Source organism: Orbicella faveolata, unplaced genomic scaffold, assembly GCF_042242905.1.
Source record: "Orbicella faveolata isolate gen_17 unplaced genomic scaffold, um_ofav_v1 contig_5, whole genome shotgun sequence".
NCBI lineage: Eukaryota > Metazoa > Cnidaria > Anthozoa > Scleractinia > Merulinidae > Orbicella > Orbicella faveolata.
Genome location: NW_028301580.1, coordinates 162501 through 277500, shown reverse-complemented (window position 1 = coordinate 277500; position 115000 = coordinate 162501). Strand labels below are relative to the sequence as shown.

Sequence of the window (115000 nt, the reverse complement as noted above, 5' to 3'; positions counted from 1 at the left end):
GTAAATTTGGATTAAATGTTGTTACAAATGGAAACAATTTCTTCTCAGCTTTGGCACGAGTTCTAAGTAAGTCAGTTCTAGATGTAGTTAAGGCTTTAGAAAATTGATCTTCCACTAGTTTTGTGGGATAACCCTGATTGACTAGATAACCCTTGTATTCAGTTGTTCTCTCGGCAAGAAATACTTGTTCAGAGCAGTTTCTCTGTAACCTAGTTGCTATGCCATAAGGGATAGCCTTGAAAACGTGTTTGGGGTGAGCACTTGATGGTGGAAGATACAAGTGGCTATCAGTTGGCTTTGAATAAACGTCTGTCTGGATGAAACCCCCGATGAGATGTAAAGTTAAATCTAGCACGTGAAGCTCGCGTTCAGAAAAAACTAATTCAAATTTAATGGTAGGATATAGGGAATTTATAAAGTCAGTAAACTCATGCAGTGCAGGAAGGCCTTGTTGCCAGAGATCAAAAACATCATCACGGTATCGCCACCATAAAGTCGGCTTTATGGGGCCAGAAAATTTAGCTTGATAATCTATTTCCCCCATGGCAAGATCCGCGTAACTACAGGCGTTCTTTGGGCCCATGGCTGTGCCATGAATTTGTAGGAAAAAGTTTTCCTTAAAAACCGAGTGATTGCTCTTCAAACAAATTTCTACTGCTTCTTCTTCCAGACAGACGTTTATTCAAAGCCAACTGATAGCCACTTGTATCTTCCACCATCAAGTGCTCACCCCAAACACGTTTTCAAGGCTATCCCTTATGGCATAGCAACTAGGTTACAGAGAAACTGCTCTGAACAAGTATTTCTTGCCGAGAGAACAACTGAATACAAGGGTTATCTAGTCAATCAGGGTTATCCCACAAAACTAGTGGAAGATCAATTTTCTAAAGCCTTAACTACATCTAGAACTGACTTACTTAGAACTCGTGCCAAAGCTGAGAAGAAATTGTTTCCATTTGTAACAACATTTAATCCAAATTTACCTGATGTTGGTCGCATCATCAGAAAACACCTAGGTATTTTGGAATCCAACCCCAAATTAAAAGAATTTTTTCCGCCAAATTCCATCATAGCCTCTTTTCGAAGATCTAAAAACCTTAAGGAGTTGTTAGCGCCATCTCGTTATGGCTCTAACACTGAGGTTGAAGAGGTTGTTGAGGTTAAGGGTTGCTTTAAATGCAAAAGAACAAGATGTGATCTCTGTCGCAACTACTTTGTTGAATCAAATTCTTTCCAAAGTTTTCAAACAGGCAAGAGCTATAAGATACGATTGAAACTTTCCTGTGATTCAAAAAATATCATTTATTTGGCTTCGTGTAAGAAATGTAACTTACAATACATTGGCTCTACAACAACAGATTTTAGAGTTAGATTTCGCAACCACAAGTCTGCTATGCTGACCAAGAAAAAGACTTGTGAGGTAGCGGTGCATTTCAACAGAACACCGCACGACTTAAACGACTTTTCTTTCCAGTGTATTGATCAAGTGCAGATAAATGCAAACAATACAAGTAACATCGAAAAGCTTTTAATCACTAAAGAGGCATATTGGAGTGCACAGTTGTTCTCTCTGGCACCTTTTGGCTTGAACAAACGTCAGGAATTCCACTCGAAAAAAAGAATAAACTACAATTAGCGCAAAAATAACTTGCAAATTTGGCGATTATCTTAGTTCAGGTGTTCAAAGGCCCTGACCTTGGATCTTGTTAGCTTTGTTAGCGCTAGGTTTTCTCAGGGGCCCCCATCGGGGAATTTATTACATTATTGTTGTTTAAGGGCCCTGTTTAGGGCGCCTGTTGTGCCTTGCCGCGGCATAGTTTCAAGGGCTTTGTTTGGGGATTTTGGGACCGCCTTTTTTGAACATTGAATATTTTACACGCGGGTCCCTTCACACTTTCGGCTGACTCGACGAATCGCGTTACTTTTTTGATATTAATCTTATTTGTATTATATTCGATTATTTATTCTTATTTGGTTTGTGTCTTTTGAGTTTTGTACCGCATTGTCATAGTATCTCGCTTAGTAATCACCGATTGTTTATCATTGGTTAATTTTTTCGTTTTCATGTGTTACCACGCCCTGTTATGTAATCATCTTTGTAATATGATGTCATTTTTTATACTGTAAACTTATTTAAGGTTATTGTAATTTATTATTCACTTGCACTGCAACTGATGAAGGTCTTTGACCGAAACGTTTATTTGTATTAAATTTTTAAACCTTTTTTTAGATTTCTTAGATTTTTTATTGTATATATATATTTTTTTCGCTCGAAGTTGTCCGTCCTCGTTTTCCACAATTGCCTATATATATATATATATATATATATATATATATATATATATAATGTAATAATATAATGAATAGCTGGTTTTCACATGACGTCACTAAAATTCGAACTACAAAACTATTGATCTTCGTGAGATTTTACTTAAATGATGTATAAGAGCAGCTGAAAACTAATGTTCATACAAATTTTCGCTCCGAATGGGTTCTTGGTTTTGTGATTCACTACGCTTGAATTTCCAAGCTTTTGCGTGACGCGGCATTCACATGACGGCCTAGAGAGCTGTCATGATGGTTAAGAAAGTGACTTATTTCGGGGAACTTGGCTATCTGAACAGTTCATGTCTTAGAAAAAGTATTATTTTAATGTTTAAGAGTTCCTTGAGGGATAAATCCACGCTTTTGTAGCAAAACTCAGTGATAGATGTTTCTGTTGGTTTCCGGCCGCCATGTTGGTGCCCATATGGATGGGCACCAGTATGGCGTCTCCATACAAATCTCTATAAATTTGGGTAAAAAATTTCTCCGCATATCTCGCATAAGAAAAATTGCTGTGACCAGAATTTTGGCGAGAGTCTTTGCATATTTACGTTCTTTCGTTTTCCAGATTCTGGACTTTATCTATTAACCGGTTTTGATTTTTATTTTGATCGATTTTGAATTGCGTGACACTGAAAACCAGCAATTGAAGATTTCATCAGCTACTAAAGTGCTCAATAGCTAAACTAGAGCGATGTGTACATTTGCAGAGTTGGATTATTTGGTCGAAGACATTTATTGCTACTCAGAGTTTCATGCCCCTTGCGAAGCAATCATCAAGGAGCATGAAACTCTGAGTGACAATAAATGTCTTCGTCCAAATAATCCAACTCTGCAAATATATATATATATATACTTCTTGAACTTGAACAGAATCAATTTATAGCGTGCTCGACTCTGAGAGGAGCAGTGTAGATACTAAACAATGGTAGCAAGACTTCAATTCATCGTATATATATAGATATATACATATATAGATATAGATAGATATAGATATAGATATAGATATAGATATAGATATAGATATAGATATAGATATAGATATAGATATAGATATATATAGATATAACCAAAAAATGGAGTGAAATTCTCATCTACTACAAAGTGCTCAATAGCTGAACTAGAGCGGGAATAACAGTAAAAACTCAAGAGCTAGGTTATATGGTCATTTAATCGCTACTCAGAGTTTCATGCCTCATGCGAGGCAATCATCAGGCGGCTGCCGGAAAAAACGGTTACAATCAAAGATATTTGAAAATACGGAACAAGACAATTACATACTAGCTGTGTTGCGTGTCACGCGTCGCGTCACGCGGGATCTTAATCGCTAATTATATGATAACATTTTTCAGCAAGAATTTCCTAGCATGTCTGCAACACGATGTAAGCTCATTTCTGCTGTTCAGAGTTGACATTTCCGGTTTACATAAGATGAAAAATTTCTGCCACAAACACAAATTACATCACTTGGTAACATTCGAATAAGACCTAGCCTGTTTAACTATGCGCCACTTGATGTCGTACTTAGTGTTCTGATCTTTCAGGCTCCATATGTATTTACTTAGTTCAGTAGCGTGTTTGTACCGCTCATTTCGGAAAGAACATACATGATTACGATATCTTAATTTGAATGTAGTGTCACAGAATCCAATGTATGTCTCTTTCGTGGTTGGTGTGATGACTTCGGCCTGGTAGATTACGCTTTCCATGCTACAATGTCCATCCATGGGACACGTGGTAGATTTCCGGCAGTTGTAATTTTTCGCTTGGTCATTAGTACGTGTCGCTTTGTCAATTTCAGCTTTGTTATGGTTAGATATGATTGTTTTGATGTTACCCATGCAGCTGTAGCTTAATTTGAGTGTGTAACGGTTAAAAATTGTGTAAGGATAGTGCTTTCCACTTTGGAGGTCAAGCGTGACGTCTAGGAAATTGACCTTGTTGGTATTTGCTTCGACTGTGATCTTTAAGTCGTGGTCACGGAAAACCTTGCACATGCCCTTTTTAATCCTCTCCACTTCCTGTGGATTCCCCTTGAGGGCTGCCAATCCATCGTCGCGGTATAAGCCGATGTTTTGGCCATACTTCTTTGTAAGGAGGGACAAAAGGTAGCAATCAACCAATTCACATGTTTCTGCCCCGTCGAAGGACACCATGGTGACATCGAAAAGGTTGTTTGCAGATCTCTCCTCCCATGGATTAAATGACCATATAACCTAGCTCTTGAGTTTTTACTGTTACATATATATATATATATATTATCGACTTAAGCCTGGTAGCGCTTTTGGAACTGAAGCTGACTTATCGAGCATTAAGCTCCTTGTCTGAGTACCCTACAAAATGTTCGGGGCACCCCCATATATATATTTACATACATACATACACACATACATACATATAGACATATATATGCATATATATATATGTATATATATATATATATATATATATATATATATATATATATATATATTAGTAAAAATCGTTACCAGAACTCTCAGGCCAATAAAGGTGTCACAGCGTCAGGAGGATCAGTAAAGATTCCCAGTCCAAACCTCGCAGCATAAACGAACGTAGGAAGTTAAAAAATTGTGAGGACCGACAACTTCTGACTTAAAAAAGATTTAAAAATTTAATAAAAAACGTTTCGGTCAGAGACCTTCTTCAGTCATTACAACTTTTGAATAAAAACGAGCTTTAAATAAGATGAAGGTGCTAGTGATTACGTAATTACAAGTGACAATTAATAAAAGTACAAAATCACGTGAAAGAGCAAAACGTGGTGTTAATTAACAAAGAACAAAGAACAAGATCAACAAAGCGCAAAAATATTGAATAAGTCAAAAACAAACTATTATGAAAATAATCGGCAGAGTCTGAGAGATAAAAGCTAAAAACTAAAAGACCAAACTGGCTAAAACAAATAAAATAACCCAAGAGGCAACGCGGCAAGCATTGGAAAAAGTAAAATCCCTGGAGGGGCCCTTAAATAATATTAATCATAATAAGATCCCTTGACAGGGCCTTTGAGTCTAATCAACACCTAAAAGGCTGACAAAATCCAAGAAAAGGGCCTCTGAACGATCAATCAATAACGTACAATATAGGAGAGGATTGAATTAATTATAACAAATTCTATTTTTCGAATATTTAAGCCATAGGGTGCCAGAGAGAACATTTGAGCACTCCAATAAGCTTCTTTTGTAATTAGAAGCCTATCGATCTCCTCAGAGTTGTTTGGGGTCTGTACCTGATCAATACATTGGAACGAAAAGTCATCCAGAGTGTGTACCTTGTTAACCAGGGTTATCCCTCTAAATTAGTTTCTGATCAATTCTCCAAAGCATCCGCCATTCCTAGAAATGATCTACTAAAGACTCGTGGAAAGGAAACGAAGAAATTATTTTCCTTTGTGATTACATTTAATCCAAATCTACCCGACGTAGGCAACATAATCAGAAAACATTTGTCCATTCTACAATCAAACCCCAAATTGAAAGAACTTTTCCCTCGAAGTTCTATCATACCATCTTTTCGTCGATCAAAAAATCTCAAAGAATTATTAGTACCATCTTGTTTCAAAATTGTCGAAGAGGGACAAATAATTCATCAAAACAATGGTTGCTTCAAATGTGATAGGAATAGATGCGACCTGTGTCGAAATTTCTTTGTTGAATCCAAATCATTTCTTAGTTTTCAGACGGGCAAAAAATACACCATTCATTCCAGGCTTTCTTGTGATTCAAAAAATGTAATTTATTTGGTTTCTTGCAAGAAATGTCGCTTGCAATACGTGGGATCTACCACTAACGATTTTAGATTTAGGTTTCGTACTCATAAGTCTGCTATGCTCACAAACAAAACAACTTGTGAAGTAGCAATACATTTGAACAAAATCCCACACACTCTAGATGACTTTTCGTTCCAATGTATTGATCAGGTACAGACCCCAAACAACTCTGAGGAGATCGATAGGCTTCTAATTACAAAACAAGCCTATTGGAGTGCTCAAATGTTCTCTCTGGCACCCTATGGCTTAAATAAAAGAAAGGAATTTCATTCAAAAAATAGAATTTGTTATAATTAATTAAATCCTCTCCTATATTGTACGTTATTGATTGATCGTTCAAAGGCTCTTTTCTTGGATTTTGTCAGCCTTTTAGGTGTTGATTAGACTCAAAGGCCCTGTCAAGGGATCTTATTATGATTAATATTATTTAAGGGCCCCTCCAGGGATTTTGTTGCTAATTTGCTCTTTCAGCCTCCAAAGGCCTCGTTTTGGGATTTTGTTACAGTTGATGTTTTCAGTTATATGCAGGGGAGGGTTTTACTTTTTCCAATGCTTGCCGCGTTGCCTCTTGGGTTATTTTATTTGTTTTAGCCAGTTTGGTCTTTTAGTTTTTAGCTTTTATCTCTCAGACTCTGCCGATTATTTTCATAATAGTTTGTTTTTGACTTATTCAATATTTTTGCGCTTTGTTGATCTTGTTCTTTGTTCTTTGTTAATTAACACCACGTTTTGCTCTTTCACGTGATTTTGTACTTTTATTAATTGTCACTTGTAATTACGTAATCACTAGCACCTTCATCTTATTTAAAGCTCGTTTTTATTCAAAAGTTGTAATAACTGAAGAAGGTCTCTAACCGAAACGTTTTTTTATTAAATTTTAAAATCTTTTTTAAGTCAGAAGTTGTCGGTCCTCACAATTTTTTAACTTCCTACGTTCGTTTATGCTGCGAGGTTTGGACTGGGAATCTTTACTGATCCTCCTGACGCTGTGACACCTTTGTTGGCCTGAGAGTTCTGGTAACGATTTATATATATGTATATATATATATATATATATATATATGTATATATATGTATATATATATATATATGTATATATATATATATATATATATATATATATATATATATATATAGAGAGAGAGAGTTGGATTTCAAAACGGAGTTATAGGCTTCCCCTACCTTGTCACCTTGAAAGAAAATTTCCCGGGAGACCACGTTCCATGCCACGTAAATCACATCTTCGATTGCCGTGTTGCCAGCATGGTTGTCCTGATGGTGTAGTGGATATCACACCCGACTAGTATGCGGGGGGACGTGGGTTCAAATCCCACTCAGGGCGAATTTTCTTTCAAACATTTATTCACTTTAAAATATGATTACTTGGGGTGAACAGGGTTAGGGGTTCTCTCATATACAGTGTATATATATATATATATATATATATATATAATAAACAATGGTAGCAAGACTTCAATTCATCGTTTATTGCGACAACGCTGTTTCGTATGGTCAAAGGATGACCACACTCATCAGGCAATATCAACGAATGACCGTTAAATTTCACAAACTGGCAATTAAAAGCTAACTTTAGGTTGCTATGAGATATAAAAACAGTTGCTATGATATGGAAAAACAGATGCTATATAACATTGAAAAATCTCGTGTTGCTAAAAGATTGCGTTACTTGCTCACAAAGTTCTTGAGTAGGTATCTGTTTCTGTGGGGGCAGGCACTTGCTAGTTCGTTTCGCTTGTTCAAAGTACACAAACTCTTCTTACAGATGATCACGAATTTTTCAAAAAGACATAAATTATATTTGTTAGTAATGTTGCTATAAGGTCTGCACTGCTTAATGATTCTCCACTTGATGGTAAAAGGTTTGTTGTTGTCTTTGAGTGTCCAAATATGTTTAGATAGCTCAGTTTCGTTTCTCTTGTTTTGGTGTCGAAAGGATGCTGTGTGATTCCTGTAGCGCTCTTTTAAAATTTGTGGCGAGGCCCACGTATGATTCTGATGACGTTTGTGTTGTGATTGTGGCTTGGTAAACTACATTTTGTGTGAGGCATTTTCCGTCCAGCGGGCATTGATCCTTTTTTCTGCAGTTGCATTCTTTGGCGTTTGTTTGTGTTTGCGACTGGTGGTAATCTGATAGTAGTGCTTTGTTGTGTGACGAGATGATACTCTTCATGTTAGGCATGCAGGAGTAGCTGAGCTTCAGTGTGTGCTTGTTGAAGATCTACACAAGATCTTCAACAAGCACACACTGAAGCTCAGCTGAAGCTCAGCTACTCCTGCATGCCTAACATGAAGAGTATCATCTCGTCACACAACAAAGCACTACTATCAGATTACCACCAGTCGCAAACACAAACAAACGCCAAAGAATGCAACTGCAGAAAAAAAGATCAATGCCCGCTGGACGGAAAATGCCCCACACAAAATGTAGTTTACCAAGCCACAATCACAACACAAACGTCATCAGAATCATACGTGGGCCTCGCCACAAATTTTAAAGAGCGCTACAGGAATCACACAGCATCCTTTCGACACCAAAACAAGAGAAACGAAACTGAGCTATCTAAACATATTTGGACACTCAAAGACAACAACAAACCTTTTACCATCAAGTGGAGAATCATTAAGCAGTGCAGACCTTATAGCAACATTACTAACAAATGTAATTTATGTCTTTTTGAAAAATTCGTGATCATCTGTAAGAAGAGTTTGTGTACTTTGAACAAGCGAAACGAACTAGCAAGTGCGTGTCCCCACAGAAACAGATACCTACTCAAGAACTTTGTGAGCAAGTAACGCAATCTTTTAGCAACACGAGATTTTTCAATGTTATATAGCATCTGTTTTTCCATATCATAGCAACTGTTTTTATATCTCATAGCAACCTAAAGTTAGCTTTTAATTGCCAGTTTGTGAAATTTAACGGTCATTCGTTGATATTGCCTGATGAGTGTGGTCATCCTTTGACCATACGAAACAGCGTTGTCGCAATAAACAATGAATTGAAGTCTTGTTACCATTGTTTATTATCTACACTGCTCCTCTCAGAGTCGAGCGCTCTATAAATTTATTCTGTTCAAGTTCAAGAAGTATATATATATATATATATATATATATTCTATTTCCTTGTGGTGAATGGATTTCAAAAAGCGCTCAACTCTTAGAGGAGCATAGTATATTCATTAAATGTAGTTCAGGACTTCAGGAGTGATTCATCGTTTTATTGCTACAGACCTGTTTCGTATGGTCAACAAGTGACCACACTCATCAGGCAACATCAACGAATGACCGGTTAATTTAAATGCTGGCGGTTAAATACAACTTCAAATAGTTGCTATGGTGCTGATTATTGCGTTACGTTATCTTAAGGTTTTTGAGTACACATCTTTTTCTGTGAGGGCACGAAGTTGCTAATTCATTACGTTTGTTGAGGCTACATAGGTCTTTCCTGCAGATTATTAGAAATTTTTCGTAAAGACATAAACTGCATTTTTTAGTTACGTTGTTGTAAGGCTTGGATTTTCTGAGGACTTTCCATGCTATATTGAATGGTTTCTTGGCGTCTTTCAGTTTCCATACATGTTTTGACAGTTCGGTGCTGTTTCTTTTGTTGACGTGTCGGAAGAATGTTGTATGATTTCTGAAACGTTCTTTGAAGTTTGTTGCGAGTCCTACGTATGATTCTGTTTCTGTGTCGGTTGTTGTTGTCGAAAGACCTATGTAGCCTCAACAAACGTAATGAATTAGCAACTTCGTGCCCTCACAGAAACAGATATGTACTCAAAAACCTTAAGATAACGTAACGCAATAATCAGCACCATAGCAACTATTTGAATTTGTATTTAACCGCCAGCATTTAAATTAACCGGTCATTCGTTGATGTTGCCTGATGAGTGTGGTCACTTGTTGACCATACGAAACAGGTCTGTAGCAATAAAGCGATGAATCACTCCTGAAGTCCTGAACTACATTTAATGAATATACTATGCTCCTCTAAGAGTTGAGCGCTTTTTGAAATCCATTCACCACAAGGAAATAGAATCTATATATATATGCATGCATGCATGCATGTATGTATGTATGTATGTATGTATGTATGTATGTATGTATGTATGTATGTATATATATGGGGGTGCTTCCTCACCGCGAACATTTTGTAGGGTACTCAGACAAGGAGCTTAATGCTCGATAAGTCAGCTTCAGTTCCAAAAGCGCTACCGCTACAGAATTTAGCTGCTGTCATTTAAAGTAAAATATATTTATGAACTTTGTCTCGTAGCATTGACAAATCGTCATGCTGTTCTTAAGGTCCCGTATCAAAATACACACTGCGTGTAAAGGTGTGTAAAGGACAATCTTTGTTCACAATATTTGCCTCATTAGCATAAGTGATACAGTTTCTAATGGAGCTATAAAAACATTAGTTCTGAATATTGAAATGGCACAGCACTATTAACTGTCCCGAGAAATTTGAGCCCGATGTATTGAATACTTTTTGTGTGGCGCGGGTTTAAGAACCCAAAATTTTACAGAGTGTATGAGCTCATTAGCGCTTTTGCTACTGATATTTTGCAGTTGTTGAAAGCCAATTTGTCCTCGAATATTACATCTAACGAGCCAGACCTTTCACCATTCTTTATCTTTAATTAATGCAATTGCCTTTAGCTTGCTATTCCGGCAGTTACTAAGTTTCACAAGCTCTTCAAATGTTTGTAGTCAATTTGTGTCTAGCGTGATGCCTTCTCTGCGCAAAGTCGTAGGTTAATGAGCACTGGAAAAGTTGAAAATTTACAGAGTATGTAAATAACATGTAATTAACATGTAAATAATCAAAAAGAGACTGTAAAGAATAATTTACATGATTTTTCCCCTTTTACATGTTTTGGAGGTTTCATGTAAAAAACATGTAAATATTTTAAGTGAAACATGTAAATGATGAAGAAAACACTGTAAATGTTTCAAAGCAAAGGGCTAGGATCATGTAAATAACATGTAAACTGTTCCTGCAAATACTGTAAATAGCCTGTAAATTTCTTGTGATTCAACCTGGAAACCCGTAAATAACATGTAAATTTAATACAGGGAGGCTGCCATAATACTGTAAATAACATGTAAATAAAAAAGGGGAGGCTGTAAACAACATGTAAATAAAAAAAGGGAGGCTGTAAATAACATGGAAAATGAAAACAGGAGCCTGTAAATAATGTGTAAATCAAAAAAGGGAGCCTGTAAATAACATGTAAATCGAAAAAGAGAGCCTGTAAATAACCTGTAAATCGAAAAAGGGAGTCTGTAAATAACATGGAAATCAAAAAAGGAGCCGATTAAGAACATGTAAATCGAAAAAGGGAGCCTGTAAATAACATGTAAATCAAAAAAAGGGAGCCTGTAAATAACATGTAAATCGAAGAAGGGAGCCTGTAAATAACATGGAAATCAAAAAAGGGAGCCTGTAAATAACATGGAAATGGAAAAAGAGAGCCTGTAAATAATATGGAAATCGAAAAAGGGAGCCTGTAAATAACAAATCGAAAAAGGGAGCCTGTAAATAGCATGGAAATCGAAAAAGGGAGCCTGTAAATAGCATGTAAATGGAAAAAGAGAGCCTGTAAATAACATGGAAATCGAAAAAAGGAACCTGTAAATAACATGTACATTGAAAAGGGGAGCCTGTAAATAACCTGTAAATTGGAAAAGGGAGCATGCAAATAACCTGTAAATTGAAAAATGGAGCCTGTAAATAACCTGAAATGGAAAAAGGGAGCCTGTAAATAACATGGAAATCTAAAAAGGGAGGCAGAAACCCTGTACGATAAATGACTTGTAAATAATAACCTGTAGAAAAATGCATGGAATGTACTGTTTTATTGTAATCAAATCTGTTGACCTTAATTATAATAGTAGAAAATATGCAAATTTATACAGAATCAGAACAAACTCATTAAAATTCAAATAGTTTTTATATGCCATGAATAAGGTTTACAATGTATACATTGCAACAAATAAAACATGTTTTCTTTTCTATCTATCCATACCAAGACGACTTAAATAAATGTAATTTTGTGCATGGCCAAAATACTGTACTTTAAAATACCATGACTGCTCCTTTAACCGAGTTCAAGCACTTTTCAAGAAGACTACTAAAATTCAAGACCTTTTCAAGATTGTGCGAAACCATGTCATATTCAGCTCTATTTAATTCGTGAATAATAAAATGATTAAGAACTATACTGTTGTCAGCTACAACTAGTAAAAATTTTGCAATTTAGGTGTATTACTAAATTAAAATTGTTTGCAAATAAATACCTGTCTTAAATATATACTAAATCCACAAAGTCAAATGTAAGATAATGATAATACCTTTGTCATAAAATCAATGAATAAACTGTTTTTTCTTACTAAGTAATTAATGTAGGATTAAATTAGCCTTAATTATTATGAAAAATGGGGGAGGCACAATGACCTCGTAGTTACATGTAGTGCACTCAACTCCTGATCGAGCGATCCAGGTTCAAGCCCTAGGGGGGTATATTCTGTTGTGTTGTTGGGCAATGCACTTTACTCTCAGTGCCTCTCCACCCAGGTGTATAAGTGGGTACCAGCGAATTTAATGGTGGGGTAACCCTGCAATGGACTGGCATCTCATCCAGGGGGAGTACAAATAGTCCTAGACGCTTCCTGCTACAGAAAGCGGGATAAGCTCTAGCCTGTTGGGCCACGTGGCTCGTATGCGGGCTTTACCTTTACCTTATTATGAAAATTACTGCAATGTAAGTGTGGAGTATTGATCAACTTTTTTCATAGAGTGAATCGTTCTTTTGAAATAACAGAAAACAGGGAGAAAAAACATTTACCACAAGATAGAGATTGACATTTTAAATTCATCATAAAAACATTCATGCAAAAGGAATACTACATTGCATAACATAAAACAAGGCTTCTGACATCTTTTAGGCTATGTTTACAAAGTCACAGTTTCCTTCTTTTTCCAAAACTGTACGGAATCCAAACAATACAAACATTTTGGACCCCTGACAAAACATTCACTGTAAACAATATTCAAAATTTTACTTCAAAAAGCTGTACTGTAAAAAAAATGCATAGGGGCCTGCTGAAATTGAAAGGCCTATCTAGTACCATAGTTCCCACAACACATCATAAGTTAATAAATTACATGTATTGTTCTGGTACTAAATGTATGTAAACATAGCCTTTTCTTTTTATGATGAAATCTTATAGCTGCTGTATTGAACAATAAGTATCAACCTAGCAATCTAAGATATTTAAATTTGATGCTAATTCACTAACACAGGTAGGTGATACTTCAAAGCATTAAAAAGTGTTTAGTGGTTGAATTTATGCCAGAAAGCTGCCAGACCATATCAAAGTGTTGAAGGTCACCATGTTAGACTGTAATCCACCAGGGGCCCATTTCTCAAAGGTCCCAAAAAGTTTTCGCACCCAGAAAGCCATACCGAAATCTGAAATCTTATGCTAACAGAGCTGTTTTAATTGCTTATTCTCAATATGAACAGAGGTTTCCTTCACACAAGAAGTTCCAGGCATATACAGCTCTTAGTTTTTAGACACAGCTTAATTAAAGATGGCTTTGTGGGCCCGAAAAGTTTCCAGGACCTTCAAGAATTGGGCCTTGGACCCCTTATAGAGTCATAAGTACTGTAGACTTCTCAGTGGCTGATTTTTTCCTGATCAAACATCAATGCCAAGGAGTATGCATATATTGACCACTCTCAATTTTAGTTCATCCTACAAGGAACATAAAACATTTCGTTAAATAAGATAAGTTATGTCTGAGTATGAATCAGCAAATTCTGTGTTTGATATCAATCAGCGAATTTTACACGGGAGTTATTATGTTGTTTTTTATCATTCCAATTTATACTGTGACCTTTGAAATCGGACCGTAGCCGGTCATGTTGACTGGCCAAAGTAATTTTAGCTCGGTCACGTCTCGTTTCTGACCGGTCAGGATATTTACGCAAAAATCAAGTACATGTAATGTGAGCCAAATTAAACCCACAAATATAGTTTGTTTGTTCCACTCACTGCTAGACCGTTTAAAAATTGGCTTAATATTTTTCCGAACGGATTTAACCCCAGTCACTCTAATGGCATTCCTATCAATCTTGAATGCATGACAAACAGCAAGCAAATGGTCTTTAGCCGTTCGAACAGATACATGTATGCACTGGTGTATGTTTTCATTAGAGGTCATAATAAAAAAGAGATTAAAAACTCTCAGATTTACAGTTGGGGATTTGATTGTTTATTCAAGAATGAACAACATGACCGTCTCAACATGACATGACTGGTCAACATGACCAGCGAGTGAAGCTTTTGGCCAGTCAAGTCACCATTCTGGCCAGACATTGCCCATTGACCGGCCATTATTTTGAGCCCTGGATATTCATCAATCAAACAGATCTTACATCTACATCTGTAGCTACTGTGTGACAAAAACTTTGCATCTCTGATTGGAAGGCACTGGATGTCAGAATATGTAGAAGAACTAAACTCAAAATGCGTGGCAGTAAATATTCAATGTTCACTATCTTCTACATTGTAATATTCATGCACAATAAATCAAACTCCTATCAAACAATGTTTAAATAATAAGTCCAGTTATTTGCAAGCACAATTTGATTGTTTCTTATGTACACTTATGCTCTATTGGTGGACAAAGGTACAGCTGATGTCATAAATGTTTGTTTTTGTTTCTTTATGTATTACGAAGCAGATAGGTTCTATGTTGTCGTGCATCTGTTCAGTAATAGATCACAGAAGACATCAAAATGTGGTAAGAACATCAGTGACACATGCCTGAAAAATTCACAGATTCTGTGACAAACTCTGGTAATGGCTCATGTGAATATTTTTTGTTTTTACCACATTTTGGTGTTATCTGTGATCTACTCTGGGCAGAAAAAAGCCAGATCTGATTTCCTCAGCCACGTAAATTTTGCTCTTGGGAAGTGAAAATAGAAGTTCAGTGGCCTGGTGGGCAAGTGAAATTACAATGTAGCCTCAGTAGTCTTGTGAGTCTGACTAAAAATGCCAGCTTGATAAATGATAATTTCCAGTCATTCCATTTCAAAACTTAAGACCTGAAAGATTAGTTAATTATTAGGTTGAAAGCAAGAATTAGTTGGGAATCCGAGCGTACTTCATTCGCATTTGTCCTCTGATTTCCTTACTGGCCACCACACTGGGAACTAATATTTAAATGGGGGCAAGTAAAACTGAAATTGACTGCCCCACTGGGCAAGTGACTTACAATTTTTTTTCCTGCCCTGCTACAGATGAATGAACAGATGCATGACACATGAAACCTACATGTATTTGGTAAGAGCCCAATTTCATACAAGTAAAATGTACAGCTGTGACAGGGCTCTAAAGTGCCGTCTGGTCATACCAGGGTAAGGCAATCAATTGAAATAGATCTGTAAACTGATATAACTCAATAAATTGAAATTAATGTAAGTGTTATCAGTGCTATCAATAAATGGATAGAAATTCATACTCACGTGCTAGAGAAGTTTCAAGTTATCGATTTGATTTTACCAAATTTATCAGTCATTAGAGAATCAATTGAAAGTTGGCCTCTCTTTGTTAGTTCACATAAACTGTAGAAAAATTGTGTCCCTCAACACAATGTTTGATTGTAACTTTTTTATGTAGATTTCAAAGGCACCACCAAAGACCCCCAACAACATAGTCCCTGATACATGTATGCCAGCAAAATATTCTGTTTACAAGATACAGTGTTATGTTTTTATGCAATTGTATTCATGATTTCATATTTCACTTTATATCTTTTGTTCATTTCTTTCTTATTAAATGTTGATTAAAAGATAAGCTAGCATCAGCAAAATTGATAATGCTTATTGAAAATTTGATCACAATCAATTACTCGTGACGAATCCTTTTATTGATTTCTGATATCATTGACTACTTTCTATTGATTGTTATGAAATAATCGATTGACTATACTGTGTCGTCCAAGACAAGTAGATTTTCCTGCCTGGGCAAGTCACTCTTCCTTTTTTTTTTCAAGCCCTGTGTAGTTTTCATGACAGTTTGAGGTACATGTACACCTCTTTATAAATTATCGTAGTGTTTTTTTTGTGAAAGAAAATTTCACAACATTTAACTTACTATCAGCACCAGTGGGTGCAATGTCCATGTACAGTTGTGTAGCATATTGTAACTTGCATGTAGGTACAACTGTAGACACTTTAGTAATTTCAGAATACTTACACTAGCATAAGAGAAATTTCCCTGCTGAAGATGGCACATTACATTTTAGCTTACTAGCATTCACATCAGAGGGCAACATAACCTTACAAGAGAATGCATCAGAAGGAATCATAAGGTGCATATAAGCCAATAACAAATGTCGCACGCTCTTACTCGGTTATCGAGAACAGATAATAACAGATAATAAAGCTCTTTATGCACGGCAGGTAAACATCAACAAAGTCGATTCCACAAGCAACGTAACTTCTCCTTGATAATGACACATTCACAGCCAAAGGCAAAACGAAATGTAAACGTATCTTGACGTTACTTTACTCTACTCGTTCAGTTTATGCAAAACTTGCTTACCTGTTGTTGTTGTTGCCTGTAATCGCTATCTTCAGCTTGTGGGTAACGGAAAACTTTGCCTTGAAACCGTGCACGATGACGAAGCGAAGGTAGAGTGGATTTTGGCCCGCTAAAACAGAGCTCGAGTTCGATGCAAGTTCCAACGAACTGCCAAACATGGCGGGAGAACCGAGAGGACCTGGTCCCTAACAAGAAGACCGCTGATTCCTGTTTGTTGGAGATCGGGTACTCACAAGGCTGGTATGCTCTTACAAAGGGACTGGGATAACAGTAACGCCAATGAAAGCACAGAACGGTAGAAATCACCAAAAAACAAAACAAAACAAAACAAAACAAAAAAAAAACAAAATGTCATTTTGGTACCGAAAAAAAGTCAGCTATCATTTTCGGAAAGGCGATAAGTCCTATCGTTTTCGGGAAATGGACAAAAAAGCCCTAATAAGTACGAGAATACTCGAGCTCCTCTAGAATAACCGAACAGATAAATTTTTTTTTTTGCGCAACCTAAAATTAACCTACAGAGCTTTCAAAGTAGACCAGATAGCCTAAAACAGCGTTTCAAAGCATTCGAGAGAAAACGGTCGTTGGGCCGGCCGTGTCCCTTATGGTTCCCTGCCTAACCTAACTCGCGTCAGTTCAAACTCGGTAACCAGGGCTCTTTCCGTCTTGAACTCACACAACACGTGACGCTTTCATGGTCCTTCATGAATAAATACGTACGTGTCCGAGAATTAATTTTTCTCTTTTCTAGAGACGTAAGCTTGGGACGCCTGCATGTGCAGTAACAATTCTAGTTTTATTTTGACGTTGTGGATGCGCGGAAAGTTCACAAGAAGACAGCTTAGTGCGGTGTCGATCAATGCAGCGATTTAGTTTGGTGCATACCTTCTAACCCAACTTCAATTTAAAGCACACTATAGCACATACTTGGACTTTAGAGAAGTTCAAATGTTTCAACGTAAAAGGCACCCTAATGGAGGCTTCACGGTAGGTTTACGGAGCTTTAGCGCGGTGTTACATTTTAACTTTACGCGCCTTTAAAATGTCCCATTTATATGTTCTCGGTTACCCGAGACAACCCTTCCTCCCTCTCCCCCCCGTCTCCCCAAGTTTAACCTGGCCGGGGTGACTTTTCATTCATTTCTTTGCAAAATCCAACCAACCGTTTACAAGAGGATAGCGAACCTGTCGGTAACTTGGAATTTACATCATTTGAACAGTCTCCGTTGGTTGAGCCGTTACACCAGAGTTATATTAAATAAGCCCACTTTTCCATTACATGGCTTTTGCAGGGTTTAGGCAGGCCCTCTCTTAAATTTAGATCTTTTTTTTCTAAGAGCCTCCATTTTATATTAACGTGGTCTTTACAGTTTTTCGAAAAGCCCCCATTATCTCATTGAAATTGTTTTCACAGCCTTTGCAAGGTCCCCCTTTTTAATTTACATGCTTTTAACAGGCTATTTACAGCCCCCCAACGCACCCGTGCAACTTCTAGGTTTTCCATTTACATGGTTTTTACATGATTCTTACAGGCTCCCTTTCTTTCATTTACATTGCTTTTACATGTTTCTTACAGGCCCCCTTTTTTTCATTGACATGGTTTTTACATGTTTCTTACAGGCCCCCTTTTTTCATTGCCATGGTTTTTACATGTTTCTTACAGGCCCCCTTTTTTCATTGACATGGTTTTTACATGTTTCTTACAGGCCCCTTTTTTCGTTTACATGGTTTTTACAGGGTTACAAACATAACATTTCCAGACTTTTTACAGCATTCACTTGAATTATTTACACGTTTCTTAAATGGTTTAGCAAAGCAATTTACATGTTTTTTACAAAGGCAGATACTGTAAAAGTGCGTAAAATATTTTACAGGTTTTTACATGTTCTTCAAATGATCATTGTCGACAAAGACAATGTAAATCACTATTTACAGAACATTTACATGCTGTACTAAAAGCTGTAAATTTCCTGTAAATTTATTTTACAAAACCCTAACATGTAAATTATAATTTACAAAGTATGTAAACCAAGATTTACATACTGTAAATTAAAATTGACATGTCCATGTAAATTTTCAACTTTTCCAGTGGAGGAAAATTGTAAACAATGACATCAGCAAAGATTGTCCTGTAGAGAGCACGAAAATATTTCTTACGGTGATGGCAGTCCTCTCTATTTCCAATCCGCCCACCACGGCACTCACAACGGTTGTTCTCACAATGGCCAAAAAGAGGACAGTTTCTCTTTTCCAGACAAGGAAACAGATGAATGCTTCCCCGTACAGCTGTAAAGACCAAAATGAAAACAGTTAAGTTGTGGTTTACTAGGGTCGTTTAGTCTGCTACAATTTCTCAGTTCATACTGAAACGTGTTCGAAAGTAATTTGCTTCCCAAGCCATTGAGTGCTTAGCAAAATATTGTGATCCACACAGCCATCGTCGTATACGTAACGCGTAAAGAATAAAACGCAAAGGTTTTGATCTCTTTTAGGCCACCGTCCACGCTGAGATTCCTGCCGGGTATTAAAAGAAATTTACCAAGTAAGTTTTAAATTCTTGACTATGTTAGGCTGCAGTTTATTTCTTTTGCGTGGGTTCATACGGGAATGCGGCGCAGTTTCCGTATTTCGGTGACGAGATGCATTGTCGTGGCAACTACGGCAGTGACAGTTACTGTCTCCCACCGAAATGTCTGTTGCCTTTACAGGACAAATTTTGCATATTTTCTTCTGTTTTAATATAACTTTTTTTTTTTTTAACGCCACTATGAACAACAAATTACGAGCTCGCGTACTCTGCGGGAAATAACTAACTGCATGGTCATGTAATAAACGTAATTGCCAGTGTGATGGTTAATGACTGATAGTGGATGAAAGCAAAGGGTTACAAGCAAAAAATCCAATCAGAATTAGGCATTGGTATGCACCGTGAAATAAATGCAATTCTACAGTCATGTGACGGTAATGTTGCTACTAGAACTAAAATACTGAGGCTTCCTCCCCATTACGCCGGAGGAATTGGAAACGCCGCTTTTTTTTTTTTTTTTCCTACGGTTAGGCCTACCGTCCACACTAATCCGTCACGAAAACGGAGCTTTTCGAAACGCTCTTCAAACCGGGGGAATTTGAGAACGGCTTTGGGTTGTGTTTTAGTGTGGATGGGAAACATTTTGAAGACGGAGCTTTTCGAAAACGATGACTTCACGATAACCATATGATTTCCCTGGTGGAGTTTTTTCAAACACAAATCCAGAAAGACTAGTGATTGTTGCGTTTTTATATCCTTCCGGCTTAGCGTGGACGGAAAACATTTGATGCATTTTCAGAGAGAAAACATCGTTTTCAAATTTTTCCAGCCAAGGGTGAACCGGGCCTCGTGCACTGCAATTTGTAAATGCATGCACCGTTAAATAAACACAATTATTAAAAATAGGTCCGCAAAGCGTACTTGTTTGGGCTTAGATTTACTGTGATTCCATTCAGTTGGAGTGCTAGTTTTAAACGTCAGTATTCGGGAGTTAAAGTACTACAAGTGAATGCGCCATCACTAGAAAGATACAGGCATAAATTTAAATAAATAGGGTCATATCGATTATTATGTATCAACATAGGTGAGTCGTTATTAATTTTATTGAAGACTGCTTACAGATATCAAATTAACTTGTGCATGTACTGTCAAGAGGGTTTGCTGGAATATCTAAGCCAGTTACATAATAAAGTCAGCAACTGAGAATTCAACAGTTAGTCCCAAATAGACACCTTGTCAATGATGTCGATTCCACTGAAGTTCTGAATAAGTTTTGTCGTGACTACAAAGAAATGTTGTCATGTGGAATAAAAATAATTAATTTACATACAGGATATAGGTTCTTTTGTTGATTGCCAGCTTTAAGATGATCCAAAATGTGGTAAAATGGTACTGTAAATGCAGTAAAAATAATATACATAAAACATATTTTTCATACAGTTTGTAGCGGAGCTCCGGCGGCCCGAACGGCCGCCAAGCGGAGCCCCATACTCATATGGGAAAGAAAAGGAAACCCGTGAATGGATTTTCTCATGGTTTTCATGGCCAGCGGTATTGCTCGTGGGCGCGTACGCACGAGGACGAGGACGACGACAACGACGGCGGCGGAGTTGCCCAACATGGCGGCCATTCTCCAGCTAATAGGTTGACAGAGACATGCACCTTCGGTTTGTAGCGCAAGAATGCCATTTTTCTTGGCGGGATTTTTAAGGAAAAGAAAACTCATTTCTATTTGTTATGTCGACAAACGATAGCGAACCTTGATCTAATGCTTTTAAGATAGGGTTGCACTGAAGCAAATAAACAGAAAGCAAGAATTAGCAGGCAAAGAAGTAGCCAAGAAGATCGCGAAAAAGAGCGGGCCAGCGCTGGGGAAGGAGGCGAAACAGTACTGAACAATGCCGTGAATTATAGCGGGTCAAGGGCTAGAGAAAGGAGGTGAAATAATACCGAAAAATGCTGTTAACCAAAGCTAACGAGGGCCATAAAAAAGAGGCGAAAGTACCCGACAAATTGACTCAGAAGACTACAGTCCAAGTTTCAAAATTTCGCGTGAGGTGACGCTGTGCAGCCGCGCAAGAAAAGTCACATGATTTGGTCCGGTGATGAACAAGAGAAATGAAACGTGCCCGAGTGTTTAGAGAAATTACAAAACAGTAAGCATAGCGGGAAAAAGTGGCTGATTTGTTAATCTATCGAAAAGATTAGTTCAGCTCAGTCTTCACAACTTTTGCTGCAACTTTCTGCCTGGAAGATTTACACTGGCCGAATTGAATTGCCAACTTGCTGTAAGTTACTTTTGTTGTAACGTTTGCTATGAAAATTAACAAGTTGCCTCGGCGATAAAAGCTTATTTTCAATTGGAACCCTTCTTAAAGTCTTCCTTATTTGAAGCCTTGTTGTGAGACATTTTCTAAATTACATCGTTTTAATTTTACTCATCTCTAAACAATAACACGTGAATCGCTTTGTGGAGGTTGTTGTAAGTTGTAAACAAATTAAGTCTTCTGTCGATTTTTGTCGTCAACTTGAGCTTATAACCTCACGTCTGAAAATAAGCTTATTTGTAAACACGGCCGGTCGAATTTTGAAGTTTTCTCTCTGTTAGTTGGCACAGCCACCTCGTAGACTGCAAAAATTTCTCCGTCTTCTGTTGTTGAAAACCAAGAAAGGTGTACAAACCATTTTAAGCCGAAGCGAAAAGGATTTTTGACGTTCCTATGTGAAGATTTGCATATTGTGATTACAAAGTATGGAGATTCCTCGTTTTGTTAGTTCAATTTATTCGGTTTGGTGAAATGCTTGGGTGAATTCCCAGGTTAATTTGGTGGAAGACTGGCAAAGCTAAATTAAGCCGTCGGCAAAAATACACACTGTGATATTCAAATTTAAGCGTGAATAATTATTAAACTTTAACACTGCAAGCTTAAACGAATTTTCTTTATACTTTCTTTCATTCGGTTACCTTTCATTGAGAAAGGATTTACTGTTGATACTCAGATGAAGTGATATGTATATTGTGTTTATAATGTAGATTAGCTTGTTTTATTTAGTTGTCTGTCTAATTAATTCGGTGTGGTGAAATGCTTATATAGTCCAGATGTCGAGTAGACGATTGTGCATGTAAATCCTGTCTGCAAATAAAGCTCTACTTTGATTTTGATTTACTATTTCATTTTATTAGTGCCACTGCTTTTGGTTGGGGATACATGGGCCCTATTTTCTTAATCAGAGGTTATTCCCCAATGCAGTATTCACAATTAAGATGGAAATGTTCCTCAAAAGTGAGATAGTACTAATGCACAAAAAAAAAAAAAGAAAAAAAAATGCGAAGAGCTTTACTCGGTAAATTGAACAGTGTAAATGACATTTACATACTTAGAAAAAATTTAGGGTGTAGAAGTTCTTGCCCTGACCACTTCTCGGTAATAGAAATAACTTTTACATACAAATATGCACAATTTAGTTGGTGAGAGTGCTCTCCTGTCTCCACTTTCTTTCTCTCTCTCTCTCTCTCTGCTCTTTTCTTCACGCTAATTTTTTTATTAACTAATTCATTAACCGAATGTCAATGACTGTTTTCTTTGTTGGGCATGCATACTTTTTTGCTCGTCGAAGAAAGTTTCAGTTTCTTGCTGGCTGTTTCCTTTGTCCTGTCCGGTACCAGTTCATTTGTGATATAACTTTGTGAATTCTCTATTACCCTCAAATTTCATCTCATCAGGATGATAGAATGCACTCTTAGAGTGTTCAATCATCGTTTTCAGTCGCTACAATTTTCGGAAAAAAGCAATAGTGTTCTTAATTTCCTTTTACTTTGTGTTAGGACCTTTTACAGGCCTTCTGATATTACGCGATGGTGCGATTTCGCACAATCGACCTCAAATCGCATCCGACCGCACAATTCATGAAAAATCGCATAATTCAGAAAAGAACACACAACATTCATAAAATAAAACATAAATCGACAAGTTTCTTAGGAATTCCTGTATAAATATGCCATTTTTAAGATGATTTACCTTGGAAAAAGCCTAAAAAACCTTTTTCACCTTCGATTTTGTAAACATTCGAAGCTCCAAGGCATTATTTTGCATGTCGGGGGCCTGGTACGAGTATTATTCTTAAAGAGTTGCCCATTGGTGAAACACAAACGCGCCCTTTGTTCGGAATAGCCAATGTAAATGGCTGATATATACACATACGGACTGGATGGAGTTTATACGTTCGATTGGAAATATGGTTTGATCAGTCCGGAATATCCCGGTAAATTAGGACAGTCATGACGTCATGAAGTTATTGTTAGCAGGGAAAATGGCGGACCTTTTATGCGGACAAAGAAAATATGTTGTTTCCAGTCTCACATAGAGTCTGGCCAGCATTATCCAGGACTTTTTGCGACCAAACGTTGAGAAGGAGAATAAGCAGCCATTTTGGTAGTGGGAAAACGTTGACTGTCTTCTAATCAATGAGTTTTTTTGGTGTCAAGCGATGATGTAGACGCGATTTTGTGGCCAAATATTAAGGTTAGTAAAGTGTACGCGTTATTTTCTAGTATTCACGTATTTTTCATTAAGCTGTGTATGTTTTTTACTGGTTCTAGTGTTGTTAAAGTTTCATCATGCCAAATTACACGGTTGTAAACAACGTCGATTTGAATTTGAGGCGTTACAAGTGTACCTGAACCGCTGTTGTTATAAGGCTTGAGTAATGCATCGTTCCTTCATTTTTATGACAGTTGTTTTCAATTTCTCTCTCTTAAGTACATGGCAGAGCATACTCGACTGCTCGAGGCACTTTGCCGACTTTTTGGGGAAAAAACAAAGGGAAAAGAGAGGAAATAAGACGTCGCTAAGTACGCGGACGAAATTAAACAAATTTGGAAGGTCTCTGGTTTGGTGGATTCACCGAATGTGCACCCCCGTTTTATCACTGGAGAGCCAGCAGCCTGTTGAAAACCACCTACAGCACAGAAGTGGCAGCGAAACAGACAGGCCAGGGGTAGTGCAGTGATTCTCTGTAAGTGGATGCTATCAGTGTCCCAAGGAATGGCACAAAGGTTAGAGAGATTGTTTGTGCTCATTTACCAGACGTTGAGGGCTATGCAAACATGTAAGTTAAGGTTTGTAGGGGGCATTGTACTCTTTTTTTTTTTGGGGGGGGGGGGGCATTTTTTAAAAACTATACACACTACAGCTGTTCTTAGTAGATGATTTTTCTTTTCACCTCCCCATGAAGCCTGAGTGTACCAGAAAGTAATGTTTTTGTAAAGTAATTTTTATGAATGCAAAGACTGAAAAGGTACGAGAGTTTAGAATGTAGTGTCGGGTGTTGAACATTACTAATTGTGAAACTAATGCAAAACTTTAATTGGTTGTAAACAGGAAACATATCAGTTTGGTTAAGAATATGTAATAAAAATTAGAAAACATAAGAGTTATCAGACCACTTAAGGGCAATCACTTATTTAGTTAGACTAATGTGGTAACTGCATTCAAAATAAACTCATATGTTAAAACGAAAAATACATTTGTAATAATATTGACATCTGTAAGCAATGTAATAATCTTCTAAGTGCTTGAGATTTGCTTCAGGTCCTGCATTCTGCTAAGAGGCAAATTCAAGGTCGAGAGTACCTAAAGAGTGAATAAAATAAAATGGCTTTCACTTTCAAGACTGAATTTGTTTTGTATACTTCAAATAAATATATAATAAAACCTTGGGACATGTGGATGGATTGTGAATGCTCCCTTGTCAACCTGTCGAGGAATTATATTTTGATATTTTTGGGTAAATAACTTGTGAAAGTCAGCAATCATATGTAAGTTTTCATAATTTAAACGTGGAAATCAGACATGATATCTTTTAGCACAGTAACAAATAGATACAAGAAATATTTGAAATAAATTCCAAAATGGAGAAATTTCAGATTTGCAAAGAATATATTAACAGAATTCTTTACTATCCCTGCATCTGACAACACTAAAATTTTGGATACATTTTTTCTAGCTTAGTTTATTTTGTATAAAAGAACAAGAATTTCTCACTTGTATGCGTTATTGAAAATTCTGTTTTAATGATGATTTCATTTCCTCGATTTAGCCAAAACGTATAACATTTTGGACATCTACAATTTATCTTTGCTGGCATATGAGAACACGCGCGTGCTGTCGATTTCGGCCCGATTACCCCTAAATAAGAGGAAAGCCTCAATTCTCATGTCGATCATTTCTATGCTTAGAAAAATGCAGAGTAAAGGTGCTTACCGATTTTACGGTCTCTTTCCAAAGAATGAAACGTGGCCCGCATTGCGTTCTGTGGTGCTTCCTTCGGTCCGAGGATAATCGTTATCTGGGCAGAATTGTCTGTGACATGGAACACGAACACAAACTTTCCTTTTATTTTATAATTTGTACAGTATTCAACGCAATTCGAGATAAATATATACCTTCTGAAGGCCCGCATTTATGGCATTGGAAAGTATTCGCGACTCTCTTTGTCCGCCATCTTGAATCTCTTGGTTTGTTGTGAAACACAACACTCCAACCAAAACCCGCATTCTCATTGGTTGAAACGTGAGTTTCGTGTCATCACAGATGTCCTAATTTATCGGGATATTCCGGACTGTTGATGTTTAGCTGGAAATGTTCGACATTTTTAACCAAATGGCTTGTTTTACTGGCTACATTCATCTGTGTAGACGTTTGGTCGTGGTAAGTTTTCGTCACCTAGCAAACTTTAACCAGTGAGATTTTTGAAACGTGTTGAAGAAAATTTTGCTCGTGACAAATTTCCCGCAGTCAACAGTAGAGCCCCGCTAACTCGAGTCGGTTTACTCCAATTTCCCCTGGATTTGACCAGAAAACTTCAGTCGTGACTCGAAGAGTCCCCTTTGATTATCAACTACTGTCTACAGGGAGAAAGACTGTTTTGTTATGTTCAAGCTAGTTTTGTTATACAATACTGTTATGAGATCAGATCTGAGTTTGACAGATTGGCTTATGTTATAAATTAACCTACATGTACTGTTTAAAACTGAAAATTCAATGGTGGTTTTATTGATGATCCCTGCAAAATAAATTTAAAAAAGTTGGTTTGTTGTATTCAGAAATATAATACTGCACATAAAAACAAAGCGTAAGAAGCTAATCGTAGCATGCAAGAATATCAATAATTATTGATCATTCATTTGGCATGTTAGCTGTGTCCTTTCAACTTTTAACGTGGTGCACCGATAGTGCAGAAGACCTTAATTTTTTTTTATTTATCCCAACTAATGTCGATCAAGATGCATAATTACTGTTCCTTTGTGTTCAAAATGTCTTTAGGGCAGCGAAAAAGTGTTTCTCTTATCCTGAAACCTTATAAAACCAGCTTAAGATTGCTCAGAAAAAAATCGCATAATTTACATTATTTATCGCATAATTGGCCTTTCTAATCACATTATCTGCCCTGCAAATTTCGCATAATTTGCATTTTTTCATCCTGTTAAGTATTTTTAAATTATTATGAATTCGGCATTTCTTTGTATTTTTTATTTTAGTCGCGCGTGAATGATGTAAATAATGCACTAGAATTAGCCAATCAGAGTGTGCATGATATCAGCTTTAAACACAAACCATATGTAATAAATGTACGTAAATGATATTTTTATGACAGAGAACTGGACAAGGCAAGAACTTCTCCTTCTTCTGTAAATATATATATTCATTCCTCTTAGCGCTGTCAAAATGTCTCAGGAACCTTCATTTTTGATAGTCCATTATTTTCCACAATACCTAGCATAGAAGCTCACCAAATCCTAACTAATAACCAACATGTGTGTATCTCTGGCCTTTGCTGTGTACTACGTGTATATTCTGTTATCCTGCCTTGACTGCCAGAAACGATTTTGACAGAGCTGTTTCAACAGTTTCACTTAAATTAATTTCCAGTAACAGCGCTACATGTAGCAGTGTTATTGAGTATGAACTTTATTGAGGGTTTTAAATTTTAATTTTTTTATGATTACAGGAGACAACAAAATGTACACGTGTATACATAACCTGATGTTGGTGTTGGTTGCGAACCGTAGTTCATAATAGTCATCCTATCACAGGTAAGAAGGAAAAGCTCGGAAAGTTTAGAACATCTCTTCCCCCAGCACACCTTCTGTCTACAGGTGCAATTATTGGGAGGTTATATATATACGAAGAGTACTGTAAGGTTATAAACTTAACATTAAAAGCTGACATTTGAGCGCCTCGTTTGCTAAAATTAGTCACGATTTAATTGTCATCACTCCCTGTACATAGAGATTCCAGAGCCAAATTATCACCTAATGTGGAAGTCCTGTCTTCAAGTTAGGGAAAATGACGCAAAAAAAGTTACAATGAAAGTAAAGAGAATTGCGAATGTTGATATGGTGTACACGGTACATCGTGTAAAGGTATTTGGTCAGTGCCAAAGGTATAAAATTTCGTGTATTGCTTTTTCAGGACAAATTATATAACAGTGACGTTTAAAAGGTGTGATCAGAAAAATAATGAGTACATTGTCCAGGCAGTACCAGTTTATGGACGGCCTACGCAGACAGTGAGAGGAACTGTAAGCATTACCGGGTAAGTTTGTTTTATGCTTTTGACTTCTTGTACTATTTTGTGTCATTTCATTACAAGAATAGGTGATGAAAGATGCAATAGTTGTTGCAATTTATTTTTGAAGGCAAACTTATAAGTCTGCCTATGCTGGATAACAGCCATCTGTAAACTGAATGTAAAGCAAACACACTGGGGCAGCCCTAACAACCGGAAAGCCGAATCCGGAATCCAGAACCAAAAACCGGAAACCGGAATCCACAAATCAAAGAAAACAAGTTCTTCAAATACTCAAAAATTGTTTTGCTTGGGTTTTTGCCTGTAAAAAAATAAGCGGCCGAGTAAAAAGGACCTCAAACTTAACCTTTTTTGAAACAAAAATTTCCTGTCTGTTAAAATTCATGCAACCATTGTTTCTAGTGAGGGCTATGATTATGAGAATCTTAGTAAAGTCCATCGTAATTTTCTTCCAAGCACCCTGAGAGCGTCTAAAATAAGCTTGCTGGTAATTAACCGCGCAGCCATGGGCCGAGCGCAGTTCATGTTCTACCCATTTTTTTTTTTTTTTCTGTCAGTGACCAGACCCAAACTTCCTCTCGGCCAAATTTTGAATCACGCAACCTGTGATGTTTATTCGCCAAAGCTGTCAGTTGAAACATTAATACAAGGACAATGTTATGGATATTGTTTTCTTTATTTAGCTGTTATTAACCGAGCTGGAGGTTTATATGGGAGAATCTTGACCGAGGTCGTGAGTACAGACCGAACGCAGTGAGGTCTGTACACACGACCGAGGTCAAGATTCTCCCATACAGACCGGCTTAGCTCGGTTAATAAGATGTTTATTATATGACAAAGAAGAGAACTTTTATTCGTTTATTGTAATTAGTTTGCTGACATTTTGCTTGCCAACGGTGATGAGCTTAACTTAAACCTGCTGAAATTTGCTCGTCCTCTTTACTTTATTTTTTGTCATCAGGCTTTTTGGCACTACCATAAATGATTGAGAAGAAAATAAAAGGAAATAGTGAACATTTTTGTATTTAGTTTGCTACTTTTTCAACGCAAAATGAAACCGGTCTAGTTGTCGATCTAGTTGCCGTTCTAGATGGGAAAATCTCAACCGCGGTCAATAGCGATTTCAGCCAATTAAATTCATGAATTCGGTAGTTCCCAGTCCTCGTGAGACACAGCCATATAATAATTGTGTATAATATTTATTTTCTGTTGGTTTTATGGAAGCGTTGGATTTGAAGGGAAGTAATAAATACACTAAAAACACTAAAAAAAAAAGGTATTATATCAGCCATGAAATGCGCTGACATTGCAGCGTTAATTCTTGCTACGTGACAAACAAGATCGTGTTTACTTTGCAAGTTTATTTCGCCAAAAGCGAGGGTCGTTACTTTATTTGCAATTTTGCGAGTATTTCTTGTGGGTTTCGGCAAATAGAGCGAATTCTTTGGCTGTTTCATCGCAGCGAGTTAAGAGATTTGAAGACAAATTAAATATTTGCGGAGGTAAACAAGAGCTTGCCAGAACTTGCAACGTTTAAGTCAGTGGGAGGGGAAAAAACACAACCGTTCTAAAATTAGCCATGGATACCCTCTGATTGTGTGACTTGCGTGACTACTTCAAAGCACAAACAAATTAGATTTTGACTTTTCAGGGAGAAAGCTGTTTATTAAAAGGGTTATTCATAGCGTGACACTCGTTTCCTTTTGTATCCTTCATGGGCATATCCCGAGCGAACTTCCAGATTAAGACCATTATGTCATCATACACTGTAGATTCCACAAAGGCTAAGAGTGATGGTGCAATAAATTATAACACAGTTTGTGTTGATCAAATGATGTGTTTACAGTAATCAATGAATCATCTGCTTTGGAATGTGCACTGCATTGTGCCTGTAGTATTAACAAAACAGGTAAACTTTTTAAAAGCACGGTTATAAGATTTAAAAGATCTTCTTTGTTGACATTTTGTTTAATAAGTGATCTGCAATTTACCGGAGGTATAAATTTATCCTTTATGTGTAGTAGATACTGAACAAGATAGCAAATGTCATAGAGGAGAGGATGTTCGTCAGTGGCAGCCCCCTGTATATTGACGGTCACGCTGCCCACTTTCGAAGTCGAAAGGCTAACCTGGCTCATCTCAATATAAAATTTGATTTTTCCAACAGATACAAGACTAATTCCAGATCAACACTATTTCCACACTGATACTGTGACAAATCAGCATTTCATATTCTTGGCAGCCATCATATTAAAACAATTTATAGAAATGTTGCACACTTGCTTCCGTCTGCTTCTCGCTTGCTAACAGATTGAACCACATGTTGTTAAAAGATGCTAAAAGACTGCCAGAAACGCATCACAATAGCTTGTTGTTATTGTGCTACTCACCAGTCTTCTCAGAGCAATTTGATCTAGACAAGAACCGGGCTCTCACCAGGGCCAGGTTGAACAAAAGATGGGTAACTTAGCCTATGGGCAGGCTCTCGTGTTTGAGCCGGGGGCGTGAACGGCAAAGCCGCATGAAGGCACTCGCTCACATGCCAGTGCAGAAAGACACTAGACACTTATTTAGCCTGTTCAGGCACTAGAGACAGACACTAGAGCCTGATCGCAGGCTATGAGTAACTCTATCCACCCGAAAAATCACTACCCCTGACTGGATAGTGATTTACCCAATGGATACATGTGGCTTTATCCAGCTTTAGAACAATCGGGCCAGATGTATAGCTAAGGGTTGTTCAGAACTTGTCAAAAATGTTTTAGCAATTACAGTTTGTGGCTGAAGTAAAGCCAAGAAAATAAATTACAGCAAAATAATTTTCCCCCATATTTATTTATTAGACATTGCTGAAGTGAATTATTTCTACCATCATTCATAATATCTGGATTCCGGATTCTGGTTTCCGGTTCCGGATTACGGTTTCCGGTTTCAGTGTTTTAAGGTTGCCCTTAATGATGTACGTGCATGTTAATCTTGAATAATCTGAAATTTCATAGAGTTTAAAAATATCATATCATATCTGTGATGGTTCTTCATGGTTTTTCACTTGTTATGATTCAGCTGCCAATAGTTTCTGTATCTGTTGGTGTGCAACGATCTACACCAATATTTCAACCTAATAATATACAGCGTATATTAATTAACCAAATTAAGCTGTTTTTAGTTGACCAATGCTACTACATAGTAATGTGATGTTGAGGCGCACAAATTTACAAACATATCCAGTGTCAACTGTCAAACCTACGAACTGGCCAGACAGTCTAGATTACAAAATTTTCTGAAAGTTGGAATTACCTGTTAAGATATTTCTTAAACAGTATTTTGTAATTAATGATTTCTCAGACATTGTTCTCTTCAAGAAAAGATTCATACCCCACATAGAGGTTTTTTCTTTAAAGTGCCAGTAACCCCAAATTTTTTTTCGCTAATATAAATTTCCTTTTTCTCCTGATCAAAACTGCGAAAAAATTACTGTTGTAGCTATTTTCGTTAATTTTCTATGAATTTTTAAATTTTGTAAATTTGCCCTTTTCCATGTTCACGAGCGAGGAATAGTGGAGAATGGTAAGAGTTGGCTTTTGACGTCACTTCGGGAATAACAATATTTTGTTTCTGAGGAGAATGTAAGTGAACATGCGATAGTGTGTGTCAAAATCGTTGCAGAATGCAAGGAAGATATGTTGTTGGAGGCTGTAGCAATACAGGATGCGTAGAATAGAGTATCCCTCTTTATTCAATACCTCTATCTCGATGAAACTGTACCAGAGAAAAACACCAAAGAAGTGGGCTGATCTGTGCGAAGCTAAAGCTGGGGAGCCATTGAGGATTTCTTCGACCTCGGGTTCGCCGCTACTGTTAAAACCTAGAGATTTTCATGGCCTGTATATTCTTCTCTATCTCTAGTGGAAAGCTTGAAATTGTCAAGGTACTGCATAAGACACGAATTTGGGATAAGCTGGAAGCCATCTGACTATTTCGAGCACAAACGATCCTCCGACGCGAGTCCAGACGAAACTATAGGTGACGAAATTACACGGTAAATTAAACACATCGCGTTTTGAAATAGAGACTTGTCTAAACGAATAGTAAACGAAACCTACGTTCTATAACGACGCGAAGAAGATTGTTGAGGCTTCGACCTGGTTAACTAGCTATGTATTTGTGGATTTTATAAAAACACACGCACGCCGGAGGTCGCCTGTAATCTGGCCGTGTTTCTCAATGGCCTCTCCGAATACAAAATTGTTTTGCTCTTTGAGTTTCATATTTGAGGAACGAAATACATCTAAATTACAAACTTAGCATGGATCAAGCATTTATAAATATATGAGGAAAGTGAAACAAACGATTAAGATTCGACCCTATGGCCACCGACGGAGATTGTTGTGCTGAAAGAAGAGTGCGCTTGTCAGTCAACCGAAACGCAAACTAATAAGTCGAGGATTTTCAGGTTATTAGCGTGCGTAAAATGGACATTTCATTCAAAATAACAGTGAAGTAGAAATTTATTCGTTTAACTGAAAGTATACTGAACCTCTTTTCAAGATCTTGTTGAAGGATTTTCCATGATTTCACTAGTACGGAATATGCAAATTTGCGTAGCTTGTGTTCGTACACAGTAATTGAATATGCATATACTACGGTTGGTTGACAATAACGAAGCGAAAAGTTACCTCACCTTCGAATATTGTTTGCTGACATCTCTGCCTATCTCTTATGTTAAAACTATTTTCAATCATTGATCTGGAGAAGTAGGCAGGAGTGGAGTACGACTGCATCGCATTTTAACTTGTATTTCGGGGGAAAATAATATTTGAATGTAAAAGTGTTTTGTCACTCCGAAATTTGCACCTTCCGTAAAGTCAAATTACCAACTCTTTGTGTTCATTGACATCCTTATAACTATTTAAGAGCTGTAAGCTAACTCTTCAGTCATTGTTTGTACCTTTATAACCCAAATGGACCGGCAAATTGTCGATCGCGGACTAAATATAATTATACAACGCGGCGATCTCGACTGGCGACCCGCACTTCGAAATGAAAAAAAATATGTACTTCGCAGCCGTCCAAATCGTAGCTAGACTCCAAATTGCAATGCTAGATGATACAGTTCTTTCGCTTAAATTTCTTGTCCAGTTTTGATAAAATATGAACCACAAATAACCCGAAAATGTTTAGACTGCCCTCGAAGCTCAGTCAAAAATCTCTTGAGTGTTTTAGCCCGGTTCCCAAAGTGACGTCACTAGTAGCCCGACCTAGATCCCACTTTGCGCGGTCGTGAACATAGAAATTACATGTTTAAACGCCTTTAGAAACGCAGGGATTTTATCAATCGAGATAATTTTTTCGCTGAAGTAAATTTTGGTAAATTTTATTAAAGGAAAAAACATTTTGGGGTTAGTGGCACTTTAAGGGCTCCCTCCTCCTGTTACTTTCGAATTTCTAATGACTGGCCATGAATGGTGTCGATATCTTCTGGAACTGCACATTCAGATTAAGTCAACAAGAACATCAGTATTTATCCTGACAAAGTCTGATTTTCAGCCTGGATGGCCCTTTGATTGGGACTGTTCACATTGTTGTACTGCAATATTCCAGTTTCTTATTTAAAGCAAATTGCATGTGCTCTCGAAAGTAAGTCGCCAAGTTCATAACAGTTATATATGTTTGCTTTGCATCTCAGGGCAGAGCCTGCCACTGTGAAAGTTTTGGTGCCACCCCCCTAGCATTTGATTCACTACTCTAGACACTCAGTAAACAACTAGCAATGAAGTACACTGTATATCAATGAAAGGAAAGTCATCTGTTGGTTACAAATTATAATTGATATGTCTTTGTATGTTCAGTGGTGTTCAAGTAGCAGTTATATACAGTGTGATTACATCCCTGTTCCTGTCAGTCAATATATGAACAGTGCACACATGGGCAGCTTGGATTAAAACATCAAAGATTTTCAAAGCAACCATGGCCAGGTGAGATATTTCTAAAGAAATATAAATTCAAGGTCTTTAAGATTGCATACAAGGATTGATTTTTATTGTAAACAATCACTTACTGAGTGTATTTTTCTTGTGTACTAATTGTTGTAAAACACAGAGACCACTATTATGACGAGATATTAATGTGTGAAAAGTTCCATAAAAAAAAATGCACTGGGAGCAAATTAAATCATCATAGATGCAGCTTCTGAGAGATCCCCAATATTAATGGAACATACATTGTACATACCTGTAAAGGAGTTCAATAATTTATTACTTAAGATTGTAATGCTTTGTTTGGTTTCTCTATATTTACAGACAAATTGATGCCATAATAATTTCTGCACTAAGTTCATTGAACAAACTGACTTGGAAGTTGAGTTCTGCAACCCATACTGTGTGTAGTAATATCATAACTGCAACACTGTGACAGATACACTGTATTACATTATTAAGAAACACCTATAGTACATGTATTAACTAATTATTTAAAGTATCTGTTAAGTTAATCAGTTTTTCTTAGAGATAATTTACTCATCATGTCATGGTTTCGTTAAATAATTGCTTTTTTGGCTTAAAAATGATATTTATTGTGCTTGGTTTATGTTGCTCTTAAATCAATTTTGTGATAACCTGCATTGGGCATGGCCTAAATCAATATTTTGCCAACGTGAAATGGAGAACTCACGAGCGTTTCAGGCGGGCAACTTAATGACGACGATCACTGCTTTCACCTGTCAGAGCTAAATTTAAAAAAAATATGCGTGCGCATTCCAGCTCGTGGCGGGAAGTTCAAATTGTCACGTCTGTTGTTGCAAATCGTCGTCGCGCTGGTATAGCATTGTTGAGAATATTGTGGAAGAAGTGAAAAATTGTTTTAATGTGGAAACATCGTGCAATGATGCGTGTTTGTGTGCCTCTTGTCGGAGAAATTTGACTAGATGGCAACGAAGTTGCGACAAAGAGAAAGAAAAATATTTTGTAAAAGCCCAATCTCGAGGAAAGGCATTTGTCAACAGAATAACCCCGGCTCAACAGGACCGGAGGCTTGCCGTAAAAAATATCACCGAAACCAAAACAACCCCAATATGGTTGCTGCTATGTTTACCGGAGGTCGTGCTGTTGGATATTTTCAGATATGCTGGCATCGCAGATATTTGTAACTCGAGACTGTCGTGCCAGTATCTAAACATAATTTGCGCGTCTAACTATATTTGTCGAAATTTCTGTTGGAACGTGACTTTCCGGAAGCAATTCTACTTCTAGACGATACAGTGTTGTCAGCGTCTTCAGTAGCATACAGATTTTTGTACTCGGCTACGCTCTCGTCGAAAAAAGACGAAATAACCCACAGGCAAATAGGTGAAATGGAACGTCAGTTTCGCGAAAGCGAGTGCAAATTTTTGGTGGAAAACGCGGAGTTACAACTTACAACACGTAGACAGTCTCAGACAGTCTACAATCAAAGCTATTTACCCTGCAAACTGACCGAGATCCTAACACCGCAGTGAGCAAACTTCAAGAAAAGGTAACCCGTAACTCGTAATGAACTAATTTAAATCACCCGAAAGCCCGTTCGCTCGGAACCGTGGATGTGAAAAATGTCGAGAAGTACGTATTGGCTCGTCTGCCGCTTTGGCTCGGTAACAGATGTATGGATGTATGGAACGAAAAATATATGTCATGGGCGATAACAGGTTTATATATTTGGTGTTTGAAACCGACTTTTACTACGGGCGAACGAGTTTTCGGGCGAAACGACCGGATTCCCCTGTTGCAGAAAATCGCATACTATGAATCACTGGATGCTCTTTAGTTCCATAAAAGAAACCTAATGTTTATGAAATAACAGTTAAAATCCCACAGTCTTATGTATTATGTACTGCCTTACGTACTTCGTTGCACTGAAGTAAGAACTTGTCACCCTAGCCGGTTTTTTGGTTTTGTTGGGTGTTCCCTCGGGCGTCCGCATATAAACCTTCTCTCCATAAACACATTTTTAAAACTCACCAAACCGTGACAAAAATGTCCTGAGCGTTTTATTCAATTCGTTAATTTAATACTTCACCACTCACCAGTCTATGAAGTACACAAATTATTTTCCTTTCAAGTGACAATGAAAATGTGAACTGTTTGCAAATAAGCTAGGCTTATGACTATTTGGCCACACTTGCACAGAACTAAGAAGTAATACAGAAATAACTAAACCAGTACAATGCATGGTTCATGAAATTTGATTTTTTTTTTTTCAGCTTTCAGTTGGTTGAGAGGGAGTGATAGTGAGAAATATTTTTTTTTTCTGACCAATATCTTGACATGATTTGAAAAAAACAAAACAAAACAAAAACCACCTAAAACCCATCTTTTAAAATCTCTTTAATATTCTTATCCTTGCCTTGGATGGATTATCAACATGGCAACTGATCACTTCGCCATCAGGGAGTCTCGCAACCACAAACCAAACTGGCCAAGACACTAGCCATACCATATATTAACCATTCTATGTACACAGTCAGACAAAGTAACAGCATGTTTGTTGGTGGAGAAACTCCCTGGTGGTGAGGTGACTGGTAACCATTTACATTCAAATCAGGCGCGGATTTAAACCAGTTTCCACCGTTTTACGGAAATCGGTCAGAGTTTTCAGAATGACTCAGAAACCCAGGAAAGGGGACTTAAGAGAGTTACTGCAAATCCAGAACATTTCCTGGGGAAGCATGGCCTTAGACCCCTCTAGTTTGCACCTTCAGCGCTCCTTGTTTCCGGCGGAAATCGGTCACCATTTATCCTAAATCCGCGCCTGCAAATTAAGTTTACCTTTCTACTTTGAAACCCCCTCCCACTCAGAATTTTCAATGTCTGACCATTGCTGGTTTAGTTATGAGTTCTGGAGTTCCTAAAACATTTACCTCTTCCAAGGATGGGAGAGGTATATTAGGTTTTTGCCTTGTTGATCTGCATTCCAATTGTGATATCTTGGAATACTTTGATAAACAGGTATAATTCTGTTACTTAGTTCATTCTTCTGTTAGCAAAACTTGATAATAGTACCTCCCTGAAAATATCTGTAAGTAACCTAAGGTTTATGTTACCTGCAGGTATTTATGAATCTCATCAAAAAGAAGACTGGGCAGAGTAATTCAGGCTTCATCTATGCAAACCAATCAAAAGGAAAGCCTATCAAGTTAATGCCAGTTTCCCAGCCACAAACTGGAAGTTCATCTGCATCTTCTAGCACATTAAAAAAAGGAGTCAAGTCATTAAGAAATTTGTAGAGAGTGTAGTGTCAGCAACAAAGATGGCAGATGATGTCATACATCAGACTGCAAAATCGATTAACAGAAACAAGGATCAGTTTCTGAAGTCATTTTCAGAGGGAGGTCTGAACATCATAAAGTCTTTTACACTTAAGCAGACGAGTAACAACTACAAAGATGTTTCATTTGGAAAACAAAATTGAAAATTTTCAGTTGTTACATGAAGAAGCTAGTCATAAAAGGGGATAAGTGACGATTTTGGTTGCTTTTCGTTTTTCTTGCTCCAAATTAGCTGAATTTTTGCATGTGGTCTTCAATGTAATAGAAAAACGTGGTTCTGCATTTTTGTCGCTTGTTTTTGCTTTGTTTTCGAGTTAAAACGTAGGCAAAAAACTTGGCTTTTCCTAGCAATGTCTTTAGGAGTTTATTTGTTGAACAGCAAACAGACAGACTGTTTATAGTGTATGAAGTCAAAACCAAATCCCACAGCATATAGAGCGGAAATCTGGGAACGGATTGTTTACACCGGTTATTGTGACGTGAACACAACACGTGAATCGATCGAGCGTCAAACGAAATGCCATCAAACAAAAAAGAGATGTGCCGCATTAGAGCTCTGTCAATTAATATCTTAAGCATTGTTTTAAAGTACCTTGTATGCCTACCTGGTGGTTGAGAGGCATCATAAAGCCTCGATAAACCCGTAAGTCATCAGCACGTTTTAAAGAATCAAAATGTGTTCTGAAACTTCGAAGGCAGCTGATATACCGTAATCGTGTTATCGGCGTTCGAAGTCAGGTCGAGCCAGGTAGCAAAGTCCAAGAGCAGTTCTTGCCCAAGAAAAATACCCTCTGGTGAGTTGTGGCCCATTTGCCAAGCGTTGCTAGCGTCAAAGTTTGGAAAGCGAGAACTGGTTTTAGACTTATAAAATTTGTCTTGTATCGACCGCCATGTTTTCCTGCGCACGAGGTGTAAAGACCCTTCCCGGCATGCATTGCGATTACGTTCTGCGGACGTTTCTCGAACTGGTAACTAGATTTAAACATAATAATGGCCAGCAAGTGGCGATCGATTGTAACAGATCTGTGATCCAGTTTGCGTTGATTTTATTTCAAATCGGTATGATTTGTAGTGTTTTGAGCTTCTGGGATCAGGGGACATGCAGATGTATGGAGACTCGTACGTTGCGCAGAAGGGTTAATCTGTTAATCTGTCAGCCCTATTTATAGAGCGTTTTCACGTGGAGTCATCAAATTCTTAAATCCAAAACTAAACAGCCACCAAAGTTGTTATCCTCATCAGGCATAAGAGGTACCAGCGCATTTTCAACTTGGAAGTTATGGCGGTGCGTGACATAAAGCTACGATCGCGTTTGTCGAAAACTATGTTTTATCTCGTGATTTTTTAGCCATTGAAGACGTTGCCGTATTTGGCAAAGTGCTTATTGAAATGTTTATTTGTTTCATTTTATTTTTATTTACACCTTTTTTTGACCTGAAATCAGCATTTTTGAGCTTATACGTTGCGTGAAATTACCATTTTCAGGAGCCCATCATGGGCTCCTACCATTTTGCTTTTTTCTAAGTGAAACCAACATCCTTGCCGTCACGCGTTAACGTCAAATCAATATTTTAACCTATTTAGACTTGAAATCAACATCATTGAGCTTATGCGCTGCGTGATTTGACATTTTGCTGGTTTCTAAGTGAAACCAACATCCTTGCCGTCACGCGTTAACGCGAAATCAACATTTTAACCTATTTAGACCTGAAATCAACATCATTGAGCTTATGCGCTGCGTGAAATTGACATTTTGCTGGTTTCTAAGTGAAACCAACATCCTTGCCGTCACGCGTTCACGCGAAATCAACATTTTAACCTATTTAGACCTGAAATCAACATCATTGAGCTTATGCGCTGCGTGAAATTGACATTTTGCTGGTTTCTAAGTGAAACCAACATCCTTGCCGACACGCGTTAACGTCAAATCAACATTTTAACCTATTTAGCCTTGAAATCAACATCATTGAGCTTATGCGCTGCGTAAAATTGACATTTTGCTGGTTTCTAAGTGAAACCAACATCCTTGCCGTCACGCGTTAACGTGAAATCAACATTTAAACCTTTTTTGACCTAAAATCAACATTTTTGAGCTTATACGTTGCGTGGAATTGACATTTTGCTGGTTTCTAAGAGAAATCAACCTCCTTGCCGTCACGCGTTAACGTGAAATCAACATTTTAACCTATTTAGACCTGAAATCAACATCATTAAGCTTATGCGTTGCGTGAAATTGACATTTTGCTGGTTTCTAAGTGAAATCAACCTCCTTGTCGTCACGCGTTAACGTGAAATCAACATTTAAACCTTTTTTGACCTAAAATTAACATTTTTGAGCTTATACGTTGCGTGAAATTGACATTTTGCTGCTTTCTAAGTGAGATCAAAGTCCCTACGGTCGCGGCGGGCCGATCCTTTGTTATGATAAACCGAGGCGAGACTTCGACTTATAACAAAGGCTTGGCTTGGTTATTATAACAAAGGATCGGCTCTGTTTATCATAACAAAGGCCCGGCGGGAAAAGGGCGTTAGGTATTTTTAATCAAAAGTGAACTTTGTCGAAAACGCTCCAAATTTCGCATGGAGTTTTGTTTAGGTATGTTTAGCAATGTCCCGTAGTTTTTCCGCTAAACTTTGCTTCGTTTTCAGGATATTGCGTATGCAAAAAACCACTCGGTTTTCCTAGCGGCGTCTTTATAAAGCGAAGCAAAAACCAGCGGCAAAAATACAGGAACACGTTTTTCTATTACATTGAAGACCACATGCAAAAATACAGCTAATTTGGAGCAAGAAAAAAGAAAAGCAACCAAAATCGTCACTTATCCCCTTTTATGACTAGCTTCTTCACATGTGCATTTTGCAACAATGCAGCAAAAGAATGAACTAGTGTAAAGCCTGCATGGATAAAAAAGAACTTAATTCACCCTGCTAGCCCAATGTGTGCCATTGTCTCAGCTCTGCAAAACAGTTTAATTTAATACAGGTTACCAAAGACATAGAAAAGAAATGACTTCACATTAAGTGATTGCCTACCATCCTAAAATCTATGCTGTATCAGTACTAGACAGTATAACAAAAACAACAGCCTGTAACATTCTTGACATCAAAATGAAAAAAAGCTCAACCCACTGTTTGTCTGAAATTTATTATTATCACAGTTGACACAATCTTCTTTCAGGTTGCATAGCTTAAAGCCCATATGCCCAGTACTCCTCTCTGTCACCATGAGGTAGCCTTCCTTGCGGTCCGGTGTGCTAGCTTTGGTAACTGGTTTCCTATAAACTTTCCAAACACCAACTTGCTTCAAAAATTTCATCTGTTAACTGTGCATGTCCCTGAGAAAGCCATTTCCAAGAACACCATGGGCATGGAAGCTGAACACTGCTCAGAAAGCATACACCCAGGGGTCAACAGGCTTGAAAGGACTTATGCAACTACACAAAAATATTAACACATGTGATCGCTTGGCACTGGTAGTCAAGAGCCAGTGGCTTAAAGGCAACTCCACTCTGAGAAACTTCAGGAAACCTAAACACAGAAACAGATCGGATGCAATTGTAATCACAACAGAAGAATAGTTTCTATATTGAAAATCGAAAAGTTGTCAAGCTTCCATAATAAATGGGGACTTAAGGCATATTGCACTAAAATATTCTACGATTCAGATAAACTGTAACCAGTTGACATGTGGAGAAATGTTGGTTTTTTTTTTTTTCAAACTGTAATAATATTATTATTCCTGTAACTATAGTGATGCAGGCAGTAGCAATATACTTTAAGTCTTAATTTATAGCTGATCATGAGGAGAACTTTATCATACATGAAAATCAACAAGTGCAATGTAAGTCACACAATACAATAACATGAAATGGCAAAAACACAAGAATACAATACAATACTATTTACCAATATTACATTGGTTCTATAATATACTTTTCTGAAAACCTTTTACCAAGGATTTATCTTCAAATTAGTACATCACGAATCATATACAAGAAGCCTAGTTTAGCCTGCTCCACAAAAAGTTCCATCCACATCATTCAATGCTTTTACATAATTCACATCAATATGTGCCATTATGGATTTGCTTAATTTTTGTATGTCATTAATGTTAACACATCTTGTAACAACAGAAAACTGCAGTAGTATAGAAAACCAATTTCCCTTACACCATGTAAGGCCTAGGGATATAGTATCACACAATCAAAACCATTTCTCTCATTTAGGGAAATTGCCACTAACTGGTTTGGCATTTAACTATTCTTTTGGAGAATTGGCATTTACATGTAAGGCATGATTATTTTGATGGCCAGTAAGCAATGTACAGACATAAGAAAATATAGTTGTCTACACAGGACCATAGAAGCACCCCGGTGTATAATAATGTTATGCAGTGCTTCATCATTGTTATTATGTAAATATTTTAAATGATGAATGTACATAAGCATTTTAACTACCACAATTACCACAGAATACCACAGTATTATTTAACCTAATTATAGGATTTTTACATTACATGTACATCTATGAAGCTAGTGTCCTTGTTTACTGCAGTTGCTACTGCTATTTTAAAATTATATTTAATATAAGGCATTAAATAAGAGATCTCAACAAATAGACAATTAAATGAAAGTGTCCGTTGAAATGAGCATATAAATAGTTCCATGTTGTCGTCTTATTAAAACCTGAGGGGCAGTTGTATCATGGTGCAAAACACTGCTAAATATGGAAAAATTTACAGACATGCAAATGTGTATAAAGACGATTTCATTGGAGACTTTATAGCACATCTTTCTCTAGGAATAAAATTGCACTTTTAATTTTAATCAATATTGCACAAATAATCTTAACAAGTTGCACAATTCCCAGTGAAGTAATGTTCCCTTGAGTGGGGAAAGTAATTTGCATTTACTTAAGTTTTTCATTCATTTGCTTACAGCGCGATGCGTCTTAGTGTAGCCAGCCAACAAACTTTTGTCACAAGTTTAATAGCCAACCAGAGAGCGAGAATTTCTTTGATCAGTAACACAGCCTCCTTTCAATGTTAAAAACATCACCACAAAACTGTTGATCTCATTTGTAAACAAAGTTGTGGTGTTTGCGGCACGATACAGAGCTAACTAACTTGTTAAAAAAGTTTGTTGGGTAGCTACACTAAGTGCGTCGAGCTATAAAGATTGGCATAAAAAAACTTGTACCACTTTCTCAACAAATCAGAGATAAAACCAAAACCAGTTATGACTTGCTCGTGTCAGTTTTTCAGAGTTTTGTATTGGCTAAGTGTAATTGCTTTGAGTTATGAATGGTCAAATGGCTTGTAAGGAGCCGATTATTTTGGGAGAGGCTTGCAAAACACAATAAGCCACAGTTACAGCTGTATGGATCAGTTGTTTACAAATTTATTGTCATTTGACAAATTTAATTTCACAAATTTATTTTCTTTTTTTTGGTTAATTTCTTTAGTTTTTCTCTTGCCACTCTTTCCTTTAACTCTTCCCTTCTTCTCAATTCTTCTTCCTCTTGATCTCTTTTTTCTTCTGGGCTTCTCAAATGTATTAATTTTTTAAGACCAAAAATTCCTTAAGTGTCTCCTTTTTTCATGATGAAACCAAATCAGGAAAAACTGAATTGGCGAAAGCAAGCTACTTTTTCCCTCCTCATCTACTTCTGGCCATACAACACCTCTCGGTTTTGACCGACGAACAACTGTGCTTCTTCAAACATAGAAAAACGAATATATTTAGCTAGCAGCTGAAGCCAATTGCCTAGAAAATAACATTTATTAAAAGCAAAACAAAGCAAAACCCGAAAATTAAATGCACTACCTTTGTTTTGGCATTCCGCAAGAAACCAAACAAGTCGTAACCATTGAGCCGGAAAATTGCAACACGCGCGGCAAAATTCCCGCGCTTTTTGCGGACGCGACCGGCCGACTCAGCATCAAACAAAGAGTGGGAAATTTGTGGTCAAGAAAATGTCTGACAAAAGAGAACACTTGATCGAAATATTCGCAATTGACAGCTCGAGAATCTGCTGATCAACTGAATTTACAGTGAAGTTCGACACATTTAAATATGACAGTATATAGTGAACAATCTACCCCTTGACGTTGTCAAGAGTTTAGTACCATGACCTTTGAGTTAACCGTTTAATACTCATAGGCCGTTATTAAATAATCATCATAATATTTCATCAATGAAACAAATAAACCACACAAAAAAATAAAAACTAACCTGAGGCAACTGTCAAAGTTCTCCGCTAGGTTGGTGGAAAGCACCAACAATCAGTACCGCCGTATCTAGGGTGTTATACAAAACCGTAACGCGGTAAAACCTCGAAATCGTCTTGCAGATACTGAAAAAAATTCCACTCTCATACAATCGAGATTGGTGCAAACTGAAACCAGGCATGTAATCTTCTTTTGAGTGTAAGGGCTTAATGGACAGCAATCCTTGATGAGCCAATCTAGGAGAATGAGAAACGGGTGTCGTTCTGACGGATCCTTTCTGTCACCTTCCAATAAATCCACTTCTGAGTCATTTCACTGGTGAATAAGGTCCAATATAAACATTTCCACTCGACAAACGCATTCTGTTGAAAACAATAAGACTTTTCAATGTAAAATTGGACTGAGGCAACCCTATCATTTTTGAGCGATCGCAAACAGCACGTAGACAAAGACTGTCAGGCGCGAAATCAAGCTTCTGGTAAAACGACGAGAAGAAACTGCTAACTATTAAAGTTTCCAATAAAATACGAAAAACAGAACTTACCAGTATATCGACCTGTTTCCAACGATGACCTTTATAGCATATTCGCCACACATACCGTCCAAATTTATCACAAATGGGAAAAAAACAGCGGGCATGAAACCACAGATCGAAAATCTTTGCTCTCACGTGATGGAACGCAAAACGCAATTACGACCAGCGGACTCATCTCAAAATCTACCGCTGCAAAGTTATAACGCGGGCTTCAAGTGGATCTGGCAGCCCAAGAATGAAACGCTCGTGAACTGTGTCTTAAGCAAAGTTGCAGGATTAGTATTTTTGTAAAAAGAAAGAGTTGAGAAATTTGTGACATTCTACCGACAGCCTTGCCATTTTGCAACGTCCAATAAGGTTAATTTTTTCCCTAGTGTTGTGCAAATAGTGTTCTCTAATTTATAAATTATTTCAATCTGTTGTTTAAATGATTGTCTTATAACCCCATGTTCAGCTTTGGTGCATGTAGGATATTGATGCATTATTTATCCATTTTGCTATAAATTATCTTTAATTGATGTGTCAATCAAAACATATCTTGGATAAGCTGCCTTTTTTCTGACAAATATACCTATGCCTCATGATCTTTGAGTGCGTTTGGTTGTGTAGTGCGGACAAAATACACGTACATAATATAACTTACTCATAGCTTACTTACAATACTTGGTATAATTTATTCATAGCAAAATTAATTAATGGTACCCAATAGCAGCTCCTGTAGTCCACAATCTCAGTGGAGAAAAAGAACAAATCACTTTTGAATTGAATAATAAAATCATTATCAGAAGCCTGTGTTCATGATCAGCAGCAAAATATCATGTTTATCGTTCATGCCAGAGTGATTTTGCTCATACTTATACTTTGAGATATGATGCAAACCCTTTCAGCAGGAGGAGACTCCATACAAAAATGAAGATGGCTGACTATCTTTGGGGATCAAGTTAGAAAACAAAACTTTTTAACTTTTTACATGTGTATACCATTTTGGTATTTTTGTGAGATTTCATTTGGTAGAGATTTGGGGACTGCATATTTTGTAACCACTGCATTTCAGTCATACCCCAAACAACAAAAAAATGTGTTAACGTCTTTTGTGCGGGAGCCCCCATGTTAACTAAGAAAGAATATAACGATTAATAATAATATCTTATTTTTCTCAATAAGAAAGAACAAGAAATGCCACCAAAAAGCACAGAAGACAGTTCTGTTATGTGATCAATATTTTTGGTGGCTCCCCTGAAATCCTTGAAATCATGGCTCTATTTTCATCATCACACCATCTTACACCTCAATCTGCTGATTTAATCCTAGTTCGGGCTGAAACTATAAAATCGCTCGCAGTTTACCTCACATTCATGTACATGTTGGATTATTTTCATTAGTAACAACATTCCAAACAAATAACTGACGAGCTCCGCTTTTAGGCTTGGCTAAATCTGTGTATTATGCTTCTTATGACACATGAAGATCCTTGTAATGTTAAAAGTATACGATGATGATTGACTAGTAGTCTGCATAATAGTTTCTGGATAGCGGTAGGTTTGTACGCAAGGTACATTTATACGTTCCTCATCTGTGTCGAGCGTGACGGTCACATGCTTCGATGTTCTTTGTATTACTGAGCATTGTTTTTCTCGAAGCCGGTTTAATCATGTAGAGTCCTCTTATAAGGTTTGTAGAAGCACTCTTTTGGACGTCTCTCGGCACACATACATGTATCAACAGTCCTGAAACAGTGATCCGGGGATCCAAGGAAGGATTGATAAATGCCACGGCCATTTTGTGTTTACAACAGGTGTTTTAGTTCCCAATCTTCCCGTGAGTATCACATCATCATGATTCCAGTGATACTCACGGGAAGATTGGGAACTAAAACAAAACCAAAAACTCATTCGGAGCGAAAATTTATATGAATATTAGTTTTCAGCTGCTCTTATACATCATTTAAGTAAAATCTCAGGAAGATCAATAATTTTGTAGTTCGAATTTTAGTGACGTCATGTGAAAACCAACTATAAATGTACCTTGTGTACAAACCTACTGCTGGAAGGAAAAGCTGGCAGTTTTCATGCTACCTAGGTTTCAAGGATCGCTACAAAGGACCAAAACTTTAATCTTGAAGCCAGGTAAGAGATTTACGTGAATTTTTCGGAGCACTTTACGAAGGCGAGTATGTTAGTTACTCACTGGAATATTTTCAAAATTTCCTAAACTTTAAGCGGTCGTTAGTTTTGAAAACCTACTGGGCAGACACATTTTGTTATTGTTTTAAGTTAAGGGCCATTTATACTTTCTATTCATGTAGTTCAGCAGTTTCAAACAGATGCCACATTTTAAAAACGTGCCTTCCAAAGTAGAGCTGTTTTCGTGTTTGGTTCAAACCTCGATTTAACTGGTAGAAAATCTTCTTTTAACCGTTGAAGGTACTGCATTGAATTATAATTGCAACATGGCTAAACAAACTTCTATGATATATCTATAGTTGAAAAAAAGAATTGGGACTTTTAAGCGAAAATTAATTTTTTTAGAGCGCTGGCAATATGTGCTATTTTTCCAGTTTCGGCAGGCATGCAGTTTGTGTCGAGCGGACGGAACTTCAATCAATCTTAGAAAAGTTCAATTAGAGTTTTCAATCAAATAAAACTCATTTTAGTGATTGACTAGGTAAGGGCTTCGAAATCCCAGCTTATGAGAAAAATCGAATTTTCGAAGTAAAATCAGTGGTCGGTTTTTACAGAGACAGCCTCTTAATAACCTATATACTCGTCAGGGGTTCTTACATAAAGTAGTTGGCGTCTTTCACATAGTGTGATACGTGGAACCTCACCCTTCGGTAAGTATATTGCGTCTTTTGTCATCGTTTTCAGTATTTAGTTCCATAAATGTGTCTCTTTGTAATTATTTTTAATTGCTTTTGTCTATTCAGAGATGGATGTTCAGGAAACAGAGGTTATCGATTCGATCCCGTATAAGTACATATCGATCGACACTCTGAGACCAATGAAATCTCTTCAAAGCCATCTGGATGGCCGCTCCCAGATGTTTCCATCGATTCCAGATTTGGCTCGGGTGTTCCTTCAACAACTGAAGATTGCCATCACAAATGAAGTAAATAAATAAAGAAATGAAATAATATAAGATTTGAACAGACGGAATATACTAGCACAAGCTCAGTGTTCTTTCATTTTGGTACTCACAGGGAAGAAACCAAATCCAGCAGATATTTCAGATGAAATTTCAGATGTTTCTTCAAAGACAATAATTCAACACAGGCAAAAAATCATAGGAATATACTCTCCTCCAATCGCTTCAGCCGGTTTGGCCTTTAGGTGGAAGCCATCTTACTGAGCGATGGATTTGCCAAATCCGCTACTTACAAACAATTTTAAGATGGCGTAGTTTATTAATTTACCTGCTTGCATGCATTGAGGTTCACCAGCTCTTCCGAAATATCCAGGGTGACATTTGCAAGTTACCCGAGATGTTCCCGGTTCTTTCAAACAGTTTGAGTTCATATAATTGCCCTTGTATATATCAAGTCTACAAACGTCAGGTCTGCACATTAACCACCCTGGCAAGAGATGAATCAGCACTTACTGAACTATAAACCTAAGGCAATCAACATTTCATGATCTTAATAGAGAGCCCTTAAGCAATGACAACGGCGACCCCGAGGACAACGACTAGTAGAAACAATAGTTTATATTTTATCTTAGAATTTCACAGTTGTCTAGATCTGTTCAGTTCACTCATTCGTTCCAGAACTATTGGTCTCAGAACTCGGAAATATGTAACGCCAGCGATCAATTCCACATGAAAATACGACAAATTAGCCGCCGTCGTTCGTGTCCTCTAAAATGCAGAGAACTAAATCATTTCAGGTTGTTGCTGTGCAAAGGACGACAAGAAATATTCAAAGATTTATAACGCACGTGCTTAGCCATTGTTCTACTCATAAAGCTTTTGCTTGGTGGCGTTCTCGTTGCCGTAGACGTTGTGGTTTGCTTAAGGTCATAAGCGCTATCACTGTCCATACCACTCTCTCTCTCGGTTTCTGTCACTGTTCCCGTTGCTGTGATGGTTGCTGTCATGTCGCTGTTGCCGTCACTGCCCGCCTTCAACGTCAATGTCACATGCATTCACTGTCTGTGACACTGTCTCTTTTGCTGTCTCACTTGAATTTCGAAAGCTATTCGCAATTTGCCTTATTTTCTATGAAAACGCTTAGTAATTGGTCAATTTAAAAACTCTCGCTATCTTCTCTACCACTCAGAAATAAAACGAAACTCTCAGACTATAACCTCCCGCGTTTCGCCGGCTCCGGCTACAGGTAATTACTTGACTTTTGATTGGACCGGCCCTCTAATGAAGACGACTTCAACTCGGTATTGTTGAGACAAAGTTTACAGAATAAAATGAATTGTCAAAAAGTTGAAAAGTATTGATCGGTCACGTTCTTCAAACCATTGCTTATTACTTTGTTAGAAAAGTTTTTCTTCTTACTCTCACACTTAGTTTTCCCATCTCCATAATCCAGATAGTGGTTACAATGACACTCCCTCCGGAGGCACTTGGCCTTCCCTTCCATACAGTCTATGTTAGATTCACATTCCGCTGCCTTAGCTGAAAAACAAAAATTGAAAAGCATGTTTAACGTAGAACAAGAAACAAGGAAAGGAGCTCGATGGAAGCCGTTCTACGTATTTTGCATTTCTTACTCTTTTTATAGATAGAAAAATGTTACAGCCAGACTTCAAGCTAATGAGGCAAAAATTTATATAAATCAAGTTATTAGTTTTACGAGGAAACGACCATTTAACTGTTTCTCAAGCTTACTCAGGTTACGAAGAAAACGTCACCACGTTTAAATGCACGTGCACTTTGAACTCCGCGCGCTCTTAACTTTTTTAACGGTTTTAACGGTTCTAACGGTGGGCATGAAATTTCCTTAACTGTATCTGTTTCCTAAATGTAATATGTATTTATTCTGATCAAATGCACGTGCGTTTGCAGTTGAAGCGTTTTTCTTCTTTGCATAAGACTTAACGTATTGTAAAAATATTTAACTGAAGGATTTCACACTAAAAAAATGTTAACAATACTTACGGTATGATATTAACGTGTACTTGCAGTGAAGACCGCAAATAAAGAAACCGATAACCAGGCAAATTAGAAGCTGTCTTGTGATAATTGCCATTTTCAGCGAACCTTTTTCGTTCTTCAGCGAGATTTTTTAAGCCTGCTTTTTTAAAAGCATGCTACCGCTCCGAATCAGCTGCGCAATTAACTTGCAAACTTCACAGTGATTTACTTACGTCATGGCGATTAATTAACGCTTATGTGCGCGCATCAAGCGGTTAATCTATAGTTTCCAAGCCTCCCCATCTAACCCGTTGACAAAGAGGCATGGAGAGGGAGAGATCTAGAGAGGCGGAAAATTAAGTCAAAGCCCACTGGCATTGTTAAGAAATATTGTTAAAAGCCGCTCTTAGGAATTACATAAGGATATGTGAGACCGTAAAAAACATCCATGAAGTCATCGGTGATCCTTGTAAGAAAAAATACGATAAATAGAGTACCTCTTCCTGTCCGATCATCAAAGCTAGTACTGGACGCATGACCAAGTAATAAAATCTCTGTCATTGCGGGGTCTCATTCGCTGTCCTTTTCTTGTATTTTTTCATTTTCCCTGCCAATATCAGTGATTTCCTCCCCTTACATATACTTTCTGACGGCTTCTTCGTCCTCGGCTTAGCCTATTCATTGCTTCATGTGACAAGTTTGGACGCTCCATCGATATAGGGTTGCCGGTATAATAAAGAATTTGTTCATGCTTAGCGTGCTCTCCAAACTTCCCAAGTGCATCCATAACTCGATGTACGCACAGCTAAAAGCATGAACCATTTTTTTTTTTATAACATGGCGACAACAACTTGGGCGCTAAAACAAGTTTATTTGTGATTGACTACAAAGTTCTCACAATACACGGTGAAGGAAAACAAGGTCATTAAGATCCTAACACGCCACAATCAGTTGAGCGGCGGTTGGACGAAAACGGTTAACCTGGTTTTTAAGATGTCGTTAATTATAATGAAAAATTTAGGCGAACAAAGTCAAAAATTTTCAATAAAAATGTAGACAAACGAAGTCAAAATACTCAAGTTTAAGGACGTTCGCACAAAAATTTTCCAGTCGATAGATTTTCTTTCTTTCTTTCTCTCTCTCTCTCTTTCTTTCTTTCTTTCTTTCTTTCTTTCTTTCTTTGTTTCTTTCTTTAACATTTCTTTATACACGGTTAAAAATCATCAGGTAATACTAATATTTAAAAATTAATACTAATAAACTACTAATAAACAGTCCATGCTAAATAATAATTAATAAAAATTGAAATAGTAAATCCTAATTTAAATATTAAACTAATCCTGTTTTCCTTGAATGCCGTGTCTAACTTTGCTTTTAAATTGATTAAAGGTTTTTATCATCCTGAGATTGCAGGGTAGGCTGTTCCAGAGAGTTGCACCACTGTAACTAAAGCTATTTTTCATATAGTTAGTTCGTGGATGAGGTACAACCAGTTTGTTTTCGGAACCCCTTAAAGAATAGCGCATTCCACTACGTTTTAGAAATTTAGACGATAGGTATTCAGGAACCAAGCCATTTAAAGATTTATATACCATTAAGGCTTTCTGAATTTGACGCTGGGTACACAAATCTTTCCAACCCAGTTGTCGTATTAGACCTTTGGCATCAGTATCATAACTAGAGGAAGTTAACACGCGAGCGGCGCGGTTCTGAAACTTTTGTAGCCTGTCCGACAACGTTTTACCGCAATTACCCCAGACAAGATTGCAGTAGTCAAAATGAGGTTGAATTAGAGCACTAAATATATAAAGCAGTGTAGCTGGTGGAACAAAAGGCCTAACTCGTTTTATGGCACCAATCCCAGGTGCAATCTTTTTAGACAATTTATCAATATGGGTTTGCCAAGTTAGGTTTTCGTCGATCAACACACCGAGCGATTTGACTGAGGAGACACGATTTATTGGAACATTATTAATTGAGAGCTCAAGTGTATCTGGAAGGGTACTCAATCTTTGTCTGGAACCAATTAACATAAATTCAGTTTTAGTCGCGTTTAAAGTAAGTTTGTTAGAAGTAAGCCATTTGTTTAAATTACGTAGATCGTGATTTAGATTAGACTGTATAGAGCTCAGATCAGCTCCCGCACATGTGATGTGGGTGTCATCAGCATACATCCTAGGCTGACATGATGATAAGCAGTTGGGCAAGTCGTTAATGTAAATAAGAAATAATAGGGGACCTAGGATTGTTCCTTGAGGTACCCCACATTTTAGCGAACAGGTTTGAGAAAGAGAACCATTAACAAGACATCGTTGTGTACGGTTAGTTAAATATGAGTTGAATCAGTCAAGAGCTATTCCTTGAACTCCGTAAAGGTTCATTTTAGTTAAAAGAATTTCATGATCAACAATGTCGAACGCTTTTTTTAAATCGAGAAAAACTACAGCATTAACATTTCCGCGATCGATATTAGACGCCCAACTATCGGTAGCTTCTAATAGAGCAGTAATAGTTGAATGCAATGAGCGAAAGCCCGACTGTTGTTTAGAAATTACGTCCTCTTTAGTTAGAAAGCTATATAGCTGGTCATACACGATCCTTTCGAATGCCTTAGCAATTACTGGAATGATTGAAATTGACCGATAATTATGTAGATCAGATCGCTCACCCTGCTTAAACAACGGAGTAACGCTAGCACATTTCCAATCGTCAGGAAATATACCAGAAGTCAAAGACTTGTTAAAGAGGTCAGATAAAGAGACCGAAATAAGATCAGCACATTCACGGATTAATCTAGCAGAAATGTTATCAAGACCTGTTGCTTTAGATCTAGATAATTTGTTTAGATGAGAAAAAACAATATTACTGCTAGTTGGACAGAAATGGAATGTTTTATTGTTACAAGTGATAAAATTAGTGTAATTCGAATCATCATTTTGACCTATTGGAGGTATTTCATTGGCAAGTCTGGGCCCGATTGCCGAAAAATGGTCATTAAAAGTATCTGAAATTTCACTAGAATTATTGATTACAACGTCATTTACTTTTAGTTCTTTCACAGTCTCATTGCTTTTACGGCGAGATGTAAGTTCATTAATTGTTTGCCAAGTTTTCTTAGAGTTGCTCTCAAATTGCATAAAAGCTTTCGAAAAATAAGATGCCTTAGCAGTTTTGATCCTATTATTTAGTGAGTTTCGCAGCTTTTTATACTTTGCCCAATCGCATGGATCATTTGACTTAACAGCTTTTCTCTTGGCAGCGTCACGATCGCGCATACCTTTCTTCAAGTCTGAGTTGATCCAGGGTGCCTTATGTGATCTTATACGTTTAGTTCTAAATGGAGCATGAATGTTGACAATGCTCAGAAATTTTGCTTTCCAGTCAGCCCACGAAATATTTGGATCATCAGAATTACAGCTCCAGTCTTGTTGAAAGATATCGTTGCGAAATTTTCCACGATTAAAGTTTTGAAAATTTCTGTAAGATATGGTAGAATGCCCCTTTGATGGGAAATCGGGAGATAGTTTACGATAAACATAAATAAGGCTATGATCGCTGATGCCAATATGAGAGACACCGGAGCAGACTACCCTGTCAACATAGTTCGTATAGATTAAGTCAATTAATGTTGATGAGGATTCAGTTATACGGGTCGGTTCAGTGATGAGTTGTTGGAGCCCATATAAATCAGATATTTCACATAAACGACGAGTATTCGTATCATAATGGGGAGAGGCCAAATTGCAGTTAAAATCGCCTACTAAGTAATATTCAAAGCCAAGGGAATCTAATTTACCGACAAGTGATTCATAATACGAAAATGACTCTATCGAGAAACAAGGAGGTCTGTACCAAGTGATTACAAAAAATGGCTTTGAAATGGGTTTACGAATTTCTAGACATAAATTTTCAAGGTTAACTACATTCAAATCAGAACGAACCACAAAATTAATCGAAGTTTCTAAGTAGAAGCACACACCTCCACCATTTCTATCTCTATCACGACGAATTAAGAACGGCTGACTGTTAGGATCGAGAACCGCCGGTCAACGACCCATTTGGCAAATCGCTCATATTTTGCCCAAAGATACCCTTAGGTGACCTAATTCTAAAAATCATATTTCAAGGTTCCAGCAAATTTTTCTTTTTCACAAATTCGCGAAAATTTGAAAGCGCGGTCAACGTGCGGTTTTTCGTGTAACAAAATGACCGAAATAAGGTGCGAGGACGAAGCGCTGGTAAAGTCCTAAAATAAATTCAATTGACTTCAAACTTCACACAAATGTGGAACAACCACTCTAATTTATTCCTCGTTTTAAACTAATCTCAGAGATGTTGATATAGTGGTTTTCCTAACCATTTTAAAAACACCTATGAAGCGTGTGAAATATAACGGCAAAATATAGGTCATGTTTAACAGCATAAAAATGCATCTGGTACCTCACTTTCCGATTATTTTACTTTACAGCCTAGAAATATCATCATTAAACATATATCATGCCAAGTTTCATGCTCGAACTCGCAGTATTTCCCTTTGAGAAAAATGAAAATCTATGTCAATGTGTTGGGCGCAAATAACACAATAATTATACACGAACAAGAGACAAATCAGTTTCAACGGCGAAAGTAAAAGGCCATCATTCATTAAAATCCCGTCAATTCACTGCTATCAGTAGAAACATAATGTCCACTACATAGAAACTGTTTTTAGACGTTTTCGAAACATTGCGCGTTAACTTTGTTTAATTTCCTGTCCGCCGTCATGTCCAGTCTGTCATCGCGTGTATTTCACTAATGTAAACAACACTCTGAATTGTTTTCACGACAAACGCAAGAGATTTCCTGTAACCTTAATGTTTTCGGTTCACCAAAACGCTTTAAGTTCGTTTAGACACAATAATGGGTCAACTTGGAATGCTGTTTAGCATTAAGGACGTTAAAGGACTGTAAATTAATCGAGTTGAAATATCTTGAAGCAAATCAAAATCGCGCCCTTATTCTAATTTGGCAAACAGCCGACCTCCGTTCAAGTTCAAGAAGTCGAGAGGTTAATTCGGCAATGTATTACCGGTACAACAACAAAATCAAACCGAGGTCACAAAAGTGTAAGTTTAAAAGTGTAGTGGCAAGTCCCAAATAAATTTCGCCTATATAAAATGGAAACAAGAAGTGAAACGCTCTGCCCCGAAACAAATAAACAAAATATTAATACGACTAATTTAATCCGAAAATGTTACAGAAAACATACCTAAAAGCCGTCGATTCCCCTCAATACCACTCCACATTGCCTTAAAGAGCCCAATCTTTCTGCTGTAAGAATCAGGGGCCTCAGGAATCTGTTTTTATTGTCACAGCATCAGTTCATTAGAATAAAACAGAGGCCTACCAGGGTAAAGCGTAGGGACAATCTGCAGTCCTTCCACCAGTGGTTCACTATCACTCTTCTGTTAAGCTTTGCGAGTTGACTGACTTGACTCATGGCTCCCGGTCACACCCATCTAGTAGTATGTCACCCCAGTATGGGTCGAAAGAAAACTTGAGATTCTATCAAATACGATTAGCATTACAACGTGACCGATTGCGTGTTGAACAACACTAAATTGCAATGTGCACCAGGCTTTTCCCGTTTAACTGTTTTTCCACCTGTCCACGGTCAATGCAATATGCGCGCCAACAGGTAATTGACTCAGCGGAGCTAAACTCAAAATTATTTAGCTTAGTGATCCCTGTGATACTTCGAGAATCATCTGGTGTGTCAGTGTTGGCGTTAAGAGCTGGAGACCACTTAATCTTCCACGGCATAGAGATATCCGAAATTTCCAGGAGTACCCGCTCCCCCCCCCCCCCCCCTTCCCGACTGTAGCTACAACTAAGAGCCATTCAAGAACAAGAAATAATTGCTCCTGGATAGGTCAGCTTTAAGAAGCGCATTTCAATCTACTGTCACTACTTTAAACTTGTAATCGGTTTATGTAAATTGCGAAATGTTGAACATTTGCGCAAGAGCAGTGAAAGCGTGACTGGGCTGCTCGTACGGTTGTGTGACAACTTTTACTGAGTCTCGAATATCAGCCACGCAGCACGGTTGCCGCTATGATAAAAACAGATTCCTGAGGCCCCTGATTCTTACAGCAGAAAGCTTGGGCTCTTTAAGGCAATGTGGAGTGGTATTGAGGGGAATCGACGGCTTTTAGGTATGTTTTCTGTAACATTTTCGGATTAAATTAGTCGTATTAATATTTTGTTTATTTGTTTCGGGGCAGAGCATTTCACTTCTTGTTTCCATTTTATATAGGCGAAATTTATTTGGGACTTGCCACTACACTTTTAAACTTACACTTTTGATGAGCGCGGTTTGATTTTGTTGTTGTACCGGTAATACATTGCCGAATTAACCTCTCGACTTCTTGAACGGAGGTCGGCTGTTTGCCAAATTAGAATAAGGGCGCGATTTTGATTTGCTTCAAGATATTCCAACTCGATTAATTTACAGTCCTTTAACGTCCTTAATGCTAAACAGCATTCCAAGTTGACCCATTATTGTGTCTTAACGAACTTAAAGCGTTTTGGTGAACCGAAAACATTAAGGTTACAGGAAATCTCTTGCGTCTGTTGTGAAAACCATTCAGAATGTTGTTTACATTAAGGAAATACACGCGATGACAGACTGGACATGACGGCGGACAGGAAATTAAACAAAGTTAATGCGCAATGTTTCGAAAACGTCTAAAAACAGTTTCTATGTAGTGGACATTATGTTTCTACTGATAGCAGTGAATTGACGGGATTTTTATGAATGATGGCCTTTTACTTTCGCCGTTGAAACTGATTTGTCTCTTGTTCGTGTATAATTATTGTGTTATTTGCGCCCAACACATTGACATAGATTTTCATTTTTCTCAAAGGGAAATACTGCGAGTTCGAGCATGAAACTTGGCATGATATATGTTTAATGATGATATTTCTAGGCTGTAAAGTAAAGTAATCGGAAAGTGAGGTATCAGATGCATTTTTATGCTGTTAAACATGACCTATATTTTGCCGTTATTTTTCACACGCTTCATAGGTGTTTTTAAAATGGTTAGGAAAACCACTATATCAACATCTCTGAGATTAGTTTAAAACGAGGAATAAATTAGAGTGGTTGTTCCACATTTGTGTGAAGTTTGAAGTCAATTGAATTTATTTTAAGACTTTACCAGCGCTTCGTCCTCGCACCTTATTTCGGTCATTTTGTTACACGAAAAACCGCACTTTGACCGCGCTTTCAAATTTTCGCGAATTTCTGAAAAATGAAAATTCGCTGGAACCTTGAAATATGATTTTTAGAATTAGGTCACCTAAGGATATCTTTGGGCAAAATATGAGCGATTTGCCAAATGGGTCGTTGACCGGCGGTTCTCGATCCTAACAGTCAGCCATTCTTAATTCATAGCCTGGAATATGGAGCTCACAACTTTTGATAGATTCATCAAGTTTGGTTTCGTTAAGTGAGAGAATATCAATAGAATAATCATCAAGAAGAATTCTAAGTTCATCAATATGCTTTGTAAGACTATTGATATTTAAACCGGCAATTTTAAAACCGCGTCCAGGCGGTAGAGAATAAGAGATATTTGCAAAAGTGGCCGTTGGGGAACAGGTATGATTATTTTCATTAATTGAAACAGGATCCAACAAATTTGTTGAAACATTAGACTCGACATTCATGGAACTCGGGGATCAATTATTCCTTAAAAAAAATTATAAAATTTCTTTGCAACAGTTCGTCACCTTCTTTATTTAAGTGGAGTCCGCCTTTGTTAAGTTCCTTTGAGGTAATGTTTGAGTGGTTTACGTGTTTCCAATCGTTTTGCTTACAAAATTGCTTCAGGCGTCGGTTAACAGCTTTGACTGCATCACCGTAGGCATCGTTCCTTGTTGTTAGTTCAGATACGATTATCTCTGCCTCACACGCACCCTCAATTTCTCTGGCTAAGTTAACAATAGCATCCGCGACGTCATTCGGCGGAGAAGATCTCAAATCATTGGTGCCCACATGCAAACAAATTTGGTCGGGGGATCTTTCAATCGTAGGAATAATGTGTGATTTCATGTCATGAATGTTAGCTCCAGGGAATGGCTTGACAACTACTCGGTGACCCACGGCTTTAGCAACTTTTATACCATGAACATTCTTTATGAGGGAGTCTCCGACAACGACTGTTATCCGCTCGTCATTCTGTGCTGAAGCCTCACTGTCGGTAGGGTTAGGCTTGTTGTTCGTGGAGGTATATTTAGATTTCGTTCGAGTTTAGGATCTTCTTTGTTTCTTGTTAACACCAGTTTTAACAGTTTTCCAGTCATTAGTGTTCTCTTGAGACTCTTGATCCTTAATTTCATCTTGAATTAATGACTTTGAACTAAGCAAATTTGCCGATGATGGCGTATTATCTGAAATGTTCTCTCGGCTTTGTCGGTACAGATCTTTGGAAATAATTGAAGCAACGAGTTTTAAGGAATCTCGCTCCTCTTTTATACGGTCGTAACGTTCGCTCATGGCGGCCATCTGTGTACGTAAATAGTCGTTTTCTTCTTTAAACCTTTTGATCGACGACTCCAAACCTGCTTCAGCAGGACGATCATCCGAGCAGGACATTTTTTGTTTGATGTCACGTATCTCAGATTTTAGATCTTCAATAAGAGGACTGAGACGATGATAACATGGACAATTTCTAACCTCGGGTTGATCATCACTAGTCTTGACAGCCTCGATGTCTTTAGCAACGCTCTTGTTGCTAGCACTCGGGCGAGAGTCTTCGTTCAAAATTGCTGACTTCAGTCTCTCAGACAAAGCGGCTTTTTTCCCTGCTTTAGTTAAACCTCGCATGTCAAGTTCAGACTTGAGTTCTTTAAGGCTAAGGTTTTTAAGTTCTTTTCCTTTTAGGGCCGTTCGAAGTAGTTGTTCGTTGTTACTCGTCCCACCATTGCCAGATTCAACAAGATATTCGCAGGGATGAGTATCTTTCACAAGAAAACTGCCGTCATTCGTTGGATTAGTACATAACATTGAAATATCCGGCAAAGAAGATGACTTTCACAACGTATTCGAGGAAGAAAATGAACTTTCTTTCGGAGCACATGTCAAACGTCTTGCCGCCATTATGCTAAATTTTTACTGAAGTCAGATAATGAAATACTTGTGTCAGAAATGTAAAAAAGTTGGGGGTCACCAACTTCGTTTCAGAGATAAAGTGTGTGGAAAACTACCCTGATTTTGAAAAATTGGCGCACGTAACTCAGCATGGTCTACAGGGGCTTATAGTTAAAAATTTCGAAGGTGAGTCAACGGAGGCAAACGATCTTAGTCATATTTTGTAGAAGTGGGTCTGTTGCGTAAATAATTCGAAATGTTACCAAGGTTTTCACAAAACTTAACCGTTCAAGAGGCATTTGGAACCGTCGCACAGATAAACGAAGAGCTAAAAAGAACGGAATTTGATGGTGCATTTTGCAAAAAATTCAAACTTCTAGTCAATAGATTTTCTTAATTTTTTCGCTAAACATGGAAAATCGGTGGAAAAATGATCCATCAAAAGAAACAAAGGCATCACCGAACTTTCAAGATAGTTAAATTCAGGCAAAGCTATAGCAATGGCCATCTGCCCTATCATTGTTCATTTTATTACTTAGCGCGCGCTCTCATGCATGATATGGCGTGAGAATTTGTGTGCGCAGTAAGGATGCACAGAAACAATTAGCGTGAACGTCCGTTTAAAGGTAAACATCTAAGCTTGGCAAAAGTCAAAGGCTCTAAGTAGAGTTTTGATTGTTCACAATAATCTTCACTTTGCCGAAAAAAAAGGAACTTGCACCGAACTCAAAGAAAATATTGCAGCTAAATTAATACTGCACATGTCAGCTTATATACGCACAGATCGTTCATGATGGCTCAATAGGAATTAGGTAGGACCAGCGAGCGCTATGTGCACGTATACGTAAGTACGTATATCTACGTATATATGTACGTATATGTACGTATATCGAGTTATGGATGCACGTGGGAAGTTTGGAGAGCACAAAAGAAGCGTAAGAGTTGCTCGAGGTGACAGCCGAGAGCAACTCTAGCTTCTTGAGTGCTCTCCAAACTTCCCAAGTGCATCCATAACTCGATATACGCACAGCTAAAAGCATGAACCAATTTTTTTATAACATGGCGACAACAACTTAGGCGGTAATACATGTTTATTTGTGATTGACTGCAAAGTTCTCACAATGCACGGTGAAGAAAAACAAAGGCCATTAGGATCCTAACACGCCACAATCAGATGAGCAACGGTTGAGCGAAAACGCTTAACTTGGTTTCTAAAATTGTCGATGAAAAATTCGCTTCTTCGAGTTAATTATAATGAAAATGTAGGCAGACAAAGTCAAAAATACTGGATGAAAATGTAGACAAACAAAGTCAAAATACTCACGTTTAAGTAAACATCTTAGCTTGGCAAAAGTTAAAGGCTCGAAGTAGAATTTGGATTGTTCTGAATAATCTTCACATTGCGGAAACTTAAACAAAAGGAACTTGCACTAAAGTCGACGGAAATTTTGCAGGTAAATTGAAACTGCACATGACATCTTATCAGACGCACGGCCGTGCTTACGTAGAGATTTTGTTCCTGATGGCTCAATAGAAATTAGATAGGATTACCGCACGGTATGTTATAATTATCTATCTTTTATGAGACCTAAAACTGATCTTCAGTGAGGTATTTACGATCGTAATTTTAGTGGGCTTCAAAATTTGTTTTTTTCTTTTTTTCTTTATTATTTTTTATCTTCTGAGAGATCGTAGAAATATAATACTGTGTTTAACGTGGAACCATTACACCACAAAGACAGCACCGCGACTCGTCTGATAAGTGTAGTTAAGGTGGCCGAACACAGTTTTTGCGCGCACTTTTGCCAATACGATTCAGCGCGCGCACAATGTCTGCAAAAAACAAACATGCCGTCGATTGAGCGATCATTTTATTTACTCAACATCCGCTCTCTGTGTTATTTTTCTCTATAATAGAACGCAGTGTATTGATAGTTCTAATCTTTTATTACAAAGATATGTTAGAAAAGGTAACGATGCAAGGAACCCAGCAGTTCTCAGCTTTTTCGTTGTTACCGAAAGAACTTAGTTAAATGCAGCGCATGAGTAGTAAGTCAAGAAATTACGATTGAATAGAAAATTGCTATCTCGGGAATATGCCTATTTCTCGAGAACCACTCATTAGAATTTCGCGAAATTTGGCACGAAAGTACTTGAGGAAATAAGTAACTGGAGTATTGAAGAAAACTGAACTTTAGGAAAGGAAATTCTAGATATTCCACTAAACCTTCAACAAGGGATAATTAAAGATCCCTCTGTTAAATTATTATCAAAATGTTGTTGACTTGTGAGTATCGTTACAAGCTTGTTGCATGCAAAATATAAAGAAAATCTAATGACTAGATTTTCTACACATACGTCAGCTTAACTATTAAAAAACCAAAGCTTGTGTTGTTTACTTGGTTGCTGCCATTTTTGGCGACCGTGGGAACAAGACTTTTATAGAAAAAGGTGAATCAAACACAGGTATCAAAAACTGTGTTCAGCCACCTTAAGCCATGTTCAGCGGAGTTTGCACTTGGTTGGGTTACAGGTACGCAATACCCAGTGTTGTAATGATTTCTTTTCTTTTTTTTATCTTTTGTTTTTTCTTCCCCATCCAAGGTGATATCAGTCACTGCAGAACTCAGAACTCTGCCTAAAGTCTTTTCTTCTTATTTTCATCTTTTAATTTTCATATTTATTTATTCGAATTTGTCCATATTTATTCAAAGTATCTTATAAATTATAGGGAAACAGATCGTTCGAATTCTTCTCAATTCCCCTGTTCGTTTCTCGCCACAATAATTTTCTTCCGCACCCAACTGGACTTCGCAATAACTCCGATCAGCCGCGGCCATCCTAAAGGAGCTCAATGTTCAATCAACGCTACTAAACTAAACTTTAACGGTCGCCTGGATCACGCCAGCAACTAACGGCAACCCCAACTAACAACGGCAACCAATAAACAATGTCCTAGAATAGATTTTTTAACGACCAAACAACGGCAGTTACCACATCAATTAAAGTGTTTCGTAGCAACCAGCACGCCACTACAAGTCAAAATATCTCGTCGTGTAGCTTAACTACAGCACCACACAACAGCCGTTCGCAGGACAACTATCTATACCAAAACAAAACGATCTGACCTGACCTTCAGCTGACTTTGGTCGTGCTTCGATCCCACTTCTGACACCAACTGCAACGCGCGCGAGCGACAACAACTTCCAATCAAAAAGTCCAACAGCCAACGGTTTAATTACTCGACATCCTCACGTTCAGCTTGCTTGTACACGGCAAGTCTACTCACACACACCGGCTACTACATAACGTGATTCTCTTATATGTCCTGTATTACGAGTACATTGCGCATTCTGTACTCGCCATATAACCGTCTCTTAGCCTTAGAACTTGTGCGGGCATACATTCAAATACAACCGCTATACATCTGAGCACGCGCACTTTAGTTCGTGCAACCACTATATCAATTTCATTACAGTATATTAAAATTTTATCTCCATGTGATAATCACAAAAGTACCTATTTCTCACAGTCATTTTTATTCCAAGTATGTCCAAGGTGCGGGGCAGGGGCATTTGATAAACTGAAAATTTAAATGTCAAATGCATAGGGGAGGGGGGTGTCTGGGAGGGATTTTGAAGTAAATAACAACAAATAACAACAGCAGATTTGTTGCAGCTCAAATGAAAAGGTACCCTTCGTGTTGTTCTGGGAAATGGCACCATCGCTCCATTTTCTAGGCAGTTAACATAGTGTTGCCGCATAGATCCTTGATCATACCTTAGATGGACAGGGTCCAAACCATGATCAGTTGCAAAGGCCAGTGAAAATGAGCCACAGTCATTGGCACCCACTTGTCTCTGGACCTTGTCTTTAATGAAATTGACTGTAGAAACGGGATATATCAGCATACGACAAGCGTGTCCTACTGGAATTAAATTGGGCTTTTGATACATGCTACCAAAGATTTTGACTGTTCCAGTGCCAGGTGTTGTTGCAATTGTACTAAGGCACACCAAGTCAGACACTGTGTTCAGAATCTGTACGAACTCTGATGTTAAGGCACAACAAGTGAACCTCTTATTGCTGGATCATGACGGCCATCTACGTAAGGACAATCTCTCTTTAGAAGCAGTGCCCTACATGGATTTCTGAATCAGCAAGCCAGTGGTTCTCTTTTACGATGCTTGCTTTGCTTTCAGGGTAGAGAAGAAGTTTATTATCAGGATCATCAGGACTGCAGTTTTCAATTTTGACCCATGAACGAGGATCAGGAGAATTATCGTCTATAATAATAGAACTGGCTGTGCTGGAAGGGACAGAGCTTGGAGCAGCTAGTGGTACTGAAGTGGGCGTTGCTGGTGCTACTGTAGTAGGAGTAGTTGGTGGTACTGCAGTGGGAGTAGCTGGTGGTACTGCAGTGGGAGTAGCTGGTGGTACTGCAGTGGGAGTAGCTGGTGCTACTGCAGTGGGAGTAGCTGGTGGTGCTGAAGTGGGAGTAGCGGTTGGTGCTGCGGTGGGAGTAGCTGGTGGTACTGCAGTGGGAGTAACTGGTGGTACTGAAGTGGGAGTAGCTGGTGGTACTGCAGTGGGAACAGCTCGTGGTACTACAGTGGGAGTAGCTGGTGGTACTGCAGTGCGAGTGGCTGGTAATACTGCAGTGCAGTGGGTGTCGGGGTCTCCTGTAGGTTGGCTCTGCGGTTTTGGAGCAGCTTGAACGCCAGGGTTAACATTAGGTTTAGTACATGTAGTGGATTCAGCTTCCAGTACCCCAGTGGGAGTAGTTGAATTTGGTACAGGGTTAGGATCAGATGTAACTGGATCAGCTTTGTAATCTAAATCCATTGATACAGTTTCACTTTCAATAACACATTCACTCACACCCTTTTTGCCACGCTTAGGGACGGGTTGTCCTGCTGTCGCATCAACATTAACTTTAAACTTTCTTTTCATTATCTCGGCCCTTTCACCATGCCGTCCAGATAACGGGTTTCGGCTTTTCGCTGTTGGGATCTCCTTAAAGCTACTTGAACTTCCTGACTTGGAAGTATACTCGACTTTGATGTACTCGACTTCGATGTACTCGACTCGGATGTACTTGACTTGGATGTACTTGACTTGGAAGTACCCTTAGTTGGCGGCTTTTCTAAGACCAGGCCTTCTTCCTTCTGGGCAGCATTGCTCAAGATATTAATACAATCATGTACAAGGCTGCACAATTCCTTCAAGCTTTCAGTGTCATCCACACTGATGTGAGTTAATGATATGACTTCTTTTGTGGCTTCTTTGCACTTTGTGTTCCACGTTTTACGTGATTTCAGTTTATCGGGAAGTTTTGAAGGCTCTTCATCGAAAATCACATTTGAGCCATGAACCTTGTTTTCCGGTATCGTATCTTCCGTTTCCTCTCCCTCATCAATTTTAGCAATTGGCTCTTTACGAAACACGACATGTTCCAAAGTTAACAAAGGAGATTCTCTGCAATGCGCAGGGAATTTGTCAAATCCCCAACCTTTCAAATACCTAAACACAGCTGAGAAAAGCTTTCAAGGAAGGCGGTGCTTCTCCCAATCAACGCATTCACAATGTGGCATTCTTTCATCGTCACCAAACGACAAGCAATACCAGCAACCCTGGGTGTTGGGATCCAAGCTTCTAACTTTAAATGTGCCTCGTTCTTCATCTCTCACTTGAATGCATTCTTGCCCTATCTCGACAGCTGAAGACAGCCTATCCAAGTAGTTATTGATAAGCGAGGGAGGACGGGCGTGGAGATAATGAGGCACATCAGCATTTTACTGGTGGTACTGACTGGAAGTCTAACATTGTTTTCGACATATCTGTTGCGAGTAAAACTACAGAAACGAATTTTTTTCTGAAACTCGAGGTAAATTTATTTAACCCAGCCGACACATAAATGAGTAATCATTAACTAATTGATAATCAATCAATCCTTAAATCAATGACAGGTCACTGGCTAATCAATTTATTATTCGTTTCTATCAGTTATTACTGATGCCACTTGTACTAATGTTTTTGATATATGCGCCTAAAAGGTGAAAACTGCTGGAGGTGATTACCCTCAGACCGTTGCTGAACAGAACTTCTTTTTCAAAGCTCTTGTACGGCCCGCCAATGGTTAAAACGCTAATTTCCCATTACTTGTTTTTTGTTACCGTGGAGGGAAAATAAGAGGTGGTTTGACCTCTGGAATGACCCAGTGAACAAAACAGAAGAGGCAATTTCGAAAAAAAAAAATTGTGGGCCGGGATTCTTACTTACAGGCGTACGGACACAAGCAACTTAAACGACGTGATATTACAGACTGATATTATGACCTTTAACTAGTGTATTGCCTGTCGCAGCTTTCTGGGAGAAACTCCTATATCAGAATGCTTAGCATGGTACTCAAGGAAGAGTTCTGTCTTCCCAACAAATCAGTCTGATTTAAAACCCAAGTTTTGGCGTTCGGAGCCATTGTTGGTGTTGACATTGAGAAGTATTCTGTCTTTGCGGTATGCCCAAACCCAGCGCTGAAAAACAGAAACAAAAAGAATGAGTATAAACCTGGTGTAGTTTTGTTGTAGCGGATTACGCGTAGAATGTGATGAGAAACAAAACGCCACAGGCATGTAGTTCTTATTTTAGCGCATGCCTTACTAGGTAGTCCAGTTTATAGGAACCAGTTTGAACCCAGGAGTATCAGTAGTTCATCTAGGGTGATCATCCAGATGATGGTTTGTCTGGAAAGGAACTGTTATCATCTTCAGAGTCAAGTGAGTCGCTTGACTCTGAAAAAGACTTCCGCTTAGTATGTCGAGACATAAGTCACCAACGACAGTTCTTTTCAGAACTAACATTACCCGGTAGTCATACATATCACTTTGAATAAATTCCGTTTTCCGACTTGTCTTGAATCTGGAAAATGTTCAAGAGATATACCCTTAAAAATGAAACAATGAATTCAGGTCGCCAGAGGTAAACTTACACTAACAAACAGTGGGGAAAAATTGTATTGTACAACGGACAATGGAGTTAAATGGGCCTCGTATTGTCTCAGCCTAGTTTTTTCAAACCTTTTTCTAAAGAGAGACTGTCCCCAAAGTTCTTCGTCGTCTTTACGTAGCTGCACCTTCTCCTCGACCACCTCAACTGTGCTTGCACGGGCAATCCTTCTCATTGCAGCTAGGGCTTTCGTCTTTAAATGGCTCATTCCGTTGCTGATTTTTGACAGGCAACGCTCCTACGCTTGCTTTCTATGAAAGTCACATATGTAGACCAGACATTCTAATAAAAGAGAATTAGTTTTATTGTCAAATATAAGGCAGTCTCGATCAACACGTCGATCTACACATTATTGCAATTGCGGGCATGCGCTGAACTGTTTTTCTTCTGTATGTGCTGTTCCTAAGCTATTTTATGACCGGGAATGTTCCTAAAGTATATTTCGACAAACAACAAGAACAAAACAATCAAACAAAAAACCCACGATATTACCAATTTCCTCTCATGTCAAAGGTACCTGGGAAAAGATCTTCCACTGCCGAAATTTCTTCTTCAGCATAATCAACCATGAAGAGTTTTGGAGCCCAATCAGGATTCCATTTCTTAATGAGAGACAAATCCTCTTTAGCAGCATTAGAGGTCTCCGATTGTGTTACAAACGAAGCTACGACTTTGTATTCCATATTCGTCTTTACAACGGGGAAATAGAAGGGCAGAGAATATTTTGTTGTCCTATAGGTGGCATGTAAAAGGGAGAGCTCATTCCCATATCTGTTAAGGAGACGTCGTTGCCAGCTCGTCTTGTGGACGAATAGCAGGCTTTATTCGAGGTGCCATCGTCCACTATCATTTCCTCCAGATCGTCCTCTTCAAGTTCGCCCTCTTCAACACTGTCTTCACTGTCCGCAGCGGCATCCTTGAATTCTGGGTCAACATAGGAACGAAATTCGAAAATCACCCTTGTTTTCAGCTCGCCAAACTTTGATTTTTTCAATGAGGTTCGCCTGGTCAACCTTTGCCAAACGCTATTTGATAACTGCATTGTACATGCGATTTTTTAGGGTACTCTTGCTGGGGCAGAAGCGTTTATTAGACTTAAGGGGAGGTGTGCTTCACGGAAATAGACTATTCTTTAAATACACATGGATGTAAAGTTTCATCTCGTTTACATCTCGGACACCATTCCCGGAGAGAGCTTGTATTCTTTCCATTATTCTTGGGTCGATTCTTTGAGATATTCCAGCCACCTGTAACCCAAAAGCAGAATTTTGTTCACTCCAGGCATCATTTTGTCTCGTGTATTCTGTAACAAAATGTAGCGGTCGGGCGATAGCCGTTTACTTGTTTTGGCCTTTAACAAACAGACATACCTGTCCTAAAAATGATCAGCATGGTAGGAATCCCGTGGAAATTCAATATATACCCGCTTTTCTCCCCTTGCCTTTCCATTTGTAATGTCATCCCTGAGTTGCTCAGAGGCCCTTTTTCTTCTTTTCTCCGTGTTTTCTGAGATCTTTACACAGAAAGAAAAAAAGTACAAACAAATTGTGATTGCCTTCACGTGATAAAGGATCCCTACGAACCTTATGCAAAAATGGCTGCCATTGACTTCTGTTATCTGGTCAAGTTTCTACAAGCACTCACCGGGTAACATCAAAAGGAAGTGGCATAACACACTTTATTTTTTCTCAAGCATCTGAGCGGGCCGGAATCCTAAATCCTCGAATTTGATTGGCTAATCATACGCACGTGACCGGTCCAGCTTTTTACGATACGGCCCAGGGGCCGGATTTTTTCCCGCTGCTTAAATCTCGCTCCTAAAAGTTAGCGGTAATCGTCAATCTTTTGCCTTTTTTGCACATCCATAGACGATTAGTCAACGCCAGTTTATCTCTGTTCACTTTAAAATGGGAAGGAAAGTCACTGTAAATTCAATTGAGTGTTTTGAAGTTGTGAGAGTCTGCTTAATTGTTTGTAGCTTGGCGCTGTAATGGTGCGTAATCCTTTGTTTCTCTCGCCGTAAAATTTGAGTCAATTTCAGTCGAGTTTACCTCTCTGATCGTTGCTGTAATTAGAAGAATTGCTGTGGAATACACTTAACGAATTTCCTCGCCTTCTGCTATTCAATTTACGGTAGAAAAGTGACGAAGTGATTTCAAAAGCAACGACTGACAGAAATTGTTTCTGTAGTAAAACTTCAAACTTTGCACGGAATTTCACACCGGAAAAGCAATTTTGGAGAACTTAACTGGTGAAATAAATGCAACTAATACAAAGTAGTTCGAAAAAAATCTGTTTTTTAATAAATCTTTCTTTGTCTACTATCTGAATTACTCGCTTGTTGCCGAGATTTTTTACAAATCGTTAGTAGACCGCCCGCATCCCGATTCAATGACAAGAGTTGCGTAAACAAACACATTTGTAATCTGTAAAACCAATTTACTGCAGGAAAAAAAAATAAACATGTTATTTACCGGCTTGCGGTCGGTTCGTATGGTGAAAAACTGTGACCTCGGGCTTCAAAATGCTGCCTCGGTCACAGTTTTTCACCATACGGACCTCCCAGCTGGCAAATAACATATATACACTGAAACATTTCGGTACGTGTTTAAAGATGGTAAAGCTGTGAGTTATCTAAATTTACAAGATTTGTATGGAAAAAATCACCACGGCCTGTCTAGCCTCATTTTTACGATTTTTAGATAATACATGTCCCTGTAATTTACTCTAGTACCTAGAAAGGAATGTAGCTTTAAAACTCCACACAGCGATTCCTTGACTTGATCTTTGCGGTGAAGTTCTTTATTCATGTTAACAAACGCCTCTTTTTCAGGGACAAAAAATAACTGAGGCCTTTTTTCATTGTGTGTTACCAGTTACACAAGTTTACCGACCTACATCGTACGAGAGGTGAACTAAAGTTCACTTAAGTTTAAAGGGGCTATCTCACGGGTGCATCTTGATAAAGCTGGCTAATATTTGTAAATTTGTCGTTCTGTTATCTACCAACCTTCATCAGCTTTACCCATCATTGGTAATTAGTTGTCAAATCAGTGGTGGTTTCTTTCCTCAAAAAAACCACTTCTTCGGGACGCATCGTCTGACGTCATTGTTTTGAATATTTAGTGAGGTCCTTTCGAGTCATACCTTTTAACCGCGACCAAAACGTTGAGTACATATCTTAATGAATACGTCACATGCTCAAAATCTTGAGCATGTGACGTAATCCTTCTTCTTTTAACCCTTTGACGCCCAAGTAGCCATATATTGCCACTTAATGGTCGTGCTCCTTGTACTGCCATTGACGTCATCAATTTAAATGTCACCAGATATCCTTGATAAGCAAATGGTAAAGCTAGGATAGATCTACCGGCGCAACAGTCGTTTTTTGAAATCGATGACATTTTGACGTAGCAAATTGAAAAACAACGTTATCGGTTTTGGTGCCTATAATTATACGTATAATTGATCAAGGTCCCATTTCCAGGCTTTGCCCATAATTAACACCCAACTTTTTAGGACAGCCCGAAAGAATGTGAGACGGAAAGGGTAGCGAGAGTGAAAGGGCCAAGAAAAAGGAAAGGAAAAAGGTCAGAAAAAATTTCGGAACAGGCAATCGCAAAAAAGTCCAAATTTTGGCTGATGCGCATGCACCAAATTGAAATATTCTACATATTTGGCCCTAATCTTGGGAAATCTCTCCGTTCGGGAAAAAATAGCTTTTTCGGTAAAATTAAGGCCCATTTAGCGTCATGGCAGCTAAAAAACTGATTTAAGGCTTAAAAACGACATTTTCCTGGTGTACCTTTTGGCTTGAAAGGGTTATCCTAGTTCCCAGGCTTTCTCTCCTCTACCTCTTATAACGACAAGTGAGGCACAGGAGAGAGAGCCTGGAAACGTGGCTGATTTCCTGTGACAAATGGCTAACTCTCGAAAAGTCGGCTTCAGAAACACGTTACCGTGGTTACTTTACGATCTTTACCACTTAAGCTTAATCAGCTTAGTGTTTAACTTGCACGCCGACGCACCACAACACTGGCTTTAGAAACTCGTTACAGTGTTACAACTTTTCGTTTTGCGGACTGGTGCGAAACACATCTGCAGACCCAAACTTTCGAAATGAGACTTTTAATTGCATAAATACACTTTAAAAAACGAAATGCTAGTTTAAAACAGACGTTTCCTTTGGTTAGAAGCTCGGAAACCAAACTCATCCAATGAAAATATTTGTACACAGCCATGAAAATATTTGTAAACAAACAGCATAGCAATGTAAAATATTTCCATAGCGTTCATGAGCCAAACAGAGACTTGAGAAATTTGTCATATACAAGTCTTCTCTTCGATATGTAGATGTTTTGTCTTAAAAATAAATAGTGTTTTTCCTGTTTTGAGCTTAACCAGTATTGCCGAAATTAGTGGGCCTTACAAGTCTTTTATGAAATCAAAACAGGTTTTAACTGAATTAGTGAAGTCCAGCTCATAAATCATCGAATTAAGCGTGTAAAGACTTTAACTTGTGGGAAGTTTACAGATATTATTTCAATTAATAAAAATTCAAAAGATTCCAGTTAGCAACAGCTAAGCAAGCAGCCAGGAAGTCCCATTTATGCTGTGAGGGCCAGGCTCCCAAGCACACCAAGAAAAAAGGTGGTTAGGTAGCCGCTGACCTGGGCGGAGCCTCCTCGGAGACCTTTACCTAAATAAAGAAAAAAAAACGAAAATCAGACATGAAAAAATTTTGTGACTCCTCTTAGTTCTTAGTAATCCAGTGTCAGAATAGAGTATTACAACAAAAATTTGAGTTGAGAGAACTAAAAAAGTTTTCACATAATTTGCAGACGTCCCGTTTCTCGAAAGTCCTGGAATCTTTTTTCGGGCCCGCAAAGCCATTTTTAATTAATCTGTATCTAAAAACAGAGAGATCCACGGGAAAAGTTGAAAATTTACAGAGTATGTAAATAACATGTAATTAACATGTAAATAATCCAAAAGAGACCGTAAAGAATAATTTACATGATTTTTCTCTTTTACATGTTTTTGAGGCTCCAAACAACATGTACATTTTCAAGTCAAACATGTAAATGATGGAGAAAACACTGTAAATTTTTTAAAGCAAAGGGCTAAGATCATGTAAATGACATGTAAACTGTTCCTGCAAATGCTTTAAATAGCCTGTAAATTTCTTGTGAAATAACTTTTTTTTGTAAATTTAATACAGAGAGGTTGCCAAAATACTTTAAATAGCATGTAAATCAAAAAGGGAACCTGTAAATAACATGGAAATCCAAAAAGGAAGCGTGTAAATAACATGTAAATTGAAAAAGGGAACCTATAAATAATATGAAAATGGAAAAAGGTAGCCTGTAAAGAACATGTAAATTGAAAAAGGGAACCTGCAAATAACATGTAAATTGAGAAAGGGAGCTTGTAAATAATATGAAAATGGAAAAAGGGAGCCTGAGAATAACATGGAAATCAAAAAAGGGAGCCTGTAAATAACATGGAAATTGAAAAAGGAGCCTGTAAATAGCATGTACATCGAAAAACGAAGGCAGAAACCCTTATCGATAAATGACTTGAAGAAAAATGCATGGAATGTACTGTTATACTGTAATCAAATCTGTGGATCTTAATGATAATAGTAGAAAATATACAAATACAGAATAAGAAATTTCTTGCAATAAGTAAAAACTCGATAAAATTCAAATAGTTTTTATAAGTCATGAATAAGGTTTACAATGTATATTGTAACAAATAAAACATGTTTCTTTTTCTTTCTATCCATAACAAGATGACTTAAATGTAATTTTGTGCATGGCCAAAAAATTTCAAAATACCATGACTGAGCTCCTTTGACTGAATTCAAGCACTTTTCAAGAAGACTAAAGTTTAAGACCTTTTTTAGATTGTGCGAAACCATGTCAAGTTCAGCTCTATCCAATTTGTAAATGATAAAATGATTAAGAACTATACTGATGTCAGCTACAACTAGTAAAAATTTTGCAATTTATGCGTATTACTAAATTAAAATTGTTTGCGAATGGATAACTGTCTTAAATATATACTAAATTCACAAAGTCAAATGTAACAAAATGATAATAACTTTGTCATAAAATGAATGAATAAACTGTTTTTTCTTACTAATTATTGTAGGATTAAATTAGCCTTGATTATTTTTATGAAAAATGTGGGGGGCACGATGGCCTCATAGTTAATGCGCTCAACTCAGGATCGAGCGATCCGAACTCAAGTCCTAACCAGAGCATTCTCTTGTGTTCTTGGGCATGACACTCTGACAGTGCCTCTCCACCCAGGTGTATAAATGGCGAATTTAATGTTGGGGTAATCCTGCGATGGACTAGCATCTCATCCAGGGGGGAGTAGAAATACTCCTAGTCACTTCATGCGACAGAAAGCAGGATAAGCCCAAGGCTGTTAGGCCACGTGGCTCCTATACAGACTTTACCTTTACTTGATTATAAAAATTAGTACCATGTATGTGTGAAGTATTGATCAACTTTTTTCATAGAGTGAATTGTTATTTTGAAATAACAGAAAATAGGAAAAAAAAAAACGTTTACCACAAGATAGAGATTGACATTTTAAACTCACCATAAAACCTTGATGCCAAAGGCATACTATATTGCATAACATAAACTAAGGCTTCAGACATCTTTTAGGCTATGTTTATAAAGTCACAGTTTCCTCTTTTTTCCCAAAAATGTATGGAATCCAAACAGTACAAACATTTACTGTAAACAGTATTCAGACTGGTGAAGATGTAAAATTTTACTTGCTGTTTTTGTGATAAAATGTAAAAAAAAAACACAAAAAAACCACAATTTATAGGGGTCTGTTGAAATGGAAAGGCCTATCTAGTACCATAGTTCCCATCACGCAACATAAGTTAATAAATTATTGTTCTGGTACTACATGTATGTAAACATAGCCTTTCCTTTCTATGATGAAACCTTAGAGCTGCTGTATCAAACAATAAGTGTCAATCTAATAATCTAAGATATTTAAATTTAACGCTATTTCACTAACACAGGTAGGTGATATTTCGAAGCATTAAAAATAATGTTTAAAGTGGTTGAGTTTATGCCATAAAGCTGCCAGAGCATATTAAAGTGTTAAAGGTCACTATGTTACAGTATAATGCACCAGGGTTCAGTTTCTCGAAGGTCCCAAAACGTTTTCGCATCCGTAAAGAGATAGTAAAATATCACATCTTATAATTACAGAGCTTTTTATTCGCCTAAAGATGAGTATTTTTTAACTCACTGCTGGAGGTAAATGGAATATAAACGTGAAATATATATATATATATATATATATATATATATATATATATATATATATATATGTCTGGATTTATGAAAACCGTGCTAATTTCAACACAACCACCCTGACACTTTTCCAAGAAAATACACAGTCTTTTTCACTCGATCAACCACAGGCACTCTGTCAACACACAGCCTACTCACCCACCTTGCTTGTGTCTGGCTGGCTGGCTGCCAGCCCCTAAGACTACAGGGCATTGCCGGCCAAGGCTGTCCTGCAAAGAAAATGAGCAGTTTTAATGAACAGGTGCACAGTGCAACACAATGTATTTTCTTAGCTGGAAATTAATGTTATCATTATAAAATTAACAAATTTTGTGTGTTTTGAACTTGAAATACAAAGGATGAGTGTTTCTCAGTTTTCTTTTACACTCAAGTTTATTTTGTTTCTTTTTGCTGCTTCTATTAAAGTTTCTTGTATGTATGGCCCATTCCACATGAGAATAAAGGAAAGGACCATTTTAAAAATACCTTATTCTAGGATTTTAAGTCCATAGCCAAAATGCACAAGGACTGCTGTTTTAAAAATCATCATGCATTACTGAGGGGTTGGGGGGGGGGGGGGCTCCCCAAACTAAGGGACTACTAATAGACTCCTTGTATTTTGGCATTATGGATGCAATAATCTTTTAACCATAAGTCAAACAACTGAGTTTAGTACACATTAAATGTAATATTAAATGTCCAGGTTAGAACCAAAGTATTTTCATCTTACTTATTCTTAAAGAAATGTGTAACTGCCAAAAATTTTGTCATGGATGTCAAGTAAAGTATTCCCTGTAATTTAGAGCAATTTGTTTTTTCTCATGGCTTGTATCTAAGTCCGATATAAAAATAACATACTAGATGTTTTTTTTTATTACTTGACCAAGTAACATACATCTGTGGCAACAAAACTTATCAGTTCCAAAAGGTCACTCAAAAAACTTGCCGTTAAATTTGTCATGAATGTTACATTCATGGATGTAATATATCATGAACAACAGTAAATGCAAGAGGCTTCGTAATAATTGCCCAAAAAGCTTGGTTCTAAAAGTTAGTTTTTTGTTCAACAAAAAATTAGGACTTAGAACTCGAGCAATTACCGTTGAATTAATAATAATAATAATAATAATAATAAGTAGAATAATAATAATAGCAACAACACAATAATATACATGTAATAGTCAACAAAATGTCAAAGTATGAAGACATGATTGATCATCACAGTAATTAGCGTAAGTTTTTTTCCTCTTTTGAAGTGAACACAACAAATGGTCATTATAGCTCTGTGATTAAAATTTAATGTCATTGAATATAAGACTTGTGTTTGTCTCTTAAGTTTAAGAATTTGGAACTGAACAAAGGTTATTAATCTGAAACCATGCAAACATACTCTCAACAAAAGACCTAGTAACTTATTATCCATTCTAGATCAAATTAGCTATGTTCAAAAAGAGCTTGAAACAATGCAGTTTTTTAGAAAAACCTTTTCTAATAATAATAATAATAGTAATAATAATAACAATAATAATAACAATAATAATAATAATAATAATAATAATAATAATAATAATAATAAGGGCCTGTTTACAAGGAGGGAGAGTTACCCTAGCGAGCGGGTTAAACCTAACTGCAAGGCAAAAGATAGCCCGGGTTTACAAGCAAAATTTTACAGGTTGGGTAACCCTACAACCGGGGAGAACTTAATGCACGGTTATATTCAAAGGGCCTGGAAACAATTAGAAAGTTAATCGGGGTAGGCGGGTTAACCCTACCTGGAGTGTTTACAGAGGGAAAAAATTAACCCGCCTGCCAGGGTAACCCTAGCACGTAGATAGGGTAACCCACCTACTGGGTTTACCCTAGCTGCCTTGTAAACATGAAGAAAAAAAAAGGAAATGTGTGAGTGCTAGGGTAACCCGCCTTCTAAGGTAACCCTCTCTCCTTGTAAACAGGCCCTAATATTAAAAAATTTAATAGTGCAGCTTTCCATGAAATTTTTAAGTATGGTTTACATCATAAAAATGAAACTAAAATTAATCTTTAAAGACGTAGATGTACCATGCAATGATTACTAAAAAGTACAAAACATGGTACAATTTCAAATAAAATAGCTAACCAGATATCAATAAAAAGCTAAACATAACATTGTATGTCTTTACAAGCTGCTTGAACCGATTGATATTTGCTTCATTTGGCCAGTTTTCTAATAAATGTGGGAAAAGTCAAGAAGGAACAGGGAAATTATATTTTCAACATCATTAATTTCATTTTCTTTTTGAAACACTGTATTAAGTCCATGATCTGGAATGTGACGTCCATGACAATGTTTTATTATCAAATAAAAAGCACCAATTGAAAGAAATATTTATCAGTACATAATTTAAGTGTTACCTTGTACCTAAACAAACAATATCAATGGTTTTTATGTTTTCACAATTCACAGGAAATTACGGTTTAAGATTTGCACTTGAGAACTTGGTTGACTCAGCTGTTAAACGTCCATGAAAGCTCCATTTATTTAAGCTTCAATATATTTTTTTTTTGGAAAAGAGTCAATTTGACGGGTTCTCAACTAAACATGCAACTCTTCTCTATCTGTCATAAAGAATTTAAGTCAGAGGGAATGATTTTTTTTGTATCTTTTTTAATGCTTTTTCTCTTGCCATATTCGTGCAAATGTAACGTCCGTGATCGTTGAATAACCCGTATTTAAGCTTAAATTTAAACTTAGCTTATTATAGTTGCCCAATTACTAGGCCGGGTCACTCAATAGCAAAACGAACGGGAAATTGCTTAATTAAGGGGTCTTTTAAATCAAGAGGGTATACATTTATCGATTTATTTCTAGTGATAAACGTGTAGAAAATAGACGGGCCAAAATAAGCTTGGCCAATATTTCACGACTTCATTCTGTTCATTCTTAGCTGACGAAGGATTGAAACTCACATAAATCAGCTGTAGTGACAACTTATTTTATCTTTTAAAATCATAATAATATGTCAGCCTAACTGAGCATTATGCCGAGGAAAGCTACGAAGGCCGTTTTTCACAACTTAGCTTTATAGCGAACATACAGGAAACTATATTCGAAAATAAAGGTTCAACTGTACCCTTACGGATAATTGGTTTCAACGGTAACAACTTAGCATGTGTCACTACTATTCAACGCTCAAACTCACTTTTTGACATTTGTAATTCTCAACAACAGCTACAATCGGATGATGGCCATTCCTGCTTTCTGTAACTTCAGACAAAGAACGTGGTTAAAGAAGTATTTCATTGGCGACAGCTCTGACTCATTTGACAACAATTTTGCAGGCTTCGGGCTTCGGTAGTAAAGATTCGCGGTTTTTCCACCTCGGTTCGCCTTGCATTTAACACATTTAGGCTGAAAATTATATCCCAGGATGTATATTACTCAGTAGTGGAGGAAATTTCGCCAGGCTTTTACCCAGTTCTTTGCTAAAACATAAGCCGATAACTCAGATAAGCTAAAGATTATCAGATTGCAAGCAAACTTACCGCTCAGTCCAGGTATCCCAGCAGAGCTAAAACGGGAGCTTATAATCCACGCCTGAAGTCAGTCTATTCCGTGTAGCTTTATAGAATGGAATTATGGCCGTCGTTCAGGTGGTTACCTTTGTGAAACCATCGAAAAGTATCATTTCATAGCACGATTTAATTTGACCGCCACGAGCTTACAATCAGAAGTTATCATGTTCGCCAATTTCCAGTCCTGCGCGCAGTCTTTCCCGCGTATGAGCGAAAAGTCACAGGCAAACTATAGTCAGAAACAACACTCAAAATAGTTTATCTCTATGGAGATGGTTTTGATAAATTTCTTGGGTGTTAAGCACTTTGGATTTCGGTGTATAAGACTGCTATATAAAAGTTTTCTATTTATCTTAGACTGTTCACGGCCCTCTATTTTCACGTTTTTTTATTCGATCGTCGAACTAGGCTCCTTTCCCGAACAGCGGCTGGTAATCGAGCCTATCGTCGAACTCGCGCATAAAATCGACTTGAACAAAGGGATCTCGCTTTTTATTTCGCGCTCGCGTTTTCTTTCGCGTGCGTAAATAGAGAGGCTGTTGAACAGTCTACTTTATCTGATTTGCTTCTATGTAATATCGGACTGATAAATTGATGCGCCTCTCCAAGTATGCGTCTCCGAATAGGCATTCCCGGTAACGAGCGCGTGAAAGGTAAACATTTATTTACGTTTCTCGCGTCGCTTTTGTGGTATGAAGGTAACAAGATTTCTTCTTAAAAAAAAACTCTTTATTTTGCGGAATGAATTGAAAACGCAATTTGCCGTAATTGGTTCGTGGGCGGTCCTTCTCAGCGGTCCATATTACAAAATATGGACTGCAGATCGACTGCTCACGAAGTTTTTGTTTTTCATTGCGGACTAGTTCATGTTCATCCATATAATAAAGAACTTTATTAAATGTCCGTTGAGGGAAGTATTTAATAATTAATGCGGTGTACCACTTTGTAGTGTATTTCAAACTTTTCTCCTGCAAATCGGCGACAGAAGAAAAAAAATATTCACAGCAGGCTGTGGTCCACCCCAGAGGTTGCGAAAGTAATTCAAGCCTCGTATAATGTTTAATTATTATACCTCTGCCTTCGAGTTCGTTGGAGATTTGTTTTTCAAAACATGGATTTGGTTTAATTTAAGGAAGTAATATTTTCCAGAATATTTGCGATGAAAATAAGGGACGTGTTCGCCTGAGTTAAATAGGTGGGCGTGTTCGCTGACGGCTGATTCCAGACTGTTCTATTTCGCAATTTTTGACAGCCAGTCGACGTGTCAGGCTTGTAAACAAACTGGACAATGCTCGTACATTCGTTCGGTCACGTCAGGCCATAGAATAAAAACGCCGGCTTTTTACGTTTCAGAAAGCTCGCCAAAACTGCGTTCACAATATGACGACTGCCAACAATCCCTCGATTCTAACAGGCGCTCTCCATGGCGATGGAAAAGACCTAAACAACCTTGTATACAAATTCGATTCCGCAAGGCCGTGGCAGTATTTTGTCCATGGTGATCCAATCGCGAGTTCAGTCGAAAAGGGAAGGAGGAAATTGGTTACCAGCCACAAGCTCCAGAAGACTTACGTGGCAAAGGATAGGCGAACGATATTGAGACGAAAAAATGCTGCTTTCAGAGATGTAAATCGGCTACTTTTGACCTGCTGTCACAGTGGTTGCCTTTTGAGGAGAGATCCATTCTAAACAAGAATTATTATACGAGGTCAAAGAAACACGGTTTATCGAAAGTCATACAATGAACAGAATTACCTCTTTTCCAAGCTCATGGAAATAAGAGTAACCGTAGGAGGAAAACGGAGGGTAAATTATACCATACCACCACTGGGAAAGGTATGTCGGACCGCATTTAGAAAATGCTATGGATTGTCATCAAGCAAGATACAAGTGTTGCTGAAAAAAATTCATCTGGATAATCCTTCCGTAGAACCCGACCAGAGGGGCCAGAGAACGCCAAGAAAATTTTTGCCCCTCGTGAAAAACATGGTGATAAACTTTATTTGCTCATACGAGGCAAGCGAATCCCATTACCGGAAGTCACGAACTAATGCTAAGAAGTATTTTGACTCAAAAGTGTCCATGCGTCAAATGTGGTCTGAGTTCCTCAAGGAAAACCCAGATTTAAAGACAACCAGTTTAAGAAGAAACAATAAAGGTCCAGTTTGAAGTTTTTCGTCATTTAGAAACATATTTAACAGTGAATTGAAGGAAATGCTTAGTTTTAGAAAAGCGAGACAAGATACCTGTCAAACTTGCGACAATAATTCCAATAAATTGAAGGAACAATTGAGGAAAACTGGGCGGCACAGGTCCGAAGATGAAATTTGTCGGCTGAGAACTCAACGCCAGTCTCACTTAAGAGAAAGCGAGGCTAGATTCGCTTCCTTAAAATACGATGTAACTATTCTCGCTACAAAAGTTCAACAGGCCATTTAATAAATAAAAATTATATTGAAATGGACTTCTTGTTCCTGTTTTTGATTTATTGTAGCTTGATCATTAGAGACTGATGCATTCAACTTCAAACCCAAATCCCAAAATGTGTTAAATATAGATACAATCTTTCTGAAGTTGAGAAATTTAACAGGACCCTCATTCGACTGACATCACTAAGTCGGTACCTTTACCGGGTCTTAATATCTTCAACCTCGCGGAATATTTACACAGACAAATTATCTATACGCATGTACTTCGCTGTTTTACAAGTACCCTCGCTGTTATACACTTACTAGGCTAAGTGTGTAGACACGTTTATTTGCTGACGGAGTTCGAAAAAAAAAAATCCTGACGGGCCGTCAACGAAATACGAGGCGGTGGCAACTGATTGACCTTGTCACGAAATATACCTCCAGTTTACAGGAATCAAACTTAAGAATTGTAACTAACATTCCAATAATAAATGCTCTCCTTTTTATGTTTATAGAGACTTTCCGTGTGCAACTTCACAGCAATTTAGAAACAGCTGCGTTGGTAATTTGTTTATTTCATCGGTACTTGGATATTTCAAGATTAAAAAGTAAACAAAACGACTTGAAAACGTCGGTGGTTCAATCAAAGCTGAACAAGAAATTCAAAATTAGAAATGATCCAATTGAGTTGCTTTTAGAAGGTGACAATAGCGGAGAGCGCTCTCACGGGTTTTGCTAGATATGTCTCCTGACGCGTCGCCTTTGAATTCTTTTTTGCACGAGTTCCGATGTTACTTTGTATGGTAAACACCGAACAGGAAAATAAATAAAAAAAAAAAAGAAAGCTTACAGGTCAATGTTTTCACTGAATGTTTCATAGGTCCATAAAGTTGCTACTATCCTAAATAAACGCCTCAGACAATCAATAAGTACATTTTGATTGCTTCGTCCACTTTGGCCAAGGTTGCGCAAACAACCCCCCTCCGCTACCCCCACCCCGACCTCATCCCATACAGAAATCTTCTACCGTCCTCGAAGCATTAAATCGTTTTCCTCGAGTAGCTTTCCAGCAATTTGATTTGTTGTTTAGTTTTGTAAATAGCAATTATTGTTTTCTGGGCTAAACAACACTCTACGATAGACCAACGGCATGTATGCATCTTTACTAGTATCACTAGTGAAAATTCATTGCTCCGGTTCAGTTGCTGATTTTTCTTCACTAGTGAAATTTCTGATTCGCGTTTCTGATTGGCTAATCAGCCAGCACCAGTTGTTTCCTACGATTTTTATGGGTAAATCTCAGTACCTATAAATAAAACGCTTTGATCGTCAGCTCACAAACACCTGTAGGAGCACTGCAAAGATGCCGCCCAAATTTGCGAATGTTAGAAGAGTTATGCTTAAGCACAAACGAGCAGCAAAATGTCCGTTTTTACAAGAGTTTATCCTTAAATCTGTTGCTTTGGCAGAAGAGACAAGTTTTGTTTCTTCTGAAGAAATTTTTAAGGAATATTGCAGGGTCGTCTCATTGTGGACAGAAGAGGACAGTACGCGTGGGCAAACTCAGGATCTCATGAAAAAGGGAAGTTTTTACAGGGTAAGTATTAAAATTCTTGGAACCCGATTACATTAAACTATTGTGACTACCGTTGGACCCTACAAATTTAACTTAATCCCTACTAGGCTAACCCGAAAAAAAACTGTACTCCCCGTTTTTTCGAACTCTAATCTGTTTCCCTTGGGTGTGCCCCGGTGTTATTTTAGGCATTTAGCAACGGTTAATTCGAACTCGGTTATTTCAAACTTTCCGCTCTTTGGAATTGATTTTTGTGTCCCATGACCTGCGACGTACCAATCCCTTTTATTTCCGACTACAATGATACAATTGAAAACTATATCAACATTGAAACATATATCAGATCACCGTTGAGAAACTAATGTGATCGTACTTTAATCTTTGACCTTAATGTTCTTCCTGCAAAGTAGCTTTTTAGCTAAGCGGAGTTGTCACGATAAATAAAGAATTACCAATTATCAATTACCTCCTCAACTTTAGGCTCATTTAAAGCCTGTTTACACAGACGATTTATGGTGGCCTTATTTTTGTCGAGCCTAAAGTTGTAACTATTTTCGGTACGATTCGGTCTTCATTTCACCATGGTATCACCTTTTCTTGTTTATAAGTTGTGTGTACATGCTCCAATAATAATCCTCTCTCCATTTGAACACGCTGCGATATCGCACACAAAACGAGCTGCTATTGCAGATGGTTAGCTAACGCAAATTAAGCGCTTCAAAAAGTCAAATGAGTTGTCTTTCATCTACACTTTATAATTAAAAATAATTGAGTTAGAAACGTAAATATAATAACAGCATGAACCCGCACATCGATCTATTTTATATTAGTATCACCCAACTAGTAGACTAATGCAAATCCTTCATTTTAATTGGCTACGCTAGTAGAGGACTATTAGTAATAGTCCTCGAGTAGCGAAATTGGCGCAATCGAGCATGACGCTTTCTTTCGTTTTATTCCCAAACAAATATTTCTTCAACTTGCATTTGCTAACTTTATTGTTGCCTTTTCTGTCCGACTAGTTGGGTGATACTAAAACAATTAGACCCTTCGCCCTCAAGGGCCATGGGTTAATAGCCCATTCGGCTTCGCCTCATGGGCTATTGACCCGTAGCCCTTGCAGGCTACGGGTCTAATTGTTAATTATACCATTAATATACAATAAGCTTACTATCCAACTACTTAGAGAAAGATTTACGAAAATGTTTATTACAAGCGTTACGAACTATTTTTGACTGGTTATTATTTACATATTATTGATACTAGGAGCTATGACTTTTAAACTAGAGATAAGCTAAACGATGAGGGTTTCTTTTCATCAGAGAGTTCGAAGTAGCAGAGTCCAACTGTAGCTGATCTTTACGGATTACCTACTTCGTTCTTTGTACAAGTAGTTCAACAGTTTAAGATATATGTCCGCCCTGTGTAATTGTAGGCCCGATTTTAACTCAGTTTCCGAAGTCGTTAAGAATGATAGTAATCGAGAAAAAATGTATGTAAATTGAACGAACCATTATCAGCATTTAAACATTGTATGTTTTTTACCTTGTGTTTATCAGCAATTTAAGAAAGCGGTTCTTGTATATGGCCAACAGAGGCTATGGCCAATAGCATCAACTACCCAAGCTGGTGGAAACATTCGAGGGTATACGGGGATAGCCCTACAGCGTCCAAAGAGAGAGTCAACCGTTGAATTTGGGGGGCGTATAATGGCTGAGAGAGTTCAGCATTATATGTCCCTCAACCCCAAACCTGCTCCACCAGTTGAGGTAAGCAGTTATGCATAATATCAGCTATCTCGTGTTATCTTTCTGGACATTTAACCTGTCGCCGGAATGCTGAACATTATGTTTATTTCTAAAGCTCCACGGTGTGCCGAGTGACCCGGTAAAAAAAGCGGGAAAATGCGCCTTCACCTCGCGGGACATTAAAAAGTGCGAGGTCCTATGTGAATATGAAGGAGAAGTGCTGACTTTGGAAGAAGTTAAGAGGCGTGAGGAGATCTACCGAGAGGAAGGGAAAGTTTGCGCCCTCATGGTTTTCGAGAGTGCGGGTCGCCAGATTGCGTGAGTGCTATTATAAGTGTGTACATAGGCGTGTTTTGAGATTTGTTTTATAATTTGCTATGTATACTATATTGAAAATTCAGGGGTAAATTGGAAAATTAACGTAGTTTGGTTTAGAAATGAAATGAAATGAAATTTGAACATATCAATTTATTCAGTGGCGACTCCGTGGGATAAACAGAGACGCTTTTTTTATAATCAAGATAATAAGATATATAGTAGGTTAGCTCTTAAATAGACCACTTTGAACAGAAAACTACAAGATTGGTGACAGAGCTTAGGATACAAAAGCAATTTCAAAGTCTACGTACAGCATTTACATGACACACTGTAAATGAGGACTCAAGATGCAAGCTAATAAGGAGTTGTTTTTCCGTTTTTGCTCACCAATCACGTCCTCATTTCTAGGTGTTCTTATTGTTGTCCAGCTGTACTCATTAGAAGCAGTTGTACGAGTAACGCGTAAAAGAAGTTCAGACATCTCACATTGTTCAATTTGTATTGTGGGAGAACAATTAAACGGATTTTTGTAGCCCTTAACCGTGCGCGTAAAACGGTGCGAAGTCATCGTTTAAGGAAAGAAAACGTTGCATAAATCTTTTACGAAGCATTGTAGTATTTAGTATGATACCGTAAACTTCCGAAAGTAACGATCGACGTTACTTTCGAAATTAGCAGTCTTTGGAGCTTCTTACTTTCGGGCTGTGGTTACTTTCGAGGGATCGTTACTTTCCGGGAGAAAAAAGCGTTATAAGAAGTTGGTAGGAATGAGATCTTTTCACGAAATAAAAGACGGAAATTCGTTAAAAAAGTACTCAAAATATGAGACACAATTATTCGTTCTAGCTTAAATCTATGTTGCTGCCATATGGGTGGCCTCTTCATGCGTAGACCGTGTTACAGTGATTCGTCAGGAAAGCTAGTCAGATACCGTAAACTGTTTCTACTTCATCACGCACTGCTATGTTAGTTCGCAGTATCATATCTCAGTGCGATGGTCGAATTTTCAATATAAAATTGAAGAAACTTTCCTTCTTATACGCTCCTGCTTAAAATGAAATTAATTTGAATCAAAGTTTGCCATAGTACGTTCCTGCTACTTGATGAAATTCTGCGGATTTTGTTTTAACACGACGCAACATTAACTGATGAAGCACGAGTGACATTTCACAGCGCTTCCCGACATAAGCGATACATTTCCTTGTTCTAGAGTGCCATGAATCAAGTGGCACTTGAAAACGCTAGCACTTGGTACGTTTAACTCGCAATTTGCATCTTTGCTTGCCCTTCGTGCTAAGTGTTCGCCAAAAGAGCCACAAGTCTCGTTAACATAAATTTATAAAGCGATACTACACTCTAAAAAGGGCTCACTGAATAAGATGCATATTTGTTGGGAGGCTTGCTGGGTACGGATATACGTATGTACATGTACTTCAGTGCTACGTTGTTGAAACCTGCATCAAACAATGAAATGTTTTTCTGTTCCTCATTTTATAAAGAGTAGTGCGAAACACTGTGTAATGTTCTCTTTTTTGTATTTATATTTAGGATTGATCCATATAGAGGCAATGTGAGGGGCGAATTACCGTGGGGTGCAACATTGAATCACTCGAGGAACAACGCTAATGTAAGGCCCTTCATCGCCAACAAAAACTCAAGAAATCCGAGGGTTTTTCTTGTCGCCCTGCATGACATCCCAGAAACAGTAGAGCTACTATGGGACTACAATGACAAAGAGTGGGCGTTGTATTCCAATAGCCAGACCCTTCCCCATGGCCAGTAACTTCAGTTCTAGTGGCACAAATACATGTATAAAAAAGTATTGTGTATTTATTCAAGTTTGTGGATAAAGTGAACATCCTCGGTAGAAAAAGTATAATAAAAGTTATTAACTTTCATCATCTGAGGAGTCTTCTTCACAAGCTAGTGAGGCATAAAAAGCTTGTGCGCGTTCAGATAAATATTTTCGCGCTAACTTTAAACAGTCTTTTTTCACTTGATTATTTACAGGCCTCTGTTCATGTCTTGCAGGTACGAGTAAATAGGAATTCAATTCTGTCATTTGCTTTTTTTTGTAGAACGAAACCATTCTTGGCTTCTCTTTAGTGTCAATATTAAACCGTATAAGCACAGTCTCAGGATGGTGTACAAGTTCCAATTTCCCCTCGTAATCTGCGACTTCTCCATAACCAAAATTTAGCCACGCTAACCTTCTGACTTCAAATTTCTCCTTATCTAGACCCTCACACCTGGATATATACTGCATCCTAAGCCAGGATTTATAGTCCTTGATCATGTTTAAAGTTGCCCAGTGTACCTCGATATTTTTTAAAGGACTGTTCTTCAGCAAAGTTGCCCATTCTTGTGGTAACTCAACCCTCTCTACTGTGTCAAAAAACTTCTGAATACAGCCAAAACGCCTGTCGCATATCGAGTAGGAATGTCCCTCTAAAAGAAACTTGAGGTCTATTATCAGAAACTGTCCCTTTTTCACCAGGTAATCGAGGTAAAAAAACAAGAAGCATTCTTTAAATTGGCCCGGAGAGTTATCACACCAGATTGTTAGCTGATCAAATCTGCCATATTTTGTTTCCATTTTTTCGAGTAGATTGTTCAACAAAGATATTACCTCGTTCGGTCCTGCTCCACCAACACTGTCATCGTAGAGGAAGCAGTGAATAGTTTCTTCATTTGCACAGTATATTCCGAGAAGATTGGTTCTTATTTTCCTCGAATAGTGGCTATCTTGTGCTGAGATCTTTGGACAGGGCAAAGTCTTGTGATAATCAAGTTGCAAGACGAGTGCTTTTGGGAACATATTTTTAAGTTTGTGAATTGTCATTGCTTTTAGAGTGCGTTTATGTATCTGTTTATTCGTTCGACTACGTGATTTGCATTTTTAACGGAGAAAGTTCACGATTCTTCGCCGTAAAGCGTTTTTCTTAATCTACGTTGGAAGTTGTTGGGAGTTGCTTCACTAAGACACGTACTGATTCTGGGTGACGTCTATAAGGAACTATCAGAGTGTTGACACTTGGAAGGTCAATGGGTCACGTTTATGCAATTGAATGATCTCTTTCCGGAGACGTCGATTCTTTCTTACAATTTATATAGTGCGGAGTGGATACTTAGCTTGGCTGGTAAGATAAACAAAACAAGTGAGCTCATGAGATAAAGAAACAATTGACTAATATAAAACTCTTTCAATTTTAAATACAGCGAAACCCCGTATCGAGGGATTCAAACCTCAACAAAAACAAATAAAGATTGCTCGACCTGTGCAAACACGCATACTGATTTTGTAAGCCATTCTTGAACTTCACAGTTGCAAGAAACGTTAAGTTGGAAATAAACAAGCAAACCTTTCGGAGGAAAATGAAGGCTTTAGGTTGGCCGAGATATAGATAAAACGGGCATTAAACACGGGACATTACACTCCTTTTTTATAAGGATATTGTTTTTTTTTCCTGGCTGAATGTTCTTGTCTTTCTGCCGATTGTAGGCTGAAAATATTATTGTGAATATTCTTAGAATATAGACATTATAGTGTATGACAGAACAGAGCCATGCTTCAAAATCGCAGCCTCGGGTTCATGCTTAAAATATTCTTAAAATTTCGCAAAGTTCAGCCTCAATATTCTAAAGAGAAAGACTGTAACCGGCAGGCACCTTGCCATTTCGTTGTGAATACTACAAGCACAAATACGTTTCCTGGGGGTTAAAGATACCATCCCGAAATATACTATCTTCTTACTTCAGTACTGATAATTTTTAAATGGAATAGTATATCAACCTAATGCTGAATTCTCTTGGAAGAGGGGAAAAGATTAGATCAGCTAAAATTTGAAGTTTTATCGGCAAACTCGACTTTGTATTCCTTTATCTAATCTAGGAATATTCACAAGAATTTTTTCAGCCTAGAATAAGCAGAAAACTGATAAGAATACTCAGCCTGGGCCTAAAAACAATATTCTTTTAAAAAAAGATTGTACGTGCTAACTAAGGATGAAAAGAACATACTGTCGCGGAACGTTTTGAAGGCGTGCTAGCCAAAACAATGCTGTTGGCCGGGTACAAGTTAACGCATTACATAAAAGTTAACTCGCGGCACCAGGTAAAAGGCCGAAAAACGAAATTTAGATGGGACATATGAAGGAATGATTTTATCGGAAAATGTTAGCTTGTAATATAAATGCACACGGTGGTACCTTTTGAAATTCTAAGTTTTTACTGCCCCACCTAAATAAAGGAAAACCACTTACAAGCCCTTTGTTATATAAAAAAGATAAACTCCCTGTCTTTCCTAACGGTGACTAAAAGATACTGATAATCGCCAATTCAAAACTTTGCCAAAAACACCGCTTTATCGTAAGAAAATATACGAGCAGCTGGAAAACCCCCACCCCGTTAGATGCTGCAGAGCTGCAATGGAATGTGACCAATCCAAATGACTTTAGCGGAATTGAACTATTTCTTCGCGAAGAAGTCGCGAAAGGCGAAAAAAAAAAAAAAACATCGTGACATCCATTCTCAAATCCATCTCTCAGTGAAGTATCAAGGCAGATTGCACCTGGAACTTCTGATCAACGCGGGTAGTGTAAGTTGCAAGTTTAACTTAATCCCTACTAGGCTAACTCGAAGAAAGAAACTTCTCTCCGTTATTTCGAACTCTGATCAATTTCGTTGGGTTTGCCTATTATCTTTTAGGCGTTTAGCACCGGTTAATTTGAACACGGTTTTTTCCAGCTTTTCGCTCTTTGGAAATATTTCTATCTCCTTTGACCTGCAACGTACTCATGCCTTTTATTTCGAGCTCTAAGGGTAGAATTAAATTTATAAAGCGATGCTACACAATAAAAGGGCTCACTAAATAAGATGTACATATGTTAGGAGGCTGGTTATGTACGGATCAGCGAATGTACATGTGCTTCAGTGCAAAGTTGTGGAAAAATGCTTCAAACTATTAAATATTTTTCTATTCCTCGGTGTTATAAAGAGTAGTACGAGACACCGTGTAATGCTAATTTTTTTTTAGTATATACTTAGGATTGATCCATAAAGAGGCAATGTCAAGCGCGAATTTAATCTTTAATCTTTAATCTTTCAGACAAATTCCAAATTACATTACATTGAACAAGTCAATCCAATGAATTTGAGGAAAGCTTAACACAGAATAAGAGATTCCTTAATATAAGCCGCCTTAGTTGATCATTGTATGATTGTATACCGAGTTAATTACGTAGGATCCAACATTAAATTATTCGCGGAAAAATGCAAATGTCAAGATCTTCCTCTTTATCTAAGACTCAAGACATCTAAGAGTAAGCAATAAATAAGCAATACATTTCCTATAGAACTAAAGAGAACAAGAAAGGGCATTGTATTCTAAAACCTAGATCCAACACCTACAACCTCAGTTGTTGCAGGAAAAAGTGCCTTCCCACACAACAACATGTCTTTAGTGATAAGTATTTTTTAAAAAATACAAATAGAACTTCAACGTCTACGATCAAAGTCCACTTGCTTGTGTCTGACTGGCAGGCTGCCAGCCCCTAAGACTGCAGGGCATTGCCGGCCAAGGCTGTCCTGCAAAGAAAATGAGCAGTTTTAACTGAGGAATGTGCCTCTCTCTGTGACCCACCCCACCCCCCTGGGGTTAGCTCCTGGCAGCCCCGCTTGGTATCAGCGGGTAGCCAGGTCCCAGGGCTATCTTCCCCCACCCTGCTTGACGGAAGCCCCCCTGGCTTTTCAAGCACCGCAAAGGCCTCCCTGCGGGCTATTGCCGGCAGGCAGGCGCGAAAGTTTTGCCCCAAATTTGACACGGTTTTCATAAATTCAGACATATATATACATATATATACATATATATACATATATATACATATATATACATACATATATATATATATATATATATATATATATATATATATATATATATATATATACATATATATATATATATATACATATATATATATATATATATATATATATATATATAGGCAGAATAATATGGTTTTCCAAACGGTGACTTCCAGTAGAAGGATCAAAAGATACCGTGCTTCAATGTGAATTTTAGTTAAGTGTAAGATGAGACGTCATGAAGCAAACTTCTAACTTAAAAGCCGGAACATATCTGCTGAAAAGTCGAAGAGGAACCTTACGATTTTGTTTTATTCAAAAGGCAAACTTTCATTTCACCGATAAACAAGACCTAATCTAATTGTCAACTAGCCACGTCGAGTCACGGAATAGTGCATTCTTATTCTGTTGCCAGCTTTGGAGTTAGCAATGAAACCCCGTCAAACTAATGCACAATTCTATCAAGTAATACAACTGAGGAGCGTTTCAACAAGAAGTATCGAAGGAAGAGACTTTGCTAAATCGAAATTATATCCCACGTAAATATGGCGGACAGTTGCTGAATGAAGTTTTCATTTTTTCGAAAGACATCACGCTAAGTCTAGGATAATTGAAAGGATGGAGAATTTTCAAAACGACTGCTGTCGCCCTTGGACCAAAAATCTTTTCAAGAACTCGTATTCAAGGCTTTTAAGAATCGTAAACGCAGTGGTTACGTTGATCGCCAGCAGGTCAGATCGATTGACCGAAATTTAGTTTTCTTCAAAGTAAAGCTACTCATTTTTAGACGATGATGACAACTGTGAATGAAGTCAGCAACGGTAAAACAAAGGTACCGGATGAATTTATTTTTCGTTGTGTTTCGCTCGTTTGTTTTACTGCCGAACTCAATGAGTAAATTGATTGACAATCGATGTACATGTAAGCTTATTATTATTAAAACTACAACTGCATACGTGTATGCACACGAACAATTGCGTCCGTGTTTTTTATTTTTCAGTCTGTTATTTTGTAGTCCTTGATATTCACCTCTGAAAATTATACTGAACATTGGTGAATATTCGCCAATGTTCACTTCGCCTTTGGCAAATAATTGTTAATGACAAAAAATAATAAAGGAAGCGTGCATCTGAACTCGAGAACGGAGTTTATCACACCAGCAATGCTAGAACGCATGCGTCTCACATGTTATGTTCTACCACAAGGAAAAGCACTCCACGTTCGTGGGTAGTCCTGTATGAAATGTATCCTTCACTTAACATATAGTCGACTTTGACGCTAACTTATCTGCGCTTGCGTTTGGAGCAAATTGCTTTTGTTCTGCAGAGAAGAGCATCACAAGGATAGCATACGATTTGCAAAACCACATATATATTTTTGCCATGTTGTCAATGAAACCAACGTAAATATAACACATTTTGCGTAATGCACATGGGTGCCTATAGCTACCCAACCCAGCCTCCCTTCCACAAGGCTAATTGATTAATTGAAATGAATTAATTAAACAGACATTAAAATTTACACCTTATTGCGTTTATGCCATACTGCCTTAGCAAACAGTGACCCAACAGGCGCGAAACTCGTTTTGTGAGTGGAATGGAATGAGACCGGTCGAACCCGTCACAATCCATTTGACACCGAGAAATTTTCAAACATCAGCTCGGAAATTTTGGTTGAATGGATCGCGCCCACAGAGAACGTACAAGGGCAGACTTAGTTGTGCTAATCGTACAAATATACTGTTCATATTTCGGAATAATTAACGCTCTGAATCGAAGATCTTTCGTTCATTCTCGACGGTTCCTTGCCTAACCTAACACCGCGTCAATTCAAACTCAGTCACCAGGGCTTTTTCCGCCTTAGACTCACACAGCGCGTGACGCTTTCATGGACCTTCATAAATAAATATGTACGTGTCCAATAATTAATTTTTCTCTTTTTCCGAGACGTGAGCTTGGAACGCCTGCATGTGCAGTAACAATTCTAGTTTTGTTGTTGTTCGGGTGTACGGAAAGTTTACAAGAAGACAGCTTAGTGCAGTGTCGATAAATGCAGCGATGTCGTTTGTTGCATACCTTCCAACCCTACTTCAATTTAAAACATGCTATTGCACACACTTGGACTTTAGAGAACTTTAAATGCTTCAGCGTAAAAGGCACCTTAATGGGGGCTTCACGGCAGGTTTACGGAGCTAAACGGCGGTGTTACACTTTAACTTAACGCGCCTTTAAAAGGCCCCATTCATATGGTCTCGGTTACCTGAGACAACCCTCCTATTCTCCCTCTCCCCCACCCCCAAGTTAGCCTGGCCGAGGTAACTTTTTACTTATTTCTTTGCAAAATTTAACCAACCGTTTACAAGAAGATCGCGAGCCCGTCGGGGGGCAAGACAACTCGGGTGGGCGAGTTGTTCTCACCTCGGCAGGTAGGGTAACCCTGGCAGGGGGTACAACTTTTATTCATATGAACAATTTGGCTCGCATAACCGAGACATTTCTTGGCGTGGCGAGAGAGGCGAGAGAGAGAGAGGCGAGAGAGAGAGAGAGAGAGAGAGAGAGAGAGAGAGAGAGAGAGAGAGAGAATTCAGACTCTCTCGTTCTCTCGTTTCCCCACCTTCACTCAGGCGGGGAGCTAGTTAAAAAAGCCATAGCCATTTAAATAAACCACGCTAAGGCAAAGTGAAAGCAACACTGGTAATTACTTTTATTTACTTTCCAACTGAGATGATATGCACTTCACATCTAAAATATTTGAATCTCTATTCACCAACATGGCCCTAAATTAAGGCTTGTAGTAACGTCCATACTTTTAATAACGCTAAGAAAGTGTATAACGAAAAATTATTTGAGCTAAAATGCATTAACTTGATATCTATAAACTATGTTCTCCTTTCTTTGATTTTCAGTCGCCACGTTATTCCCAAGAGCCTTCAGGAGCTGCGATGTTGTCCAGTTCCCTTTTGTCTCCCATTACTTTTCCCTCCTCTGGCCTGTGACCATCTGCGAGTCGATTTCTTGGCATCTTTGCCTCGTCACCCACCTACAACGAAGATCACCAAACAATTGAGGAAAAATCATCGTCAAAGAAAAAAATTAAAACTGATATCTAGGCTAGAAGTGGTATGTTTTATTTTAGTCCCTTTCTGGTTAAGTTGTCAGGTTGTTAGGTTGTATGAAATTTTTTAATGATAAAAGCCTTGCTTATAATTTTTAGGCGAGAAACAGACAGGAGAATTGAGAAGAATTCGAACAATCCGTTTCCCTATAATTTATACGATACTGTAAATAAATATGGACAAATGCAAATAAATAAAAAAATAAATAAATATGAAAATTAAAAGATGAAATTAAGAAGAAAAACTTTAGACAGAGTTCTGAGTTCTGTAGTGAATAATATCACCTTGGATGGGGAAGAAAAAACCAAAATAAAAAAGAAAAGGAATTATTCCAACACTGGGTATTCGTGTTTGGTAACACAACCAAGTGAAAACCCCGCTGAACAGGGCTTAACTATACGTATCAGACGATTCGCGGTGCTGTCTTTGCGGTGTAATGATTCCACGCTAAACACAGTATTATATTTCTACTATCTCTCAGAAGATTAAAAAAATAAAAAAATAAAAAAAATAAAGAAAAAACAAATTTTGAAGCCCACTAAAATTACGATCGTAATTACCTTACTGAAGATCAGTTTTAGGTCTCATGAAAGAAAAATCATTATAACATATCGCGCGCGCTATTCCTATCTAATTCCTATGGAGCCATCCTGAACAAACCGTGCGTACATAAGATGACGTGTGCAGTTTCAATTTAGCTGCAAAATTTCCTTTGAGTTTAGTGCAAGTTCCTTTTCTTTCGGCAATGTGAATATTTATCTGAACAATCCAAACTTTACTTAGAGCCTTTGACTTTTGCCAAGCTTAGATGTCTATTAAAGGACGTTCGCGCTAATTGTTTCTGCGCATCCTTAAAGCGCACGCAAATTTTCGCGCCACGTCATGCATGAGAGCGCGCGCTAAGTAATAAAATGAACAACGATAGGGCAGATGGCCATTGCTATAGCTTTGCCTGGATTAAACTATCTTGAACGTTCAGTGATCCCTATTTTTCCTTTGAAAGATCATTTTGTCTACCGATTTTCTACGTTTAGCGAAAAAATGACGAAAATCTATCGATTAGCAGTTTGAATTTTTGGCAAAATGCACCATCGAATTCTGTTCTTTTGAGCTCTTCGTTTATCTGTGCGACGGTTGCACATTCCTCTTGAAGGGTTAAGTTTTGTGAAAACCTTGATAACATTTGGAATTATTTACGCAAAAGACCTACTTCTACAAAATATGACTAAGATCGTTTGCCTCCGTCGATTATCCTTCGATGTTTTTAACAATAAACCCCTGTAGGTCATGCTGATTTACCCGCGCCAATTTTTCAAAATCAGGGTATTTTTCCACATAGTTTATCTCTGAAACGAAGTCGGTGACCTCCAATTTTTTTTTTTTACATTTCTGACACAAGTAAGTAATTATCTGACTGCAGTAAAAATTTAAAGAAAATCCATCGACTGGAAAATTTTCGCGCAAGCGTCCTTAGACTTGAGTATTTTGACTTTGTTTGTCTACATTTTCATTGAGCATTTTTGACTTTGTTCGCCTACATTTTCACTATAATTAATTCGAAGAAGCGAAATTTTTCATTGACAATTTTAGAAACCAGGTTAAGCGGTTTCCTTCAACCGTCTCCCAACTAATTCATTGTGGCGTCTTAGGATCTTAATGACCTTGTTTTCCTTCACTGTGTATTGTGAGAACTTTTTAGTCAATCACAAATAAACTTGTTTTAGCGCCCAAGTTTTTGTCGCCATGTCATAAAAAAAAAATGGTTCATGCCTTTAGCTGTGCGTATATCGAGTTATGGACGCACTTGGTAAGTTTGGAGAGCACGCTAAGCATGAGCAAATTCTTTATTATACCGGCAGCCCTATATCGATGGAGCGTCCAAACTTGTCACATGGAGCAATAAATAGGCTAAGCCGAGGACGTAGAAGCCGTCAGAAAGTATATGTAAGGGGAGGAAATCACTGATATTGGCAGGGAAAATGAAAAAGTACAAGAAAAGGACAGAAAATGAGATCCCACAATACCGAGATTTTATTACTTGGTCATGCGTCCAGTATTAGCTTTGATGATCGGACAGGAAGAGGAACTCTATTTGTCGTATTTTTTCTTACAAGGATCACCGATGACTTCATGGATGTTTTTTACGGTCTCACATATCCTTATGTAATTCCTAAGCGCGGATTTTAACAATATTTCTTAACAATGCCAGTGGGCTTTAACTTAATTTTCCGCCTCTCTAGATCTCTCGCTCTCCATGCCTCTTTGTCAATGGTTTGGATGGGGAGGCTTGGAAACTATAGATTAAGCGCTTGATGTAGGCCAATAAGCGTTAATTAATCACCATGACGTAAGTAATTCATTGTGAAGTTTGCAAGTTAATTGCGCAGCTGATTCGGAGCGCTAGCACGCTTTAAAAAAAGCAGGCTTAAAAATCTCGCTGAAGAACGAAAAAGGTTCGCTGAAAATGGGAACTATCAACAGACAGCTCCTAATTTGCCTGGTTATCGGTTTTTTTATATGCGGTCTTCACTGCAAGTACACGTTAATATCATATCGTAAGTATTGTTGACATTTTTTTAGTGTGAAATCCTTCAGTTAAATATTTTTACAATACGTTAAGTCTTATGCAAAGAAGAAAAACGCTTTAACTGCAAACGCACGTACATTTGATTAGAATAAATACATATTCAATTTAGGAAACAGATACAGTTAAGGAAATTTCATGCCCACCGTTAAAACCGTTAAAACCGTTAAAAAAGTTAAAAGCGCGCGGAGTTCAAAGCGCACGTGCATTTAAACGTGGTGACGTTTTCTTCGTGACCTGAGTAAGCTTGAGAAGCAGTTAAATGGTCGTTTCCTCGTAAAACTAATAACTTGATTTATATAAATGTTTGCCTCATTACATTAAAGTCTGGCTGTAAAATTTTTCTATCTATAAAAAGAGTAAGAAATGCAAAATACTTAGAACGGCTTCCATCGAGCTCCTTTCTTTATTTCTTGGTCTACGTTAAATATACTTTTTAATTCTTGTTTTTCAGCTATGGCATGGGAATGTCACCGTGACTATCAGTGTATGAAAGGGAAGGCCAAGTGCCTCCGGGGCGAGTGTCATTGTGCAGACTATTGGGATTATGGAGATGGGAAACTTAAGTGTGAGAGTAAGAACAAAAACTTCTCTAACAAAGTAATAAGCAGTGTTGTGTTTTGAAGAACGTGACCAATCAATGCTTTTCAACTTTTTGACAATTCATTTTATTCTGTAAATCTTAACTCAACAATACCGAGTTGAAGTTGTCTTCATTAGAGGGCCGAACCAATCAAAAGTCAATCAATTACCTGTAGCCGGGGCCGGCGAAACGCGGGAGGTTATAGTCTGAGAGTTTCGTTTTATTTCTGATTGGTAGAGAAGATAGCGAGAGTTTTTAAATTGACCAGTTACTAAGCGTTTTCATAGAAAATAAAGGCAAATTGCGAATAGCTTTCGACTTTCAAGTGTGACAGCAACAGAGACAGTGTCACAGACAGTGGATGCATGTGACATTGACGTTGAAAGCGGGCAGTGATGGCAACAGCGACAGGACAACAACCATCACAGCGACAGCAACAGTGACAGAAACCCAGAAAGAGTGACATGGACTGTGTTAGCGTTTGCAGATGACCTTAAGGCGGCTCCCTATAGTTTTACGATGGCACGAGCGCTGAGGAAGTAATCTGCGCGCGCTCAAAGGAAAACGTCAGTGTTTCTCGATATTTTATTACGTCAACATGAGCACAAAAGGCAAAACTGACAGCGAATTTTCTTGCGTTTCCTTCGGTGAAATTCCGTTAAATTTGGCAGATTGGTAGTGAATATTTTATGTTAGTCGGAGCTCGTTTCTCAGGTAAATCTATAAGACCAGATTTTTTGCAGCGGTAAAAGACATGAATTTGAAAATATCGAAAAAACTGCCTCTACAAACCCTACTTTTTTCGTGTTTAAAATTCGTATCCCACTGGAAGCGATGTGATGTAAAAATTTTGGAAGATTTCACCGAAGGAAATTCATGAAAATCACAAATAAAGCCATAAAAACAGTAAAAAACACATTTGTTTGGGCATTTATAATTCAAGACTAAATCCCAAAATTTTAACAGACATGATAGCAAAATACTATTTAATCATTGCTTATTATATGTAATAAGTTTGATAGGGCTAGGTGTGAAAGCGAATGCAAAAACATCATTCAAAACGTAACACATGCGCGCGCAACGCCATAAATGATTACACTATGGAGAAACCTTAAGGTTATTCTCCAGTATTGCATTGCGCATCCCTACTGCGCATAATTTCACGCGTGATTAGCGCGCGCATTAAAAAAAATGGTGACTTTTTCTTTACAGCTGGACCTTGCCATAGAGGTAAATCGTCATTTTCTCGCAAACGAGTATGGTGACCTATCATTTTTTTCTGTTGTTTTGAATTGAGTAATAAATTTCTCCGTGTAAAATAAATATGGACCAATTCTCAGTGTAGAACAAAAAGCAATCGTCGGAAAAAGCTTAATGAGTAGAACAATGGCTGAGCACGTGCGTTATAAATCTTTGAATATTTCTTGTCGTCCTTTTCACAGCAACAACCTGAAATGATTTGGTTCTCTGCCTTTTGGAGGACACGAACGACGGCGGCTAATTTGTCGTATTTTCATGTGGAATTGATTGCTGGCGTTACATATTTCTGAGTTCTGAGACCAATAGTTCTGGGACCAATAGGCGGACTGAACAGATCTAGACAACTGTGAAATTCTAAGATAAAGTATAAAATATTGTTTTTACTAGTTGTTGTCCTCGGGGTCGCTGTTGTCATCGCTTAAGGGCTCTCTATTAAGATCATGAAATGTTGATTGCCTTAGGTTTACAGTTTAGTAAGTGCTGATTCATCTCTTGGCAGAGTGGTTAAGGTGCAAAACTGACGTTTGTGGACATGCGAAATACAAGGGCAAGTATAAGAACTCACATTGTTTGAATCAACCGGGAACATCTCGGGTAACTTGCAAATGTAACCCTGGATATTTCGGAAGAGCTGGTGAACCTACATGCCTGAAAGCAGGTAAATTAATAAACTACGCCATCTTAAAATTGTTTGTAAATAGAGGATTTAGCAAACCAACCCAGCGAGGAATGGCAATCAGATAATAAACATGATAAATATGCCGCGGCTATCTAAGGTATGGTTTTTCTTCAAGAAGGAAAGACTGAAAGACGTTTGGTATTTTAATTCCAGCAGCTACATTACATGCAGTCACGTTGATGTAGAATTTCCACGAGCACACGTTGGATATCAGATGGCAGATAGCCAACAAGGCGCGTAGCGCCGAGTTAGTTATGGTTATCTCACATCCAACAAGTGGGAGTTGAATAAATGTTTTAATAAAACGCTCCAAAAACAAAGAAGACTGAAATAAAATAAAATAAAATAAAATAAAATAAAAGTAAAAACGCCCCAAGAAATCACTCGTACGTTTACCATATTGGAGAGCATCGTATAATGGCTCATAACCCATGATGGCTAAGGATTATCCAATGATTCAGCTTTTGTGGCAGCTTTAGCCTCCACCTTGCTACATTTAGTTGTCTACTGTCGCGTATCGCGAAGTCTTCTGGGAGGAATTGAGTAGGCTTATATGAAGAGAGAGTTCGATACGGCGGCCATTGCTGAGCTGTTTTGAGTGCATGTAATATTTTTGCACAGCTTACCGTCGCGAGTTGGTTGCAGTTTTCAAGGTACAGTGTAAGTTGTTTTCCATTTCTAATTGCTTTGCCTCGTTTTGTTATATATTATCTTTCTTTCCGCACTGCTCTCGGAAACTGTGTGCTTTTTGTTATTTCACTTAGATCTTCGTCAGAAGATTTATTCGGCGATACAAGATTTGTTTTGCTTACGCAAACGATTAACTTATCCAGGCTCGGTTCGTCTCCAGTGTGGATTGCATGGGAGAATTATTCGCTTTCGCAAGCATTCACCCTCTTTACCTAAACGAGTGTCAGTTATTGGACTCTACTGTTATCACGTAAATCGTATACATATACTTGTACTGTGCAGTCATATTGAGCAACTGTGAATGCAGTCAAACTGCTCAACTTACATGTATTGGAGCTGTTTGTTAACTACATGACACTATTAACTGGGAGCATGGGGACATGAATTGAACAATACCGGTCAAGGAAGCGAAGGATACCTTATCACATGTTCAACGGGGACAAGTACAGATATGATGAGCTACAATTTGTCTACATCCCATTGCTTGTGATGCCGCAGGTATATTTTGCAGGTTGCAGGTTGCAGGTTGCAGGTCGAAATTTAGTAATAACTAAAAAACCGCTGGCACTTGAAAGAAACGCACAGGCAGTAGAATTACCGTGACTGTTATATGACACTGTTTACAATCGCTCAGTAAGATGGCTTCCACCTAAAGGCCAAACTGGCTGAAGCGATGGGAGGAGAGTATATTCCTATAATTGTAAGCCTGCAATGAATTATTGTTTTTGAAGAAAAATCTGAAATATCTGCTGAATTTGGTTTCCTCCCTGTGAGTGCCAAAATAAAAGGACACTGAGCTTGTGCTAGTATATTCCGTCTGTTAAAATCTTATATTATTTCATTTCTTTATTTATTTACTTCATTTGTGATGGCGATCTTCAGTTGTTGAGGGAACATGCCAAATCTGGAATCGATGGAAACATCTGTGGAGCGGCCATCCAGATGGCTTTGAAGAGATTTCACATGTCTCAGCTTGTCGATCGACCAGTACTTATAGCGGATCGAATCGATAACCTCTGTTTCCTGAACATCCATCGCTGAATAGACAAAAGCAGGAGCCATAATCGGGGACGGAGACCGTAAGCGCGCGCCATTTCTAGTATTGGGGCTGGCCCTATGATATGGGACAATTTTTCTATTTTAGAACAAATTGCGCCATCCCGTGCGGAACACGCGCGTACATGCTGCGAGGATTTTTGCGGATGTAGCGCGGGGAAATGACGTCCGAAATTCCCGAAATGTTTGATGCTTTTGGCCCACAACTCAATACTTCCATGTCTGTTGGAATTTTGCTTCAGTATTTTCGTCATAAGCTGCTCCAGTTTGAGTGAAGTAAGACAGTGTCAAATTTAGTTATGTACCGCTTTATGATATATATCACTGACTAAGCTGTGTTCCACAGCTTCTTTTACAAGAGCTCCACATTACTCCACTCTAGGTTTCACATATGTTGAAGATTAACAGCTGGTTGGATATATCTGGATATAGCAGCGTTTCAGGACTTCACAGTTTCCCTCCTCTTGCCACACGCTTGCGAGGATTTCACCAGAGTCTATCTCGACCGAACAGTAAAAGAAAATAATAATTGCAAGTTTCAGTTTCAGTTTTATCAAGGCCTAATAAGTGGCAATAAAGTTTATGTCTGTAGATGCTTCTCAGTTTTGCTTGTGTAAAAATCCAATAAATTGACTGTTGTCGATGAATAAGAGCGCCCGCCCATGCGTGTTTTGTACAGTCAGTAAAACTGACATGACAAATTGGACTTCCCCACTTCCGTGTGAAAACGTACATCGAAATCATGTATCTCTAGTTTTTAAATATGTTTAAGGTTGATAAATGTTTAAGAACATATTCAAAGCTTATCTGAAAATATGTGAATACAGCAGAAATAATCAGCTTTCTTTAATCAACTCGAATAGTCACGGCACTCGAAGAAAGATTTCGATTTTGTTGGTTGAGTTGTCGAAACTACTTGTCTATTTCATTTTCGCAGTGTTAAAGAAACACACATGATGTTAGTAGTCTTTTAGCGTTGGTGAAAAATCTTGCAGTACCTCGGCACAAAAGACAAGGAAAAAAATCTTTGTCAAGATTTGTTAACAATTGAAAATAACGACTCGGACTTGAAAGTGCACGCGCTGCACTATGCAAATGAGCTACTTGTACGCGTCAGACTTTCCTTTCAAAAACTTTTGCAAACTCGCCAAACAAACAGAAACAATAAGAAACTATCAAAATAGGGTTTGGTTGTGATTCAGCATTATTTGGGAAACTCACAAATTAACTCGAGAGTGAAGAGTTTCTTACATAACTTTTCTTTATAGAACAAGCGCAAAAGCTTACGCGTACAACTAGCGCGAGCATTCATTCACAGCACGAAATCGAAGTCATGTTTTCGACCCTGAAAAACTCACCTTTTCCATCAGCTCATAGCATGAAACTACATATAAGAGCCCTGGTTCTTATTCCCTGCCTTATTCCCTGCCATTGCTGTGAAAAAATCTGCAAGAGAATCTCGCAACTCTCACCATTTGATCACGCGACGTGACAACATCCACGCGAGAGCCCCCGACATGTGCGTGGATCCGCGCGGATATATGACGTCAGGATGGTGCAATTTGTTCTAAAATGAAAAGTTGTCCCGTGTCATAGGTGCGCGCGCGGATCCCAAGACTTACGGTCTCCGTCCCGATTATGGCTCCTGAGAAAAGCAATTAAGAGTCCCTGTCCCTAAATATGGAAAATAACTCGGCAAGGGTCGAAAATTCGATTTCACTTATATTCCTATGGTAGATAGGCCATGGCATGACAAAAACTACTGGATAGTTTTTTTGGCAAAATATCCTTTTATTTCAAAGAAATATGCAAATTACCAAATTAAAATATTCAAGGTACACCAACCTCTATTAAGCGGCCACCTTCCACTTCCCCGAGGGTAGCCCACTGTATTATATGTAAACCAAAAATAATTGCACAGCCCGAAAAGACCTAGGTACGAGTTTAGCGTTACAGTATTTTCGCAGGGCGTGTAGGTAGCGGTTGTCTGGTAAAAGATGACAACACGGGCAATGGTTAACTATTCATTCTTTTCATTGCTTAATTTAATCTCTTCCTACTCAACAAGATTGTGTGCTCCCTGTGGTGCCAAGCCTTAAGGAGCCTTACGTATGAGGATAGAAATTGTCTTACCCCAACCCCCCTAAAATAGGATGAGAGCATTGCGTGACGAACAAACAAGAAATCGCTGCAAGCATTGCTGCAAGCAAGAATTCAAGCAGCAGTAGATCAAAGGATGATGAAATGTAATATTTTGGTGTAGTGCAAAGCAAGCAACTATCTACAAATCACTTAGCCGTTTTTGACTTAGACGCATATGTGTCGAAAGAGGGTCATCGATTCATGCTATTCCACCATTAAATAAGTTGACAGTTGGTGATGTACATCGGACGTTGTGTAAACAAAAGCAAACTTCTGTTTTATGTGCGACGAATGGTGACAGAAACACGTCAAATCGGCGTTTGGACCTGCCTTTTACAGCAAATAAGGTTAGAACATTTCGAAATTATCAGCCATGTGTCTATTTCAACTTAATATAGCTCAAGACATGTGGCGCGTGCTAAAATATATGTCTAACCCGCAAAATTGAAATTTGACGACGGATGGTCAAATGTCTGCATTTTTAATGTACTTTGAAAAGTTCTCGCGTCGTTCACAATCATTTGCCCAAAGAAACTTTTACAGGAATCTGTAGATCATCCTTCTGCGATTCAACCACCAGAAGCTTAATCCATTTGAAGCTTCCGCACATGGTGAAAATCAATTATTTTTACGAAATACTTTTAAGTGAATGAAATACATGCCTTCGAAATTTAATTATTTTGAACCCAACAAAAACCGCGATATTCCCGAAAATCAACCCAGTACACAATTAAACATTACACAAAAATATTTGAGTGTTTTAAAGACGGAGGAATGATGTGGTTTTGCATGCGAGGCTCTAAAACTTGTTTAATAAAATGGTGCGTCAAATGACGATTTTGACGGAATTTGGTAATTTGCATATTTCTTTGAAATCAAAATTTATTTTGCCAAAAACAACTATCCAGTAGTTTTTGTCATGCCCTAGCCTGTCTACCATAGAAATATGAGCGAAATCGAATTTTCGACCCTTGCCGCGAAATTAGCAATTTGTCTGATTTTTACAAGCAGGCACTCTTAAAAATAATTACATAGGGACACATTTATGGAGCTAAACAATGAAAACGATGACAAAAGACGGAATATACTTACCGAAGGGTGAAGTTCTTCGTATCTCACTATGTGAAAGACGCCAATTACTTTATGTAAGAACCCCTGACGAGTTAATAGGTTATTAATTATTTTTGGTGCCAGCGGTTTTCCAGTTATAATTACATTTCAACCTGCAACCTGCAACCTACAACCTGCAAAATATACCTACCGAAGTTAATGATAAGGAGAACTCTCCAGGCCGTGCAGTATTTAATAACACTAATCCAACAACTACTGTGTCTGCTGGCCGCAAGTCAAGGAACTGACAGAAGCACACTTTGGTGAACTTTGGTAAGCAGTGTGTTGGAAATTATTTTCATTTGATTATTGTTAAAACTTACAATCAAATAGAAAACACTCAGAATATGCATATTGGATTTAACCCATACAGTTCTACGAGATATCAATTCTGTACAAAAAAAAATAAGTATTTGCCGTTAACTGTTACATTTTGTTAACTAATATTCCAGGAATAGTCTCGGTTTTTGCCAGAATGTACATTCAATGCAACGTAATGCAATATAATGTTCATTATTTTTTCTCTTGACATCAAGCAATGCCAAATATATGTCTCCTAAAAATTCACTTGCAGAAGCATTTTCAAATAATTTTCTCAAACTCATCAATAACTCATCAAGTTTAAACAATGTAAATCATAACTGTGATAGTGTTTGGATATCTGATCGTAATTGGCATAGATGTTGTCATTTTAATTCGCCTTTTTCTCCATAGTTTCAATTTTAATTGAGAAGATAGGTGTACTTGTATGTATAGTGTATCAAACACAGAAGACCACATTTCATATGCATCACATTTCAACACCTCAAATTTTGTAAAAAATTCTCCGCTGTGTGTTTAATTTTAAACACTTTTCTTCATATTTGGAAATGTGGTTAAACACAGTCTTTCGTGCTTGATGTATTACATCATTGATACTACAATTGTTGTTTGTTACAGTTTTAAAGGAGTCAGAGCAAAGCTTTGACATATTTTTAATTCAACTTCGAGGATTTGCATGGGATACCCCTTTCATTTGGGAGATACACTTTGGTCAGTATTGAAGGACTTAAAACCTATTATTGTCTTGCTCATAAACATGGACTGGTCCTTCAAAATGAAAGGTGTACTGCACATGTCTTGATTTGTGATTGTCGAGCTAATATGCAAAAAGTTCAAAACGAACAGGAATGTGATTACAGTGAATGAATGTGTGTACAAGAAATTATCCTGAAAAAGCTGACAACAGTTGCATTGTGTTCTTCAAATAACATGTAATTAATTAACTTCCCACTGCTAATAGCATGATAAAAAATATGTTATTATCTTTTGTATTTTAAAATAGTTCCAACTGATCAAAGTAGTATTGTATTTGACAAAATAAAAAATTAGAGCACCTACAACGAGAGACATCAGTACCAGGTCATCTGAGCATAATAACCTACATGTAATAAACCAGAGTGAAGCACACTGAGCAATGTGGAACACTCCGTTAGACATAATTTTGATGTTTGTCAGGTAGCATTTGACTTTTTATCAAGTTCCAGCTGACAAACCTGTACTGTATACTTCTCATGTGAGTAGTTGGAAACTCTATCAAACAACTCTTTATACAACTGTATGCTAACAGCCACTTGAAGATTAATATTGAATCCAGAAACAGACATGGATGCACTCTTCTATCCACAAACTATTATGGAAACTACTAGTCAATCATCAACGTATACTTTGAACATTACAAGGATCTACATGTATCATAAGAAGCCTGCAAACTGTATGAAAAATATGTTATATATATATATATATATATATTATTTTTACTGCATTTACAGTACCATTTTACCTTGTTTTGCATTGTTGGCAATCAACAAAAGAACCTACACAGAACTTCAGTGGAATCGACACTATTGACAAGGTGTCTATTTGTGACCAACTGTTGAATTCTCAGTCGCTGACTTTGTTGTGTAACTGGCTTAGATATTCCAGCAAACCCTCTTGACAGTACACGCACAAGTTAATTTAATATCTGTAAACAGTCTTCAATAAAATTAATAACGACTCACCTATGTTAATACCTAATAATCTATATTGCCTTATTTATTTAAATTTATACCTGTATCTTTCTAGTGATGGCGCATTCACTTGTGATACTTTAACTCCTGAATACTGACGTTTAAAACTAGCACTCCAACTGAAGTAAATCTAAACCCAAACAAGTACGCTTTGCGGACCTATTTTTAATAATCGTATTTATTCAACAGTGCATACATTTACAAATTGCAGTGTCCGAGGCCCCGTTCATCCTTGGCTGAAAAAATTTGAAAACGATGTTTTCTCTCTGAAAATGCTTCAAATGTTTTCCGTCCACGCTAAGCCGGAGGAATATAAAAACGCAACAATCACTAGTCATTTTGGCTTTGTGTTTGGAAAATCTCCTTCAGAGAAATCACATGGTTATCGTGACGTCATCGTTTTCGAGAAGCTCTGTTTTCAAAATGTTTCCCGTTTACACTAAAACACAACCCAAAGCCGTTCTCAAATTCCTCCGGTTCGCAGAGCGTTTCGAAAAGCTCCGTTCTCGTGACGGATAGGTGTGGACGGTAGGCCTAACGATAGAAAAAAAAAAAGCCGCGTTTCCAAATTCCTCCGGCGTAATGTGGAGGAGGCCTCAGTATTCTTTTTCTAGTAAAAACATTACCGTCATCCACACGACTGTAGAATTGCATTTATTTCACGGTGCATACCAATGCCTAATTTTGATTTGATTTTTTGCTTGTAACCCTTCGCTTTCATCCACTATCAGTCATTAAATTCTCAGCCTCGGATAATGCAATTCTAGCTTTCTGATTGGTTCACGGGATCTCGGTTACCAACCATTATGCCTGCGTTTGACCTTATATGGAAATGAATGCGGCAAATGTCGCTCAGCATAAAACCTTTCCCGGGAAGCCAAGTTTCGTCGACAAAAAAAAAAAAAAAAAAAAATGGATGAAAAAAGCAGATTTGGTGAGCTATCCACGGAAGAAATACAAGAAATCATGGACAATGCCGTCCCAGAGACAACAAAAGGGACCTTAAGATACAAGGACGGGAAGGCCAGGACGGCAACGGCAGTGGACGCGGGAAACTTTCGCGGGTCCCGTAGTGTCGCCAAAAACAAAATGCGACGTCAATAATTCGAACCTCGTACAAGCTATTCACAGAAGCAATGACATCCATTAGACTATAAAAGAGATGGTAGAAATCTTATCCTATTAGGCTTAAACGATAGTGAACAGCGATGCTGAATTTTTTTAAAAGATATTAATAGTATGATAATTTTGTATTTTTTAATATATAGTCTTTAAATCTTTTTTTTAACATGTATGTCAAACACTTTTATCATGAGCCCTTGGCTCGGGAGACTTGGGCAACCACTCCCCGTGTTCTTGACGTAAAATAAATTACCTTACCTTACCTTACCTAAGCGAAGCAAACATCTGTCAATATATTTTAATAGAGAAACCATAATTTCCGTATGAAAACTTAAAAAAACTAAACATCAGTTTGAAAATGTGTATTTTATTTGCTCGATAGATGCTCCATGGCATTCATTCTTACAACATTTTATCGACTGTACTTACACTGATGTATTCTCAATGCATACAGCTTGTATTGAGCTTGCACACTCGTGATGGCGTCTGAACAGTGACGGCAGAAACACAAACGAACAGACAAGAAATATTTTAATTCACATTTTCGTATCTCAGCGTAGTGTTCTACACTACAATCACGAAAACTGTGAACCTTATAAACATTCCTATCAATATAACTGAAAATAAAGGCGATTGGAACAGTTATCGAGGCAAAACAAGAGCAAAATACTCACGCTTTCGATACGACGGCTGGTCGGGCGAAATGACGTCCTCGACGAGATGAGGACGGCAGAGAGATGAGTCGAGAGTTCTCGTGCGCATGCCCGGTTGAGTGAATTTACTTCGAACTGAACAGAAGTCAGCCTGGTTCCTTGCCGGCTACAAAAAATCACCAGGGAAGCCTCGCAGATGCTGAGGATGAATCGGATGCGAAGATATTTTTCGTCCCGGGATCTGAAAGATGTCCAGTAAAACGGCTCAAGAACTACTTGGGCCGTCAATCCAACGTCAGATGGTCTGTTTCAGAGACCAAGAGATGGTCAAAGCAATAAGTTCAATCCCGCAGCCGACAAAATCTGGTTTTGCAGCGCACCTCTTGGTACAACTACGCTCGACAACATGATGAAAGAGATGTCAAAGCGAGCAGGTATCGAACCACATCTCACAAACCACTGCCTGAGAGCTACGTCTGTCACAGTGCTCTCCGACCATAATCGCGAGACGAGGTACATCAGCGCCATAACGGGACAGGAGTCTGACCAGGTAGTTGAGTCCTACAACGAGCGGCCTTCGATGGAACAACAACAGAGGATATCACTCGCTCTCAGTGACTTCATTGGAAATGCGTCTTGTGGTAGTGCCACTTCAGTGCAAGGGAAAGAAAAACGAAATCCAACAGCAATGCAGACCAATCCCAGAAGAGTTTCCCCATCAAGAGTCCGGGAAAGCTGTTCTTGTCGAAAAAATTTTTTCCACCTGTTCAACCTCCGTTTCACGGCATGGCGATCAGAGAAGCTTTCCCCAGTATTTTTACAACTGTAGTGTAAATGTCCACCATCACTACTCTTCCCGATGAGCTTGAACTTTGAACACTCGAGGACACTGCAGTAAGGTTTTTACCCGTACAAAACAGACCGTGAAGTTTGGATCACTGTAAATTCATTTTAGCTGTAATTTGCTTCGCTTTTAATTTTTTATTCAACTGTTCGCACGGCGGTGCACTTATCATGTGATCATGAGATCATGTCGTTTTGGCGCCCGGAAGTCAGCTAACTTTCCCGTCATTTGTTAAACTTAAATCAAATTTAGCAAAACCGAAGGTTGAGAATTTAATAAAACAATTATTCCATTCGCGCTTGTTGGATATGAGATTGGTTATAACCAACTCGGCCCTACGGGCCTCGTTGGCTATTTACCATCTCATATCCAACGCGCGATCATGGAATAATTGTTATTAACTATCGCACTGGCAATTACGTTTATTGCATGACCATGCGGTTAGTTATTTCCCGCAAAGTACACGAGCTCGTGATTTGTTGTCCATAGTGGCGTTCAAAAAAAAGTTGTACTAAAAAAGAAGAAAACAAGCAAAATTTGTCTTGTAAAGGCAAAAGACATTTCGGTAACGAGATGGGAGACAGTAACCGTCGTTGTTGCCACGACAATGCATCTCGTCACCGAAATACGGGAACTACGCCGCATTCCCGTATGAAACCACGCAAAACGAAATAAACTGCAGCCTAACGTAGTCAAGAATTTAAAACTTACTTGGTAAATGTCTTTTTAATACGCGGCAGGAATCTCAGCGTGGAAGATGGCCTAAAATATATCAAAACCTTTGCGTTTATTCTTTACGCGTCACGCACACGACGATGGCTGTGTGGATCACAATATTTTGCTAAGCACCCAATGGCTTGGGAGGCACATTACTTTCGACCACGTTTTACTGTGAACTGGGAAATGGTAGCAGACTAAACGACCATGGTAAACCACAACTTAAATATTTTCTTTTTGCTCTTTACAGCTAAAACAAGCAGTCGGCCGTTTCCTTGTTTGACGCGGACGAACTGTGACTATATGGGCTATTGTCAGATGGACAGGAAGATTTGTAGGTGTAAATATGGGCGGATAGGAAATGGAGAGAGCTGCAGATCACGTAAGAAACTATTTCGTGCTCTCTACAGGAGAATCTTTGCCGATGTCATTGTTTACAATTTTCCTCATTAACATTCGACCTTGCGCAGAGAAGGCATCACGGTAGACACACACACATTGACTACAAAGATTTGAAAAGCTTCTGAAACTTAGTAACTGCCGGAATAGCAAGCTAAAGACAATTGCATCAATTAAAGATAAAGAATGGTGAAAGTTTTGGCTCTTCAGATGTAATATTAGAGGAGAAACTGGCTTTCAACAACTGCAAAATATCTGAGTAGCAAAAGCGCTAATGAGCTCATACACTCTTTGTAAAATGTTGGGTTTTTAAACCCGCGCCGCACAAAAAGTATTCAATACATCGGACTCAAATTTCTCGGGACAGTTAATAGTACTGTGCCATTTCAATATTCAGAACTAATGTTTTTGTAGGTCCATCAGAAACTGTATCACTTATGCTAATGAGGCAAATATTGTGAACAAAGATTCTCCTTTACACACCATTACACGCAGTGTGGATATTCATTCGGGACCTTAACAGTAGCATGACGATTGTCGATGCTATGAGACAAAGTTCATAAATGTGTTTTACTTTAAATGACAGCAGCTAAATTTTGACGTAACTTTTTCTTCGAGTCCATTGGCAAGTAAAGTACTTAGTTGATTATCGACTTAAACCATGTGGCGATTTTCGAACACAAGCTGACTTATCGAGCATTAGCTCCTTGTCTGAGTACTCTACAAAATGTTCCGGAGGGCACCCCCATATATATATTGCATGGGTATGTACCTTTGTTTAGGGCATGGTTTTCAGGCAGCTTATTCCGGGATAGGGTAACGAAATCAGATAGTTTTGGTGTAGAATAGGGTATAATTTATCGTAAAAGTTGCCAGTGAAGGAATAATTTGTATAGGTAATCATACGGTTTCGAGTTCAATTTGGAATTAATTTGCACGAGTGAGTTTTTCAAAAAGCTGAAATTGCACGAGCCGCTTCGGCGAGTGTAATTTCAGCTTTTTGAAAAACTCACAAGTGCAGATTAACTCCAAATTGAACGAGAAAAACCGTATGATTACTTATTAATAATATGAACATGAAAAAATTCGCGCGGAGGAAGTGCCGGAAGATCTTTCTTGGAGCCATTTTTTCTTATTTGAGAAAACTTTTTTCAAAGTTTCAACACAAAATTTTCGTCATCATTTTACCTGATATCATTTTCTTAGAAAAATTCCTATTATCTTTCAGTCAATCATAATCCAGAATTTTGATGTGTAATTTGCACTGGTGTTACACTTTTTGCACTGATGTTACACTTTTTGCACTGGTGTTACACTTGAACTGCACTGCTCTTAGCCAATCAGAATCGAGTAATTTTTTCATGTGTATTATTAAGTCTAGAACAGGGCTCTCTACCCGGGATTCTATAATAGAAATTAAAACTTCAAAGTAACTTTGTAAGATATTGGCTTAGTTAGCGTATGTTGGACTTCAATAGGGATTACGTTTCTGCATGCAAAATATCGATCTATTCTGGGAGAGGGCAGAGGTTTTTGGTGCTTAGTTTAGGGTAGGACTGCAAAATCAAGCTGATCAATGTCTAGTATAGGGTAAGGGTCCTAAGGTCCTAGCGTCACAACCCTAGCTGCCCAATGATTTACAGAGGAACTTACCGGCAAAACGTTATACTCAGACGAAGAGTTAACTAACTCGGAACGTTAGGTTTCCAAATTCACAAAGGTGGATTAGTTACCGTTATCAGTTTAACCTTTATTAAGTCTGTTATGTATTTTCCATTAACGATCCAAAGCACAGAGTACTAGCAAATCTAAGGAACGTGAAGTAAGGCAGATAACGAATAGCAGAAATGGAAAAGGTCGTCTTTAAAGGAGTCCAGTGACGATATTTTGAGTTATTTTGACCACGTACAAAATGACTTTAAGGTGGCTGTTATGTTGCTTTTTATCAAAAATTGTCCTTAAAAAACTAAAATTGATTTTCCGAAGCATGCTAAGATATCCAGAGCTAGTACTTCAATAACAATAAAATATACGTCTTGTTTATGTTTATGTTAAACATTCATTTAAGACCAGAATGCCATTTAGTCAAGTCTTGTTTATGTTTATGTTAAACATAAACAAGACTTGCAGCGTAGGGATTTTCAGCTTGCGTTCACCGCTTACCCTCGGGGTGACGCGTTAACGCGAGATGAGTGAAAGTGTGACGTATATTTTGTTGTTATTGCAGTGCTAGCTCGACAAATTTTAGCACGCCTCGGGAAAGTCGCCAGAAAGCAATCGCGCCTTTTATGAATTCGTGATATACAGAAATGTACAATAGCATGGTGATTCGAGACAAAAGAAAATTGTAATAAAGACAACAGACAAAATGAGTGAAATCACCGCAATATTTTGCCGCGTTGACGCGCTGAAAGTTAGCAGCCTTAAAATGTTGCAATTTATCCGAAACTCCGGTATAACGTTGAATATGGATTAATCTCATTGAGGGCCAAGCCTAAAAAAAAATTCATCGAGTGTTGTTAATTCCCGCCCAATTTAAGAATTTTAGGGACAATTTTTGATAGAAAGCAAAATAACAGCCTATACCAGTTGATATTCAAGACAATGTTTCTGAAAGTCAAATGGAGCGATTTTTCCGAGATTTTCACTCGAGGTAATTAGATGTTATAAGATTCATTTAAGACAAGAATGCCATTTAGTCAAGTCTTGTGGACATAGTCTGCAATAACATCTTTAAAAACTGCTTTGTTTTTGTTGTATTTTGACGCCTTGAAACTTCACTCGTAATTTGCTCGGAAACGCTCTTATAGACTTTCTTTAAAATTTTGCCATCGTTAAGACAGCTATATCAAGTCCGAGATCCCGACGACGTATTTCCAAAATTATCCTTAGTGGCAAGTTATTCGGTCCTATGTAAAATGGGGTATGGCGTCATTTCGTTGCTATGGTAAATCAGATCTTGGTGAAATGTACCCTATTTGAAACTTTCATCTTTCTCTAGAACACTAGTGACGTTCGATTTTCCGTTGGATTGATAATGGTAGTGCTCTGGTCGCTCGAAGTTGAACGGTATCGTTACTCAAAAATCCGATTGAGCCACCTTAAATTGAAGGAAACCTGAATCGTTAACTAGGGTAGGAAAACACCAAAGAGATAATAATAAACCATGAAGGAACAAGGATCGTACAGGATGGAGAAGATTAACACAGATTACAAACGACGAACCTGAAAAATTTAGGCTAAACCGGCTTTAAGATGTGCAAACCGTAACCTGGCTCCTTTAGGAATCGGTAATCGCTCAATTTTTGGGATGAACATGTAGTATCATAAGTAATTTTATGACTTGCGGACTTAATGTGCTACAATGTCCTGTTGCAAATTTATAAGTGTTGCTGTGTGGTGGGGCTCTATGTCCATCGTTTCAATAAAATAGTTTAATTTTCCTGTTGTTATTATTTTTCATCAACTAGCTCCACCAGTGCAATGTTCTAGAGATGAGGATTGTCCAACTGGATTTATAAAGTGTGTCTATGGAGTCTGCCGTTGTTTTGGATTTATGGTTGGCAAACGACTGTACTGCAGAAGTAAGAAAACAAACATTTACGGAAATGGCGGGACTGGACGCGTGAACAAAAAATTAGCCGCATTTTTGGCTGTTAGTCGTTAGCAAGTTTATTTTTTCCTATCCTTTCCTATTCTGCTAGAGCTTGAAACCGACTACCAGTCAATGATAATAAATTAGTGTTTTAAGAGGAGGCCTGCAATCACCTACTGGTGGTTTTCAGGACGGTCCTCTAAAAATAAAGGTCTAAAATACATTAAAAGCCTAAAAACGTAAGACTACAACTAAGGTGTAAAACCAGAACTAAGGTTAAAAAAAACTACTAAGGCTAAAACTGGTTTAGTAAGTTAGCGTTTAAAAATCCTTTTTGTTTTAAGTTTCGTGAGCTCACTTTGTGTTTTGTCTCAATGGTAATAGCCTTTTTCACGATTAATTTTTCTCATTTTCATTGCAATGTAATCCAACGTGATACGAGGCAATTTTGGGCTAAAACTACAAAATAGCTCGAAATTCCTTCACATACATGCTAGATTTTATTGTAATGCAAATGACCAAAGTTGATGCGCCTACCAGTGAGTGTAAATACAGCGTCAATAAAGATAATTCTTAAAATCCAATTTTGCTTTCAACCCGTGGCACTAGCCGGCCTCTTTAATGGTATGAAAAAACTACATACATTTTTGTCCTTTTTCTTATCAGTAGCAGAGCCTTGTCCGAAAAACTGCACAAAAAACGCTCGGTGCATGGTCGATCGTCAATATCCTAAAGATCCAATTTGCAGATGCAAACCTGGCTCGAGGAAAACCAACGATGGAAAGTGTTTAGGTGAGTAATATCCGTACAGTGGGAAACTGAAGTGATAAGATGTATATATGTTGGTCTTGATGGCTCGGAAATTGGCGCTATTCGAAGCGATTTCCCTAGAAGAGTACAAGGCCTGTGACAAAATTTGACGAGAGTGCAGTACAGCACCGTTCCACACCTAATTTTTTCGATTTTTTTTTTTTTCAAATTGGATAGATAATGGCGATGTTGGGTAAAAGATGATGCTGAAGCAAAGAACGTTAAGGGTTTTAGTGGACTGTAATACCCTGGACGTTTGAGAGACACAGCCCGGTTGGAATCCTTGCCAGCATCAACGGGCTGTGTTTCTGATCAAGCTAAGAATTTACAATCACAGTGCCTTTAGCTTTCCATCTGAGTAACAAGTAGCTACGGTTGAAATTAATGCTGGAAGCTCTTCCAGGTTGTGATATGTGGGGAAGTGAGGGAGTAGAAATATTCATGGTCGTTGAGATAGCTTAATACTTCAAAAACCAAGATAAGCTTCACCGTATATTCAAGGAATACTAGTTCCAATGCAGAGTCCTAACTTGGTATTCTCCTTCCACCCTGGAATAATCGTTCAATATTCCTTTTTTGCTGTAGAATGCTTGAAGGATGCAGACTGCGAGCATAACTCTCGAATATGCACCGTAGGAGAATGCACGTGCAAGGACGGACTTGCAATGGGCGACGACAAATCATGCGAGCCTGGTAAGAACGCCAAACAATGAACGCAATGAATAGAAGCGTTATGACATCAATAGTAATGACACTAGTGTTTTATGGTATATGAAACCCTCCACAAATAATTTAAGATGGCTCAAAACAATTTCCAGCAGTTAGATTTTGATGGGTCATTATATCCACTCTTTATCACTTGATGCTACAATTAAGGTGTCAAAACACTGCCCAATTATTACTGAACACGTTTTCATCATTTTCGTGACACAGTAGGTTAGCAAAGCAACAGTATGACCTGCAAAAACACCCTTAATTACAGCGTTAGGGGTTTATAATTCAAACACGCCACGCGCAAATTTTTTTAAATCATCAAAATTTAATAAGAATGATAACACGCAACTTTAAGTTTCTTTAAAAAAAGAATCGGTACATAGAGTTCACAGCTACTTTAAAGTTTTGAAAATTTAAGATAGCTCTGAACCCTATGTACAGTGTTGGTGATATATCTCCAGCCAGGTCTGTCGCTGGCCTGTTGTTGACATGGGGTCGTACATGATATGGAAGCAGACAGGCCAAAGCTAGCTGGTCCAAATATTTAAGCTCTCCAGCTCCAGAGACGTTACCAATTCATTAAGCACCCACAATTTACAAAACGTCACAAAGTCCTAATAATTCGCAACTGTCCAAAAAAGTACGCTTTGATAACGAGGATGGAATTTGCCAGAAGAAATTTTGCTTTGGGATATTTTGCACAGATCCTGAACGCACTTGGGTTCTAGCTGTATAATTTCTCGTTCGGTTCACGCACTCAGCCACTTAACTCATGATATTCGCATTTGATTCTGTTAGGGCCTCTAAACCCATGCCAAGCTGACGATGATTGCCATTCTCGGGCATATTGTCATCTCGGAAAGTGCTATTGTCGAGGACACAGCACCGGAAACGGGAAATTCTGGCGGCGCATGCTAAACTATACGTCTAACCCGTGAATTGAAATTTGACGACGGATGGTCAAATATTTGCATTTTTAACGTACTTTGAAAAGGTCTCGCGTCGCTCACAATCATTTGCCCAAAGAAATTTTTACAGGAATCTGTAGATCATCCTTCTGCAATTCAACCACCAGAAGCTTAATCCATTTGAAACTTTCGCACATGGTGAAAATCAATTATTTTTACGAAATACTTTTAAGTGAATGAAATAAATGTCTTTGAAATTTAATTATTTTGCACCCAAAAAGACAACGCAACATTCCCTAAAACCAACCCCCAGTACACATTTAAACATTGGTCGCTCCCTCTATCTCTCGCTCGGTCGGTCGGTCGGTCGGTAGATAGATATGGAACACTAGTTCCAGTGCAGAGTCCTGACTTGGTGTTCTCCTTGCACTCTGGAATAATCGTTCAATATTCCTTTTTTACTGTAGAATGCTTGAAGGATGCGGACTGCAAACACAACTATCTCGCATGCACCGTAGGAAAATGCACCTGCAAGGACGGACTTGCAATGGGCAACAACAAATCATGCGAGCCTGGTAAGAACGCCAAACAATGAACGCAATGAATAGAAGCGTTATGACATCAGTAGTAATGATACTAGTTTTTTTATGGTATATGAAACCCTCCACAAATAATTTAAGATTGCTCAAAACAATTTCCAGCAGTTAGGTTTTGATGGGTCATTATAACCACTCTTTATCACTTGATGCTACAATCATGGTGTCAAAACACTGCCCATTTACTACTAAACATGTTTTTATCATTCTCGTGACACAATAGATTAGCAAAGCAACAGTATGACCTGCTAAAACACCCTTAACTACAGCTTTAGGGTCTTATAATTCAAAAACGGCACGCGTAACCTGTTTTAAATTATCAAATTTTAATAAGAATGATAACACGCAACTTTTGGCAAAGTTTAAAAAAAAACACAATCCGTACGTAGAGTTTAGAGCTACTTTAAAGTTTTGAAGATTTAAGGTAGCTCTGAACCCTATGTACACTGTTGGTGATATATCTCCAGCCACGTCTGCTGCTGGCCTGTTGTTGACATGAGGTCGCACAGTAAATGGCAGCAGACAAGCCAAAGCGAGCTGGTCCAAATATTTAAGCTCTCCAGCTCCAGAGACATTAACAATTCATTAAGCACCCACAATTTACAAAACTTCACAATTTCCTAATGATTCACCACTTTCAAAAAAAAAGTACGCTTTGATAATGAGGATAGAATTTCCCATAGGAAATTTTGCTTTGGGATATTTTGCACAGATCTTGAACAGCGCTTGGGTTCTAGCTATATAATTTCTCGTTCGGTTCACGCACTCAGCCACTAAACTCATGATATTCGCATTTGATTCTGTTAGGGCCTCTAAACCCATGCCAAGCTGACAATCATTGCCATTCTCGGGCAAGGTGTGATATCGGAAAGTGCTATTGTCGTGGAGACAGCACCGGAAATGGGAAATTCTGCAGAGGTATCGTAATTATTATGTATCGTTCAAATCTAAGGCCCGGTCTACACTTCACTGCAGGAATTTGCAAACGGAGGTTTTACTCTGAAAAAGCATCAAATGTTTTCCATCTACACTACGCCGGACGAGTTTTAAAACGCAACAATCACCGGTCATTTTGATTTCTGTTTGAGGAAAACTCGGACGGGGAAATCATATAAAATCACGCATCGTGACATCGTCGTTTTCGAAAAGCTCCTTTTTCAATTTTTTTTTTTTTTTTTTTTATGTCCACGTGAACACGAAAAGCCGGCGTTTTCAAATTCCTCCGGCTGGAAGAGCGTTTTCGAAAATATTAGTTTCGTCACGGATTAGTGTGGACCAGGACTGAGAGCCCTTATTTCTTTCCCCTTCAACTCTAGTATCTCCGGACGTTTGAATTTTTAAACACGCTTTCATAGTCAAATGTCTTACGCGCTATGGCTGCACATAGCATCAAATGGCCAAATCCCGCTGTG

The 115000-nt window shown here is 38.0% G+C and overlaps 5 protein-coding genes, 2 long non-coding RNA genes and 3 pseudogenes across 7 annotated transcripts in view; 4 read left to right on the top strand and 6 right to left on the bottom strand.

Annotated features, from left to right (window-relative positions):
• Positions 1-35875: 35875 nt before the first annotated feature.
• On the bottom strand, positions 35876-37266 carry LOC149095620 (uncharacterized). Its single transcript, XR_016204801.1, has 2 exons — positions 36951-37266; positions 35876-36658 (listed from the first exon to the last, which is right to left on the bottom strand). It is a non-coding gene; the product is annotated as an uncharacterized LOC149095620 (long non-coding RNA).
• Positions 37267-42538: 5272 nt separating this feature from the next.
• Positions 42539-44169, bottom strand: LOC110057308 (uncharacterized). Its single transcript, XR_016204812.1, has 3 exons — positions 43949-44169; positions 43409-43766; positions 42539-42720 (listed from the first exon to the last, which is right to left on the bottom strand). It is a non-coding gene; the product is annotated as an uncharacterized LOC110057308 (long non-coding RNA).
• Positions 44170-51363: 7194 nt separating this feature from the next.
• Positions 51364-56731, bottom strand: LOC149095619 (uncharacterized). Its single transcript, XM_089281841.1, has 2 exons — positions 56451-56731; positions 51364-53035 (listed from the first exon to the last, which is right to left on the bottom strand). Exons 1-2 carry the CDS (start codon positions 56729-56731, stop codon positions 51364-51366), a joined length of 1953 nt encoding a protein of 650 aa, XP_089137967.1.
• A 16-nt stretch (positions 56732-56747) lies between these two features.
• On the bottom strand, positions 56748-58163 carry LOC149095618 (uncharacterized; annotated as a pseudogene).
• Positions 58164-62234: 4071 nt separating this feature from the next.
• Positions 62235-63276, bottom strand: LOC149095617 (uncharacterized). The gene is made up of 2 exons (XM_089281855.1): positions 62621-63276; positions 62235-62524 (listed from the first exon to the last, which is right to left on the bottom strand). Exons 1-2 carry the CDS (start codon positions 63105-63107, stop codon positions 62280-62282), a joined length of 732 nt encoding a protein of 243 aa, XP_089137981.1. The 5' UTR covers positions 63108-63276; the 3' UTR covers positions 62235-62279.
• Positions 63277-77093: 13817 nt separating this feature from the next.
• LOC149095616 (uncharacterized) lies at positions 77094-78506 on the top strand (annotated as a pseudogene).
• A 326-nt stretch (positions 78507-78832) lies between these two features.
• On the top strand, positions 78833-83996 carry LOC149095615 (uncharacterized). Its single transcript, XM_089281815.1, has 4 exons — positions 78833-80050; positions 81589-81798; positions 81893-82095; positions 83644-83996. Exons 1-4 carry the CDS (start codon positions 79817-79819, stop codon positions 83876-83878), a joined length of 882 nt encoding a protein of 293 aa, XP_089137941.1. The 5' UTR covers positions 78833-79816; the 3' UTR covers positions 83879-83996.
• On the bottom strand, positions 83908-85004 carry LOC149095614 (uncharacterized). Its single transcript, XM_089281814.1, has one exon. The coding sequence runs from the start codon at positions 84935-84937 to the stop codon at positions 83984-83986; it is 954 nt and encodes a 317-aa protein (XP_089137940.1). The 5' UTR covers positions 84938-85004; the 3' UTR covers positions 83908-83983.
• Positions 85005-105131: 20127 nt separating this feature from the next.
• LOC149095613 (uncharacterized) lies at positions 105132-105839 on the top strand (annotated as a pseudogene).
• A 5431-nt stretch (positions 105840-111270) lies between these two features.
• The window catches only part of LOC149095612 (uncharacterized), a 9984-nt gene continuing 6254 nt past the window's right edge, over positions 111271-115000 (top strand). The window contains exons 1-5 of the mRNA XM_089281839.1: positions 111271-111352; positions 111956-112063; positions 112883-113018; positions 113371-113567; positions 114396-114506. Of these exons, the coding sequence (XP_089137965.1) occupies positions 111271-111352; positions 111956-112063; positions 112883-113018; positions 113371-113567; positions 114396-114506 (634 nt within the window). The remainder of the gene's footprint in view (positions 111353-111955; positions 112064-112882; positions 113019-113370; positions 113568-114395; positions 114507-115000) is intronic.

What these genes read in the sequence shown, in the direction of transcription:
- LOC149095619 (XM_089281841.1), bottom strand. Translation starts at nt 56,731, where the DNA reads ATGAATGTCGAGTCTAATGTTTCAACAAATTTGTTGGATCCTGTTTCA. An exon ending in CTCCATATTCCAGGCTATGA is followed by an intron (nt 53,036 to 56,450) that starts ATTAAGAATGGC and finishes CAGTCAGCCGTT; the next exon opens with CTTAATTCGTCGTGATAGAG.
- LOC149095617 (XM_089281855.1), bottom strand. Translation starts at nt 63,107, where the DNA reads ATGAAAAGAAAGTTTAAAGTTAATGTTGATGCGACAGCAGGACAACCC. An exon ending in ACCACCAGCTACTCCCACTG is followed by an intron (nt 62,525 to 62,620) that starts CAGTAGCACCAG and finishes CTACTCCTACTA; the next exon opens with CAGTAGCACCAGCAACGCCC.
- LOC149095615 (XM_089281815.1), top strand. Translation starts at nt 79,817, where the DNA reads ATGCCGCCCAAATTTGCGAATGTTAGAAGAGTTATGCTTAAGCACAAA. An exon ending in AAAAGGGAAGTTTTTACAGG is followed by an intron (nt 80,051 to 81,588) that starts GTAAGTATTAAA and finishes TGTGTTTATCAG; the next exon opens with CAATTTAAGAAAGCGGTTCT. An exon ending in AACCTGCTCCACCAGTTGAG is followed by an intron (nt 81,799 to 81,892) that starts GTAAGCAGTTAT and finishes TTATTTCTAAAG; the next exon opens with CTCCACGGTGTGCCGAGTGA.
- LOC149095614 (XM_089281814.1), bottom strand. Translation starts at nt 84,937, where the DNA reads ATGACAATTCACAAACTTAAAAATATGTTCCCAAAAGCACTCGTCTTG.